General features: G+C 38.4%; 2 protein-coding genes across 2 annotated transcripts; both read right to left on the reverse strand.

Annotated features, from left to right (window-relative positions):
• Window positions 1-8,602: 8,602 nt before the first annotated feature.
• LOC140231163 (paired box protein Pax-9-like) lies at window positions 8,603-97,136 on the reverse strand. The gene is made up of 5 exons (XM_072311314.1): window positions 97,001-97,136; window positions 57,835-58,470; window positions 15,323-15,486; window positions 9,198-9,490; window positions 8,603-8,693 (listed from the first exon to the last, which is right to left on the reverse strand). Exons 1-5 carry the CDS (start codon window positions 97,134-97,136, stop codon window positions 8,603-8,605), a joined length of 1,320 nt encoding a protein of 439 aa, XP_072167415.1.
• A 34,828-nt stretch (window positions 97,137-131,964) lies between these two features.
• LOC140231174 (mitochondrial 2-oxodicarboxylate carrier-like) lies at window positions 131,965-142,201 on the reverse strand. The gene is made up of 8 exons (XM_072311323.1): window positions 142,150-142,201; window positions 140,795-140,843; window positions 140,418-140,501; window positions 136,133-136,262; window positions 135,438-135,545; window positions 134,423-134,587; window positions 133,118-133,299; window positions 131,965-132,079 (listed from the first exon to the last, which is right to left on the reverse strand). The coding sequence occupies exons 1-8, from the start codon at window positions 142,199-142,201 to the stop codon at window positions 131,965-131,967; spliced, it is 885 nt and encodes a 294-aa protein (XP_072167424.1).
• Between the last annotated feature and the right edge of the window lie 1,978 nt (window positions 142,202-144,179).

Here is a 144,179-nt window from a genome sequence, read left to right on the forward strand (position 1 = left end):
CCGCGATTCAGGGTCGAGGTTAATGAACGCCTGGTCGTTGTCCCGACTTGAACCCTGCCGCTGGTTGAGAAAAATTGACCTATTTCCACAGTGACCAAGTATTGAACACAGAAAAGCAACAAGAAAACATGACGTTACGCTCTACCCTCATAACCATGAAAGAGCTGATTCAAGGTCTGTCCGTTAACTAATTGCGGTTTACCCACTTCACAAGTCGTAGATGCAACAAGAGGGGAACTTGCGGTATTAAGGTATTTACCTGTCGATTATATCAGTTTGAAGAGGTTTCATCTATGTTACGGCACATTTTGGTAAATTACCAAAATGCGCAGTTACTTGGTAAATTTACCAAAATGTGCAGGACATTGACGGCACATTTTGGTAACTTTCTGCTCCTCCACAATCATCACAAAAACAAATTGTAAGTGCAGTTGGTTTTTGTCCCCACCGAATGAGTTCGGCAGCCTAAAGGCCTTGTCACACCTTTCCGGGCTAGCTACTCGGGCTTGTTGCGTGTGAGGATTTTCCAGCATACCGGACAATTTCTGAGGGCGGACGATGATTTGCGCGAGTTGTGCACAATTATGTGTCTTACTCGCTGACCGCATACGGGGATTGCGAAGTACCTGCGTAGGAGTTGCCTGCGAGGTGCTGCTCAAATTTGGCTGCGGGTAAATCGGACTTGCGTGCGCAGCTCCGGGCAACTACGGGCGAAATAATTTTCCTGCGTGCTGGGAAGACCTTACTTGCAACAAGCCCGCGTAGCTTGCCCGGAAAGGTGTGACACGGGCAAGCTACCCGGGCTTGTTGCGAGTAGGGATTTTTTCAGCACGCAGGAAAATTTTCTGCGGGCGGACAAGAATGTTTACGAGTTTTGCACTTGTGTCTTATTTGCTAGGCGCGTCCTACTTACCTTCTACTTGCGTGTATTCCGTTTGACCTGCGTGAGAACTTTGAAACCGATCCGTTTTCTGTTACGAGCGACTTACGGGTACTGCGAAGTACCTGCATTGGAGTTGTCTGCAAGGTGCTGCCGGTAACGGTCTCCTACTGGTGTTCTGCGTGTACCCCCGCAACTCACTCGGAACATATTTTGAACATGCTCAAGGCCTTGTCATACCGTATCTTGGGAAGTCTGACTTGCGGGGAAGCAAATTTGCTACCCGGAGCTCTCCGCAGTTGGTCCGCACCTGACAGTACCTAGCGCGTATCTCGCCTGTATTTGCCCGGAGGTGCGCATGCAAGTGCGATTTACCCGCAGCTAAGTTTAAAGCATGACCAAAACTTTTTTCCGGGCGAGTCGTGGGAATTGCCCGCAGAGGTACACGCAGAACGCCAGTAGGAGGCCCTTAGCGGCAGCACCTCGCAGGCACCTCCCACGCATGTATTTCGCAGTCCCCGTATGCGGCCAAAATAATGACATTCTGTGGTACTTCTGCCATTCCTTCAGCAGCAGTTGTAGTTTTATATCCACTGCATTATACATCATATCAATTATCATAACGTTTCCTATTATGTTACGCGATGAGTACTATTGACATTTGTTTTATATCAATCTCTTGTCAATGTCTGTATTTTTTTTTATTCATATGCTGTTACATGTAGATATACTTTTCTGTTTCTTCGTGATTTTTTTTTTCTCTTTTTTGTTCTTATTTCAATCATTGCTATACGCTGTTACTGAATCTATGTTTCGTTCTGTTATATTGTATACATGCACGGACTTGCAGAATAACAGCCAATGGTTGAGCAAGTTTCCTTTTTATTACCGTGTTGAAATAAAATGAAAATGAAAATGAATGAAATGAAATGAATAATTCCTTCACTGAGTTGTCAGCCCCACGCACCTGGCACGCAGGTCACACAGCATACCCGCACGAAAAGCAATCGCAATAGCTTACTCGAGCCTTCAGCTCGGGTGAGCTAAATAAGTGTCTTGCCTGTCTTTACTGCTGCAGCAGGACCATATCACCTTAACTCCTTGACCGTATTATAGATCTCAAGCCCATCCATGGGCTTTTAGTTCAGTTACCAAAATGTGCAGATTGTCTAAAATGTGCAGGCAAATCCACTTTTAACTGCACATTTTGGTAACAGTTGATCCCGTCAGGTATAGGTGCACTATCGGCACATTTTGGTAAATTACCAAAATGTGCATATTACCAAAATGTGCCGTCACTAAGTGACAGCACATTGATTTACCAAAATGTGCCGTAGCACATCTATACGTCAAGAAAAGTTAGCTGAGAGGCATAATTGAGTGCGAAGAGCATAATCGTTGGAAAATGACCGAATCTTGACCTTGATACAAGGTCTATCAAAATAAATACGTGTGATTACAGATTTCGCCGTATTATATTCTGCTTTCCGATGTCTGTTACAGAATAAGCTTATGTTTGTGTGTGGAAGTATTGAGCTTACAAAATCTTAAAGTTACGCGTTAGTGGATGTCATGATAAAATTTTTCTCTGAACGACCAATTTTACGCCCCTGTACGAGATCTAATCACATTCCGTTGATTCGATTCATAATCATCACTTTTCAGTACATTTGATTGTTCACCTTGGTAAGCAGAAACTCCTGTACTTCATTAGGAACTTGTCAATTATTTCACAATGTATTTAGACACACATTACATAATTATAAACATAATAGTACGCATACATTATAAAACAGATCTATTCAAATCAACTTATGATATTTGACATAGAATCTGTTGAAAAACATAAAAATGATTGTGATATGTTTATGTGACAGTGTCATCAATATCTTTAAAAATAGTTCTTGTTTTCTAACGAGTTTAGGATCATCGAAAAGTTTTTTTATTTTTCTTTATTTGATGACGACGTTATTAAAAGGGAATTCCAGTGCAGTTGAAAGTTAGTCTGAAAAGAAGGAAACAAAACTCTTAGCACAACAATAAAAAATTTATCAAAGACAGATGAAAACTAAGGATGTTATGAGATTTTTAGAGAACAGTTCTTGAACAGTCAATATGAATATACAAACATTGAAATGATGATGTCATCAACTCACAACTTGTCATATACTTTGTACATACAATTTTGACATTTTCAGTTTTCATTCAAACACAATTACGCCCCAGTCCGAAATTTTGATATATCTAACTGATCATTTTTCTGAATGTATTCAAAAGAAATAACATCATGTTTTACACTTCAATATGCAGACACACTGAATTGTTGTCATTTTTGTACACAATCAATGGAAATTGTGAGGTGATAGCATCATCAGCTCATTCATTTGCATATTCATATCAACAAGAACTATTCGGCAGGAATTAGCGAAATTTCACAATTTTACAACTTTCCTTATTTTTATCCGATTTTGATGAAATTTTCACTGTTGTACTCGTGAGAATTTTACTCTTTCTTATCAGAGTTATTAATTACTGGACTGGAATTCCTCTTTAAATAACTTTTGAAAATGGCGTTTATCTGTTTTTGCATTCAAAGTCTTTTTCAAATATTTGCCTATGTGTGTTCTTGTTAAAGGGTATGTGTAAGTGTGTGTGTGTGCGTGTGTGTGTGCATGTGTGTGTGCGCTTGCGTGTGATTACCAACACATTAGATTCTCAACGTAAACCATGACAGACATGTACTGGTTAAAGCTGTACTGATATTAAAAAAAAAAAAAAAAATGTTGAGGTTTATAGTGACAGTAGAGTATAGTGCGCCATCTCTAGGCAATCGTTTTGTTGGGTTTTTTTTTGTTGGTACTTTTTCCATTACATCATATCTTATATCTATGCAATTTGAGATTTTGATATTTGAACAACTACCAAACGTCGACTAACTATGACCTGAAGACTAATGTAAGAAGTTATTAGTTACAAGTAAACAAAATCATAACATATAATACATCTGTATATTAAGCAAAGTAAGAACAAAGGCAGAAATAGGTCATAAAAGACTAATTACAAAATAGTTAATGTGTATTATCGTATTACCATATGCACAGTTCATAGGAACTGTCAAAATGCTGAGATCACTGAAACCATTATCATTAAATCAAAGTAAACTGTCACTCAGAGCGTGTACTCATACCCATTTTCACTTTAAAGATGACAATAAATTTTAGTTACTCGAGCTATTCATTTTCTGAACATTATGGTCTGGTATGATAATAAAAATGATAATATTCAGTTCTTAGAAATGCATAATACCATAAGATCTCTATATACTATAAGTCTCTACTCGTATTTATGCAAAAAAAAAATCATACGAAAATCTAAATGTTTATAAATTATTAATCTAATCAACAAACATCATGTTGAACGATGATTTTAGCGCAGATTGGAATTTATCAAATTCTCTCATTATTATATCTACATAAAGAGCGGGAAATGTTCCATAATGCTGGTGGTATTTTTCCAAATATGTACGCTCTAGTCTGTGAGATTCTGTAAATGAACTTTTGGGGGAAAAAAAACCAAGGGTGTTAAAAGTAAATACTAAAAGCTTTACACACACACACACACAAAAAAAAAAAAAAAACACCTCTGAGTGACAAATTTACCGTACTCAATACCCCGTAGATAATAGTGTTAAAACAAACCATTCAATAAAAGGTTTCATAGCATGATGATATATTTTGCTTGTAGACTCTTCGATAGTGACAATTTTTTAACGTGACCCTTGCAAAATAATTTTATCGAGTGTTATACATGCATTTTAACATCATAATTCAGTTCAACAATTTCTTGAATTGAGCTACCGCAATGTTAAATGGTGTAGTTTAGATGTATCATCAATACTTTGGTAGGACCAATTCAAATGAGGTGGTTGTGTGGCATCATTACTCCCTCTCTCTGCCCATTTCATAAACTTTGCCTTTGTCGGGAGGACATTTTTTGTGCGTTAAACATGTTAAAGAAATGTTAACGATTGACTACAGGGGGTATATGTCAAAACTCTGTTCATGTTGTTGGTAGTTTTGTTCAGTGTGTAAGTGCCTTTAACCAATAGAAACAAACAGACATAATTATCTAATCTGATGTTTGTTTGTTTGTTTTTTTCTACAGATGATATTATAGAAGTTGACGAAGTTTGTAACAAGACCTCAATATTTTCTTTTCTTTATTGACATGTCTATCTATACGTAATGTTTTTTTTAAATGTACAAGCAAGGTAATCAATACCAATGTTTATTGTGTGTGTGTTTGTACCTGGCTTTCTATTTGTATATATATATATACATATATATATATATATATATATATATATCCGCCTCTCTCTCCCTCTCTCTGTCATCCTCTCTGCTTCATGAGAAGCCACACACACAATTGTACACACAGTATATATATATATAAATATATATACATATAGATATCTTGAGGGGAATTCGTTCCAAAGGGGAAATTTTTGATTCCCCTTAAGGATTTGACAATGTTTTTCAAAGCCTTATCATTGATCTGGGGCCAAAGGACTACCCCACAGTAGGACACAGATGGCGTAGTGTGTGTAGATTGAGGACTGTACCATCAATACAATTTAGGGGAGACTGGCAGGGATGCAAAAAATGGGTGTATTATATTGGATATGCATAGAAAGCTGGTCATGGGGGAAGGTACGTATGTACATCTGCTTTTTCTTAAAAAAAAAAAATTCTCATAAACATACAGAATTTAGTGGTATAAGATGCATTTGTGCTCCTGTCAATTCAATGCTTCATTGAGCCCATATCAACCCATGATTTTTTGAAAAAAAGGGCAATATTTGATTTGATTATTATTATGCTTTTTATCAAACTTATTCTCCCAAAATTATCATTTATTCCGCATTTCTTCTTATGGCAGGAAATAGTGCTTTATATATTATATATATTATTCTCGACACTAAGTTATCATTTCGGTGGCCCGATGTCAATTTCTGGTGACTCCGGGCCTCTGCGCCGCTAATGTTGAGCGTTCATAAATTATATACATGTACGTGTATGTTCAGCCTATGCCCTATTGTTTTGCATGCTTGCGTGTATACATTGGTGTGGTTGTGTGTCTTTGTATATATGAAATATCTTCAATATGTACCGGAATAATCAATTCCTCATAAAAGAAATACAAGCCTTGCTTTCATATTACTAGTAGTTCGGACTTACAATATTGCAATTACACATCTCTCATAGCACTCTTGGTAATCTTATGGCAATAATCATCAGGGACATTCGAGCGCATTTTCCAACGAAATAGTGAATTTTATTACCCATTCTGTACAATGCATTCATTCATCACTCAAACACATTTTATCAATGTTCCAACAACCATCAGTAACAGCAGAATGGCGTTTAATTTCAGCACCGCCATAATGCCATCCTTACTCAAGCCAGATGGAAACGTATAAACATAATATTTCCTGGAGAAAGCTTTGGCCATAAGGTATGTAATGATGTAGACCAGATATGAATACTGTCCATGGAATTCCATGCCCTAACAGGTGACTTTGCATGGACTTGGTCTCGTGTGACTTGTGGTGCTTATTCTCTTAAAATTACAACAACAACAAAAATCTTGAAATTTCCTATGGAACCAGTTCACTGAACATGATATTTCTTGGTTGTTTTTGTTGTTTTTTATCGGTTTAACATTCTTTTTGTTCGGAGAAACAGATCTCAATAACTGATTGTCAACGTCAGCAATCCTGTCACGTGATGTATGTTATCATATCAACTGACAAAAGTAAAGGAGAATATTGTAACCATTCAGGCGATTTTAACATTATAACAACAAGTCTTCTCAGCGGAGACGGTTACTTATACGAAGTGAACACTAACAGCTATAGTTCGGCCTCCAATGCCTTTATCACTGTAATTTCCCTCACTGTATCATTGCATTTGGTTTCCTAAAAAGCGATCATTATCTGAGTCAGAACTGCATATAAGTTTGAGTGTCAGAGGTCTTTGGAGAAATACACCACGAAGTTATTCAATAAGAAACATTCAATATCACTGTTAAAACACTGATTTCCACACATTATACTTATTGATACATTGCACTTCCGTTGAATGTCGTCGTTTGCGATATGATGACTCACTCAAACTTTTCTCTATAAAAAAAAAGAGCGTCTCCATAATTCAAGTGGGAGTCATTTCTGTTATCTCAAACTTCATTCAGCTTTTTTGACACATCAAGATATACAAACTATACGTATTTACACCAGACTGAAACATAAATTATTATCGACTCTCACGACTATCGTTTTTCATCATCACGTGACCATGTCGTCACAATGACCCGGTTGGAGTAGTTTCTTTCAAGGTTAGTTCTGTCCCTGTGACATTGCAGAGATTTGCTAGAAAAGTTGTCGGCATCACATATGACGTCATCATTTCGTTAGAAACACCTAATTCCCGGCAAAAGTAGAGAAGAGAACCAGACTTAACTTACCACATAAATTATTATTGTTTTACATAAAATTATACAAAAAACTTGTAAATGGCAAGTCATAATCAACACAAAACTGGCTCATGGAGGTATGATGCATGAAGTCCTGCTGTAAGATACCTGAAATGAGGGAGTCAGTTTACAGCAATCTTCCTCCCAAATACCTTTATAGCTAAACACTTCCCATAACATGACTTGTAATTAAACATGCTTACAAGATTAAGCTTTAGCTTAAAAGAAAAAAAAACACACTAACCGAAAAATGGCTTTACAATTTTCAATAATATCGTAGCTTCAATAATATCTGTAGCTTCCTTATTAAAGCCTACATCAAGGTTCAGTATGTTTATGTTTTAATACTCCTGTAAAAGACTGATATTCTCAAAACGCAGTTAAAATTGTTTAAGTCTCTCCTTATGAATATACATAGAAAGACAAGAATTAAATATCATCGCACAGATCAAATTAAGCTGAAAAGAACACAACTAATACTCATACAATTTTATTTTAAATTCAGTTGATTCTGCTGTTTTGAATTCGTGTAGTTTTCGTTAGTGTACACGAAGATTTTACATTTAAATGATAACACTGCCAAGATTATGCATTCCGTCTGCCACTGTGTTCACGCGTGATGACGTCACCTGTACGATGTACACGACACATATTCTATATTGCTACAATATGAAATGATCCACAATGTGTTTGGAAGGTAGTGTCTATTGTCTTCTTCAGCACGCCACCCCGAGTGAATATCACCTGAAACAAGCCAACACTTTAAACTGATATATTCATTCACTTCCACGTCGCAGTTTTCATCATATATACACAGGAATCTACGTATTGAATTTGACAAGAAATATTTCTCTCCTATATCACATGCAGGTTTTGGCTTGTATTTCTCCAGTCACAATTCAAATCGTTCACATCCAGCACCTCCTCCGCTGTACGTACGTGCATCAAGCACAAAGCGTCCATAATAGTTGTCACATGATTTATTTATTGACACGTGGTACTTTCAGTCTGTAAACACACGTCTCGAGCTGTTCACGAATTCCATATCTTCATTTGACGTATGCATGTATTCCGCTGAATCCACGGGTCGGAGGCGACATATCCATGACACTTGTTCCCAGGCGGCGTGACTGATTTTGTTCTTCGATCACGCAGTTACGCTTGGCAGCCATGTTGAATCACGTGACAGCACTACTGAAGGAGGTCGCCTTTCCTCATGTCTGTGCGACCCTCAAGAGTTCCATGGCCGAGTTGCACTGCAGCTGCTTGTTCATTTCCGCACCTGTAAAGGAAAATGCAGACGAGCAACTATGACTTTTATGTCAAATAATGATTTTGATCACGGGTTCGATGAATTAAACTTCGGCAGATGTCTTGAAAATATATTGTTTTGATAACGTGAGTAACTGCACCTTGACTATGTAATTCATGATAACTTATTAAACTTTCATCATTGTGATTAACTTTAGGCCTATAGTAATTTGTCCCTCCTTGATGTGTATGCAATCGAGCTAAAATGAGTTAAACTACTTAATTTACGCATTGAATACACTCTGTTAAAAAAAAAATGCACCCGTGAGAATTTCATGAAAGCACACCTGTTTTGTTAAATGGTAATTAAGAAGACAGTTCATCGTATGGATATCTGTGTAGAATTTCACACACAAAAAAAGGATGCCTTGGCTGTTATAACTTAGAGAAGAAAAAAAAAACAAGAACTTGATAGGCAAAGCAAGGTATGTAAAATGAGTAAAGGAGATTTAAACAAGACAAAAGCGAAACCCACTTAACTGTGGCGCCGTTACATGACGATCCAGTGGGCATCATAGCTGTCTTCCCGTAGCCGAACGGCGAGGGGCGCAATACGTTCGAGCCGTCCAGCACGCTCACCGCCGCCTCGCCGGCGCAGCTCATTGCACTGTTGGCCGCCGCTGCCGCCGGCCAGAGATGATGGTGGGAGAGACCGCTGGGCATGGCGGTGGTTCCGTATGCCGGCACGTAGCCCGGCGTCGGGTGGGCGGGGTAGGCGGTGAGCGACGGGGTAGTCACGACGAAGTTGCTCATCGAAGCCGATTGCTCCTGCATGTACACGAAGAGAACAGAAAAATTGGTAATAAGGAGCACGTGGCAGGGAATAGGAGTGTAGATCGAGGAACATTAACAACTACAGGACAAAGAAAAGGAGAGGAACATGAATACTACCGAACAGTTATGAAGAAGATAAAATGGTGTATTCAATATTAAGTGAGAGCGAGGTAAAGAAAGAAAATGTTAAGAAATATCAACGCACTAATTGATACATTATTATGATATCGTTTTAGGAAATATCAATAAGAAATTTCCAATCGTATGTATTTGTGAATCTGAATAAACAAAATTACCTAAAAAAAATAATGAACGGTCACTAACAAAGACTTATAGATTGACAAGTAAATCCGCGACAGGAATAGACATGTAAATGAACAGAATGATAGGATAACAAAGGTTTCAGTATAAACATTTATCTTTTCAATGTGCATTCTCCACTTTATAGGTCTTAACCTTAAAGATTTAACTCAATTCAGTTCAATTTAGTTTCATTTATTTTCTATCCAACAGTAAAGCAAAATAGAAAGCATGCATTACACAATCTTGATCAATTTGAAAAAAAAAATACATATTTTTACGTGATCTAAAAAGTATGTAATGTATATAATGATAGTGTCTGAGCAAGTGTCACACACCTTTTCCCACGTGATGTTGTTTTTTAATGATTGCTGTTATGAAATACATGTATAGACATTAAATCTTCAGTTTTTCTTACAGCCTGAAGTCAGATTACATGAACCTCATGTTATTATTTTTCAAGTGAATGATTGTATTATGTTGTAGACCTATGTCTATTTGTATTTAGTTGCACTTGAAGTGTAGATTTGTTTGGTGTCATAATATATCATTTAATATTGTTTGTAATTGTTTTTCATTGATGTAGCTGATTGTAGGTGTATACACTTGTCGGGAAGGAAGGCCTCGATCCTCGGTGATTAAGTTTGCCTTTTCCTCCCCTGGCAACCAGCGGTATGCACCTAGAATCATCACATTCTTTATAATTCATGTAATATGACTTTCTATTAATTTTGTATATTATGTTGAAATACAAAATGAATAAATAAAGTAGTGATGATGATGGTGATGATACTACTACTACTACTACTACTTTACTACTACTACTAATAATAATATGGAATAAGTTGCCTCAGGCTATCCATTACATTTCGAATGTTGATTGCTTTAAAGTTGCCCTCAAGACTCATTTGTTTATAACTTCTTTCCAATAGAATATTGTACATTATGTTGTTTCTTATTTTTCCATCATTATTTTTTCATTCACTTCCATGTATATGTGTATGTACAATGATTTTTGTATTTCATAATTCACTTTTGTTACTGCGCCTTGAGCAGAGTAGCCAAGTGGAATTGGCGCATTATAAGGACCCTGTGTTGTTATTATCATTATTATCATCATTATTATTATGATTATTATCATTATCATTATTATCATTATTGTTATCATTATTTTTATTATCATCATTATTATTATTATTATCATAGTTATTATCATTATCATTATTATTATTGCCTGTCTCGAGCCCGGTGGACGTGTCACTGTATTCATCACAAGCTCTTATAACTTTGGACATACACAGAAAAATCTCCTTAGGAGCCACTGAAGCCAGCAAAAGATGATTAGTGTATATAAAATCAAAGGTTTATACCTCCAACTACTTCCAACCCGTTAAGAGGAGTCTATATCTAACAGCAAATTGCGTCATCTATTCACGGGGAAAAAAACATCCTAGGATCCAGCTACTTGCTCAGGGCAGTATCTCGAAAAGAAAACTAAGCTAATATGGGGTGGATCCTATAACTTGTCATCCGTTCAAGAAAATGGATGACGATACATCGATTCACCTTTGACACGTGTGTGCAGCTATAACTTAAACAATACATTAGTCATGTTGTGTGTTTGTGTTGTGTTTGTGTTCGTCTGGATCTTACTGACATGCAATAAGATTTATTTTCAAATGTCTAAACTGTCTTTAGAATTGACAGATTGCATATTCTCACACCCTGTTTAGGTCCCCAAAGCTTTAATAGGTACTAGATAAATAAATTATCTACAAGATGGAGTTATTTTTTAAATGGAATTTGGAATTTGAGAAATGGCTCAATTTTTATACACTGAGTATCATTTTTTTTTTCCAGAATGTTGTGAAGAACTTCTGTATGATTACTTCTAACAACCTCACGAATCAGGTTACCCATTATTCGAGATTTTTGTAAGCAATTACGAATTAAAAGAATTTGACTATGATTTCTTTGTTGTTGTTGTTTTGTTTTGTCTAAAATGCATTTATGAACAAGTGCGCCGCAATCTTGCAAGATCTCTCCCACAGAACTATGCGAAACTCAGGCTACTTTTCGATTTCAATACGAAAGTCTCCGACCACTTTAAACACGGCAGCCGATATGATTTGTTTCAAGGACAAGGAGGGGATTGGTTTCAAAGTGAAAAGCTTTTATCACAAATTCCATTTATGATTGTATCATTCTCTCCCTATTTTTACCTATTTTTCTTCTTTGTCAAAGTCGGCATATTGCTATGATTTGAGTGATGAAGGTCAGAGAAAATCACATACCCCCTTTTTCCTCCCTCAATTCCCCTCTTTCATTTCCTCGTTGAAATTAGGCAATATCTTTATCACCTTGACATGGTATCTTGGTAGGGGTTGGTGGGGTAATAGGAAAAAGGAGGCCTATCTTTGCCCCCATGCTCCCTGGTGTCCTGGGAGTCGTAACCCCTAGAGTCCCCCTTGTGAGGAATCCAAGGCTTATCCCTTCTACCTACGCGAGTACCCCACCCTGAGTGTTGAAAAGTGTGTTCCCTTCTGCTCTGCAGTTGTTGTTGTTGTTTTTCACTTTTCAGCCTTATGTTGGTTGCCAGTTTGTTGGCGTTTTGCACAATTTTTCATCACTCTCACTCCTTAATCATGAAAATGATCCAAGGCGATAAGTTAAAAAAAAAAGAGTTTTACTTCATATAATATATTAATTCTTTCCATAGAAGGCGAATATTTCGATTTTGAATGGATATTCTTAATATAGCAGATGACTTAACATTGAATTCTCCAAAATGAATCAAAACTGAGATTGGCTTCTCCTGATTATTCCGTTCTGCGCACTTTCAGAAAAAAAAAATCACGCTCTGCATAGACTTCCCTACAAAATGTTCAAGTTGTCGCGCGACGGGTCTCTCGAATCGCCCATAATACCAATATTGACACTTACGCTGAAAGGGCGTTGCCTCGAGGCGGGGGGCTTTCACTCAGAGGTTTAATATAGAGGCGATTCTCTCCCTTTTCCCCCCTACTCTCTTCTTCTCCTCCCTATTTCCTCCATTTTTCTATTTTGCTTTTGAATTTTGCTCGCTCTTCGAGTTCGTAATTCGTATTGAATTGCTTCGTGATGAGAGTTTCATCCCCGAGCCCGTCAAGAGGTGTAGTTTGCGTTTCATCTTTCCTACGGCACCCATCTGGAGCTCTAAGGGCCTATCCCGGGGGTGTTCTACAAGCAAACTGTTCATTCTTCTTTTTTTTTTAACTCGTCAAGACAAAATTTCTATATTCCAGCGAAAAGCAAGGTATCCCTTGTCGTTCATCTATTCTTCTAAGTATTTAAATGACGGCGACAACATTAGAAGACAAAAGGAATGGGTTAAAAGCATGGGAGATTCAATGAAATAGAGAGAGTGGAAATGGAAATGTAGGGAGGCAAAGAATCGTTGCATTTTCTTCAAAGAATAGAGTTACTTAGATACAGTCAATGAAGCATCCGATTTCCAAAGTGTGAATTACTAATTCAGGTGAAAGCAGATTGGTATGAGTGTGTGTGCGTGTGTGTGTGTGGGGAGGGGGGATACATCGCTAGATGAAAAAAAAAAATGTCCGTCTGTCGTGAACTAGTTCTCTCCACGCACATAATAGGATTTGGAGTAGTGGCAGCTATATAAGTCATACTATTCACTATTTCTATCGATGTGCTGAAGTATCTATCTGAAGATATAGAGGCAATTAGACACCTTCTTGTCCCATCCATTAGCCTGCACTTGAGTGTACCCCTGCTGATATATTTCTTCCCGTTTGGTATTAGAATGCACAGAAAGTTAGTTAATTGTGCATGATAGTATGGATATTCTATGTCCAGCGTTAATGAAAACAGTTCAGAAGGAAACAAAAACACGAAGAGGAGAAGATTTGCATATACATTTATGATAATTTCGAGACCATCTTTAAATCTCAGATATTTAAAAAAAATCATAATATCACAAACTTTCATTTCTTGTTTCAGAAAAAAAGCCATCGCAACAACGAACAAACTAAATAATAGTTATACATACTAATGGGTATTTAGATGGGAGTAACATGCACACTGATTATGCATGATCAGAATATAAAATTTTACTTTCTGTTTTGTAATATAAGATTTAGAATGCTGGGATATGATAAATCAAAGATGACAAGTACTCACAATATCGTTTTATTTGGATGGTATTGCTTCTTAGAGTGGCCTATGTGTGGGAGGAAAGGGAAACTAAAAGAAGGAAAAGAAGAAAGAAAGAAAGAAAGAAAGATCGAAAAGAAAGAGAGATGACTTTTGATATACGGCGTCTTCTCCAATATGTTAGTCCCGAGACACCTGAGTTAGCACACTCTCTCCCCGTTCACCCCCTTGTCACGACCCCATGGGAAACTGCCGTCTGAGGGGGATTGCCTGGGACACTCCCACGCCGTGCGACCCCGATGAGTGAATTGCGACTGCCCGAAGAGGACTCAGTTCAATGCCCCGCCAGGAGTTAAACAAAATTTTGCAATCTTGAACCCGATGACGTGTTCAATGTCGTGTTTTTCTTTTCCTGATGTGATGATCCCCGTATAGTTTTCATGCAGTGTTCCACCTCAGGAGTCCACCTGTACATGTATTTACTTTCTTAATTCTGACTGTGTTTCGATGTGTCTTTGTTTACGCGGGTGTGTATTAAGTCGGAACATAAAGGTTACGGATAGCAAAGCTGAATGGAAAGAATGAATTGATATCTACTGAAGAAAAAAAAAAAGCATGATAACTACCGACTCTCCATCACATTATACTCTCTGTAACTAACATTGCAACGATGCTAATTATATGAAGGCGATGACTTACCAAACTATGTTTATGCACCTATGAAAAAAAGTAATGACGGTACCTGACACATACGCTGATATGATTCAAATGACAATTTTAATGTTATATTGCTGCTTTATTAACTCTATTCAGCCATCCTTGTTTTAATCATCATTCAACCTTTTACACTCTTTTTTTTCAATCATTTTCAAAATGATCGATAGGATCATGGCTAAGGAGGCACCGTGACAGAGTGGATGAGGCACTGGGCTCTTAATACGGAGGTCACGAGTTCGAATCACGGCAGGTGCGTACACCATTGGACAAGAAGTCTCACCCCAAGCATCTCTCTTGAACCACGTGTCAAATTGGTACCGGGCGATACAAGAGTTGATTATGCTGACAAGGTCCTTTGGTCTGCAAGACCAATGCAGACATTAACAATGCTCACCCTCAGTGGATAACATTATCATCAACATCATCACTATTTTCTTGTCATTGTTTTTGTTAGGGATATCAGTTTTATCTTTGTCATTGGTGTTGATACTCTTGGCTTTATTGATGTATTGTCCTTGCTTTCATTATTACTGCTATCATCAGCATCACAATCATAATAATCATCAAGACAAAGACAGGAAAGTTAAAGTTCGATGACAGAGAAATCTGATGGGGGAATAAAAGCAGACAGGAAGTGGAGGTTTAATACCCTACCTTCCCTTCGAGATGAATATCCGTGGAGTTGACGCTACACGTCACGTGATTCTTGATGCCGTTCGCCTGACGTCGGTAGTCCGCCAGCGACATGGAGTGTGCGGTGTGCGCTAGAGCCGTGTTTTCGCCGCCCGCTGCCGCCGTGTACAGCCCCGGGGGGAAAGCTGGCGAGAGGTAAGAGGAAGAGAATCGTTAGAGCTCTGAATTAGCAAAGCGGACACTGACAGCTAATTTCACCTAGAGCCAGAGAGAAAGGGATGATGGGGGAAAGGGAGTTGAGGAGGGGGAGGGGGGACTAGAAAGGGGGGATAGGAGAGGAGGGAGGTTACTGTATTTCCCCGGCCCTGGGGCGAGGAACGCGCGTATTAGATACACATACATACAAACACGATTAAATGGCGTTACACACGTGTTAAGAACAACAAGATGCCTTTTAGCAGTCACTTGCAGTCCCAGAAAAGGAGGATGCCTTGTGAGAGAGATGTGACGCGAATCCGAGGGGGTGGTTGTATCTTCCGGAGATAAGAAATGGTTCAGCGCCAAAGAAAACAAACAATGAAATGAAAAAGGCTGGCTGAGATTGGAATCTGTGTTGAGCGATACATCTATTATTACGTTGCAGTAACACACAACTTAATCAGTTAATACGCTTGCACGTACATCCCTGATTGGGGTACATTCGCGTTGTCACCCTATAAAGCTGATAGCTCATACACGGAGCTGGAAACCGCCACTTTGATGATGAGGTCTATTTTGCGTGTAGCTAAGGAAACTCTTCTAAAATGGTGCGTTATTCATCACTGCCAGGCCAATTATTCGGAGTAAAGATTGTCAGCATGCCCAACACGCCCGTTTCCGGCGACATCGATTGCATCCAGTGAGTCAGTCTGAGAGGGGATTCTAATTTCGGCAAAAATGGGAGGTCGAAAGTTGACTTGTGCCTTTCAACTCTATCCGCAGGTGCCATACTGATGAATTTTCCCGCGTTTTTTTTTTTATCTCCTGCAACAATTATTGTCGAAAAGGGAAGGATACACGTTCATGTTGCTAGGTAACGTATAGGAATAGAAAGCTTGCGATTAAAAAAAAAAAGAACATGGGTTATCCCAGTCCAAAAAGAAAGATGTGTTGCGCACAATCTAGCGACAATTCTATATTTTTTCAATGCTGCATCAATACACACAATTAGAAGTTCATATCCTTTGAAATAAGAACATAGTACGTTATGACTATTGTACAAGAAAGATTGGATATGCATTGTTGCAATTGCAGAAATAATGCTTTTTAATTTGCGTATACACCCAGAAAATTTGGCGTGTTTATGGAAGATAGCTCTAATGGTGCCGACGTGATTTCAGTGACTGCCCCATTACAAACAAGATTTATTAATAGCAGATCATCACACATTGACAGTTTCTCTCGAAAATAAAATAAAGATATAGAAATGGAAGAAAAAGAATCAGACTACTGTTTTACCCGCATTTTCCTATCTTGGACGATAGTACGTTGGTTTATATGACACGATCATGATCATAACTTCTAATAACCAACAGCATTTTTTACAGTCACACATATTATATTCAAATTTGTCCGACGCGTAAACTTTAATGCTAAGTAAACGGCATTTCCGCTGCAAATGCTGAGTATTTTCGTGTGTGAAAGCAATCGTCTGTTGTTTGTGGGCATCTCTCATTGCCCTGCCCTATTTGCAATGCTTCCCGCATCGACCCCGAGCGTCTACAGCCTATCTGCGCCGTCCACGTGGAGGAAATAAATTGTCATACACTTGTATATGATTCAAGCTCAATTGGTAGCAGTTTATTTGTAAATTTTCTTCACCCCTCCCGTACACGGCTGTCAGCGTGATCGGAATCGAAAGAGACCACGGAGGTGGGAGAAAGAGAGGGGGTATAGGGGAGGGGTGTGAGAGAGGGGTGAGATAGGGAGAGGAAGGTTGGTAGACACCGATGAAAACTGTTCATTGACAGATCTGGGGGAGCTCCGCCGAAACGGAGTGATTTGGCAAACAGAGTAACTGGCCGTGGTGAAGCGTAGCCCAACAAGAAGTCTGGCGCTATTGCCATCTTCCTCGATCGGGTTGCATTGCATTTAAGAAAAAAAAAAACATTAAAAGCTCTTGGATTCTGGGATGTAGTCATTTAGTTGTTTAGATGTGGGTCACACTCACAACGACGGGTTAGAGGAAAAAAAAAACACACTGATTAGTACTTTTTGTAGACCTACTACAAAATATTGGACTTTGTCTGAATTGATACAAGTTCTATCCCTTACTGCGTGAGAAACAAAGGGACATAATCCTGTTTCTAAATATAAGAGGGAGTTAGTGTAGATACTGAAAAACGAATCAAGATCAATCAAACGCACAAAGATCCAACGAGTCTGTGCTATGCATGGCGCCACAGAACAGAGAAAGTCGTATGTGGTGACCTTCAAAACACTTGATGGATGCAGAGCTGCTGACGACCGAATAGTAACAATACTGTGTGTTTTCAGCGTGTGTGTACGAATATGTGAATACTCGTGTGTGTCAGTGCATCTCACACACACACACACACACACACACACACACACACACACACACACACACACACACTTAGCATGTGCGATTATAATAGTGTTATGTACTACATAGCTGAATTTCATGATGCTAATTTTAATTCGCATCTAATCGATGGTTTTTTTTTCATCCAAAAATTCTTAGAAGGACATTTGACTGAGATCTACGTCAATGAATAGAAGCATTTTGTTTTGAAGTTAACGAACTGCTTATGACACATGCAGTGCACCTGTAACTCTAACTCACTTGTGAAACTCACTTTGTTTTTCAGCTTCCTATTTGAAGCAATCTTATCAGACTATAGACCTATTCGGTCTTCAAACATTGTAACTTACGTCGGCAATGGCGAGGAGGGGGGGGGGGGGGGGCTTCCAAGCTGTACGAAAAGATGATTCAGTGGGTTATGTGATGAGTCAGGTGCATTGCTATGTCAGTGCATGCATTAACTATTATTGGGCACATTGAACCCAATGAATGAAATAGGCGTTAACATGGAAAAAACAGCTCCAAACCAAACAGGTCTTTTTTGTCTCTTTTTGCAAAGTCTGAATGAAAATAGACCGAAGTCCACAGTGTAAAGCATGGTAACGGCGACTTCAGACTGTGCTACTGTTAACGTCACAACTGCTACTGTATAGACTGGTTGCTATGCAGTTGTTATTGGTTTTGTTACCAGTATTGTGGTCAGCTTTGTTGTTATGTTGTTGTTGTTATTGTTCTCCTTGTTGTCTGTTTAAATGTCATTGCCTTCCTCCTCATTTATGACTCGTCACGATCGTCGCGATGTCAATTCATGGTTCGCTCTTTCTCCGTCACCACCTGGTGAATGGTTCCGACATGTCGGAAAAGGATCGCCCTCCCCTTTTCTCACTTTCCATCTCTCCTCCCCCTCCCTCTCTCTTTTCTTTCCTTTTCTCTTTCTTTCTTTATCTCTCTCTCTCACTCTCTCTTTCTTTCTCCCTGTCTTCCTCCCTTTTACCATCTTGTGGGAAGTAAAATTAGTCACGGCTATCTTGTGTGCGACCAGACCCCAAGGTTACGCACGTGCCGCGTTAAACTTCCGACGCAGGGCGCGAATCGAAAATGGACACAGCCACTGAGAAACTAAAAACACCCTTAATCATCGAGCATGCGCGGCTCCGTTGGGGGCGCTTTCCATGTGTCTTTCCTCCCTTTTTCTTTTTCTTCACACTACAAAGTCACTCTGCGCATCCGCGCAGCTTGCAAGAGGTTATGCTTCATCGTAAGAATGCTAAGACGAAACAACAATTAATCCGCCCTCAAAAAGTGTGCTCATTTCCTATTTCAATAACAGACTATAAAAACTGGTGACGCATAAAACACTGCATAGATGGTGGCGGCTGGACTCTTTCTACCACGGTTGATGTTACATCCGTTTAACTAAACCATACGTTGTCATTATTTTGTTGGATGAATGAAGGGAGATGAAACGATTAATACAAATATTCTTGAGGAGGAGAAGGAATTCAGCCAAATTAATGTTGCCTCTGCATTAACATTGGCATCGCCTTGTTGTGTGTGTGTGTGTGTGTGTGTGTGTGTGTGTTAGTGGTGAGAATGGACGCAGACATTCATATTGTAGAGAAGATCAGAAGAAGATAAGAAACAAGCCCTATTATAATATAGCAATATCTATAACATAGTCTGTTGAGTGTAGTTCCAATCTGCCCACTGCAATTTCGTACAGCCTTTGATTTGGGTTGTTTTTTTTTTTTTTTTTTTTTCTAAATTGGCTTTTGCGTGAACAAACTGAAAGGCAAAATACAATTATGGCAGGTCTGAAAATGACGCATGCATATTTTGCAAGATAGATCATAAATGATAATGACTACTTTCATTCTTGGTCTGAAAGTCTTACTATCACTGTATAGTATTTATCTCTGGAGAGTTCAGATACTGTTGATATATTGGGCAGTTTTCAGCATGATGGATGGTATACTTCGGCAGGGAAAATATGGAATTTCAAGAATGGTGTGTTACTCATGATAGCGACTTGCAATGTCTTTTTCTGAAGTCACTAAAAAGGAGGCAAAATCAAATATAGTATTGGAAACCAGGTAATCTATAGCAATCTGTCTGCTTGTCAAACCATGCCTTGTTTGTTAAAATCACTTCATAGAAAATCTAATATTAAGAAAAATTGCATTCGATGTGCTTACGATTGAAAAAAAAAAATTATGCTGATGACAAATAAAAGGTGCAAGTTTATGCCATTCTTTCATTTCGGTTGCCTCATTTTCATTTGAGATGCGAAAAAATATAATGGAATCAAGTCTTACACTGACTCACATAACCTTAACAACTCACTTGTATCACCTTGTATCTTTGAAAGTTTCTTTTCACCTTTCATGTAGGAGGGAAGAATTCTCTGAATTGATAATTGATACTGTTTTTCTCATTGACAGTTTGTACCTTTCTTTGAGATCCACACCTTACGAAGGGCATCTTATAAAATAATGAAACTCATACAAACTATATGAACCCGCAATTCTCTGTACTCTTTTCAAAACTAAAGACGCAGATTATCATTTCATACACATGAGACAATTTCTTCTATAAATTTCTGGGGGGAAAAAACAAACATTGATTACAAGTTTGATTGGGCTTTTTGTCTTTATGGTTCGTGGTAGTCATAGAGGACTGCTTGATGGCGACAAGAACCATATGGACCGCTTCGCTTGCCCTGTTGTGTTGAACCAGGCCAGCAATATGCTACGACTTCCCATGGGTGCTTGACGGGTTCTAAACGGGGCAGGGACATCTTACGGCCTGCTCGTGATCATGCATGCAATATTGCTCGCGCGCTCTCCTGCACCCTGGTTCTGATGCCGTCATTTAAATTTATTACACCTCATCATCAAACGTCGGTAAATATTGATCCATAATTAAAGACCAATTTGAGGCTTCTCCCTGTAAAATTTGACTTATATTCTACACCGGTAATTATACTTGCATTAGGCCACGTGTCCACGCGCGCGCTCCGCTCCGCGCTCTGAGCGAACGGACACCAGATCCGCTCGACAGGAAGCGCAGCTCATTTTGTTTACCCACCGCTAACTTTCACGCGTTTCCCGACGTCATTTTTATGCAAAGAACTAACATTTGGAAACACAATCGAGCAGTGGGGAAGAGGGAGAAGAACTGTAACTCTAGTACCCTTCATGAAAGGGGGAACGATATTGATACCAGACTGCACAGTGAGAACGAGGGGCCCCCTCTTCAGCTCTCCCCTACCCACTCCAGCGGAGACCCCGGCCGCCGGCGGGACGGCGAGAAATGGAAACAGCAAAAGCTCCTCTCCACAAAGGTTCTTGGGCTTCCATCCATTGTTGCAGCACATGTAAATCGCGAAGTTCGCTCCCTAGGGTAATTGTCTACACGTCATATTGTATCAAATAAACAGCGAGTTTGGAGCTCGGGCTTGTCGCATCAAGGGCCGCCGTAACAGTTGTCCCGGGTCCCTCGCGCGAGCATGAAGACCTCATTGGACCACTCTTACCCTTCTCTCCCCGGTCTCCAACCGACCGAGGGTGCTTCTCCAAGAAGCTGCCTGACTAAAAGCTCATTTTTACTCTTGTTTTAATTCTCTTTTTCCCCTCCTTGAGATTAGGTCCAAAAAGAGAAAGTGGACCAAAGAAACGCCATGAATATTTTATATTGGTGTCTTACCCTATCATTACCGCATGAGTAGCATCTCATGCGTTCAATGACTCGTCCTCATTGGGAAAGCCCCATCCAACAACCCCTTCAAATGCCTAATGACAATCTAATGGCTATCTTGACAATGTTCCACGCACCATTTGCACTTTCTCCCACGCCACAAATCTCAAGATGTTTTCCAGCTCTGCTATGTCTTAGCGACTGCTTGCAAAATACCTCTCTGACTCTTTAAGAAAAAAAACACTTTCTTCCTCCCCACGTGAGTCTTCTTCGCCACCCTAGTGTAGATTTACGGTACCATTGAAGAGAATTCAAACTGTAACGACTTTTCCCCAAGTTCACTTAGAGAGCGGCAAGTTTCTGCCGAGCATATCAAGTAAAGAGTTTGCGTGTACGCCCCAAGAAGCCTCCGAACCCCTACGGAGAGACAACAAGGAGTGAGGGGAGAGGACACTTTTCGATTACCGGGGTGCATTGTGGGATTTAGTGGAGGAGAGAGATGCGGAGAGACGGAGTGGGAGAGACAGAGAGTCGCAAACACAGATGTTTGTAGTGAGCAGCTAACGTTTCCAGCTCATGTGCAACTGTATCGATTATGCAGAGTGTGAACGTCACTGGATCAGCCTCAAAGGGGGAGCTTTCAATCGATGATTTTTATTGCCGCTAATGTGTAATCAAATTACCATCTAAATTCTCCCCCTTTTCTTCCCTTTCAGGGCGAGGATGAAGTCGGAGTAGAACAAGAGCATGCGATGGGGTTCGCGCTCTTCTCGAGAAGGGCTGGGACTCCTGGACGGAGTAAGAGTGCGTGCGTGCAAGCAATGGATACGCACGCGTTGCCAGTGTAGCGTAGCGGAACCGTCCCGAGCCAGCCATCCATCAAGACCGCCCTGTCATTCAGCCGTATCATGCATCCGTCGATCCCATCCCGAGCCGTCCACGTTAGATAGGGCTCCGGTAGGAGGCGGCGGCGGCGGAACATCGCCCGCTCGATGCAACGCTATCTTGTATCAATTCTCTTGCTCGAGACCAAGACGTGATGTTCGCGCGGTGTGCGATGCACTGATTTATGATTGCAAATAACCATTGGCATCGCTTCGACTCAATTATTGATTTTACGCGCATCCAGTCGGTGTAGAATGACACCCCAAGATCCCATTAACTCACGTTCCTCTTTTATTCGCCTTTTCTCGACCCTGAGAAGAAACTACTTAACTCGCGCGGCAAGAGACATCGGTTAGCATCTCCCTAGCAGTCACATGTAACGATTTCTTGCACACCAGTACGACGCTGAAATCCAAATGCACTTTTCCGTGGGTAACTTTCACTTCTAAAGTTTATCTCGCCGTGTTCGACAAACGTGAAAGCAAAAAGGGTTGAAAAGAAGAAAAAAAGTCCGCCACATATTTGTCTTGAGACGCCATAGGATGCAAAGCCATGCCCATAAATGCTCACAACACTGCGTTCTAAAGATCCAAATGCTCAACATACACTAAGGTATTATGCTGTATTCGTCGAATTGTTTGAATAACCGTCGATGCAAGCTTAAAGTATTGATTGACGTATGATGGCGATGCCTCATTGTGCAAACAGACATACATGTATATGTTGCATTCTATTGACATTTCTACTAATTTCTAAAACAAGCCATATGATTACGTAGGTTTGACAAAGTTTCAATGAAATTCATTAGTCAGTGCGTGTAAGAAAATATCAATCTCAGCGCTTAAATCTCAATCAATGCAGATCACTGAATAATAGTTTAATGTTTATGCAAAAAAAAAGTGGAATTATTGGAGTACACACATGCACACACACAAATTACTACCATTTTTTTTTTCGTAATTTATATGATACAGCTGTATGGAGACGATGATTGGAGGTCTTCAACAATAACTTTAATAGCTTCAATGGCTTCAATGATCACACCTTAACTTGACCACTCTATCACTAGAAAACTCACACAAGTGATTTGAAATAGATAAAAAAGATTAATAAAAACGTAAGTCTCAACTTGTTGTTTTTGCAAACACTAGTTTTCAAACTCATGGCGCTACTTTACATCAACATAATACCAACGAATCCCGCCGATTTGTCAGCTAGTTTGTGATATTGGGACGAACAACAAAGTTTGGGAAATAAATGCATAGAGTTTACTGTATAATGTAGATAGACTTTGTTCTGATGTCCTATCTCTTTGTGTCGTACTAAATGTAAAATCACGTGCAGTTAAAAATAAAGTGTGCCATAAGCAACAACAACAACAACAAAGGTTTTAATTTTACATTCAACAATATGGATTTTGTTGTTGTTGTCGAATGCTGTCTCAGGAAGTCAAATACGATGCTAACGATATTTCAAGGATTCTATCATGTCTTGATAGAGTGAGGGAAAGCTAGCTATCTGACTTTGTGTCTCTAAACTTCACTCTTTCCTTTCTGTAATAAAAGTCTCGAAATATATTGAGATGCGAGAAACATTCTCGACAAGGCAATCGTCTAAAGGCCGCTCTACGGGCGTAGTTTTTAATTTCGTCCCCATCGCACCGTCACAAATCAGGGTGCTAAAATATCGTGTGTGGCAGACTTGAAATTGAAATTGGGCCTGAGTGAGGTTTGGCAACGAAGGAAGCTACCGTGAGGACGTCACTGGAGTTTGCTTTCCTCTCCCGAGCTCCGGGCTTCATTTCAAGGTCCGCTGCATCTCAGTCTGCCCAGATCCTCGGCAGGAATGTTTCATCTGTGACATGCCCGTGTCTGCTTTACGAGATGGCGCAGAAACCACCAGAAGACCCGGTTGAGAAAGAAAACTCTCGCACCGAAACTTCGCGAAAATCACGTGTCGATAACTTGATATACCCACTACCTCTTCTTCACCCTCTTTCTCTCTTTTATCATCATGCGCAATGATGGTACAATGCGGAGCTGGGGGAAATAGAGCTCTTGCGCCTTTTTTTCCACTGGACTCATAACTCAAAGACTGGTCCGGTGACATCGTCTGACGCGGGGAAGAGGAAACCTGTCACATCTTATGGCGGGAAATTTATCGACGTGAATAGCAATCAAGCAACGGCTGTGACACGAATATTCGGAGCGCGAAAGTGAGCGGAGGAAAAGCAACTCAAGCACTATGATTTGTGGTGCCGCCAAAAGCCTGACTGACGAATTATTCTACAGAAACGGATTTTCATTCACTTATATTTTGTTATCGTCATATACTTTGTTTGTTTGTTTGTTTGTTTTTGTTTTTTTTTTTTACTTTTGTCAGTGAGTCTATTTCCTTTAGATATGTGAAGAGGCTGTTTGCAATGGATACAGGAAAGAGTTTTCGTCACTTCTCTCCATCGATCTCGTCTTTATAGATACCATGGATTAAACATTTAATTCAGTCGCAAAAGTTGACATGCAGGGAATTGTTACTGTTCATCAGAAACGAAGTTGCTCTCGTTGCTGTAGTTATCTCTTTTTATTTTGCGGTGAAAATCAAAATCTTTGAAGTACCCTGACTATCTAAAAACAAATCTCTTACTCTTTAATCACGGCATGTTTAATTTGTCTGTACTTCCCAATTCTAAATGAAATAGAATTCAACTGCATGGTAAGAACACAGGGTCGTGCAATAATGACAAAAAATGAAAGTCTTATCGTAAGTTTAAGCAGCTCTATATAAAGTATAAAGTATTATGATTCAGACCCTCTTTTTTAACTAACTTGAATTTGTCGGTCTAAAAGTATAGAGCTTACCAGCAGTCATTATACTGTAAGTGTGGAGATCTGCGTGTTCATCACGCTTGAGATTATCATCATTCACCATATCTGAGCGCGCCACCTCTCGAGTACGTCTCAGGAACTACATAATTTACACTGAAATATAATTTTTTTCGGCGAAATATAATTTTTTTTCGACGAAACAAGGATGCCTTGTGAAGCATGTACATGCCTTCCATCTAATAAGATCTAAACGCTTCAAAAAAGATAAGAGTGTGAGTAGTAGAGAAGTAGGAAAGCGATGTGTGTGTGTGTGAGTGTGTGTGTGTGTGTGTGTGTGTGTGTGTGTGTGTGTGTGACAGAGAAAGAGAGACAGAGAGAGGAGAGATGAAGTGATTTCAAAAAGACATCAGAGTTCGTGATCTATCTTTCTTTCTGCACGACGTGCTGTAGAATCGACCCGTGCCGTTTGAAAGCGCTGTGAAATCCAAAGCGACACAGAGATTATCAAGAGGAGAAACTCAGAGACGCCGGGCCGACAGATTTTTTTTTTTTTTTTTTTTTTTTTTTTTTTTTTTTACTGCTTCGATGCAGATCTCTCTCCCTATCCAATCATATTTGGGGGAAAACAGCTTACTTTTTCAAATAGTGAAACAGGCGGATCGTGCAGTGTATAAAGATGAGGTACATGAAGAACGTATGTTAATGATTAGACATAAAATTTTGATGACAAAGAAAAAAGATGTTCCTTATCTGAATTCGTACATTCTATCAGTTGAAAAGAAAGCGCGTGTATTCAACCGGTGTCCACAGCATTTCAAGCGAAATAATCCTATCGTTTATATGAACCATTTATCATCTCGAAATTGAAATATAAAAACACAACCTACAGAAAATTCAACACCAACTACAGCAATTTTGAAAGTGCTTTCATCCTTGAACAGCCATGACAAATCCCTACGTGATGAATATAGGGAAAGATTCATATATTCTTGTCTTACTGTGGAGCCCTATCACCTCCTCTTTTGCATCTTCAAGACCCCCTGTGGTAGAGCGTTCTGAAATCCCTCCCTGTGAAGTATAAATAGGTACACATCTCTCCTTCTCTTACGCCATCTATCTGCCTATCTATCCTTCTATCTCTCCCTCCATCTCTCTCAACCGTTCTCTCGCGCTCGAGTTTTCATCCGGTCGTCTGGACGAGCTCCCGTTCCTCTCCGAGCTGACAATCACGCCGTGGATGAATCCAAGTGAATCGAGAGCAATGAATTCCATGCAAAGCTTCCCGGCTCAAAGCACAACTAACAATGCTACCCCTTCCCCTATCCCCACCCCCCCCCCCCTTCCCCACAGAAAGAAGGAAAGAAAAAGATCGCAGATAAACAGAAAGGGCGCCCCCTAAGATTTTCTGACCACTCCCCTCTATACACGGCTCTGCATCAGCCTACTCCACACTGTTGTTTTCATGAATTATCCCAGTTTATCAAGTCAGGTTTACGCCTCGTTTTTCATGGTCAAGTCATAATGTGCGAAATCAAACTGCGGCAATTTTCTATTCCAAATTAATCTGTGATATAACATGACATTTCACTCATTATACTTTATTATACTTTTATCGTAGAGAGCATATTATTCGAAACAAGCAAACAAAAATGTCTGTAGTGTCTGTCTCACTTCTAAAGTGAATAAGTATAAACTTTTTTATCTAACCACTTCACAAGACTTTAAAGGGGATGGCTAGCAACTGATCAGTGGGAATCAGTGGAAATGCTGGAGGATAATTGTTCCAATCCTTGTGGGATTCATTTAAGAGTATACATTATATATCTATTGTGTGAAAATTATTTGCTTCAGAATGGTCTCATATTCAAGTAATGTGCAGTTTAATGTTTCCAGGTTAGCGTGCCTGGTCAGTGACGGGGCATTAAATGAATCCCACAAGGATTGGAACAATCATCCCTCAGCATTCCCACTGATTCCCATTGATCGGTTACTAGCCATCCCCTTTAATGTGTCGTATTTTTGTTATTGTTATTTGTTGGGTCATCAGGTTCATAGAGCAAACCTCCAAAATACTCCAACACTGTAATTCTTAAACCCTCGGATTGGGGGAAATCCCTGCTAGAAAGAACACAGTGTCCCATAGGGTGTTCAAAACGTGTTCACATCATAGTCGGTTACGTGAAAAACGCTCGAATTAACAGTGTGAAGATGATTTCACAGTGTGGTGTGGTTTTTCACAGGGTGTTCACAAGTAGTATTGTTCTCTTTCACAGTGTCAATTGACGAGTCACAATGTGTTCACAATATCTTAACAATGTGAAGAGATTTCACACTGCGTTCACAATATGCTCACACTATGACTCCCTGCTGGAAAGAACACAGTGTCCCACAGTGTGAGAAACACAGTGTGAACACAGTGTGAAATCTCTTCACATTGTAATTCGAGCGTTTTAGCAGTGTGAAAACAACGTCATCAATTCACAGTGTGAAAAAGGAATTAGTATGTGAACACTCTATTACAACACTGTGTTCTTTCCAGTAGGGATATGCTTTACATTGTGTTTCATTTGTGGGACAATGCGTTCTTTCTAGCAAGGGTACTAAACAAACCTGGAGACAGTACTTGTGAAATATCACATCACATTTGAGCATTCACATTTGATGTAAGAAGTAGAATTCGCCCTAAATTTCTTCTCTTTAACTTATTTCTTAAGTGGATCAGATACATGTGACTGTTCACTTCACTACAAACGAAAACACACAAATCAAATATTCTCATCAGTGCATCTAAACCCTCATTCAAAGCTTGCACACTCATTTCAACCTTCACAAAACAAATTTGAAATCGCATGTCTATGAACATCAACAAACGTCGCCTGTTAGGCAACGTGGAATGTTTAGTGTAAGAAAATTTCTCTCCGAGACGAACTTTAACAGCGTTCTGAAAATAAATCAAATACAATCCCAAAGATATCCTCCAATATCAACGAAACATGTTAGCACTTTTTAAATTTTCATTTTGTCTCGTTATGTTTGGCTCATCGACACTACATTATTTTAAAAATCTCAATGATAACCTCTCTTCAAAGGAACGTGTTGGCACTATATACACTTATATTATTATTTAAGATATTATGTCCTATTTTAGGTTATATATCGGCAGAGCTTGGCAACGAACGCCCGGTCACTCACTGGTCAAGACATCCACGGAGTCGGGGTATAGGAAGGCCGAGTCGAGGAGGGTCGTCGCGGGTCCAGCCAGTCAGAGAAAACACAAAAGCCGCCTTGGACGTTTCGTTCCCCCAATGGATTCAACCTCAAACAATTACGTCTTAATCAGGCGTGTCGAAGACTTGTCTCAGTACAGAGGTGTCTAGCCATGTACCATGGCGACTCGACTCGTTTGCCGCTAATTACCACCCCAGTTTGCGAGGTCATCAAAAATAATATTTCGCATACATCGATGATACTGACCCCCTCGGATCTGTCTGAGAATTCCATCGCTGTTACACATTGACGTCTAGTCGAAGCTATAATTGGGTTAAACCATAGTAAATGACCCTCTTCTCTTTCTTTTAGAACAATTACCTATGTAATTCATCATGCACTTATTCCCTTAGTAGTCAATCAATCATTTGATTGAAGGTGTAAGTTAACATTGCGGCAATTTCTTTTTTTACTTTATTTATCACTTTGTGTTATATCGAGGAATTGTTTCATGAATTTACGTCTTTGTCCTTTCCTATTTTCAAAGCGGTCAATTACTCGAGTATATTTCTTCGATGACTTTATCCTATACCCTATTGTTCTTTTTTTTTTTTTTTTTGAAATCCTCCCAGTTAGCACAGATTCTCTGACTAATTGTTGACCGGTAATTTAGCCTGTTGAATCAAACATATTAAATAAGATTAACTTGCCAATTATCATTTCCACTTCCACGATAATTTTTTTTTTGAAACTTTGGCAAACTGCTGAGCCGGTATAAAATTTGTACTGAAAACCAAATAAAACATTATATTTTATTTTCACTTCATTTTCACATCTGCCTCAGATCATTAACTTCCTTCCTGAGGTCAAAGCCGAACTAAATATCATTCAGATTTCAAATCAAGATTTCAAATCAATGATAATATCATTCTAAGTTGAGCACAAAACCACATGGCACAGGTTATCAAAAACATATCTTAACCCTCTGCCTACTACATTAATTTCTTGTCCATAACAATGTGTGTGTGAAATGTGTGCACAGTGGCACGGAGAGGGTTAAACGAACATAAGACGAAATTCACTTTAACGAAAGTACAATGCATATGTTGCAGTCGTCTTAAGTATCAGCGGGAAGGTGTCTGTTATTTGATAATATCAATATTTGGGAATATCATGTATCGACACATGATTATCGCAGTGCCGTTTTTCCTTCAAAGAGTAGATATTTCAGCGTTTTCATAATGCCCTTGATTCCACATCGTGGTATGTGGTGAGCTTGGATCAATTCGCTAAAAAACTCTTGTTGACTTGCTGGCGCTAATTTCTCTGTACGGGAAACGAGCAGAGGCAGTCCATGGGAGGTGAGTGTGGCAGACGCCATTGACGAGAGTTCACTTCCGCTGGGAATGATGGGATTTTCAATTAGGGTACACAGTTAGCGCCACCAACGAGTCTCCGTCACAGCCGCAGCCCGACCAACCAACTCCGGCCACTACCGATTGCCTCGGGGCCCTGTCCGTCCCGAGACGCGACCATGTCTTCAAGCCACCCTTGAAATTAAACTTGACAGTTTCATCGAGCCTTTCAATGAACTGTGCAACATTGGCAAAGGATATCAACCAATTATTCATGGTGGAGGGCCCTAGTTAGTGTTAATAAACGTTAAGATGCTCCGTCGTTTCAAATACACATTACGGTAAAGCGATTCACCTCAAACCCTCATTGTTCTTGTTCAAAATGATACGCAGAAGAATAACACCCAATCAAGATGTGTAAAATGATATCTGAAGATCTTAATATTCGTTTCCTACCCTGGAGAAAAGTTTGGTATCTTCTTGTGAAGAAAGGACAATAAATATCTCTAAGTTATGACAAAAGAAAAACAGTGGAAATTTTAAAGTAAGATTGTAAATCATAGTCACTCCTTGGCACTTTAAAATGCTGATGGTTTCAGGATCGCATAAAAAAAAAAATCCAGTCTGCTAACCTAATCATTCTTCAAGCCGATCGGTTGTCTCTTCAAAACTCTAGGACCTAGTCTCAACTGATGGCGCATATCCTATCAGGTTCAAGGAAGAAAAAAAAAAGCAAAGGCGCGATTTCTATGGCGTTTAACAACTTGGTGAAATGTCGTCTGCTACATGCCGTGACTTAAGTCAACAAGAAAGTGGATTACTGGCATAACCTAGATGTTTACACTTGTTTTCTTGTTACTTGCGCAGGGAGGTAGCAAGGGTTAGGGGCGACATGATGTCAATAACCCCTGGACCCGACCAGCTCCCGAGAGATCGCCACCTTCTATTTTCCAACTCAGTGAAATATTGACGCTCGTAAAAAGGGAAAATGCAACGGATCACGTGTCAACAAAAAGTGTCACTCTAATCACTGATCGATGTTAATTGTCTAAAGATTACAGGTCAACGAACCACAATGGAAAAAGAGGCTCGTCAATCATGACATAGCGCCCTCATTTGGATGCATCTCATTGTCCGAAATTCTCATGCCGAACTAATTCTGTCGAACATCTACACTGATTCAGCTCCTATCATGGAGACAGGGGAGAGAGTGGTGAGTGTTCGGAGTGTTTGTGCGGAGAGAAAGACGGGGGAGGGGATGTAGGAAGACCCCGAAACGATTTATGGCTTAAGCAGTAGATCTAACCGAATAAGTTATATCCGAATAGTTGCGATGTCGGTTTATGCGAAGGGACACCACTTCTCGTCTAGCTGTAACCACCGGTAACGGGAAGATTAACTACCGTGCAAGCCAACGAAAGGTGAACAACCGATCCCCTCTGGTCGAGGCACTGGGGAAGAATCCCACCAGAGGGGTAACAAGTGTACCCCTCGGTTGCACCCTTCTAGTGTAGTAATTCATATGACAGCAAATTTCTGAGCGCCCATCTGAAAGTAAGGAAAACAAGGGTGCATTTCTGACGTGTTTTTTCCCCTCTCGTTCTCTCTCCCCCTCCTTTTTTTCTCCGTGTACTAGCCGTCTCATACCGGAGAAACTGCTCTGCTGGGAGCAGTCAGCCACAGAGCTGCTACACTGATGGTCGTTTCCCCTTTGAGTTTGCGGGGTTATTCGACACCAACACAAACCACTTGACTACTGTGGAGCCAGTGAGGAAAAACATGTAATCGTCGGCAGTAATAACTCAAAATAACATCGATTAACACCAGGTACTTCCTAATCTTGTTTTCTCTCCCAGCATTCAGTGAAGTTTCTCAATCATACAGTGAATAGGTGAAACGAGCTAACGTAGAACGTAACTTATCACTGCTAAATGACTCAGTTAACATGATTGTGATTCACGTTGCTCAAGATAGGATCAAGGTCATGCCATTCAGCCTCTTTTTAGCTCACAGAAGATAAGTGTGAGTTTATTTTATCTACATTATACAATTGAGGAGAAAGATATGAAAACCATGCGCTTTGAATATTATAACTTATACTAACAATAATATCATTCATTTACAGTTTCAAATAATACCCCCATCGTTTTTTTTTTGTTTGTTTGTTGTTGTTTTGTTAACGTAGTTGGGAAATTTGATTTGTTTTTGCATCTATTTTTGTTGTTGCTTTTTTGTGATTTTTTTTAAAGTTCCATTTGCATATTAGTATCCTACGCCTCAATGTTCATAGAATCATACCTGGAAATGATAACTCAATGATACAGTTCTGGGATTCGTTTCGTGATGGGGGTAGCAACTAAACTAGGACATACAAGCGATAATGACAAATGCTCAGATCTCATCGATTTTGCTTGCATGGTTTCCACCATGGTATATAATATAATTACAATCATTGCATGTTGTAACCCTTGTGCTACATAAAGTGCTTCAAAAAGTGCCACATAAATCCAACCCAAATGAAAGAATATGGACAGGTAGAAAGCAAGCACTGTAGTCTCTCGTCAAGTTGGAGTAATGTTTCTGAGATCGAATGACTCACCGTCACTCTGAATACAATGTTTGAAACACATGGAGTGAGAAATCAATCTCTACTGGCCCGGTAAGATCAGTTGGGAGAAATGAAGAGTATGTAAGACACACAAAAGAAATACAAGATAGAGACAGACAGAGAGACGGAGAGATGGCGTGAGAGATGAAGGGAGAGAGGGAGAGAGTGAGGTATATGTGTGGATGTGCGTGTGCGTATGTGTGTGAGATTCCGACATGTTCTCGAATACCGACGCGTGTTTCTCCCTTGTAAGGTGTTTACACCTGCGAACCCTCCTCCAATCTGTCCAAGCACGTTGTAGCGCGTGCACACAAAGCAACGCGGAACGAGCGGGCAGACGCGCGGACGAGCTGTTCGCAGGAGGAGCCGTGGCCGTGTCGACGCCGCGCTCGGCTGGCGAAGTAATGACATTGTCACGGCTCGCCCAGGTGCAACCAAGCAGCTGTCACTGTTTACAGACAAAGCAATATCCGAAATAATGACCGATGAAGACAGACATCCGGGCTATGCCGTCTCCAAGTTTCTTCTCTTACGGTGAGGCGCATTAGCAAGCAAAACAGTGGAAGCATAGCAAGATGAAACGAAGCTGGACCCTACCGACCAGGTAGCCGAGGGATGTGGAATCCCGGCAGCCGGTCAAGAACCTCTTGGTTACAGCGCGGTCACTGCCTGACTTTGACCTTCTCCCAGACGTCTGTCATTGGGAGGAGAGACAGACAAGAAAGCGGGTCACAGGCAGAGACACTCACCGAGCAACTCCTGGTTGCTCATCTCTCAACAACTCGGAAGGCCTGAGCTTTTCCCGAGGATATAAAACTCTATTATACAGCTTCATAACCCAGCGCGCGTCTTAAAAGCCGATCGCTAACTAAAAGCAGAAAACGACCAGAGAATCGGTAGCATCGCCTGCGGCCGCGCGGATTCCTTCCACCTTCCACTGCTACTTTTACTTTCGTCGATCGTCATAACTAGGGATTAGCGTTTTGCGAAGGAGGTGCGAGAAGGGAATGCAGGGGTGCCAACTGATATAGGATCGAGTTGAGTCACACCAGTAGGTTGAGGTTTGATCTCGAGTAACCTCTGTCTAGGAAAGCAGTTGTCTGTTATGGTATGAGGAAACATCTTCATTGTTAAACCCATCCCCGCATTCACTCTCCTTTGTACGTAGTCCATCGTGGCAAAGAAGTTTCCCGAGACAGACTGCGTTGTGGTTAATACGATAGCTGACGTGTGATGGTGTCATACTGATTTGGCTTTCATCTTATAATTGCAAATTAACTTCTGTTTTTGGTTAGTTTTGTCGGGAAAAATTTCATTGTTATTACGTCTCCTGTCTGAATGTTTTTCATAAATTCTCGGAACAGGTCAGGGAACAACTTGTCACGCTAACTGTGGCATGGTGAAGGAGAGGACTCGTGACTTTCAATCAGAGGTCTCGAGTTCGAATCCCGTCAAGTCTCTATGTCCTTGGATAACTTGTTTTTACCCACCATGTCCTTATCGACCCAGGTGCATAAATGGGTACCTGACAATGCTAGGGCAATAATAATGGCAGGACCGTTTGATAGAGCATTGGTACCACTGAAGAGGCTACCCTAGATAAGGAAGATCATGTTTTGTGTTGTTCTGCCAGGAGATGGGGGTGTTTCCTATAAACCAAGTCAGGTGACGATATGGTATCAAGATGACACGGCGATAGCGTGAGTCATGTAGAGAAAATGATGCAGAAAGGCACAAGAGATGCATGACACAAGATACGAGAGATCGAAATCTACTCTAGCAGTGCTTCGTCGACGCAATACCATTGCCGAACTTCGACACATGAATTGTCATATTATCGTCACACTCGACGGCTTTTGTATTCAAAACAAAGAGGAAAAGACGAATTTGTCAATCACCTAGGATTTACCCAAAGAGATAACAGAAGGATGTCGAGGGCAGAAAACTACGTGTTTCGTTGCATTATTATTATTATTATCATATTTTCTTTTATTTCTAGGAAACTGCAAATTCATCTCTGCGAAAAGTCGTATAACTGGCTCGACTGTATGTATAGTCATGTTTTGCGAGGCAAGTTGTATTTGGAACCTGTGGAATTTTTTCATAGTGTTATCAATATCAATCTGGAAGCAGCTTCCTTTATGTTTAATGTGTGCATCGTTTTTTGTTTATTTAGACACAATAGGAAGGAAATACCATTTACTGCAAGTACAGTTTTTTCTTAAATCATGACAATCGTTTGTATCAGTAAATATTTGTATTAATCAAAGGACCTTCACCTTCGTGACTTTTCGCTTTTCGACTTTCGCTGCTTGTGTGAAACAGGAAAAAACCCTCGATTCGTTGAAGTTCTAAGATCCTATCTACTTAATTGTTTCCTTCATGTAAGTAACTCTGACAAAGTTGTACTGTGTATGACTCCTTTTACGACAAAACTCTGCAGTTATGCTTTAAAGTAGTCACATTTTCAGACATGAAAAGTCCAAAACTAAACAAAAATAAATGTTGAAAATCAAGTCACAGCTGTTTACTTAATGCCACGATTATTGGTTGCTAAAAGACAAACAAATGGTGTCACATATTTTACAAAACGAAAGAAAGAAAACATGTATGGATCTTTAAGACAATTTTCATATTATCATCAAAAGGGGAAAGTGTAATGACAGGTGAAGGAAAATGCGTCTTTTGGTATGAATGTCCCCAGCATTTAGTGACACATAATATTGGTATCGTGCAGCTACATTTTTAACATCAGTATTGGATAAAGCAAGTAGGCAACCCATATATCTTTTCGGTCGGAGTTTGGAGGCTACCTATTGATCATGTTGACGTGACATAGAGTGGCTAATTAGCGACGATTTATCGCGCTTGGGTCAGCGGCGCAAGATGAAGCATATTTTGTGACACGTGTGTAGACATCCCGAAACGAGATAACATGAGGGTAGGTCCTTTTTCGTAAGAGAGTGAGAACGATAGAGAGGGAAAAATATGTATATATACGTCTACCGCGAGTGCCGCCGAATAAGATATACAAGAAAATATATATAGCGCTAATTCATAATGTTTTATCTCTCGTAGGTCTTTGTCTCTGCGTGACCCATCTTGGCGCGTCTTTTCTTCATTTTCTTGTCTTTTGTTTTCTCTTTGCGTTTATCCTTTCACCATGAACAGGCATAAATCAAGAGTTAAATCACGTCACATCCGATACAAATGTGAAGAATGAGCCCTAGCTCTGCTTTGGACATACGTTTGCGATGGTCGAAGATAACGCATTCAACCTGCAAAAATCCACCGGAGCGTTTCATTCAATAAATCGGCTGATGTATATGATATGTATATACCACATCACTAACAACAAGAAAAATAGAGCTTTAGCCCGATTTATCTGGTTGTCTTAGTTACGGGAGGTTGAGTGACCGGGGTGAATGATTCACAACCGTGAAGTTTTATGGGGATATGAAAACTCATCATTTGGAGTAGAGCTGTAATAACGCAGGCCGTGGGATGTGATTTATCTACCGCTTCATGCCACTTGGTTTATGGACGGGTACGCGTCATCTGCGATATGATATGTGACTGCAAACGACGCAATGGCAATGAAGAAGGGTGGAGAGAAAAAAAAAAGAAAGTGAATATAATTATAGGGCGATCAGAAATGAAATGTAATAATGTTGTCATACACAGCGGCAATCTACATTTTACAGCGAGATCGAGGAACATAAAACACAGCAATAATGTCGCATTACTACCAGGTCAACGCTAAATGAATCCGACATTTCACTTTAATTGATTGCATCGTAGTCAGCTGTAATTGTACTACAAAAAGTTCCACGCGTAGGTTCAAAGTAGGAACCGCACAAAATTAGTGTACGCGATACCTCACTTTGACTACGAAGTAAAACAAATGACTGTCGCTTCCTGCTTTATACGGTCAGGCAGACACAGAAAGATGTCTCCACAATGGACATGTAGATACAAGTATGTGTGTGTATGTGTGTGTGTGTGTATCCAACTATAAAGTTACTGCTGTAAACATTGCTAACATCCTCGCAACCCTGCAAAAATGGGTGACATAATTGCCATTATCACTATCCTCACCTTCTCAACCATCAATATGGTCTAAACTCGAATTCATTTAAATCGCGGTATTGATGGATCAATGAATGGCGGATAATTTTCATTTATTATTTTTTCTTTTACATTGAAAATATGATCCCAAACACTACACAAAGGATATAACAAAACTCAGGCAGTTTTGAATCTGATATCATGCTCGTTCGATGAAGCTCATTTAAATAACTAATCATCAGTGTTCTTTTGAAAGAAAAGCAGGGTCCAGAGGGTTATCCAAATATTGAGATATACCCTATCCTTTTTCATTTGCTTGTTCTATGTCAATGCTGCCTTATACTATTATAATCATTCCTAATTAACTTCGGCATGTAGGTGAGAAGATTTACAAATCAATCTCAGTCGAAAAGATAACTTGTACTGCAGAGAAAACGTACCATAACCTGTGTAGGCTGTCAAGCACACGTTGCGACGTTCTCCTCTTCAAAATTCTGAAACCTATTACATGTTTGCTCCAAAATATTCATATATTACTGGATAGTGTTAACACAGCTTTGTCCAATAATCATCACAAGCATTTATATATTTCATTACATTTTATGTACCCTTCCCCATCAATGAAAAGAAAGTTTTAGGTTTCCTTGTCCTGTCAGCCTAAAGTCACATTCTCTCCATAAATGCATTCCTGTCCTTTTTTTTTTTTGTTTCTTCTACAATAACTATTTCTCTCTTCTTTCCTTCCTTCTCTTGTTGTGTTCTTCACGTATATGTTTAGGTATATATTCGGCTATTTTTTTCATCCTCCTTTTGTGCTTTTCTACAAAGTTGTCAAGAGATGCAATACGACTTTAAAATAAAAACAAAAGTGTAATACGCTTTGAAGTTCTCTCACCTATACCGTTCTTTTATTCCAATTAAGGATTTTCTTTTGCTTGATTTTATTTTTCCTTGTGTGTTTTTAATGTAGCATGGCTGTATGAACTTAGTTTTTGGCAAAAAAGTTTTGTATCTGTTACAATTTTTTCCCATGAAGCAGATAAGTGATTGTTTGATAATCTGATCAAATATGCTTGAAAAACCAAATCCCCTTTAACCTCCACTTGCAACATTGTCTTCCATCATTAATTGGAAGCATTTGCCCAGCCCAGATTTATTCAGAACGTTTAACTACATTAAATGGCATTATCTTTTCCTCATGGTGTGTTTATCGGTTGATGTCTCCACGTTTGACAGTTCTAGCTGAACAGACGACAAGAGCACCACAAGTTCGGTAAATTTTTATCATTGACTCCTTTGCGATTTGTGACGGAATCATCAGAAAAAAAAATGGCATGAAAGCAGAAAAGTGTCAGTAGTTGTTACTCCTAATCTAAATTTGGAGGCTAGATCGTATTTAGACGTTTTCCGCACCATCCCAACAATAATCCCCCGGATCTACACTCCGCTGGCAGCCTGGGCCATAAAATCGCATGACATCATCACTCGGACGAGGATGGGTGGGAAGAGGAAACCTGGCCGATTGCTGACGATTCCTGCACGAGGTATCGTTGTAATCGAATTGTTGTTCTGTCATCTGACACCAATTTGTCCGTTTCTTAATTACAGGAGCTCCCTTGTCTCCCATTCCGTGGAATAGTCATGTTCCCTTGGTCACTGGATTGTCGAGATTGTGATGTTCACGGGAGTATACCCTCCTTTATCTCATTTTTTTTTTCTGCTAACCACAGATCATTCATCGTAAGAGTAATAAAAATTTTCGAGTGCCGATATTTCTCGGTTTTATTGCTTCAATTTCAAACCATGTAAGACGCAGTGGGAAGAGCCAATAGCATTGTCATCATTTTCATGACTGCTTTAGAGAAACAAACAGATGTTCCACTCGATGCGCCAGGATCATGGGAAGATATGACGTTTGTTTCAAAATCACTATCAAGTATTGAATACATTAGAAGGAAATGAACGCGTCTATCAGTTCATCATATGTCCGTTTAGTAAAACGGTGGAAAACTAATATAGATGAACACTAAATTCATTTCAAAGCATGCACCCTAAGGCATGGATCCTCCAATTTTCATATAACAGGTTTGATGTATGCATAGTGAAAAAATACAATGAGACAAATAAAACTCATACGTGTCAAACATTTCAAAGTCAGCTTTAAAAAGAAAACCCCTACACAATTTGTGAAATGAAAGAAACAAAGAAGAAATAAAGTTGTTCATCTCGAGTTTCGCTCGTCACGCTTTAAAACCTCGCTGCAGCTTATCAAACCACCGACACGGGCCCATCAAATCGTGTCAGAGCCCAGATTCGACAGTGCCTTCTTGCAACATATTGGAGGTATAATGATATAAACATTGTCAGCCACTTCTTCCATCTTGCCTGAATTTACGACGACGACATGTCGGCGATAACTTTTTAGGCAGGTTTTTCAACAAATAAAGCTTGACCTGACAAGAAACATGGAAATGGATGAAGAAACTTCCATGAAAGCGAAGAATGTTTCTGCATCCTTGAGTGACTTTGAGTTGCGTTGCTTCAAAGCAAAAATCACGACGAAAGAGGCATGAAGACCGGTTTCAATGATCAGATAGAAAGACACACGACTATATCTGGAACCTGATGAGTTAAATCAAGTATGCACCCACCCCCCCCCCAAAAAAAAAAAGAAAAGAAAAGATAATGCACAACCGAAGCGACCTAAGTCAAATAGTTAATGGCCGTTTCCAAGTTCAGCATTGCAAAATATTTTTAAGAATGTGTTATGTGTGAAATATTATGAATTTGATTTGCACATCTTGAACGAGTTGGGGAAGCGCCAGGCCCATGCATGACTCAGTTAACAAATCATGTCAAGGTATGTTAGGATGACAATTTATAAGATGACAATGCTATTTTCCACTATATGAATTGTTATCTAACGATTGAATCATTAACAAATTAATTGTCCATTTCAGAATTGTCATTGACATTATTATTTATGAAATAATATATATATATATATATATATATATACTGTTACTACTTATTTCATCGGTATACAGAATAAGTCTACTGAAATATGATTTATCACATTAACGCTCTTACATCCAAGATGAAAAATATTCACACAATGAAGTGTGTCTTTTTCATCAATAACTTCCTTCATCGACTTGCAATTTTGATAGGACTTTGCATGAAGACTAGACTTTTGAAATATTACTGACAATGTCGCATTCGAAGGACTCATTGACATTAAAAAAAATCAAGACACTTAAACATCTGAATTTTATGTATTACATAAATGTTATTTACAAAATGTATAAAGATAACATTATTTCTTCAGAAAGACTTCATGCTACCGTATACCGTACTTATTACGTCTTGGAGTGAAATGCGTCATAATGTAGTACGTGCATGCAGACGATAAATTGGAGGAAACGAGCATTATGTGTTCTGCATGTAAGTAGCACGCACATAGCAAAGAAAAATCATTTTGTCACTTGCATGTCAAACAAATCTTGAAAAAAAAAGAAGAAGAATTGATTTCAGTTTTCAAAGCAGACAAAACTCAGCTCTAATCGGGCGGCATAGCGACGTGATTGTGCGCTAAAGTGTTGCATAAATAATCTTAGACGCACATGCAGATTTTACATAAATCATGATCAGCGCTAGATTGCCGTTCAACACTCGAAACCACGGATAAGGAATAAAAAAGCCAGCGCAGACTGGGCAGACATAGAGTGTCCTCGTTTGACTGCTGTCTGAAGTAAAGGGCAAGTTCAAGATGGTAGCGAAGGTCGAAAGCTATCGATGGGGGTAATTTTCAGCACATAAAGGTTCCAAGATAAACAGTGCGACGGTACGGAATCTAAACCAATGCCCACGAGGTAAACACCGCCTGAGAATAGAGTGATGACTGTTGCTCAAAACTTCCACACACCACGAAGCACAACCCTGGCTGGAATGCCGTGTTATTTCTAATTCAATTTACAACAACATATCAACGCTTGAGCAGAAATGCCGTTAAAAAATTACTTCTTTTTCATGTCGCAGGACCATCTATCATCGTGCAGCGGGGCCGCGGGGAATGCTACGCCTGGCCGGCCGGGCGGCCAACCCCTCGACCGTTACCCTCACCATCCCATAACTTCGACAGCGAGCGAGAGTCGTTGACCTGCACTGTGGCCCAATTTCTCGATTTTTATTACTGTCCTTTTGTCTTCAGAACAGATCCCCCTGTTTGTTCTTGCGTTTTTTACGAGTTCCGATAGTTCTACTTTCTCCTGTGTCTCCAGAAGCAGCCCATTGATGTTCGCTCACAATATTTGCGAACGGAAAGGACGGAAGGAGTTGTATTGATTGTAGTACGGGCCATGTTCCGGACTATTCCGACGGCGCTTCCTCCTCTCCCTTCAACCAACTCGTTATGTTACATCTTTGTTGTCATCGTATCTCTCTCTCTTATCTCAGTCTTTTCCCTCTTTAAAAATCTTCTTTGTGCACAACAAGCTCATTTCCATAGCGCATCAAGTGGGCAGAATTAATTTGATGTGGTTGAACTTTTCATACGCGTTTTCATTAGCTAGCACATACGCCATTTCTGACATCATTTTCATGATAATTCTCATTCCAATATTCACATTTTGCCGGGAAACAGTACTATATAAGTAACGTCGATTTTTCTTTTTTGTTCGCTAACAGCTCGCTCCAAATTGACTTGATTAATTCACATCACAATCTATTAAGTGCAAAAGTGTAAATCCATGTAAATTATATAAGGCTGAGTTTCGTAGAAAATCATATTTGGTACGTATAATCTCGAATTAAACTTTCACACGTGACAGCTACCGCTGAACTAACTGTATCAACGGAAACACAAGCATATATAAAAAAAACTCGGACAAAATATGCCAATATGCAATGACAGGTGCATAAAGGAGAAATCAATTGCGTTGTGGTGAAATTAGACACATATGCTTCACTACAGCAATAAACTCGACCAGTAAGCGCCAGTAACTAGTGCAGATTTATAATGAATGTGATCAGACGGATGCATCGCAAACTTCGTATCGTCTGCCAGGTGGTCGGAGTTCAAAAAAAAAAAATCATTCTAATATCAAAATCAGAATCAATAAAAAGTAAAATTAAAAGTGCGAGATATTCTCGATTACTTGTAAGTTTTTAAGACTGCTTTTATAACCACAGACAGAATCATCTGTTACACTTCAGGCTGACAGCACGGTGCAATGACATTATTTAGCAAAGTTACTGTCTGAGGTCGCAGAATTCGTTATGAAAAATTCCATCATGGCGTTATGATGGAAAAAAGAAAGAAGAAAAATAAAAAACAATGCGCTTGTACACCTGAGAAATCTTTCATAGTTTCGTAAGTGCCGCACAGCGCTAGATGGTCCAACCCACCGAGTTATTTAGAGACGTGAGTAATGAAACGATGGCCCCGGTCTGTGCCCGGAAACCAAATTCCCATTTGTCACGGCCTCACAATGTGACCCTGGATAACCTTTTTTAACGTATGCATTCGTTATGTGTAACCCGGTACTAAGTCGTCCTCTTCTTTTCTCATAATTTGAGTCGCTGTTGCTTGATTCCCTGGGGTCATCTTAGTGTTTCTTTTTTAGGTTGTCATCCTCTAGTACCACTGCAGAGTACTTGAATGATATAAATTGATAAGTGTAATACAACATAACAATAATTTTAATGTTTCAAAAATGGGTAAACATTGCATTGAAACTCCTCCCTCTGAAGACACTGATATGTATTGTTTCCGCGCTTCGGTAAGATGATTACAGCTGTATTGTCCGAAAATAGGGCAGTGGTTGCATGACATTGGGATAAGGTCATATAAGTTTTATCCTAATTTCAATCGCTTCTCCTGTACCGAACGCCATTCCAACTTGAACTGCACATGTAAATAACGTCTAATTTAAAAGACTGCACCCTTCCAAAATATGCCTGATAAATTAAACAATTAACATTCTAACCCCTTATACGAAATTCCTAATTTCATTTGTTGTCGTGACTGTGAAGAACATACGTTACTGAATGATCTTGTTTATGCCAGCTACGCTAAGATATAGGCAGAGTTGATTTATTTGTTGGTTGTTTTCTTTTTTTTTTGTATGGTTAAATTATCTGAACTCTGACATAGAGAAGGCATTTGGCTTCTTAATTGACACAAATATTACAGGATTTGCGAATTTTGTATTAATATTCATTCACAAACTGAAGCTTCTGATTGTTTTTAAATCAGTTTTAAACATCTGTTCTGTCATTGAAAACAAAAATGTTATTTGATTCGATCTGAAATTATCTTCCGCCAAAATTGATTATAATGGTATGGTTTAGTGATTTATAACAATGAGGGACTCACTGAAATCGTATAAAGAACAAACACAAAAGCATAGAATACATCAAACATTTAAACAGTTTGTGCAATGGAAAAAAAAAAGAGGATGAATGTGATCGAAAATATAGCTAAACATAAAGGTAATTACATGTAAAAAACACAAATTCTAAACCAGATGAATCTAACTTGTAAATTAAAGAACAGATGAAATTCTTCCGTCGAGGTGTTTTCATTGCAACTGATTGACAATCAGTTGCAATGATGACATGATTATGGAAAAAATTTTCAAGTATGCTCGTAATTTTTGTCGAGAACGCATTCATATTCTGCAATGAGGTAAGAGATTATAGGCAAGTTATTAAACTGCACAGATCCTCCTTATAAAAAAAAGAAACGGAAATGAAGTAAACTGTTATTCATATAGGACCAACTGAAACCACGTATCCAACTCATTCCCCATCCCAACCAAAAAGCAAACAAACACACAATAACCACTATTTCCAGAACATTCTACATGCTATTATCTACTATCAATAATGTCATTTCATTTATAGCACAGCCATATTAAGAATCTATTCAAAATTAAACACAAGCTGGAAATATTTCCTGAAAATCTAGGAGCAATGTGGTCAACTTTGAACAATACATGAGTACCATGCCCTTATCAATGAGGAAAAAAGTAAAAAGAATCACCCTTAAATGGGAAAAAACCACCAAGTCCAAGAAATCATTATAGTTCTTGTTTCGATACTGTGTCTTTGCACTATAACATATCATTCTTTGCTAGCACATCATGCGGTATAATAAGATTTTCTGTGTTACTTGATTTTTTTTAATTTTTTTTTTTAGGGGAAGGGGGTCGTATACAAGAACTGTTTATTTCGATTGCACGATTATCGAAATCCCGTAAACCGTTATCACAGCTGAACCTAGATTGGCAACACGCGTTAAAAGATCAAGGTTAACATTTCCGTGTAAAGTGTCATTTGTGCGTGTGTGGGTGTGTGTGTGTTTTGTCCAGTCTACTGCAGATTAAATGGATTTAACAAGTTTCATGTAATCTATTTCCGATAACAAGATGTGCATTGAAATTCAGGTTTGCCAATTCAAAAATGGCTAGATGATTTTAATACTAATAGGACCTGATGAGTTAAGAAGAGAAAAGGGGGTTTCGGCATCTTGTATGGCTACAGGCTGCCAGAAACGACAGTGTACACGAAAGACGGGCCTAAGGGCATGTAGATCAATTAGAATCAGAGAGAGGATGGTTCAGCACAAAAGGACATGCCCAATGAACACATTTTCATGTAATATAATGATTATGTATAATAGACATTAATTCATTGAACGGTCCGGTGTAAAATTTTGAAAAACTATACCCTACGTTGTGTGTATTTATGCATTTGCATTTGTGTGTGCCTTTGACTGCATGCGTCTGCCTCCCCTTTTTGATATGGCATTGTTTACATTTCTGCTAGCGTTATTGGCAACGAAGATGCTCGCGAAAGCTGAAGTGGATTTGGGGACGAGCCAGCCTTGTTAGTATATGCGCGTGATTACGTCACGGGTTGATTTCTTGAGAGGAAGGAGAAATAGAGGAGATGAGATGACGTCAGGTGACCCCAAGGTTTAAAGGCTCTATTCTTTTTCTGAATCAGAAGTGAAAATTAAAGAAAGAAAGTAAGAAAACGATGGATGAATTTGCCGGAAGATTAGCTACCCATATTTTCGTTGTGCAGTAGCTGAGAAAAACACCGTATAAGAATGGGAGTATTAGATTTTATGCATATACTTGTCTGCCCCCTTTCCAACATTGAAAACTCAACTGGTTTATTATGAAAATGAATAATTATGCTCGTTTTCAAGAGTTATCATTCATAAATTGCTTTACCCTTTATCAGATCTTCGTAAAAGATATCTAACTCAGGAAGAAGTGAAAAATAAAAGAAGAAGAAAAGAAGAAATATTGAAATTGAAGCTGATCGAGGATGAGAAATCAGACAAAATGTTTTCATATTGTTCTTTGGTCTTCGTCTTTTCTTCCGTACTCTACTGATACCATCATCCTGTGTTGTATTGACTCACAGTGTATGACCAAATGTAGGATGAATTTATGCCATATGTGAAAGCAGCAACTGTTTTCTCTTTGGCAATAAAATGTTGCCTTGATGTTTCAATATATCTCGACATTTTTATGGATTAAGCGCACATCAAAATCATCTTCAGCTGCATGTTTTTCATAAAGACAGAGAATAGGTGAATGGCTTTGAATAAAAAAAAAAGAAGGAAAGTTTGATTCTCAGACATTATAAGGATCCATCTATCAAAAACAAATGTCGATATTCTATGTATATATATATATCACTGCTCACAAACATTTTCACTTTAGAAAGCTTGAAGAGTCATCAAAAGCATCATTCTCTATTCTATCAGGATCCAACTGGAAAAGTGAAAACAAGATAATTGCTAGTTCGTATATATCTGTGACAATAATTTTATATGGATATATTGTTCCAGATTATGTCAAAAAAAGTTTTAAAATATGTGACATCTTCTCGTGAATTTATAATCATTGAAGACAAAGGCTTAAAGCGTCAGCCGATATAAGGTATGATCATACACATAATACATATACATTTTATATACCTATTTGAATATAATGTGAACCACATTAAAATGTGTATTATCTTAATTGTAACTTATTAGATTTTTAAATCACTGCGCCTCGTAAATTACATTATGAAGCAATACACGGTGCTGTAGTATCTGTTGTCGTTGTGAACATTGTTCCGTGACCGTTTAGTAATGATAATTGTCCTTTCAGCTTCATTTTACTGTTCATATTATAGTTATTTTATTTAGGTCTTGTGGTTTCCAGTGTTTCTCACTTTTTATATCAGATTCTATTTGTTTTCTATTTCCTCGTTCCTGCGTCCACCTTTTGTCTTTTCTCTTGTGTTTCATTTTTTTCCCCACGACAAATGGAATTTTCCAAAACCCTCTGCCCCCCCCTTATTTTCATACCATATCTTTTGACTTTCCTTGGTTTGTACTTTCACCCTGAATTCATTTTATTCCTATTTTGCAGTCATGGACGCTGTGTGCAAAGGTCTTAGAATGTCTCGACAAGGATTGCTTAATATTTGTCCGCCCTTCTGTCAATCCCAATCTCTCTATCTGTCCGTCCATCTATCTATCTCCCCTGTCTCCCTGTCTCATTCCAAACCCCTCCTTTCTCTATCGTTCTCTCTCTCTTGCCTTTCTGCTCGAGCTTTTGGAGCTGCATCCCGTCGAGGGAATTTCGTGTCAATATGTTTAGCACTCACGAACAGTCCGGAACTGGCGCGACCGTTTTTGAAGCTCAACAATTCTTGCACGGTTTTCCCTGCGAACCCTCTGCCTCCCAGTCGAGACTTATACCGGGAATTATATAACATGGAAGGGGTTGGACGTGACATCTTCAAGTAAAGATCCCTATAGAGGGAAGAGGAAAAAAAAAGTCATGAAAATTACTTTGAAATTAGCACCTTTGGGGGTTTGGCGGAGAGGCGCTTGAATTGCGTGCTTCTTCTGGTAGCCGTCTACGCCGAGACTGTCCCGATGCACCCTCCTCAAGCCTCGTTCAGCAACGATATCCAAGCACTTTACATGCAGTCTTCATCGCGCAGCTAATGGAAACGGCTACTCAAGCACCGCGTATAATGTATTTACCCTCCACTCGAAGGCCTTCCCAGCGCACGCACACTGCCGTACGCTCGGCTGCGCTGCGCTGGCTCGCTACATGCTCTACAACACACCTGCACGACTCCGCGGTGACTTCTGCCCACAAAAAGAAAAAAAAAGCCCTCTCTCCCGCCTCCCCCTTCTCTCGCTTTTCAAATACATCCAGTTCTTCCCCCTCTCTCATTTTAATGGTTCACGCCATCGTCCGAACTAAGCTTCAAATCAAGCACATATCACCCTTTTCGACACCCTAAATTCTATAAAATTCAATTGCGCTGAACTAAATAAGCAAATAAATCGTTGTTGCGGAGTTTTCGTTGAGGGCATAATGGTCGTGTTTACAGGCAGAGGTAAAGTGCTCAAAGACACTCAATATGTTAAAGACTAGGATCGTTGCCTTATTTCTTGTACTGTAAAACGATAATCTATCTAAATACCTTTTAATTGATAAACCCATTCACCATCACGTGAGCCATATCAAAAAAAAAAAAAAAAAAAGACAGAGAAAGTTAGTACAAAAGCGATGATTTCTCGACAATTTAAGTGATATTGTTATATTAATTATTTATCATTTTCCCGGTCTTTCTGTTTGATTGTGTCTATTTTCATCAAGCAACAAAAATAAGTAGAGACGAAGTATTTGATTACGTGTGTATGGACATCACCACACGCCAGCAGCGTCAATTGGATTGATTATGTCTGTTCTTTCCTATACAGTCATTTTAATACACAGATAATGCTGAGTGTATTTACACATACCAACGTATCACCTATCATCTTCTTTCAATTAATCGTAATTAGATAAACAACCAACCAACAAACAAACAAATAAATTACCCCTTTTTGCCCTCTTGCAAGACCACTTGATGTCAAGGATTATAGGAGTAGTATCGTTATTACTCTTGACATTGTATTATGATCTTTGAATTATGTGCTTAAAAGTCATTTTCATCCTCTGTAAGCAACGCTGACATGACTTCTAATTATTTCATATACCTCTGCAAGTCAAACTCCAAACAACCCAACAACAATAATCAGCAAATTGCAACCTGTTAGTCAATCAAACTCAAGTACTTCCGATTTTCTTTTTTTTTTCATTTTTTTCAGATAATCTTCAATCAATTACATTTTGTAAATTTTTTTTCAATCAATTACATTTGAGCAACACTTGTCATTGAAGAATTGTTCTGAGATGAAAACGGACAACAATACGAGATATCATTGTCTTCTAAACAAGAAAATTGACTTCAATCATATTTTCTTAAATAGTCAGATTGTCTTCGTTCAAAGCATACAAAAACATACATTTTCATCATTTCACTTGTAAATATAACTTACCTAAAAGCCTTAATATTGACCTCATTAACTGATGAGATCACAAACCAAATGTATCAGATTAATTTTGACAAAAGCACTTCAAATGATTTATCAGAAAAGATGTAAATAATTATCTGGCAGGCCGCACGGTATGGAATGTCTCTTTTCATCGGCTACTAGTATTAAAAAATAAGTAGTTATCACGTGACAATTAGAGACATCGAGTGATTATGACGTAATATCGTACGAGCCATCTCGATTTAACGGTCAAACACTGTTTATAATACGTGTACAAAACACTTTCTTTATATACAAAAGAGATTCTTCACGAGGTACAATGTACCATTTAATGACATTCTGTTAGGCAAAGATAATTTTCTCTTTCGTTCATTTTAATCAAGTTTATTCGCATGTGTTAAATTGCTTTAATTTCTATTTACGCCAGCATAAAAGATATTTTGTGCTCGTTTCTCCAATGAGAAAGAAGGTTAAAAGTTACATTAAAAGAGCATTATTAAATGATGGTTTAGTATTAAAAGAAGTTAACATGAGAAGTGACTGAGATGAAGAGAAGAAATCTTTAAAGTTTAGAAGAGACAGTTAAGGAAAAATAAAGAATAACTGTAAATGAATAAAAAATGATGTATTCATTAAAAAAAAAATCGTCAACATTTTTAATGATTTGCATGAAGTATTACAGACACGATTAACATAACTTCTGGTAAAGGAAGAAGTGTCATCTCTTTTTTTAAGTTTCTTTGAAATAAATAATTGGCGCACGCCTCAATTTTATTCCGTCACTTTCAGGTTGAAATTTTCGTCATGTATATTTACAAATATACAAATTTCTACAAGTATAGATTTTGTTTTGTTTGATCAGATTTGTTTTTTCTGTGAATTAGATTTGAAACTACGGTAAATATACACAATGTTTCTGTGCCTACCATTTTGTTTCATTCCCATTATCTTCATCATCACCAGCATCACTTTCATCTTCATTATCACATTTTTTTTTCTAATCATCACCCTGTTGTCATCATAATCATAATTCACTTTATTGTTATTCGTATCTATGCACTAGAATATAAAACATGATTGCATTTTTATATTCAGTAGCATTTCCCCATTCTGCTAAATAAAATATGTGTGTCGGGTTTCTTGGGCTGCCATGTGTTCAGGCATTTGCTTATGGTGGCACTCCTTCTTCTGCATAATTTGTCAGGTAATCATCTGGAAATTTGGCAATATGACATATATTTTGTTAATGAAATTAATTTACACATTTGTCTTCCTTCTTCGGATAATGTATTGTAATTTGTATACTGATATTTATATGATATTACTGAAAAGAATCTTGATTTACGTATGACATTATGTTGGAAGAAAAATAAATCAAACAAACAAACAAATAGATCGAGAGTCGTCATGAGTTTGATTTTTCTTCTCTCTTTGTTTGTTTGTTTGTTTGTTTGTTTTATTTCATTTCCTTCAACATAATTTCATACATATTCAATGAATCAAATTTCTTTTCAGTAATTTTACAAAAAAAAAAACATCAATATACGGATTACAATGTACCGTATGTCGTCGTATACATTACCAATGAAATTAAAACAAAATGTGTTTTCACCTGATCAGGTAAAAGTTATTTGCCGAAAACCTCATTCAAAAACTTGCTGACAAAAATAAACTGGAGACTATTGACAAATACCATTAAATACTCCCATCAATTAAGCGCATTACTCAAACATATGCTTAGAGTAAGAAAAACACACGTAAACGCTAATCAAAGCAAATCTGAATTAATGTCATTCGGTAATCCGGTTTCACTTGCTAAATTTACTAATTTAGGAGTATCCAATAATCGGTTTATATAAGCCTTGTAGTATTGTATTGCTCAGGCCAGATGACATTATTTCCGTGTTTCCTTTCATGGCGAAAGTTGATTTCATAGACTGTAATTCTGGAGGCAACCAGGAAAATTGGAACGGTTTCAAGATTGCCTTCTTTGGCAATGCATGCTATTTTGAATCTTCGCTATAACGATGATGCATTTGGCGACGGCGTAATAACATGTGCTCGTCATTCTGCCCTCCAAATTTTTAAACTTTATTAGACTGCCAAGTCGGACTTAAGTACTGCAAATTTATCTCTTGACTTTACCTTTATTCATAACGTAGAGTGATTACATTTTAGCAAAGTTCCACATTTTTTCTCGAAATGCTAGACACCCGTCCACCACCTATAAGATATTCAGTGAGTAAAGATTTCGTGATATACAAAAAAAAAAAAAAAAATAAATGAATAAACATCGAATGCCCTAGGAATAATGTAGGTTACTTGTACTTGCAGACATCGCAGATTGGTAAATGACAACCGAAACACGTCTGAATGTAAAATTCTTATACCAAAATGAAAGACAGTTATTAGCACATCTATGTTTTGATAATGTAGCAAGTCAAATATTGGAATGACGTCATCATTGCGTCGAAAAATATCTTGCAGTATTTGTATCCGACGGCAATTGACGAATGTCAGTAGAAGCCTGCTTTGTTGTTTTTTGTAATGTAATAACACTAAAATCTATAATAATGATGTAAATTGTGTGGATATGCATTCCGAAAAGTATTTTACGCCAAGTCGTTATAACCTCTACCTTTATTCAAACTTAGTGACGTATTCGGTTTTTATAAACTATTCTACGATATAGTACACCAGATCATGATATGACTTACGGCGTCTTTCAAATTCAATCTTATGTCATTATTGATTACATTGTAGAGTTTCGTTTATGGTACCTGGGGTTAAGTCAGTGTAAGTATACTTGGTGCATGGTTGTCGAACAATGCAAGTTACAATCATTTCTAGCACCAACCTGTTCAATCTATATCTCCTGAATTTGCCTTGTCCTGTCCTTTGTTGCAGATATACTAATCTAATTCTGAGCACAATGCATCGAAGAGAAAAGAAGAATAGTGATTTCTTCGGACAATACTGACCGAGATTTTTTCCCCTCCTAAAAGTATGGCTTTTCATCAGCCATGGACGATGTTCTTATTTCCTCTCGGAATTAAAGCAAACAATTCAGTTTCCCTATCTTTGTATGCTTTCTGTGTCGTATTACTCTTCAAATGCTCTTATCCTGTACATTCGCTCTGTATTAGCTCTGTTCTTCAGATTTTTAGCCTCTATCCTGCCTCCTCTAGGACAGGTTCGCAAGCACCACGAGTCTCTGCGCTTCGCTATTAGTTTACATGTCGTAATTTGCTTCTGACCTTCCCCGCTGCACGGAGAGGTAACGGGAGGGTTCTTATTACACCCTTCACTCCCCGCTCCGCTGCCGTCCATTGGCGAGCGATCGGGCGCGTGAGCTACCAGCCACAAATTTAGCATTTTCAAAAGAATTTCAAATTGAAATTCTATCAAAAACAAGCAAAGGCTCTTTTTCTTTCTTCGTCCTCTCTTTTTTCTGTCGCTGTCTCCTTTTTCCTCCCTCGCATACCGTCTCTCCGCTTACTTTTTTTTTCTCTCACGAGGTCTATGTACAGACTATGTTTCAAAGTATACGGCGATAGATTCTTTTCTTCTCTTTCATTCATTTGACACGCCATAGACCACTCGTTCGAAGCGACTGAGACTTTCTAAGTGTCAACTTGTTACGCATGACTTGCAGAACTCTGTGGACGCGGTTAGCGGGCGCGACGCGCTCGTGGAACGCTTCGCCAAGACGAGATAGCCCGGACCCTGTTCCACGCCGAAACACTAGCACCCTTGACCGCTTCCCGAGCCATCTTCAAGCGGACGCGCACCCCCCAACGCGATCCCTTATTTCACGCTTACTAATGACACGAAACACAATAATACCTGCGAGCTTGTGTTTCTCCTTCGGCGCCGAAGACTGATTGCAAATTAGGCATTTGAAGAGAGCAAGAGTCCGAAAAGAAGTTTGCTGAGAGTAACAGTAGATGAGAGACGGGAGAGAGCCGAGAACATAAGGATCGATAGGCATGTTTGCATTCAGGAAATAAAAAAAAAAGACAAAGTCAAAGATAGATGGTGAGAAGAGTTGCAAAGGGGAAGAAAACAGAGAGCACTAAACTCACGGGGCATTCCACCACGGAGGAAAAGTTTGTCACAGTTTCGTGTCGTTTGTCCAGCGCTTTTCTGACGAACTTTCGATAATGCTCAGTGGAAACAATGATCTCAACAGTGGCAATTGGAAGATGGACCCCGTCCCTACGGACACATTATGGCGAGGGCTATTGTCAGACCATTTCTCATTCCTCGACAGTGACCTCTTTTTCGTAGGAGTTGGATGATTTGGAAAAGTCTCGTCGCCTGATGCCCATCGGAAATGCTGTGTTTATGTTTCGTGAGCCTTGGAGGACTGTCCCTTCAAAACATCTTAACTCTGCTCATACTGCTCAGTAAAGAATTAGACGTGTGCCAAAGTTCGTCTCGCGATTAGGTTTATCTCATAGCAATGACGTCATCGTGACGTCATATCATGAGCTAAAATTCTACTGACCACACCACCGTCAACAAAGCTTGTTTTTCAATTAGTCCTTGCAAACATTAATTACATTTTCTTCAGCACAATATTTACTTATTCAAGTTACTAGCCTTGTTTGATGAAGTTTTGATATCCAATAATGAAAGTGTAATGGTGCACTGTGACTAGTACAATCCAGGCGTTGTTGAGATGGTTGACACTATTATCAATTAAAAGAATTGAAGAAACTCTGATAACCTCAGTTTGAACTCCTTAAATTGAAGATAATATCCATCGCGTCATTTACAGATTATCGTGAGAAAAGTACTTCTAATGGTCACTTTTTGCTTCCATTTCTAGGTAAATAAATCTCTACTTACTAAGGGAGTAAGCCAAATGAGAGAATCCAACACAGACGCATCGGCGTTTAAGTATACTTGAGATATATACGATTTCTTTGACATCATTTCCCTGTTATTCTCATGTCGGCTTTTTAACGAAACAGAAACAAATCAAAACGTTATCGGGGACTCTTTAATCCACACATAATCGTTAGTCCCTTTTTCCTTCAGTCACCTCCTCTTCCATTCGAATCCCTTCCCCTCCCCGGCCCCACCCTCCCCCTCTTCTTTCTCCCCCACCCTCACCCCCACCAGTTTATATTGAAAGCTCAATCTCGAGCATGTCGAGCATAAGCACATGATAGACCCAAATGTTTAGGAAACCACCCATCAACGAATGGCAAACGATAATAGCTAGTTAATGGTGTGCGCGGCGTATTTTGGCCCGCGGTCCCCGTATATAGCTATACCCCCTGCTGATTATGTTGTCCAAATCGCCGTTTATCTTGTCCCTACTTAGGCGGAATCGTATCAAAGAAACCCGACGGGGATCAACAATAAATACTTCGTGGGCCGAAAGAGATGAATTGAGTCGGAGCGAGGAGGGTCGCGACGACATCGGCTATCACATGACACGGACTGCGTCACATCTAATTGGTGACTACTGTCGTTAACTTCTATTTGTCTGTCGGTCTGCTTGAGGGAAATATTGTTTTACGTCTTTCGTCGGCCTTCAGTTCCTTTAACATGATTCGAGACAACTTGTTTGGGTCTGAACGATGTGAATATGCGCAAAGGGTTAATAACCTGATATCTATGCGACTACACTAGAAGGACTCATTTTGTTTTCACTGTTTGACGGGGATGTATTATAGTATTATCATAAAAGAAATACCAATGTAGTTTTTTCTTACTTGTGCAGTGTACCTTCAATGCTGGTATGTATCTTGTTTATCAAGCACAAGGACATCAACTGAAGTCTTGTTATCCACCTCACCTTCAAAGTGCCTACTTGTAGATGCATTCTGTTTGAAGAGTGGTTGAAATGAATTAGTTTTACGTGTATCACTTAAAGACGTAAATCATTGTTCGTTTCTTTGTTCGGGGTCGTTTACTAACGATGCCAGTCTAGGGTGGATCGACTTTTCGAGCGAACGGTTGATGTCTGTCAGCCCCGTGGAAGAAAAACAAATATGAACTACTGTCAAGACATGACTGCATTTTGCAGAAAAGCTTTCCCATTTGTGTCCGTATCAAACTACCCCCATCCTGGGCGACATAAGTTGTCAAAGTAATGACACTGAGTAGTCTTATTAACACACTGTGAGTTATGACGGCGAGAAGAAGGCGTGTGTTTGCGTTAAAGAGTCAAGAAGACTTCGGTTTTGAAGCGCATTACGTTACATGTCGCTTGAAGACATTCGTTCGTTTGCGCTGTCGGCAGCTGTATCACTCCGCTTCGGGAAGCCTGTCTAAACCCATCGATTTTGCGTGCTTCGCACCAAGGTACAAGATCGCTACAAGATACCTACTGATGAGCCCACATTCACTCGAAATCTCGAGTAAATTGAGCCAAATTGACAGAAAGGAAGAAAACGAAGGAGCCTCCCCCTTTTCAGTCTTCCCTTTTGAATTCTCCGTTCGTTTATGATAGGGTGTGAGTTACGCGGCGCCATGTTTGCTAAGCTTCGAGTGAACGCGCGCGAGCACGGGAGCTATAGGTTTGCCTCGGTCTCTCAAACGCACACGCTCGTCGGATCTAAACTCACACCTTATAATAAAGCAATGCGTCAGTACACAAGTATTATTGGCATTCCTCCATCTTACTCTAGCCGTATCATAGCGCTCTTCTTCCCTCTGTAAATGTAATCCTAGCAATTAGATCCCCCATATTGAGCGTACATGAGTGTGCCGCATGCTCAGGATTACAGTTGGTATGGGAAAAGAAGAAGGGTGAGAGAGAGAGAGGAAAAGAGAGGGAGAAAGCGAGAGACAGATGGATAGAGAGGGAGGAAGAGCGTGAGATAGGCATCCTCTTTCGTTATGCTGTACATGATTACTTCTATGGATTGATTTCCAGAATGCAACTTGCTCTGTTTCAAGAATGTCGGCATAGACGCTCGCTTTGTCTTGAATTGTTTCCTTTCGTTTTTTGTTTTGTTGATAAAAACCTGAGAGATCTTCCATTCTTTAAAATTCAATTCAAGCTGGCATTTGTTAATTCAATAAATGTAAAGTAACAAAAGTTTCCAGTGCTCATGCAAACGAATTGTTTATAATAGCTGTTTAATTAAAATGCGTAAAATGGATATGAGGAAAATCTCTCTTTTTTGGGAGGGGGGAGTTCATAGCATTCACGTTTCTGCCTGAGACAAAGCCAGACATCAGATAAAAAAAGTAACACAGATGATAGTCTGTACCGTGTAATTTCATTAAAATGTGGCCTGGACATTCTCTGGATAAAAAGTGGTCATTGTAAATAGAATTATATGATCATTTCTTTATTGCCACACATTTATACATTACTGCAGGCACACATAGGCGGATGTTGACAGCTAAAATTTGTGACTGTGCCCTTGTATTTATTTCTCACATATGAAATTAGATGACACCATAATCTTAAAATGTCATCAAGATTATTTAAGTTTTTATTTCATTACGCTTCTGTCTGTAGATCGAGTATACTTATATATTGCACCTAATCAATTTGTATTGCAGTTATCGGAGCAAGTGCTTCGTATTTGGTAGAGCTCATCTTATCCACAAAGAACTGTCTTCATATCATTTGTAATCTCATTTTACGATGGAAAATGAGAAAGAAATCGACAAGTTATTCTGATCACTAAGATAGTGGAACTACCCTGGAACTTCAGGTCCAAAACATGCACTTATACATCTCTTTAAGACTTTAAAGACATTTTGCAGAGAGGAGCGCAGATGAACGTTGAACCACAATTGCACATAAAACAATATCTAAAGATCTGGTACGAAACCTGTAGCAAAATATAAGAGTCAAAGCTAGAGAATAAGGGCATCTCAAGACAGATCTTGAGATGCCCTCATCTCCTAGAGTAATTCACAAAATTTACAAGATATGCTTTTCTTGTGAATTCCTCTTTTCCGTAATAGAGTTACAAAATGGGATGATATTGCTTACTTGTTTATCTATCTAAAAACCTAACTTGATATTATTATAATATTGTATTAATGTTTTGTTGAAACTTATGTGATTAAAAGTTCCTTGCAATATTATGTATTCATGTAAGCGTTATGTACATAGCTTTGTATTACTTTATATGGAAATAAAATCATTTGAACTGAATTGAATTGAATGAAAACCAAATAGACGGCGATTTCAACCGAGAAAATGTGAGGTGTCAACAAAACGCTGTGCTCTTCATGGAATGTAAATAATCTAAAGTTGCTCTCTCTTTCTAGATTATATCAGCATTTATCAAACGCCTATTCTTCTCCAATTATAACATTCTGTGATTTTTTAGCAGATTTCCAACATAAGCAAAGACATCAATGAAATAGAAATAGAATGACGTAACGGACAGAAATTGCTTTGAGGAGTTTCATCAACTGACCGATGTGGTTGCATGGCGTATTCAGTTATCAAATGATGTGTAAAATTTGATATAGACATGATAGACGTAAAAGTATTGTCGTCAGTTAAAGGTACTTGCTTTGATGCCATGCCAAAGATAGAATGAGTTATAAAGGAGTGTGTAAGGAAAATTAGACTAGTAAGTGAGCCCCTGTGTGTCATTGATGCAGGTACGAATAAATTTGCATTTCATTAAAGGTAGACGAATGCCTTTATAAATAAGGTAAATATCTCCGGAGCTATATTATTTTGACAGTCAGCCAGATCAGTTTATTATCACACTGCTGTACGCCATTTAAATCCTTTTGTCTGAATGAACGAATTGCAATATGCATTCAGCAGTATTTGACTATGCCAGGTTGGGAAAGTCACCTCAGAGGAGTAAATACCGCCCTTGGAAGAAACTTGCATGAACTCCGCCTAATTTTCAAAAAAAAATATATATATATATTGGTATATGCGGATGAAGTCAACGATTCAGTATGAAATGATTTTATTTTGAGGGCGACACATTATTTCTTCGCTCCGCAATAGATTTCTCGAATCGCTCCGTGTCGTCACATCTATACAGGATTCGACATCTACATTCAGGACTATCAAAGTAATCGTGTATTAAACGCAAGTGACCGCATATCCGACAACTCGTCACGTCGATTAGAGTAATAAACAAGATGTAATTTACGATCAGCGTTACAGTGCACTCTAACGAGCATATTAAGAAAATGGGTGACTTACACCTGTTCTGTCAAGATCAACCTGTTGAGTTGATTTTCTTGTGTGCCTCCTTTAGTCGATTTTGTCTTTTTACTCTTGAAGAAGTGATGGTTGGATTGAGCTTAAGTACTATATTCGAACTTTATCGAAAATGAAATTACATTTCATATATCTCTAGAAGGAAGATAATGGTACTTTTCATACAAGTTTTTGAGCTGATGGCGAAATAAAGTATGCACTTTTGATAAGGTATCAGCGTACGATTGTCTCTCCTAAACAAAATCTGCAGCATTGCAAGTTTCTATACCAGTCAGTACATATTCTGAGAACTCAAAAGCCAAACCTCCGTTAAAAGTAAAGTTAACTGACAAATATTCACAAATAGCGTTATTGCTGACGGGACTTTGTGTTATTGAAGTGTTGTTGCTGAAAATATCAAAGGGTATAAACGTCGATTCACTTATCTATATCATTCAAATTCAATGGTGCCCCGTCTAAAACAACCAGAAATACACACTGGCTGATACGCATACACACAAACACGTAAACACATAATATATCTTATCATATTACTTTAAACTTGGTATTAATCTACATCAAGCGGTCTCATATGCTATTACATTTATTTTACATCTTCTCACATTAGTATGAATAGAACTCGAACCCTGGATACCATGACACCACTCATGGATTGTGGTCTGTGCGCTGATGCCGGATATTAAGAAGAAATGATGTCGAGAATTAAAATGGTCTTACCCGTATGATCGGCAGCTCCTAGATGTCTGAATCCTAGAATGTCGTTCACGGTGTGGGAGGATGGCCAGGACCTCATGGCACAAGAGTTTGCCGCCGCAGCTGCTGCTGCCGCTACTTTGGAGGCCGTGGTGCCCACTGGACCTGCGGCACATGGGTAGGGGTAGAGAGCAGTGTTGTAGAACGAGCGGTGTGAGTCCTTGGTTGGGTCGTACGGATGATGTTGCAGGTGGGACAATGTGTTGTTCCCGATCTTATTTCTTAGAATCCGACTGATGGAACTAACGGACGGCACATTGTACTTGTCGCACACGCCCTCGGCGAGCAATTTGTCCCGGATCTCCCAGGCGAAGATTCCCGGATCGCGCTGTTTGTATTCCCGTATCTTCTTGACGACGTTTGGCGTCGTGACTCGGGGCTTCGATCCGCCGATTGCTCCTGGAAGAATGGAGCCAGTCTCGTTGTAACGGGCGAGGATCTTGCTCACACACCCATGTGAAACACGAAGCTGTCGACTGATATCGCATGGCCGGATCCCGAGTTGGGCGAGCTCGACTATGCGGAGGCGGATGGCGTTGGGCAGTGGTCGACCGTTGACGAACACGCCGCCGAGCTGGTTGACCTCGCCGAAGGTTTGCTCTGGAGGAAACATACCATAGAAAGCCATGATTAACGATTAACCGTATGGTGAGGGAGAGGCGAGAGCGAGATGGAGTGAAGACTAAGAAGGGGGCGAGGAGGAGGAGGAACGATGAGATGGGAGAAGAAGGGGGAAGAGTTATGATGGGATGCGGCCGACCGAGCGAGCGAGGAGTTCTGAGCGATCGTACGACGGTGACAGGCGAGCGAGTGTGACGGCGTCGGAGGCGCGACTGGCCTTTTGACTGTCGTAGGGAGGAGAGAGTGCGCCATTAGAATCGCGCCGCTCTGTTTGATCAACGTGGAGAACATTTCCGATTCGCCGCGGTGCGAGCACCGTTCCGCATCGGTCAGGGGGCCCAATCAATGACCTCCAGGCCCTCTGGGGTAAAGACTTACACTCACCAAAAGCTCCTCTAATTATCCTACCGGGATTAGGGCGAGGGGGAAAACAAAAGCGATATTAAATGCGGGGCATCTCCTAACGTATTTCTGCGACCTGACTCGTCGTCTTCATTTTCTCTACCTGTCAAAGCTAAGAATGAACGAAGAGAATGCATTGACCGGAGTTTACGTTTCATCCTTTAAGAGTGCACTTCAAACTCTGCAAATTAAGTGCAGAATCATCATCACATTTATACATTATTAGATACACCTGTCCTGCAGACAATTTCAAACTGATATTCTCTCTAAGAGGTGCTGCATGTTAATCACGCGGTTGTTTGGCATCCCACTTATCCATTATTCAAATTCGGACGTAAATCTTACACTCAATGCTTAAACATATCACCAATGTAGTCACGTCTCTTGTTATTTTTTTTTTTTCGTGGCGATGATTATGCAACCTTTTCAACACAGATCAATAATCTAGGGCTAATTTATCTCCAACTGTTAGTGTATGCTTCTTGCAACATGCGCTGCTTCAACTGAGTCATGAATCCTGTATGATGTCACATGCAGAAATCAGGATTTCTCATAAGTTTTACCCAAAATGCGTAATCGAAATCATTTAAAGATAAAATTGGGAATCTATCATGTAAACTGTGTCATCAAGGAGAGATTTTGTTGTTGATATTTTTTGCAGCATACAATATCTTAATCATTATCTGACATTAATATAAATAAATGTTTCCGTACTCACAACAGTAATTTTCAGCTTTCCTCTTTGTTTTTGTGTGTGTTTGTGTGTGAGTGTGTGCATTGGGACATAAAACGTCGTTATGTGTATTGATTTGTCTGATATAATGACTGTGTGTGAACGTATGTGTGTATGTACATGATTATGGCCTCCAGTGTGTGTGTGTGTGTTTGTGTTTGTGTGTGTGTGTGCATGTGTGTGTTTGTGCGTTAGTCTATACATGTTAGACTGTGAGTGTCTGTGTACATCTGTGTCACTGCTTGCCCATTATGTGTGTGTGTGTGTGTGTGTGTGTGTGTGTGTGTGTGTGTGTGTATGTGTGCTTGTGTGTATCTAGGCCCTATATATGCATGTGCGTCTCAGACATATATTACCGAAGACATTGTGCATGTGACTGGTCATCGAGAATAAATGCATTGAATCTTGCAATATGTCTTTAATGAACAGTGAGCGGAAACCGAACGCGAGTCTTTACAAGGCATTGATGAAGAACAAACAATAAAAAAATGGTCGATAGCGATGAATTAAAACTGATTTGTGTACTCTGTAAATACGCAAAGTCGACCTATTAGTGCCCCCATTTAGCGTGTGTATCATTGCCAACAGATTGTCAATACGGATTTCCCTTTCTTTTCGTCGTTACGCGTCACAGACGGGAGTTCTTGTTTGCCGAGAGTTAAATATCGGTGTGTACGAAGTGAAGCAAACATTAGACGCTATGTTTTATCCATCCATGTTCTTCTTCACATTCGACAAGCCTCCCTTTCTCCTTTTCTCTCGTCCTCGCTCTATTTTCCATCACTTTCTCCTCCCTCTTCTTCTTTGGGCCTTTTTCTATCCCTCCTGTAGCTATCCCTCTCTCTTTCCCTGTCTTTTTTTTTTTTGCCACGCCCATGTAATTAAGATATCAGCCTAAGAACCGAAGCAGTTAAAGGGTACAAAACTGATCGCCGTATTACGCGCGATTGTCCGACGGACTAGCTGCTCTGCGCGTAAGGAGAAAAAAAAAAGTGAAAGGAAAGGGCAAGAGGGAGGCAGAGCGAGGAAGGGAAGGAGGAAAGGGAGCCAGGGGAATCGGTGGCTATGTTTGTCTGAAAATCCCTCAGGGACTAAGGATGCGGATGAAAGAAAATGTTTGAATTAGGGATTACCGTGTAATCTGACTTACTGATTCAATTAGAACCGTTTAGTACCACAACTTCGAGGCACGCACGGACGGCGCACGGCGCGTGCAGCTCGTACACTGAACGTCCCGTGTCCAGACAGCCCACGACTGTGCCACTTATCTGAGAATTGGCTGGAGAAGAAATAGACCTTAAAAACCTTTTCTTCCCCGTCGCCTAGATAATTCATTCATTTTAGAAATGTGCATAATTCACGCGCGATTATTTTCTTTTCCCCCGTCTTTACTCTAACCCTGGATGAGAACGAGCGAAAGTGATTGTTTACATGCGTGTTCTTCAAACAGCAAACGCTGCGACCGAATCCTTGTGACGTAGTTGGTCATGTGAATGGGTCGGGTATTCATAAGCCCATACATACTAACGAACTAGCGGGTGTTCGTAGACGAACACGTGTTCGAGCGCCGAGTGACCAGAACAAGTGGTTATTGCTGTTGTTGTTCATGATGATGGCGTTCCTACCATATTCTTCGGGGAAAGAATAAGAGAGAGAGAGAAAAAAAAAAGAATGAAACAAATAAAAGGTAACGACGAGGAAGGGTTCGCTGAACTCGTATGCTGATTAGTATGCTACGTAGGCTACGTACGCTACATTGGGTCCCTCCTTTACACCCACTATCAAGGACAAAGTAGAGAAGCGCACCTCTGCACGTGTTTAAAGGGATGGTATAGTTTTGGTTGAGATGAGGGATTAAGATTTTTGCGAGATAATGAGGAACCACCTATGAAATGTTGAAAAACCTACACTTCTAAAGGGAATTTAAAGTTTATTTAATGAAATTCGGTTTTGAAATGGCTGAGATATCCAAAAACGAAGTAAAACAACTTGCGGTCCTAATAAAAGGTGGGTCCCACCTCTTATTTAGACCTCTTTGTTTCTGGATATCTCAGCTATTTCAAAATCACCTCAACCAAAACTATACCATCCCTTTAACTCTATTCCTCCCTTGCTACAAAGGTACTGATGCACTATACACTATAATACGCGCACACACACATACACACATTGTTTATATTTGTTTGTATGTTTGATGTATATACATACATACGTACATACATATACATACATACACAAACACAAAGGCACATTGGCACCACAACAAAATCTATTCACCTCCTTACTTCATTGCTAACATAAACTAATCACTCAAACTTACAGAAAATAAACTATCTATGGACCAAGATGTCGAGCATTTAAAAAAAAATACGGTCATTCCCCCTTTTTTATTTTCATACACCCACATACAGGAGCAAATTTCAGAAGCACTTTACGCCCTCCACGGTGTATATATTCATTCAGCAAACCGGAATTAGTAGAAGTCTTCACAAATTGATTTAATTTTGTATCTTTATTATAAGTCTTCACGATTAGAAAATGCTTATTTTCATGTACGGTTTTAGCGGCATTATGGTTTATGGACAATAAACACTAAGCCAACTGTCTTAATCCAAATGCAGTGTATAATAAAAGTGTATGATGTGCGCCTTCAACAGTGTTCATGACTGAGTGCAAAACGTTATAGTTACTCCCAGTCGACCCGACCGATATTACTGTCATACGCTAAAGCGTTTTCCTTTTGTTGGCATATTTTCATTGATTAAGACTGCTGGTTTGACTATGAGGCTGATGCTCTCTTCTTAGCGAGTCGAGGCACTGACAATCCATCTCAATTCTGGAGGTGACGTCCGATTTAGCTGACGTCCCCGCCCTTTCCCCTCCTCCAAATACAAAAATAAGAAGGGGGAGAAGAACCTGAATTCACCCACGTATAGTTCCTCCTCGTGGAGGCAACCTCATCCCCACAGGGTATCAGTAGTGCATATGTTTGCTCGCTCTGTTGGCAATCAATAGTGAGGGCACCCGTTGTGTTTTCTCTGTCAATGCCCGCGACCGCTGGGTGTTGTGGTTGTGGTTCGGGACTTCTCGGCTTAGCGGTGAGAGGAGGACACGGCGGAGCAGCACTGGGCGTTGTGTTTTTATGGAACATGAAGGGAAACTGTTTTCCCCCTTTTTCTTCTCCTCATCTTCTTTGACATTGTTGTCTGGTGTATTTTCGGCGATGTGTGAGACGATGGGGGCATGAGTTATCAACAATTCACTGATAAGAGGCCCGAGGCCCGTATTTCATGCGTTACGGACGTTAACGCCAAGGAAAACTCTCACTGCGCATAAATGCATCACCAATCGCATGCCCTTTAGAATTCACCCTGCATTCTTCCATTTTGCGATATTGGATAGACTCGTATTGTGATTTTGATATTGACTTGACTTGACTTGAAATTGATGAGTCTTATGACAGTTAGACTTGTGTTTTGATGACCATTATCGATAGTGCTTTCTTTGTCGAATTTCATATTCTTGTGAGTGATCGACAGATCGAGGAATATATACAGTGTAATATACAGAAGTATTCCTCACAAAACATGTTGGCTGTTCTCATCGCTTACAATATAACACATTTAGCATGGAATCTCTCATACAGTGAAGAAATTACAAACAAAGAAAATCGCTTACATTTGAAAAGTAAATGCGACAATAACAGCAACAATAACAGCAACAGTAATAAGAAACAAGAGTAAAATAATAAACCTAGAAACATCTGATTCCATTTTATCGAAATGTGCAATGGAATTCACAGAAATCACAAGCCTGGCATACCTCGTTTTGTTGTCAACTTTGAGCATGAAGCTCCTTAGCTTTAGTCAGGGCTTCTTGCAACGTCGGGGCCCAATTCTGGTCTTATAGCCTGAACAATAACTGTTACCTCCAGTACGGATGCTGACATCGTCACCAAGCAGTTTACTGCTCTGTCGTGTTGAATTGATTATTCAAATGATCTAGAAACCGTCTATTCCTCTCAAATATGTGATACCCGGTGGCCTGCTCGAGAGAAAAAAAAAAATCTTATCGTCTATTTCCCCGCTTTGTTCCTCACACCTCGATGCAACTAATTGTATCATTCTCAATGTTTTCATAGTTTTCGCCCGTTCACCTTCTCTAAGTCGCGGATCTGTCAGCGGGACCTCATAAACCCTCGGTTACACTCCCCGGCAGCTAACCCGCTCTTTCACCCCTCGACCGCGCCGACTGGAATCGCTGCATCGAGTTGTATTTCACAAAGGGGGCTGGATACGTCCAATTTGGAAATTTTGTATCCTCTTTTGGGATTGGATATGATAACAATGATAAAGGGCGAGAACTGCTACGGCTGGGATAGGCAGCATATGTGCGGACGTAATCCAGTTTGAACAGGCAATCGGGCATCGTGTTTTGATTTCATTTCGTGTAAATAGGTACCTCTTTTTGTGCTGACAGAGAAAAATCCTGCTCTCGTCTAAATTTCACATTCCTCTCTTTATTTATCTTCATTTAGATCAGTATATGTATGTATATGTGCAGAGCTCGACATTAGCGTTTGCCCGCTTGCCCGGGATCACTAGAAATAATGTTGGGCCACTAAACTTCCGAAAAGGGTATCTGTTGATGGCCCGATAGTGTTGACTAAGATTCGAAATGGATCGTTATATTTCCTTTTACTTCGGACCAATACATTTGTGTTTTGGGACACTAAAATTTCAGATTTAAAGATTTTAGTGGCCCTAACGGACGACAAGGGAAAAGTTAGTGTTGAGCCCTGATAATATTATACATGTATCTATACATACATTTATGATACACGTGTGTTGATCCTCTAACACTATACGTTGAAAAATGCGCACATTATAATAGACGTGAGTTTGTTTGTGTAAACATTTCACTTTATTTCTTTATGAATTCTCAATAATATTCTATTCTCTGGAGAAAAAAAAAATTAAGATACAAAACTATTTCCAGTATGTTTTTATACCATTGCTGTGGAATAGGCCTATCAATGACCAAAACGAAGAGAGGAAAAGGCATGCAGTTTCTTGTATTAGCCACTTCGATTCAATTAATCGAAAATATTTGGATTGCCTGTTTTTGCTTAGCTGCTGAAAGCACCCAGACAAAATTTCCTCGTTTTCCAGAAATGACTCTTCCATTGTGTATGCTTTCGTACAACCATTGGTCTGTATATGAGGTTAAATAGCTCTTGGATCCTGGATATTTACTGAGCGATTATTGTCTCATGTTTATTGTTCTCGCTTTTCACAGAACATCGCCTTCATGACAAAATGTTAGTCTGCATCAGGGCGAATTCGTGATCACACTCATAAAAGCTCAGAGGCAACATTGTTGTGGGTGAATTCTGCAGTCAGTGACTTTTCGGCGATTCATTGTTTTGTCTCCGTGAAGAAACTGTGAAAACATTCGTGCCTTTGCAGTAATTGAATACACTCACATTCATGCCGTAGCCAAGTTCTGATTTAAAGTGGACACCGTATGTTCATTTCTGGTGCCAAAACAATACCTGACAGCCATCTATTTTTCTCAATCATTTCAATTTCCAGCAAATTCGGAGGAATCACTACAATCTATTGGTTGCAAAAATAACTCCTTATCAACATTCGTGCCGGCGAAAATCAAACAACGATTCCATCGCGGACAGAACACACGCACAGAAAGGCAACGAAACCAGTGCCAATTTGCAGTGGGTATGTCTACAACCTACGTGGATTGTTTACCAATTTATAAACGTCATACGAGGAAAATTTTGTGTAGCCTACACCAGGGACAAAAGAAGAAATAGATTGTCCTAACTAAAGAATTTGATTGAACGTAGTAAAATAGTTTATTTCACAATGACCAGTTACAGACAAGATTTCATGCGATGATCAGGCGAATCGATAACTTGTTTTCATCATAAAGAAACCACATTTTCTTATTGTTTCATACGGTTCGGACAACAGACGATAAACTGACATTTGCATCACTGGCCAGTGGTACTGGCGTGAATGAATGATGTTGGCATGAATGGAGGACAAGGTAAAACTGCATTCGAAATCCCCCGTGATAAATCTTCCTTAAGTCACCGAAAGGCACAGAAAATGAGTTCTTACTGGGTCATATACACATCTGATTAATGACTGGATTTATATTCCTTCCAGGGCAACGATAATAGCTCTTGGCTCATCACCGAATTTTCATGGCAGTGAGACACGCCAAAACTATATGGGAATTATCGATCGGTGTCCACGCCACCCCACCAATGGGTCGCGAAAACGAACCGACGTACTGGCGGCAAAACTATGAAAACATGGCGTTTGCTGGAATACAAATTATCACGGTAGAGCAATGCTACCTTAGGGGCAATAACATTGATTTTTGTTAATCGTTCCATTCTCACTGAACTCAAATTTGTACTTGAGTGTTTGTGTGTGCATGTGTTTGTGTTTGTGTGTGCGTGTGTGTGTGCATTTCGGAGTTGTATGATCCCTGAAAATGATGGTCTGTGATGGGGCGGAACGCACATGTTTGCTTTAGCCGGCGTGATCAAGAGGCCGAGCGGTGCACGGCGGATCCGTGACCGGATAGCGGCGGGGGGAAAGAGAGAACATACTCACCCATTCTAGCTCGCCAGAGAAAAGATGCCGGTCCTTATTAAAACGATGAGCAGACGACTTAGTCCTCTTTTGTCTAAAGATGTTCCTAGATTTAGACGCCTTGCAGGTATGCTGGGTTCGGGTTGCTCTGCGGCATAGTACGCTGGCGTACACTTTGGTGACAGGTCAACCAGATGAGTAAAGGCGATTAAAAAACCAGGTAAATGGACTGCGTTCTCATGAACTACCCAAGAAATGTTCTCCAAAACCGGAAGTTACGAATGATCGAGCGACTTTTCCACTGGAACCCGGTACTCATGAACGTGAGGAGTTTTCAAGATACGACCCATTCACAAGTTTCGCCGCATAATGCACGACCCTAAAGATCGTGGAGCGTGTGATGAACGGCTCTCAAAGTTTCGTATTTCTGACAGAAGACATTCAAAGTCTCGCCGCTTCTATCATCTTCGCCCTTTCTCATGTTTTTCCCCACTTTGCACGATGTTGTGTGTCGTTGTCGACCAAGTATAGCGGCGAAGATCGATGGCTGGTCCGCTTGTTCAGTGGTAAGCTATGCGCATCACAGTGCCGTGATGGGTTAGCTTGCAAGGAGAGCTCCGTGTCGGACATGCCCTATCTAGAGACTGCACCGGCGTCTTAAGAATCAAGCGAGCCCTCTGATTGGTTCATGTGCTGTCCAGCCATTCCCACGTTCAACTGCAACCCCCATTCACTCATCTGTCCAACTTTAACCAAACCTTCCTCTTTTTTCTTCTCTTACTCCTCCTGTCTGACCTTCTTCTTTCCATCCTCAAAACTTTTTTCCCCCTTCTCGTTCTCTCTGGACCTCCACACTGTCCTCCCTCCTATTTTTTTTACCCCATTTTCTTTCAACTTTCGTAAACATAAACATTTTAATAATTTCTTCTCCTCCGTTATGTCCTCTACATCTTTTTTTTTTCTCACTCTGCATCTCTTGAACATAATGATACCCTCCTCTGGCATGTCATGGGCTTGAAAATTATGTGATCATCCAGCAATCATCGTAACTACAGGAATTTTATTGTACTCCTTAATTCCCTTGACTTATGTAAAATAACTAAACAACCCTGTCTCATCGGAGAATCACCCCACATGACCACTGAGAGACGGTTATTTTGAATATAAGAAGTGACATTAAAATAAATGAACGGGGAGAAATTTAAACGAATTTGAACAAAGATAAGATATCAATAACTGTTTCAAAGTTATGAAATGATCTTATACGTCGCATACATGAGAAGAAGCCGTCTTGACTGATTCACTTTGATGTCTCTTATTTGATAATTTCCTAATATTGTTTTTTGTACGCAAAAGTACCGAAAACACAATTTCTTTATTTTTTCAGAATGCATAGGCCTCCTTTATTGTCTTCTACTAAATATCATCCGTTCGATGAAAGTAGAAAAGTGTCAGAATAAACAATTATATGCCTTTCGAAAAATTGCATATGTGGCGGGTATTGATGTAGTAGTCAGTGTTGTAGTCACGTGACTAGGATAATCATTTATGTTTGTTGGATGCCCACAGGATGATAAGTTGGCCATAGTCTATGACACTTTATGATATTTTTTACAACACATTTCAGAAAAATCTTCTGCAACTGTCAGTTTTGTTTCGCAGGTATTTTGCAGTATATAGGCATAAACTGTTCCTTGTTGTTTATTTTCTCTTTTGCTGAAAAAAAAAAACATATAGAAGAAGTTACGTCGCCTGATCGCTTGTAGTTTGAAGAATGAGGCACGCGTGAGTCGCCTGAACTTGACCGACGCTGGACTAGTGCTCTCGGAATGACCAATCGGTCACCCACTTGTCGGGGGGAAGTCAAGCTCAAGCCCCGTCAGGTTATGTCCAGGCCACTACCACTAACAGTGTAATAGGCCACAAATCTTTCGCTACGGCGCGTCTAAATAAACAACAAGGCCTACCGAGACCGTTATACGCCCTCCGTGCTACAGGGGCATCCCACGCATAATGATATAGCAAGTGAGAAATCCCAAAGCTGGATTGATAGGCTTGTTTCTCTACGGGATCTCCGCGCCAGCTATACTTCCGGGTCCGGCGTGATACGTCACCATCAATGTGAAGAGACTCTCCAAGTGGATAGTAGAGATACACACATTTGCATATATGACGACGCTCGTCCGTTCTTGAGACTGGGAAAAGTCATTCGAGATGAAATTAAGACAGGAAGTAGCCTCCAAGGAGTTACAAGGCGAGCCGCGCGCGAATCTAAAACGCACAGAGAGACGCTGAAGAGGAGAAAGCGAGGGAGAAAGAGAGATCGAGGGTAACGGATAATTAATGGATGACTAGAGAACGGGAGAGACGGGACAGAAAAGGAGACGATGAAACGGAGTCGCGGATGAGACTGATTGAATGTAGGGAGTGAGAACTTCATTAACAAAAAGTAGACGTATTGAGATAAGGGCAAAGAAGATAATAATAATTAATAAAAAAAAAGATTATGGGACAGAGCAATACTCTCATGACAAAATGATAACATGATCTTGCTTCCCCTTTATTTATGTCAAGAAAAAAAAGTAAAAACACACGCACACACATACACAAACACGAAAGGGTAAATAGCATTGTATTAGTGACGAATTAAAGGTACTGTTTACCATTTGGAGATGTGATTTTTAAAAATTTCGAGTTATCACATTTGATGCATATGTGTAGGTTAGTTGCATCACAAAACATCCTATACCTTATAAAATGTTGCAATAAAGCCTGAAATATAAAGAGAGATCACTATTTTTCTCAATAAACCATAACTGTAGACGATTTATTCTAGAAACAATTTTCTCATAACTATTGTTCACATTTTGTATATTCAACAATACTTAATATTGATTATACTGATTAAAATTACATTGATTGTTTCTATCCCTAACTCACATTTTAGAACTATTTTGAAGCACTAAGGATGGGTTTTTGTTTCATCTGCAAATGTTAAATAATAATATTAAACCATGCCAGGAATTACACTCTGATATCTTTTCGTTATCTACAGTATTTCCTATCTCTTTCTAGAAGGTTGAGGGGAACATCAAAACCAAAGCAGTACGCCATCCAGCCAAACAATATCATTGCCAAATATTGCCTGCCTAAGGATGTTTGATATACTAGTTCACATTTTGGGGGTGCTTTACGAGCTATAGGGTAATCAAGTAAGAAAAAAAAAGTTATCTACTTATCAGGTTTCTTTCGTACATGATCCATTACTTCTGAAGAAAACGTTATGTACTGGGCATTATTACTGTACTGTACGGGTGTAGAAACAGAAATGATGCCATCTTTTAAGCTGTAATAGAGCTGGAAAAAAAGTGATGGATCTATTGTTTGCATCGAAATGAACACTAATTCGACCGTCGCTAATTAATGAGAAGCAAAATATATCATCAGATATCAGCAGTATCATAACGACATAGGAGAAAGCTATACCACTTGATAGTCGAATCTTAGTAGGCTCCCATCACTCTGGTTTTTCTTGCCTCCTTGCTCTATTCTCCCCCCCCCCCCCACCCCATCTATATCTATCCATCTATCTATTTCAATGACATTTTCTACCCCAGTGGTGAAGCGTAGGATGTGTAAGTCCCTTCGGCCATAATGAACGAAAATGGATTGACTGATTGACGTAGTTTGGACATAACGGATTTGCGAACATTAACAAAAAGCGCAGTGACACGCTTCTCACTAAGCGCAGTGATATAAACACACGGGCATTGTTTCATATACCAGTGAAAAACACGATATCAGGTTTACTATTGTGACGTGAAGCAATGAGATTGTCAGTGGTCTTGCAAAGGAATGTGAAAGGGTCACTTCGATTGGTGATAAGTATGACAAGGATGTTCATCTCAGCAGGTTTGAATGAAATTTCTCACGAACTAAAAAAAAAAACAAACCCAAAAAACAAACACACACACAAACAAACATTTTGCTGATGGATAGGTATTGTGAAAACAGTGGTTTTTTTTTTTTTAATAACATTATCTATGATTGGATGGATTGTATGAACGTTCGTTCAATGCCACCAATTACTTCATGCAAGGAGGGGGGGGGGTATGGTGAGACAGACACTAATACTGGGACTATTTGCTCTAAACATCCACTATTAGCCTTTGTGTAATATTACCGCGCAAGCGGTATGTATGCCTTTATGGTGCATAGTATGATCTGTTAAGGTGTATCCAAGGTCACGCAGTTCCTAAACAACAGAACAATTTGACAATTAATTCTCGACTTTGCAAATGCGGACTATTGTGAATTCGTTTCACGTTTAGCGATGCTTTCGATCCTATATTTGTGTATAAAGATGTTTGTGTTAGTATTTCAATAACGCAGTAATTTGCGCATTTGTAGATTCCTTTTTCTGTCGTACGTGTACGTGCCCTGTATAGTTTTCTGGCTTGCCGTATAATTAGCAGAACTTTGTGGCGAAGAGTTTCATTATAAATGAACAAGAGAAAGTAGATGACGTCAAAATAGACCAACATATCTGATAACCATTGAGCCATACGAAGAAGAAAGAGAAAATGATTATCATTATGCGTATTATGGTAATAACAAAATTATTGAGAGGTTTTGTATCAAACGTTATTACTGCGTCATACATCTAGGTATGTATAAGTTGAGGAATTACATTTTGCACGGTTTAAAAAATCATTTTACAGACACATGAAGTTATCCAGGGTGCCATTTAAATACGATTCAAATGCAGTACATAGGCTTTTGTAGATCATTGTGGCTATAGCGTGTGACCGCAATTCGCATTATTTTCTAGAGAATAATACACATGTGTACAATAATTTAATTGTAAGAAAAAAAACATAAATATAAATCGCCCTCACCACATTTGTGTTTCCTTTCGAAAGCTCTGGAGTTTTCACGTTCAATTCATTCCTATTCCATTTCGATTCATTTCATTCTTTGAAAATCTTTCCCTTCGCACCTGTTTCCATTTAGGTATAGCGCCAAGTGAATACTCGGGCAAGCAAACAGTATGCTGTGTAAAGTAATCCTTGTGTTGGAGGACAATATAGGCGGTCGGACAAGCCTAGGTGGCAGAAAGCTTCACGTACAGGAATCTCACGTGCTCTGGTTTATTCACTCTGACTCCTCAAAGCAAACTCAGATAGCAAAAAATGTGATCCTTATCTCAGCCGATATCCGTTTCTAATCCAAACCAGTAGACGTGTCAGAAGCATCTTTCAACACTAGGTGATTAAACATTCACAAATTCTTTTGCCCCCCTTTTCCAAAGCCCGGACGGTGTCTTCCCTGACATTACTATATGTTGTGGCTTACAGGGCGATGAAGAAAACTATTAAAAGAAACGTCACCGCTGCCTGTGTTTTATTGGGTATTACTTCCGGGTGAAGGTTCTTTTCCACTTCCACCCAGCGTTCCCAAGGAATTTGCCCCTATGCTAAAGAGTATCATTGAAGAAAACGTGGTGGTCTTGACTCACCCCTTCTCGATCCTAGATTCGCTGCGCACGCGATGCGGTGGAGCTAGCTCTCTCTTCCATATCTCCTCTTTTCCTTCTCCGACGTCAGCAAAAATTAGCTAAAGTCAAACAGTTTCTATCCAGACACAAAGAGAAGTTATGCTTATAATAGTGTCACCCACCTCTGCGACTGATGCCCCGATAGTGAGGGTAGTCCATTCACAAGTATCGCTAGAGTAACAGCAAATCTGATAATGTTTTGGTTTGAATAATACATCGGTTGATTTTCACTTGATATATGCGCTTAAGCTGATTTTCATTATGAAAAAAACAAAACACCTCCACTTATTTTTGTGCATATCGCATAATCTCGTTTTGCCATGAACGAGATTCGATGGAAAACGAGAGATTTGTGACAATGGAAAGCGGGGAAAGTGTGCTCTGAATGTTTGTTTTTGACCGCTGTCCGCAGTTTTTTTTTTTCTCTCTCAGCAGGGAAGAAAGGGCGCAAGGTGGTTCTCCCTCGCTTGACCCTCAGTCTGCAGTTGTATTGATAATATCCGCTTCACATTAGTATTGGAGGAAATGGTTGCATGGTCAGCTTCATTCAGCTTTCGGTAGGATATTCTTCGGTCTGTGCTTACAACATGGGATCAAGGAGAGGGTCAGGGGTTAATGATCGCTTAGAAGAGAAGATGATATTGATTGTGACAACAGAGGGATTATCAAGGGGAGTGATATCTTTTTCTCTCTTTCTCCGTCTGTCTCATTCTCTCTCTCTCTCTCTTTCTCGAATATATTGTACTCTTTCGATGTCAAATATGCATGTAAATACACACACACACACACACACACACACAAATATATATAAATGTAATTATGTTTATATATAATGTTATGCATATGTAATGTTTACATATAATTTGATATGTTATATATACATTTAATATATATATATATATATATATATATATATATATATATATATATGAAGAACTCATTTGCAAAAGGGGTTACATCCATTTTTGATGAAAATTGAGTTATTAGCATCACTGCACAGAATTCCATTTGAGTTAGTAACAGTGAAAATTTCAATTCCAGACAAACATTTGAATAGAAATTATAGCAAAATTAGATTTTGATTTTCCATACACTTGTGTACAAATTCTCACAAACAAACCAGCTTTTCTCTAAAGTACTAGAAGTGGATCTAGCCCCTTTTGCAAATAAACTCCTCATATATATATATATATATGTATATATATAATGTTATGCTTAAGTTCTGTTTTATACCTAATGTAATATACTGTTACATAACCATTTAATATATACAGATATTACACATTATTACTACACTGCGGTAAAAGTAAAAACGTTTAACGATAGCAATGCACAAGACAGCAGTAAAATTGACAATTTAGATTATTTTTGACAGTCATTTCAAATTCTATTTGGGGAAATTGTTCTGTTAAAAATAGATATATTCTTTATCGTCTACAAAAGAGGGCAGCACGAATTATCACATCAAATTTTGATTACGAAACTGTAAATGGGAATGAGATTATCAAGGTTTCAATTTACAAGCATTTGAAAACAGAAGGAATTAATTTTTGTCAACGCTCATGTATAGATGCATCCATGGACTTACCCCCACACGAATGTGCAATAATATTGAGATGATTTTCGACAGGCATGGGTTTAGTACATGAGCAGCTGATTCTTTGAATGTGGTACCACCTAAACCGAATGTAGAGTGTTTCAAAAGCTGCTTTAGATATGCAGGAGGAAAGGTATGGAACTCACTACCAAATGTCTTAAAGGAATCAAAGTCGTTATCAGCTTTTAAGTCATTATATAAGAAAATGTATTTTCATTGATTTCATTTAACCCCCGTTTTTACATACAGTATGTATTATACCTTCTTTTTGTCACACTGTATTACCCAAACCTTGTCTTGTGCAATGTTTGTGTGCGTGAGTGGTTGAATAATTATGTGGTATGGGTATACAAGTTTTCTATCGTTTGAGTTTAATGGGCATGACTGTATGTGATTTATTCATTGTAGACTTTTATATAGGCACCTTTTTTGCTTTTTTTTATCGGGGGTTTGTGAATGCAAGTTCCTGCTGGAAAAAATTTTAAGCTCATTTTGTACACCAATGGTTTGATTGTATATATGAATGTATATATATATATATATATATATATATATATATATATATACCATTTCAATTGCTGTTTTGATACAATTTTTTGACCACATTGTTTTGTTATATTCTACATCAATCCGGTTATTACTGATTTCAACTGGACGTTTTGCTCCTTTAAACTTTGATTGTTTATTTGTAGTGTTTTTTTAATACTTACATTTATGCAAAGTGATTTTATATTCATAATTATATTTGGATTGTACAGGACCTTGATGTAAAACAGCACTAACATGCTGATCTTGTTATCCTGTCAAAATATGTTGAAATAAATGAATAAATAAATAAATAAATAAATAAACAAATAATAAATAAATCAATAAATAAATAAATAAACAAATAATAAATAAACTTCGCGCAAGTTGTATTTATGTGTCCCTGTTCGAATACTTTGTTGGCATAGAAGTTTTATTGTAGAAATTATCTGCAACACATTCTCTGTGTTTGTGTGTGCACATTCTTTCTTCAGGCATTGGCGTGCCAACTACTTCTCATATTTTATGCCATATCGATAATTTTGATAAAGTTGTATACATACATCACTAGAATATGGACATGATTGTTAAGTGTCGAAAGTGTCCAGCTAAATACCAGCAGTTGTTGTTATAATATACTGTGTGTGTGTGTGGAAATGGAACGCAATTCATTTTCAATCACATACACAAATGAAGTTATGGTATAGATGTCATATTAGCGATGCTGGGTAATGCTAGCGGTGATTGAATTGGATTGATTTTCCAACGGTGAGGGAAAAAAATAAATATAATTGTAAAAAGCTCATTCTACCCTTATATAATGGATCCTGATGTTCAGTGATGTGAAAAGACAATTTGAAAGACACAAGTAGATTGAGTTTTACAAAGTAGATTGAGTTTTACAAAGTAATATAGATATCTTTTATAATAATTCTTATGTCTTTTTTCGACAAACGGTTGAATGATACATAGACAAAATGATAAGACATCGCCTGATATTTAGGCCTGCTACAGTGCTAGTTTTGAGTCGGAATCATTGCAAATTACTGAACAACTTAAAAGTGAGAATTTCATAAGCAAAGTAACGTGTTTGTGGCAAAAGAATCTTGAATACACTTAATCATTCATGAACAAATACACCAGATAAGGAAAAAAATCCATAAATCTGTCTGCGCTTATACGTTTACTTTCATTGTAACGCGCTCAATGAAAGGTCAGTCGCGAAAGAAGTGATTGATTCGTAATAATTGCGCGCGATTTCTGTCAGTGATAACGACATTTAGCGGTGTCAACTGGCATATTGTGGAAGGAAGCAGGCGATTAACGGCCGTGTACGATACACGCAGGAAGACTCGATTTGTCGCTCGGCAGAAAGAGTCCGTAAATAAATAAGATATTTGAGGATGAGTGGCTAAAAAACTTGTGAGCAGCACAGACGAGATAGCGTTCGGAAATCAGGGGTAGTCGGAAAGAGGTTTTTATCATCATTTGACACTTTAGCTCGTGGCAGCTACGCCTGACTGGCAGGCATCATCGGTAAGACTCGAGCTACGGTCGGCTGGCTGCCCCCGTGCATGTCCTACAAGTTGGTACCCCGTTGCCGTAGCGGCGTGCGAATCATCGGCAGAACGATGACAACCAGGTCGCAAATTTTCCTTAGGATTTCATCTGCTATGATTCAGGGAGCATGGGGAGTCCATTCTAAGTCACTGGAAGAACAGGCGATTTGACACTTTTTTTTTTCTTTTTAACCGAGGAAACACGGCAAAGCAGCGGCAGGCGAGAAACATAATCCAAGCAAACTATGAAGATCAAGTGACATTCTTGTACTATCCTAGGGCAAATCAGATTGTCGTATGTCAGAAATTATTGCGCGCAAAATGTGGGAAACGACTTGATAACCAAATTTAACCTGACTTTGAATTTGGCGGAAATCAATGACTCGTTCAGTCACGCGCAAGTGAAGGTAAATAAAACGTTTCCCTTTATGATGTGAACAACAAAGGAAAATTGATATTCGGACAAACAGCAGGTGACATCATTTGCTATAAGTGTTGTCCTTTGACTTTAAATTAGCGATTCTTTAAAGATAGTAGGCTCTTTGATTCTAATTCAATCTTAAATCTTTGTACATACTGTGACAGTAATAACGAATCTTAAAACCCAGTGCTCCTAATTTCAGTTTCGGATTCCATACCAATAATTCTTGCGAAGCAAATATAACGCCAGCAAAACTGTATGCGATTCTCGGTATGTGCGATACACCATTTATCAACGTGTGTTTCTGAAGTGTATGTATAATCCCTATGAGTATCTTAGATGTAATCAGTCAGACGAGTTTGATTACATGATGGACGGAAGAACTAGCTAAATATCATATAGTATACAGGCAGATATATCATATGATGTTTAATATTAAACATATCCCAAGGTTTTTTTTTTTTTTGTTTTTTTTTTTTCAATTTGTAGGATTTGGTTTATAACAAATTTACTGAAGAAATCTTGTAGAATGGCCAGGTAAATTATGCTTTGTAGTGTATTGTTACGCAGTACTGCAAAGCAACAATGCAGGTGTAGTTTACCATCAGTTTTATGATTTTATACCGATTATCAGCATAATTATATATTCCTTATTACCTTTTTACCTTGACATGAACACGGTTTATACTGTCCACAAACATACAGTTTTTTTTTTGACATTATATTTTAAATAAGTGTAATTTCATAACACAGTCTCTCGAACCGTATAAGAAAACGTAAAGAAAGCATTTATTTCTACTGGTAAAACAGCAACAGACATGTATTTCTTGTTTGCATGTCGTGTGTTCCCACAAGGCATTGATGCATACATGTCTGACCTGACTTTAAAATGGGCTCTATAAATTTTGACTGTTTTAGATCCAGGACTAAACGATGTTTTTCGTCCATTCAAACGCGGTAGTGATTTCGTACTTTTGACAAATGTCGTTTCTATGCCCGCGGTAGCTATTTTGATTGATCTCGGCGTGATATGATTCCGCGCGTTATTGCAAGCCATCTATAACTGAACATGGTTTGGTTGTTTAGCCACCCAGACGATCCGTCACTCATTTTGGCGCCCATTCATCATTACGTCATGTCACGTGAGTTATGGTCATTAGTAGACGAAAGCAGACGACAGCTCAGCCACACAAACCCGACATGTACAAACAAACCCATTCCAATACCTCTGTTAGATAGCCGTACATCGCGGAATAAGCATAAACTTTGCTTTTAAAGGACACTGGGGTTTTAGAATAAGTCTCCGAATATATCATTGGTTTGATGTGCGTCTTCTGTCGCACCCAGAATGAAAAAGAAGGAAAACTGCTGATTGCCAATAGAAAATAAGGCATTTATGTACTTGAGCGTATATAGTGTAACCAGTTAAGTTACTATCAAGACAGTTTACTCGACTAATTCCTCGCAACATGAACAGAAAACCTTCGCCTAAAATACATCGACTGAAAGAATAAAGGTTGACTCGTTCTTACGTGGTAAGATTAGAAGATATCATTGGTAGTCGCTTCTAGTTAAAGAGAATAAACAAATCAAAGATCAAGGGACACAGACCGCTTAAATTCCAAATAGTTATTTTCTCAAACTTTCATACACTCTCATTATATCAAGGTACAAAATAATTCAAGACAGTTCAATTATCATAAATTGTATTTTGGAATTGTTTTAAAACTATATTGTTGATATACCTTTTATACAAAATGAACATTATTTGAACTGAAAGTAAGACAAGATTTTGTTCAGTTTCTGTCAGGCACATGGCTTAAAATCTTATCAAAGGAGTTGTTATCATTATGTATATATCATTTCATCAGTAAAACGGCAACAAGCAAAAAGTTACAAAACCGTATCCTGTGTTCTGAGAGGTTACATGTCATACCAGTGACATGAAGATTTTGGCAGACTAGATGCTGCCTTTAAGTTCCCGTTCTCTCCATCTCGTCTCGTTTCGAGCAGACAGCCCGCTGTCGTCTGCAGAGATCTATTGCCTCCATGGCGACTCGCCCCCATCAGTCAGCAGACAAGATGAGGATGGATGATACTCGTTTAGATGAGCACCCCCAAAATTTGTCAAGTTAGCTGTCCCTCCGAACGGAAACAAGATCACGAAGATTACGCTGGCAACGATACTGGGGGCCGGCTTGTTATCATTTCAATTATTAAGCTTCGCCCCTCATAAAAGCGAGAGAGGGTCTTCTTCATCTGCAGACCGTGAGGACATTTCGGTACTTTGAAAGCGTCCTGTATGCTCATGATGTATTGTACTCCTTTCTTACTCTCTCACTTTACGCACACACACGCACACACACACACACACACACACACACACACACACTTAGTCTCTCTTTCTGTTTTTTTCTTTTGTGCTCCTCTTTGGCTCGGTATACCTCGTCCACCGTTTAGACAAACTATGAATGTTTGTGCTAGGAATGCATCACTTTCCTCACGCGTGTTCGGAGTAAAATGGTCTTGGAATATTTTGAAGAAGTTATCTCTGCTTGACGTAATATCTCAAAGGTTATGGTATACCCCACTGAAAATTGCGCGAAATAAGTCGTGTAAATTATAATTATCACTGATTATTGAATATGTTATACATGCAAATTGTGTCCAATTCCTGACTGGTGTTAGCTGTTTCAAACTAATTCTAATTCATAATTCAAGACGACTTTCTGCTTCACGTTTTGAAACATCATCATTTAGAATTAAAGCCGTTAACGTAAATCGATACAGACCGAAAACTGAAAAATGCAACCATGTGACAAGTAAAGACGCAATTGCTAAAACAGGCTAAACAAATATAAGGCTGGTACAGAATACTGAAATGTAAGATGCAAATCAATACTTCATTTCAAAAGAGCGACTTTTGTTACCACAAACCGATTTTTTTTTGTCAATACACAAATATACTGAAATAGATATGAATATTTCAGCATCACTTCAGGAACAAAACTATTAGATACGATATATGCTTTGAAATCAATTTCAATTCTATATTTTCAAGGAAAAAATGCAGTAACACAGCGTCTGAAAAGTGACCTGCGATAATTGATATGAAATGATCAATTGTCTATCCTAGGACTCCTAAACTTATCAAGTTAAAAAAATGGAATACACGTTATGTAATCAATGATAACAAATATAAATCACATGGTCCTTGTTTTCCTTTGAAAACAAAAAAAAAAACACATAAGGGTTTCCTTAGTAGACCTTATACCTTGAATACTGTAATCAGTCGTCGGAGAGTGTTATTTCTTTTGCTGACATTAAAATGGGTCTGCCGTCATCATTAATCAAAAATATCCAGGGACCCATTTTTTAACCTAAGTCGATATCAAAACCTTAAGAAATGCAGTCCTTTTTCTTTTTTTTCTAAAAAAAAGCATAAAGGCTTCCTTAGTAGACCTTATACTTTGAATACTGTAATCAATCGTCGGAGAGTGTTATTTCTTTTGCTGACATTAAAATGGGTCTGCCGTCATCATAAGCCAAGAATATCCATGGACCCATTTTTTCACCTCAGTCGATATCAAAACTTTAAGAAATGCAGTCCTTTTTCTTCTTTTTTTTTTCTAAAAAAAAAGCATAAAGGTTTCCATAGTAGACCTTTTATTTTGAATAACGTTGTCAGTCGCCGGAGAGTGTTATTTCTTTTGCTGACATTAAAATGGGTCTGCCGTCATCATTAACCAAGAATATCCAGTTACCCATTTTTTCACCTAAGTCGATATCAAAACTTTAAGAAATGCACAGTCCTTTTTCTTCTTCCTTTTTTTTTTACAAAAAAAAAAAAAAGAAGCATAGGGGTTTCCTTAGACCTTATACCTTGAATAACGTATTCAGTCGCCGGAGAGTGTTATTTCTTTTGCTGACATTAAAATGGGTGTGCCGTCATCATTAACCAAGAATATCCCGGGACCCATTTTTTCACCTAAGTCGATATCAAAACTTTAACACTTCCCTTTCTTCCTTTTTTTTTCGCGAAGAACTTATAACTTTATGTATGAACAGAGAACTATATCAGACAAACAACCAGTCAAAGATGTTATGATTGAATTATATCTATTCTCTTAATTCAAAATTTGTATCCTTCATTTCTAGTCATTTGTTTCCATTAATTGAATTCATTTGTATCTCTTTTGAGTTACAATCGGCCTTGCCTGGGTCGATGTCACGAGTTCATACATTTGGCAGTGGACGAGAAAGTGTATCGAAGATATTTATGTGTAGTTTCGAATATAATTGAACATATCACCTAGTAATGAATTAACAGGCAATTGGTCTTTGTTTTGAGACATGAGTCCTCTCTTTGGATTTCATGTGCAAAAGCAAGGGAGATAACCCTCACGAAATGTATTTATCATTAAAAAGTCACTAACATGTAACGATGAGTAAAGAGTATCAAGTAGCTTATGATTTTTATTTTTTGTGTAAAAAAAAAAACAACCCCACCAAACGTTTGAATATTTGTTGGATAACAGTGAACAATATCCTAGTTCAGAGTGTTTTACAATTAATCAAATCAAAATTTCAACTGAAATCAGTAATAGTTTTTCATTAAGGCATCTGAATGTAAGGAGTTTGAACTGTAACTTTGATAGTTTTCATTGTTTTGGGATATTATTCATGAATGTCTTTTTCTATGATAGGTCCTAGCGAAACATAAATTACCCATGTTCTGCTCCTACATATCCACCCCCAGGTTAGGATTTTACCAAAAAAAAAAAAAACAAACAAACAAAAACACACAGAATGGACGGAAGAGTTTCTCTTTACGTCAAGCAAAACCTTCATTACGTCATTAATTTTGGATACAATTCTATGAATGCAGTTGTTGAATCATTCCTTATTGAAATCAAGGCCCCTTAATCTGAGAATGATATTTGTAGTAGTAATGTATAGATTTCCTCATTGAAATACCCAAGATATTTTGATTACTTACGATCCTTACTACAAAATCCAACTGTTAACAATAAATATTGCTGCATTATGTAAGATTTCACTGTTGATTTATCTAAGTTTCAGACCTTATGTACGGCTCAGTTTCCTCTTGCTATAAAGATGTCTACATCTTTTCTACTCCTCATAACCAAATCAGTCCGAGAAACCAATCATTCAGCAAGTCTTCCATATTGATAATATGTTTAGTAATATCAACTTTTTACCTGTGTCTGGTATTGTCTTATCAGATTTACCAGACTTATCATTCCATTATCCCATCTTCACTTAAATTCCCCTCAGTAGTAAACTTACTTTAAATGTCGCTGTGGTGGACTTCCGAAAAGTAACACATGGCAATATAGGCAGGTTACAAGACGAATTTAGTGGAGTAGACTTGGTCTGATGTGTATATGAGGATCCAAATGAAGCTCACAATTTGATAATGAAAACTTTGGTTTTATTTTTGGATATGCATGTTCCTATGAATACAAAAGAATCTAGAAATTGCAAAAGATTTCCTAGGCTCCCTTTGGCATCTAAGTCTTTGCTGCGATCAATAAACTGAAATAATGATTTATATTATATTAACAAAATTAAATGCTGTCGGGAATCCAATTATAAGCATACTTGGTATAAAAATGTTTTACACAAATATTGCGCTGTAAGAACCTTAATATTTCATTAACCAGATGTTTTTGTCAAAAATTTAATTATCATTTCGGTCAAATGACATTTAAAATGCTTGAAAGTTTAATGATATTTATTGTTTATGTGTGTGTTTTATTCCTTTAGTTAAAAAAAATAGAATTGTCACAAGCATTGATGTTTAGAGGCCGTTGCTTATTGATAACGGTCTCTTCCACCTGTATACTTAAAGATTTGTCATGAAATATATGTATTATTCACATGATTATGTATTTGTAATGAGGACTTTTGTTTATATTTTCATGACTTATGAATATGTTTCACATTGTCACGTTTATTTTTTTTTTTCTTTACAAGTGGAGAAATACAACTTCCTGAAACTGTAACTGAAAATAATTTTAAGGGGGAAAGGGAATATGTTTGTAATTATAGGGAAATGTTCCTGTTAACATCTATTTTGAAATTACTTGAAAAAAAATTATTTTTTCAAATAATTGAAGATTTCAGATATTCATAAAATACATTCTGATTATCAATTTGTTTTTCAACAAACTCGCAATACATCTCACGCACTTCTTGATAATAAACTCACTTGGAATTTACATATTGATTCCATATGTTTTTCTAAAAATATATGTTTAAATATATAATTAAAATCAAATTTTGTCTTCCCACAAACGCTCTTTTATTGTTATATTCAACTTCGTTAAACTTCGTTATTACCTTACTTAAGCTATGGGATATTCGCCAGAGAAAACACATTTTCTTTATTTATATAAAGAACATTATCATTACTGACAAAAATCCTGCGTATTGTTCGTAATGAATCATGGAGATGCCATATTGATTTCATGAAAATAATATTTTAAAGATCAATGATCTTACATTTATGGCAATTTATGTACACAACTTACTGATCATTCTCTCCCACTTGTGTTTGATTCCACGTTCGTTAAAACAAAGTTTATCATATTCATATCTTACCCTGCAATTCAGTGAATTCCATTTGCCATTGACCAGGACTACTTTTGCCAAATCTGTAATCCCCGTTTTCTGACCCTAAATTTTGGAATTCTCTTGATAACAGTACAAACGAGCTTTAGTTATAAATATATACATTTACTTTCGAATTTAGAATGTGCGTTTGTTATTATTGCTATTATTTCTTTAGAAACTCCTATATAGCAGAATGAATTATACTTTCGTAAATCCTAATTTTAAGTCCTTTTCGTCAGAACAAAACCGTTTAATGTCTCAAAGCACAGTATTCTCTCTATACCTCGGTAAGCCCGTGCATCTCCTGCCTCACATGCGTTGGTTTAGACCCTTCACTTTCTTCTCTTCCTTTGTCCCTTTTCCTTGTCCTCTTTAGTCTATTCCTATCATTCCTTCCACGCTTATCTGTTTTTTAACAAAAAATTCCCCCCCCCCCAAAAAAAAAACAACAACCCCAAAACATGTTTTATATGATGTAAACTCATATACGGACTCACTGAAAACAGCCCTGAGGATGATAGTGTTTTTTTTTAACTATATTGAAATAGATAAAAAAACAACAACAACAAACAAACAAAAGACCTGTCTCGTGTTCGTTTTTATGTGTGTGTGTGTGTGACATGTGTGTATGAGATTGTTTTGTCTTTCATTTTTTAAGGCAATGTGCTTCGTTTGTTAGTAAGTAAGTAGTTATTGTTTATGAGGCGACTTCAAACTATACAAGCCCTGCATTTTAGCAGTCTCCCCCATTTCCAACAATTTGATATAGTCATGAAATTTGCAATCTTTATTGTACTTCATTTCACAAAATTTTCTTTTATACAATGTTGTATTGATGTTTAAGTAATTACATGTATCAAATGTCTTACTCCAACTGCACTGTTGTTGTTAGAAATAAAATGAAACAAAATAAAGAGAAATTGTATGCTCTTATGTACACATTCTTACGGTAAAACCAATCCATATATTACCATGCATGATTACTTAGGAATTAGAGTGCAGATTTCCATGAAACACGTCAGTTACATACACAAATTTGGTAAAGAAACACCGATCAGAGTTTCCTAAAATCAAGCATGCTGACAAACGAGGAAACCATGCTGATAAGGGACCTAATGTTGTGCTTTTCATGTTTGATTCGTCACAGCCATATCGGAGGCCAGTTTGTTTTGTTTTGTTTTGTTAGTGTATTTTTTATTTGGGGGGGGGGGGGAGGGACAATACGATTACACTGTTCAACACTCAGCAAAAAAAGAAGAAAGTAAACACTTTTTTGAGTTAATATTTTTATAGAAGATTTTGCAAAAATCAATATATTATATATCATACTAAAGGTAATTTAATTGGCTATCGACCTAATATATCAATATTAAGGGATATTTCACGCATGAGTGAACACATTCGTTTTTGTCCTCAAAGGCAGAAAAGTAAAAATTGGAAAAATTGACATGTTCTCGTTTATTTGCAAATGCCCTTCAAGATAACAATGATAACAAAAGACCAGCTTAACAGCTTAACAGCTTAAGGTACATGAATTAAATAGCAACCTAAAAAACTCCCTAAGTATGCATAATTATGTGATACAAGATAAATGTACCCCAGATGAGCGTTATGAATATTGAAAAAGATATGGAACTATTCCACCAGACTTGAATTGGGAAGTGGTCCATAATGTGAACTTCCAAGTGTTCAATCGATACTCGTTTACGTTCTTTTTATTTTAAAATTTTTCATAAATCTATTGCTTTAAATGATTTTTTTGTTTTAAGATATAACAGAAAATTTTCATTAAGTTTGCATTCAATGAAAGCATGAACAATATCTTCTTTTACGTTGCAGTTCGGGCACAAATCTTAAAACAAATTTTAAAACATGATAGTGATTTTAGTCTGGATAATTTTAAGAAAATGTTTGGAGTTTCTTCAGATAAATTTTCATCTTTTCTGTTTCTGTCGTTAAAATATTTCATTTATGTAAATTTGAAAACATTAGACCCAATTTTGAATCTTTTAAGTTACACTTGAAAATTAAGAAAGAAACAGAGTATTATGTGGCTAAGGAACGAGGTAAAATTCATCTTCATTTTAAGAAATGGAAATTTGATTTGCAAAACCCAGTAAAGATTTAACATAGACTGTATTTGCTAGGGTAGAACCTGCAAGATGTTATACTGGTAACTACCACAATGAAATGATACTGCGTTTTATGTGTTAATGATGATCTGATGATCTTATTTTTATTGTTATTTATATTTTTTGTTCCATATGTTCACAATTATTGTGTAATTTGTATTGTTTGTAATCATGAAAATCAAAACATACAAATACAAAAAAAAGCAAAAATAGGTTTTCTTACTTTTTTTCTCTTTATAACCTGAAACAAAATCAAAGTGGGAAAATCAGAATTTTCTGGCAACTCAAACGTCAAATGACATAGGGAGTAAGGGCACAATGATGATTAAATGAACAGAATATTTTCATTTCATTCTTTGATTTAGTAATTTAAGAGTTCATGAGACAAATTAAAGAACCAAATATTATCTATAATTTTCCTAATTTGAACAATGAATTCAAATTCCAGCCATTTTTGTTAATATTGCTTCCTCTTTCATTTCATTTGAATTTGGATTTGACAGAAGATTCTTCATTTTTCTTCCACTTTTTTTTTTTTTTTTTTTTTTTTGCTGAGTACAAAATGAAAATACCGTATTGATACATGTGTTTATATTGCAGAGTAAACAAGTTAGTCTGTCGTTTCGAACGTTTGGGTACCAAAATGCAAATGCACAACCTGTGTTTGTGAAAGTGTTAACAAGTGTTTGAATGGGTGCATGAGCTCAGTGTATGGATATATCTGTATGTGAGTGATGTGCATGCATTTGTGTGTTTATAGTATGTGCATGTACGTTGATAACTGTGACAATCATTTTGAATTGATATGTTTTGAATAATTGCTCATTATGTCCATGTTACTTGTGTTGTTGAAACGCTGCATATCTATATGTATGTTAGTTCTTATCATTGTGCTTTACAATGTAATGCATCATGAATTAGTATTTGGGCTACTACTTTGCATGTTTTTCAATAAACCATTTTCAATTCAGTTCAATTCAATTCAATTCAATTCATTTCAATTCAATTCAATTTAATTCAAATGACATTGTGTCCCAGCAGGTTAAAGTTTTTGCGTGCAGAATTACTTTTTGTGCTTAGACACTGGTGTCCGTTCCACAACTTTTTTCGGCGACTACTTACCATTGGGGCTATCAAATGAATGTGTAGGTATGTAATTTTCAGTTAAATGAGATTTCTTTTGAATTGTTGTGATTTTAGATTTAATGATTTTATCTATCATTTCTGTTGACGTATAGGAACCTGAAATTAACAGTACGATATAATTGAAGGAATTTGTAGAAATCTACATATTTGCCAAAACAAATGATGAGAATTTATTATCTATGATAATAATGAAAAATGATAATAATAATAATAATAAATCAATTTATAAAGCTCAAAAACTATAGACATATATTCTTCTGCGCTGCAAAAGCTTCTGATGTACTTGATGATAATAGACAGTTAAATGAAAAGATGTGTTTTGAGTCGTGATTAAAAACTGCAAATGCTCGGTCTCCCAATGTTATTTTTGTTTTGCGTGTTGGAAATTGTAAGAGAAGAGTGTCCTTAAAACTGCGCAAATTATGAGTGTGTTTGTGGGATGTAACTGGGGGCTTGACCGATGAGTGACTTATATACAATCAACAGAATCTTAAACAATATTCGTTTACGAATCGGAAGCCAGTTTAGGTCTTTCAGAAGAGGACTAGAGTTTTGGAGTTTTATACATGTATATATTATGTACACACACACACACATACACACACATATATATATATATATATATATATATATATATATATGTATACCTAAATCGAGAAGCGGGCAAGGAACGTTTCATAAGACAAGAGCATATCTATCAGGAGCCATCATAACTGCAAGTAAGTTCGTGAAATCCAAAATACTGTACTTCATTGTTTCCTTCTGGTGGCGCTTTGCTCTCGACAGTCTATTGTTCTTCTTCCTGAGGTTGTTATTTTACTTTTTATTTGGTTCACTTTTCCAGGAATGGTAGGGATAAATCATTTAAGCTGAAAATTCTGAATGATGATGATTACGACATTCGTAAGGCTCGAGAAACTACAAGTATTTTTTTTTTTACATGGAAGTTTGTAGTCATTCAGTCCCATAAAAAAAAAAAAAAATGAAATCAAATTGGGAAACTATCAGTCTCGAATTATACGAAAAAAAAATTGTCTTAGTTACAAGTACTGATTTGCATATCAGTTATAAAACTAACTATCTATTCACTCCCTGTTAGTTCTCCCTTATTTGTATTTACTAATGTAAATACTTCACTTCACTATTTCGTGAACGATAAAGACTCTAGGAGACAACGGAGAAAAAAATATCTCCGTTTCAAAAAATGTGACAGGGATAACGCCCATTCTCTTCTTGACAATGACACTAGAATGCATTTTCATTTTTTTATTCGTTTATTTATCTATTTATCTATTTTCATGAAATAATTAACTTATTTATTTATTTATCTTTTTATTTACTTGTTTATTTATTTATTTATTTATTCATTTATTCATTCATTCATTCATTCATTCATTTATCAATTCATTCACCTTTTCATTTATCAAAAGATATATGTTAAAGATCGCTAGATCAATATGAGTTGCTTTCCAGCATGGTCCTGAGATAAAACGCACGAATACCAACAAATAAGCCAATCGTAACATATATTATCATCAGCCAACAATTCAAGGTCAGCTGCAGTAGCAATGTAAAAAAAAAAAAACCCAAATAAAAACAAATTAATTTCTTAAGATGTTAAAGTTAACTTTTATTAAAAGAATTTTTAAAAATGAGATGAATGAAATGTAGAGATTTAATTGAAATATCTACGACTGATTTTTTTTTTTCGTGTTGCCATAACTTGGCATTTTTTCATTTTTAGAGGGAGAGATTGATAGCTACGAAAACATTGAGAAAATATGATTTTTATATTGTTGGGCTTAAATTTATGGCAGAGTTAGAAGATCATTGTGTGTATCGTGAAGACCACTATCGAATGTTTGTCTAAAACATGTGACACAGAAAACTATCACAGCTTTCGTACCTATGGTGATAACAATTTTACCATTTGGCTCGTCTGTTTTTCTCTATTTTTAATATAATATATGATAGTGTATTTATGATCCATTGCAACTTTCATGTTATGTAAAATTGCACCTAAAATCTTTCAGTGTCGTCGAAAAAAGATGTGTTTGCATTTAATGTCAAGAGGATTTTTAGTTTTCTTTTTAACATGCAGCAGATGCGCGATTCTTCAATTTAATTGATCATAAGTACAACAGACACAATACCCCATTGGCCAGACGTGTAGACAAAATGCCCAAAACAGGGAATCGTTTCGAAATTTGCATAAGGCTAATTCGTTGTACTGCCACTCAACCGTCAAGCAAAAAGAGAGAAAAAAAAGATAAAGTTTTCTTCTCACGTAGATTTCGAAGTCAATTATAAGTGTGTCCATGGCCTATAGTTCAGTGGTTAATTAGATTTATTGCCGTCCAGAGAAACATGTTCAGCACGTATCTACTGTATCTTAGACTATATTGCAACTATATGCTTCACATTTAGTATGATAGATGAAATCATGCATATATCTTAATATACTCCAAAATGATCTGCATGACATTAGGATGATTGTGTGTTAGAATACTATCCATATCTTTTTCCTAGTTAAAGCACTTAGTAGACGGGCACACAGATAAACAAGCATACAGACAGATGTACAAAATTTTAATGTGACAGTGGCGAGAGAAAGACAGACATGCAGATAGACAGACAGGCAGACAACGACGTTAAAGACAGAAACGAGAGACTGAAAGAAAAATCAATTCTGATCGACATTAGCTTACGAAACGAAAAGCGCTCCTCGCTCGCCGAAGCACACTCCCAAATAGAGGCGCCATTTTAGGCAGCCAAAGCCGGACGCAAGCCTAACATGGGCGACGCCACAACGTCACGCTCTGTCGCGTTCAGTCTCCCCACTTTAATCCACACGGTGTCTACCAGTTCTTTCCTAAATCGCTCAAAATAAATCCGACCATTTTACACTTCCATCACACTCTGTCTTCAAATCGCAGTCAAAACATACGTTTAAAAAAAGACGACAGAGAATGCGATATAAAGGGAAGAGGGCGTCTAAAGTTTTTGTCAAAATTTCAAGCATAAATTTATTACATTAATTAACATTGTGGTCATTTATTAGGACCTTGTAACGTTGGCCGTGGAAAAGCGGTCCGCTGAAAAAGGTTTTCTGGCACAATGTATGTTTTTGAAAGAAATTTGCTGAAGAAAATTTAGTTGCTGGAAGCATCGTTCTACGACAAATCCATGTGATCTTAAACTACAGAGTATGTGTTATTCTGTGGTTTCTTGATAGCAACAAATGCGCAAATCATGAGAGGGCTCAATAAACTCCATGTTACCACGTTCATCTGATGCACATTCGAATCGCTTGATTAAAGTGGTTAGGGTATATAACTGTTTTGTGTGTGTGTGTGTGTGTGTGTGTGTGTGTACATTATATCAGATTTGTTCATAGATATTCATTTTGTTATAAATACAATGTCAGAAAAATGGGAAAGGACAGGAAATCTAAGTTAAGAAGGGATTCTATTTAAAAAAAAAATTGAAGAAACCAGATAGATTGACATGCGTGAAATGAATTCTATATTCATTTGCTTTCTCTTTTTTAATCACAATGACTCATAAATGTGACAAATGGGTACAAATTGTAACATTCTTTTCAAACTACGAACACAAGCGAATGAAATTCTCTCATATTACAGGAAGACGCAGCCATTAGTGGACATCTTAATGAAATAATTAAAAAAAAAGTTTTGAAAAAATGACAAACAAGTGGGCTTTTGTTTATTTTGCAATGTTGCGTTGCCATCATTCTGTATACTTATGTGTACCGACATTTTTTTTTTCTGTACACATCATTATCAACCAATCGGCTTAAATAAATAAGAAACATAAATATTTCCTCAGCATAAATAAAACTACAGTTAAAAAGAGGATAAACAGGTAAGATAAAAAAGCGAGGGGGAATTAAGATGATTACTTTAGAGGAGTCACATAATTACATGGTTGAAGTGTAACATTCTATTCACTCACCTTTACACGAATCATCAAATGAAGACATTATGAATATGCATGAGCCAATTTGTGTGAATCTTAAGTTTCATCAATTTATTTTAAATGCCCAGCAGTGAGTTTTTTAGACATAGATATGCCTATACCTACAATAACTCAAGTTTCATATAACTGCATGAAATGATAATGCAGATTTACAGCAAGTTTTTTGTTTTAAACATAATGCAACTATAGTGTGCTTACTGAGTATCTTAAAAAAGCTGCTATGGTCAAACATCTTTAATGAGGTCAGACGAAAGGTGTGTAGATATTCCCAGGGTCGGTTTAAGCCTACAAAGACAGAGTTTTGATTCTGTACAATAGTCCGCAGATTTTATTCCAAATGTAAGCAGTCATGAGACAAAGTGAGCCATGCCTAACTCTCATGTAGCAGCCATGAATGCATGAAGAGCGGACTCCAAGCAAACACGATGGTATAGAGAAAAAAGGCCATAAATCTCATGAAAATGCGAAAAGAAGAGGATACATTATGAAGCATTAGCCAAGACTGGTTTGTTTACGACGATATGAAGCTCCTTGTCTGCACTGGCAAACTAGGGGAGAAGGGGGAAAAAAGAGAGAGATAGATGGAAACCGCCGCAGTCATTTTGATTGATTTCAAATTAGATCGCCGATGAGCAAACTGACAAATGAACCCCGACGTGACCGGTCGAGAGGTGAAAGGTCAAGGCAAATGTCAGGTTCTGGCTAGACAAAGAGTGGCATGTACTGCGAATTCGATAGGGCAGGTCCATTTATTACTCTAATCTTCTACAAGGTGTCGACTGGATATATCACGCTTATAATGTGAGCGGACTGTAACTAAAGAGAGGGAAATATAATTTTGAAGTACGAGTTTCTGCTTAAAAAAAAAAAAAAGAAAAAAAAAATCGGGATAGGTGCAACACAGCCTATGTACATGTGTACAAGTCCTGGACCAGCCATGCATGTGGACCGATATTACGATAACTCTCTGAGCATTTCAATAATATTAGGCTTTCATCTAAGACCTCTACGGTGTTAAGCTTACTAAATTACTTGTCAGAGTTCCATAAGTGATCAGCATCTGATTCGCATGTATAAGCTCCTACATGTTGAAGTAATTTATAGAAAAGGAAAGCGAATGGAAAATCTTTCATTAGTACTCGGAGATTCATGTTTTCAGATTGTGTTGGCACAAAACATTTGTTGTCTGAATGTTCTCGTTGTGGGATAATGTTAGCTGCTGAAACACCTCCAGACATATAAGTCTGATGTAGTAACTGATACGTGAAGACAAAGTTCTTGACTGGCAAGAGTGTCCCGCCTCTCTTTTCCCTTATTTGTCGTATTTTCTTAATCGTTGACGGATTGTCGATGATAAATTGGCTTCGCAGATATGGATGTAATACACCGTCAAAAACATGTTTGTACGTCACCACGCTCTACAAGTCGCATTATTTGTTTCTTTGACGAGGTACACCCACGGAAAGTGGGTCAGATAGCCATCATAAAAACCTTAACATGCTCAGCGAGTCGCTAAGAGGGGAGGGATAGGTCCCAGCGGTGCAGCCGCGCATAGAGCGGAGTCGTCGTCTCGGTGGCCGCCGAGCCACCCCGGGAGTTCACCGGGAGACGCAGGGTTCAAGTGAGTTCAGCTGGCTCGGCTGCCAGGAGATGGTAGATAGGCGGACCATGGTGAAAGAAATAGAATGTTGGAATGCAGCGAAACAAATTTGGTGAGGAAAAAATTCCCCAAAATATCCTAGCCCAATAACCGATCAGCCATTGACCTCAGCCATAAGAAATATATTTCAGGTAAATACATTCTAACAGGAAATGAATGCATTTCATCTCTTCGTCTGTCAAAATTGAACGACAAATTTCATATTAAACAGCAAACGGTGAGGAAGCAAAGGCTATTATAATAATATCAAGGTTTACAGTCAAAATACATACTCTTGCCATCCCTATCAATACCAGTTAAAGGACATCCGAGCCATGGATTCTCGATTCACGTCAGTTATGCAGCGTGCTTGTTAACGAAATAATATCATGGCGTGAATATATAGATCTGTAATATCTTATAAGATCTGTAATAATATCTGTAACTTTACAATTTTGTTGGTTTATTTATGTAGTTTTGGAAAATCTTTGTCAGTTGTATTTGATGCTGAATTAATATTGGTGAACAAATTTGCCATTACGGCTCAATGAAGAGATAGACACATAGAATCCTTACAACGTAATTCAACTTATGATACGTTTTGTTGAATAGCCACAGATACGCCCTCTTTCCTAAGATTTTGCAGTTCCTCAAAGGAGATATACATCCTTATTTAATCTTCACTACACATTCAAAAAATCCTCGTAGCGCAAACGCAAAAGATTTACATCAAGTATTAGATATTATCTAATAACAGTTTGCAAGTTGGGTTTAAAATAAAAATAATGGAAATATTTCAATCAAAATGTACCTTTGTGCAATGTCACTCTTACGCAGATGGCGGGTATACTTTTTTTTTTCTGGTACCCTAGCATACCATCTGGTAAAGAGATGCCATTATTACAGGTATGGCTCCCTTGAAAACACGTCAGCCATGTCATACCCATATCCAACATCAAGCAAAACAAAACGTCACTGGGTTAGCTACACCAGACATACGAGACGTAGTTACTTTCTTTGCTCTCTCTCTCTCTCCCTTGTCCACTCTTCTCTCTCCCTTCCTCTCTCTCTCTCTCTCTCTCTCTCTTCCTCCTTTCGGTATTTTGCAAGTCAAGAACCGTGCAGTTATTGACCCTGGATGTACCCCCGCGGGCAAAATCTTCAAATTGCTGATTTATGTATTTTGATGGGACGCACAAAATTACGCGGGAAAAGATCTCTTAACAACGCCAGGAGAAAACATCGTAGTTCCTAATCGAGTGCGACGCTAGAACTCTAGACTTCCCTTTCCAGATTCGAGATTTCCTGGCTCTGAGCTTGACCAAGAATATAGTTAAGCCAAAAGAATAGTCAATATTGTCTGTTTGGGTCGGTTATAATAAATACCTCATCAAAAAGAGAGATAGACAATTTGTGATTATGCGTGAGACGGGCTGGACTAAAGCTAATTGAAATGATGTCATACTTCATTTCATTTCTGCCTGAAGCTAGTTTACTAATGAGATGAATATCATATAGCTCTCTTTGAATTTGACCCGTTTCTTGAAAATTACCATAACAACACAGACCACGCCCTTCAGAGCTCTCTGTTGCATTCCAGTGTGCAACATTTCTTGAATAGTAGTACATGATCTCGATTTTACTGAACTATACCATGATATTGCACGACGAATGTATAATTAGCCCAAGGGCAGTTTCATTTCACATGGGTCGATGGCTGAAGTAGGAACAATATTGCATGAGGGATTAATAATGCGTTTGGATAGTATAGACAGTCTATGATGGTGTATTTGCCTTTCAGATAAAAGTGATGTTATGACGGTGTTTCTCCGCGCAAGAATTCGTGGTAATAATATCGTACGAACAGAAATGTATGCCCCGCTGCACACCAGTCAAGCCAATCACAGGAAATATGACACATTTTTATGAATGCACTGTTAACCATAATACGTGAATATAGATATAAATAATCAATAAACACACACACACACACACACACACATATATATATTTCAAAATTGAATTGAAATGGGTGCAAAATGTGAAGCTTATTACTTCACGTTCTTCCACCTGCGCCTTCATTTAGATTTTAGATTGTCATCGAATTCAAATGTGTAATACAACTACAGAGCTTGCAGTCATGAAAACACTCACACACAGATGGGTGTAGTATGAATATGCCTCCGTAAGAATTTTGATTGATTTGTGCTTTCCTCTGATAGAACTTTTATTTCATCCTGAAATCTTATATACGTAATAAATGTATCACTCCGTGTTTGTAGACGTGTTTGGATCGAAGATTTCTTCTTTGTCTTGCAGGCATGCATTGACATCTCACTATATCACATTATGTCGATCACTTTCACTTGTAAGCCCGAATGTAACGGATTCTTACTACATTTTGAAGTGTTAACAATTTTCCTCAATACGGATTTTCCTCAATACGGATTCTCCTGTCTGTACTCATACTTCATGAATATAAAGAACAACAACGAAGAAGATTCTCTCTTTGGGTTTGTTTGTTTTTGTCAATATTTCCTCTCCTGTTGATGTTTCATTGATAATCAAAAACTGACAATCATTTTTTTTTTTTGGTGCCATTTATTCCATCGTGCATTCATTTGTCATATCGTTAAACTGAATTACATAATTATTTTCACTCCTGTATTTCCTTTAAAAAAATGCTATGGATTCAGATTATTATTGTTATTTGAGTAGGAAAAGTTGCTGTCCTCAATTCCACTAAATCTAGTCTTTCATGTAATTATTTTCAGGTAGCAAGTGCAGTTGCAAAACGTAAGTTTAAAGAACAAGCAAATGCCAGTTTATAGGATGCTTGATATCTAATAACGAAGGTAAGAGATTTTCTTTTTTCTAATCGCACAGTTCATCATTGCTCGAAAAAAACACGGTGGGTTCTACATATCAAATGCACATCATTTTTTTTTAAGTCAAAAGTCCTCCACATGTCGATTTGACAACAAATAAATAGATAAACAAACAAACAAATAAATAAACTAAAACTGTTTTGATATAGGCCTACTTGATTTTACTTCCCCTAATCAATAATGTAACCTAGATTCTATATAAAACTGTTCGAAATACTGTTTTTTGTGCAATTCAACATTTCTTTATTTTACTTTGTGATTATGCTTACTGCAGATCATAGCTACTGTATAGGGTGAGTTTCCAATGATTTAGGCATACGGATATATTCAGCTTATAAATACGATATTTCACTGGTTACACCCTCTTTATTCCAAATACTAGTACTGACAATTGAGCTAGAAGAGAAATTCTTTTAGTACTCTCAGGAGATAAAACGCTCTCTCAAATTGCATACAAATGGCAGATGACGCATTCCGCAAAATTTCGTGTCACCTCTGTGTTTCTCTTCAACTTATTTCTATTTAAAAATGGACATAAATTTCAAAATCCTTCCATCTCCACAGTCTTAGCTTTGGCCATTTTTAAGTAGGACAAAGGAATTGCCATTCCTAACTGAAGTCCTACATAGAATAATGTTTGAAGTATATTTGCCGAGGGGGACCAAACTATTGTTGCGTGCACATGAAAATATAAATATATGTGGCATCAAACACATGAGTACAAACCCAATTTCATCAGACAGAAATTCAAACTGTATATTGTTTGAATTGAAAACAAAAATGAATAAATAGATCGATGAATAAATAAGACTGAATGCGTGTACAAGAAAGTAAATGCACATTCCTGGTAATTTTCCTATCACCAAGCCAGATGAACAGCAAGAGAGTGTGATAAGATTCTTTAAAAAAACATGGAAGTGATCAATGGAATTATTTTAATAGACGAAATCACCGTGTGCTGGACAACACGATAAGCTTTTCCAGAATCTCATTAACTTTGAGTACTAACATAGTTTTTGCATTTCTGAGGCTTTAATTCCTATTCTAGAGGACTTTTTTTTTCAAACAAAATGCCTCGGTGAGAGAAACATGACTCTTTAGACGCCTTATTATGTTGATTCACACCTGCTAAATTCAAATGTAAAATGTAAGTAATAACTTTTTTATACTAACTGAATTAGTGTTATCTTTCTCTTTGTGTTTATAGTATCTCTCATACTTGGTTTCAAGAAGAAGCAGGGCGCTGATCATCCAATGAAAACAACAGCTACATTTTCACGACGAAATAGTAAAACAAGCAGACTAATCCAGTCTGAAGCATTTAGTATACGCAAATGAATGTATGTGTGCGTTTGTGTTTTGTTTGTGTGTATGTGTGTGTGTTACATTTAAACATACACACACACACATATGTATATATATATATATATATATATATATATATATATATGCACAATCAGTACAACAGAAGAGAATATTACTTATATCAATGCATTTAATTCATGCAGGTACGATGAATTCGTTTGTGCAATGATCATGATGTGACGATATTCCTAAGTGTATAAAATCATCTAAACCGTTCTTTCAATAAAAAAAAGTATGTGTTACACTTTGCAACGATTAGGCCGATTTTTTCATGGAGGCATTAGATATAACAATACACATAGTTCGACGTATATAATATATATGAAGGATCGTGTTGAACTGTCTATTTTTACCAAAAATGGCCATTCATTTCAGTGTTTTCTGTTGTTGGTTTGTAGTTTTGTGGGGTTATGTTGTTTTTGTTGCTGTTTAAGGAATTAGTTAAAGAAGTCATTGTTCGATAAGATTGCTTTAACCTAAAGACGTCAAGCAGCATAGGACATCCCAAATTGATGTGGATTATGACATTGTTGAATATACCCTTTGTTTTGTTTCTTGTTATTGTTGTTGTTAGTTTGGTTCAGAAAGGCACAAGATTGATATCTTGGCGAAACGATTTACAAATCTCAGTGTAAAACAAATATCAAACAAAAAAGCTGGGGGAAAGATCAACCAATAAGATTATGATTTGGGTATCTCTTTCATTCTATTCATGTTATTTTTCCAGAGGGGCCCACATTCTACAATCTCTGTCTTTTTAGTGGGGCTCTCCATTTTTCGAACTTTAAACAAAGTTATACATGTACTTCATTTCGATCACTTCTGTTTCTTTTTTACTACAATGTATAATTACTATAAGGTCATCAATTGTTGTACATTCTTTTCAGTACATAATGTGCTGTTTACCTTATTCTCTGTAGTCAAAAGAAGTGTAACTTATATGTTTTGTCGAAAAATGAAATAAACTTTAAATTGAACTGAATTGAATTTGATAACAGATACCTCGCTCTAAACCAACAATGGAAATAAGAAGAATCTTGCACTAGATGGGATAATGCTTCTTTTTTCTTGAAGCATTTTTCTTTTTCCTTCTTGAAAAGGCGGAAAGAATACCCAAATTATATTTTGCTTGTCATAAAATAAAATGTTATGTCTTTGAGTCAACACACAAAACGCTGTTATCTATCAGGAGTTTGAGAGGCGACACGCAACCACTGAATGGTGGTAGAAATTACGGCGCGCTTCCTGGCACCAGCGGCAGCGGCTGTGCTTGCTACCCACCTCGATAAAATTGCTGAGTGGATCCGAAGGCGGTTTCCGAGATGAAGCTCCGCCGGACCGCCTGCATGTACTCTCGCTGGCAACGCTGTACAGCCTCAGCCCCGTCCTGTCCGTGGTGTTGTGTGGTATAACTCATGGCGAATGAGTTGGTTCTTCTCTTCCCTTGCGATCCTATGACTCTAAAGAACAACAAAATGCAGCAAACATGTAGACTAATGGTGTGCCCTTCATAGACAATCATTAAGTTCATAAAACCCATTGTTGACGATTATTTCAGTGATGATAGTCATGAAGGGGGTACACAATTAAGTCTACTTATCTTAGCCATACCCCATGAATGTGGAGGATTTTGAACATTTATTACAATTTCATAAACCATTGAATGCTCTTAGTTTGAAAGGAAAGGAAAATAATGAAATGTCCATTCAATTGAAAAAAAAAAGACTGGTGTGTATGAAATTTAAATCAGTGACTGACCTGACCGACTTATTTCCACATGTGAAAATAAACAATGTGCGATGACCATCAGTATCCTCACACGAATAAGAAAATTTCTTCGAATTGATCAATGACAATATGATAATCTATGAACCTTGTGTGTGTTGTGTCCTTGCGCATGAAAAGTAGAAAATGTCTGAAGAACTGACAGATTTATTACATTCCACCGTCAATATTATCAGATAGCAAACTTGTTTGGAGCAGGGCGACATCTTTGGTCGTTGAGAATGTTTAAGGCACAAAATACAATATATCATAGAAGCAATTTATAAGTCCCCATGTAAGATGCAATTTTCCCTCCGGAAAATCAAACTGATGATGATGATCTATCACTTTTCTTTTTCTTTTCTTTTTATTGAAAGATCTACCATAATACAACTATCATAAAAATCTTTTCAGTATTACTGTCCGAAACCATGTTAAGCTCTTGTTTTTTAAATGCATAACAATTTTTAAAAATCTGTAATGTTGCAAATGAAATGGCAGGGGCCATGGGAAAATAGGCAATTCTCATATAGCAAACATGAGCTAATTTACTACGTACCAGTGGCTGTGATATCATGTAACACTACACAGATGTATTATGGAAAAAATCCCTTGGGGAAAAAGCAGCAGTCTTAGTTTGTATTTAACAAAAATCCCTACAAAGAGTCCTAGCATTTTCGTGTCAGAAAAGCTTCCATTACCAAGCAATTCGATGAGTATAGAACAAAACACTGACATTGACATAACCGTCAAAAACACAAATAATACACAAATCAAGTTTTTAAAAACAACCCAGTAAATTGCATTAGTTGAAAAGAGATCAAAGATTTAGGTCGAAAAATATTGATACATACGGAGAAAAAGATTATAGCGTCCCCCTTGGTCCGGTTAGACGTTTATTTTTTACTGACTGCGATGACCTGATTGAGCCGTCAGAGGAGAAATTCGTTCCGCTCAGGAGGGCGAAAGAGAAGGTCCATCGAGCGTCCAGCCGAAGTGACACCGCCACCAGCCCTTGATGCGCAGGAGACGGAGCGGACGCTTGTTATGCCAAGTTTAAGGTGTGGGGAGTTGAGGTGACACTACCTTACCTCCCTCAAAGCCACACGAGTAAACCTTAAACACAGCATGTTACCTGACAAACAGTCTCTACGGTTACGTCCTCCTATGGGCGGGACTATATCTTCTTCAAATTGTGTTTTTCTTTTCGCTTTCTTTTTTTTTTTCCTTTCAGTTTCTATGCTTGTCAAACGTTCATATTTCCTTCCATATTTCTGAATGACTTTTTTTTTTCCTTCTCTCATAAGCTTGAAGCCATGGCCGATAGGTGTCACGGCTATATGCCTCCATAGCAACGCGCGCTACGCCTAGAATTCCGGGGCCAAGAGCGTTCGGTGGTTCGCTGGCCCCGATTCGTCGTTACCTACACCAAGTACTACATCGAGTGGAAGAGGAAAGAAGGAATAAGAAGGAAGAAAAGAAGGAGAAAAACTATTTTCGGGATTCACACTTGGTTCTGTTTGAGTTCCAACTCACAATCTCTCCCTCTCTTTCCTCACGAGTTCGTTGACTGAGAGTTTGGGAATGACTTCATCTTTGCTCTCCTCTGGGGGTGAAGAAAGGACAGCGACATTTCCGAACTTTAATTGCGCGCTGAAAGGAAACGAGGATGTTTTTATAGGGCGAGAATTAAGCGGCAAAGATCATGACTGAAAAACGGAGCTCGTTCCAATTTCATTCGCCTTCTTTTTTATTTCAAACATCTTAACTCATTGACAGCGGAATCCGCACACTTTATGTAGCGCAGTTGTCAGTAAAAGTGAAAACAATTAGCAATATGAAGTGAATGACAAAAATACAAAAAGTAAATCATCTGTAATGCATTGTTGTGATTACACATGTGTCAGTTAGAATCAGACATGTCAATTGTAGCTTCTTGCCAATCTGTATAATTTCATTCCTTGTTTGGCCCTGTGTTGTGTTGCAGATTCACCTGTTTTGAATATTGTGATGGCTTACTTAGAATTCTCGATAAGCATAAACAAACACACACTCTCTCTCTCTTTCTCTCCTTGGTTGTGCCTCTTTGACTGACTGTCTGTTTTTCTGTCTCTCTCTCTTTCTATCCATGCAAAACACACACACACCCACAAACACACAAGCAAACAAACAAACAAGGCGGCAAAGTGAAGTGTTTGACCGCATGGAACTCAGAAGTCTTTCAAAACTGTTCATGAGAATTTTTTTTTTCCAATTTTACCGAACGTAATGTCTCATAATGGGTGGTGTTACAAGCTCCCCCCAAAAGGGGTAATTATTGATTAGTTTTTTTGTTCCTTCCTGTCCGTCTTTCGTCGGACTTATCTCTAAAACATCAAATGAGAACAGTCGCGATCACACAACGCCCACCTTACCCTAACACTCCAAATTAGTGCCCGCCTGGGGGCGTGCTAGGCCATTTAGCAAGCGGTAACAAAAGATTACTTCGCAACGCTTAGATCATTAAGGAAACAAGCCACCATCCGAAGGGAAGGAAAGGGAACGCCGGTGGGGTAGATTCGTCAACACCCACAATTTGATAAGCTTTAATTTCTGTCGCACTTGCGTTTCAGTTTTATACTATTCCCGAGGAAATAGGCAATGGTCTGAGGTAATGAACGACTGAAAACGTAAGCAATCAACCATCCAGAAAGAACCAAGCTTGTTCAACGAGCAAACTCGAACGGGACATATCGCTGGACAGAGAGCTAATCCTGATTACAAAACAAAACGCCTTAAAAAGTGGTCAGAAGCAATATCCTGTGTACCGCTGTCTTCATTTTGAACATTACGAACACCCCTCATTTAAAAAAAATAAATAAATAAATAAATTAAAGGCCTTTTCGAGGGACTAGATTTCTTCCGCCACGAGTCTGATGGAAAGGCTGAGCTCCGACGTTTACATCTTAGTGAGATTAAGGTTTTCTTCGAATGAAAATGGCATATACGACGATATTTGGCTTTTTGCTCGGATGCTCTTCCGATGTGATGCATCTATGTGATTCACTTTACTATGCAACCACAACGTATTAACCGAATTGTCACGTTATGTACTTTCTGAAACGATGGTGACAAAGACAAAAGAAGCAAAAACAACAACGAAATCAACAACATTGTGCACGCACAGCTGCGCGCGTCCTATCGAGTGACACAGATTGCTTCGTGATTCATTTGACAAGTTGATTAATGTAGGTGCATTTCGATTTTATCGGGAACATAATTCAGCGTGGCAGAAAAACAAAATGTTTGTAGAGACATGAAGGAACACTACTCTGTTTGAATCAAGAATGTGGGTGATGACAATGTCCATGTTGTAACTTGTTTCGCCTAATATGGTGCACATATACAATTCATACTGCCAAAGCATTCACTGTCTTTCTCTTTATCCTTTTGTCTGCCTGTCTTTCGATTTTTCTTTCTCTGATTCTTTTTTTTTCTCTCTCTCCTTCTCCTTCTCTCTTTTTGACGTCAAAGGTTATTGCTGGTCAGAGGTGTCTTGCCGATCTTTTCGTTTGTTGTTGTTGTTTTTTTTTTTTTCTCATCCCTCTCTCGTTGAAAAGCAAGTTTCGACATCGGATCAGCACACGCCATGCAAAGAGTCTGCTTCATATCAGTATGTTAAGGTTGAAGGCCGATCAAAAAAGTCAAGTATACTTGAGGTCGATGACCGTGCACAATATTCCCTCTCCCTCTCTCTCTCTCTCTCCCTCTTGCTGCTTTTCCCCATTTACATCGAGTATCATCAGTTTTTAGGTTTACCGCCTTTTCATTATATTTATGTTTTTCATCTAGTGCGTGGAAATATTCAAGCTGGGACCATGACAATCACCTTGGCGACGCGTCTTCACGGAATTGCCGATGAAGTAAGATAGGGACACGTGATTAGAAGTCGTCACGTAATTCGCTCCGTAATGACTGCCGTGTACGAAGCGGGGATGATGGACGAGTTGGATGCAGAAGGCATCGACTGGAATCCCCGTGCCTAACCCGCGGTCACCTCTCCATAGACAGTCACACATGCGTTGAATCAAGGGACGTGCTAGAGTCGGTTGCCGTCATAGCAAGGAAGGCGCACAGCGGGCCGAGTACACTCAGGGCCAGCTTTACGATAAGACCTATATGCCTTCCAGCAACCGTGAGAGGGGAAAGAGAACTCCTATTCTCCCTCTCCTTTTTTCGTTTTAATGGCGTAATGACGAGGTGATGATAGCAGCGTACCTATTGTATCAAAAGAGATGGGGGATTGGGACGGGAATTAAGCTCCACTGTCATATGGGATTTAGTGTACAAATATGATTGGACCATTTCGGTAGCCCAGGTAGCGCCGCGCGTTCTGTGAACCAGTCCTATAAACGCGAAACCGTGCGGAAGGGTCTTCCCTCCTCCTCTCCTGTCATCACCAGTCAACGACTTGGTGGTCACAGAAACAAACTGATTTGAAGGTTTACGGGTGCACGCACGCGCGCACGCACGTACGCTGGGCGGTATAATATCGCGATGGGCGCAATTTGTTTACTTCAATTGACTCATATTTCCCGAAAATTGAAAACATCGACAAATCTGTGGTTGATTGGTCACGAGTCATTGGCGGAGAGCGGCGAGGTGTCGCGAGCCCTTTCAAGTTCGTCGTCGTTTGCCGCCTTCAAGGTCGCTCACGTGCGCACAAATGGAGGAAAACCGTTGACGAGCGGTGTTCCGCAGCGACAATTCGTGGAAGAGATACCCCCCACCCGAGCATGACTGCAAATGAAGAAGACGACACCGAAATAGATTTGCTATCATCTGGTTGTCGGATGGGCTGCCATTAAAACCCATCAATAGATATAAATATGCTTCAATAATGGAACTGCCTTCTCACATTGCTGCTCAGCGCCGCCATACGCATCATAGAGCTGTACATTACTGTCAATTTGTCTTCCTGGGTGGGGGCGGACTCTAGCATGACGCAATGATATATTGTATTCTGCGCATGGCATTTGAGATTCCTTCATGACTCGTGCCCAGACTGTCTATGACTCCTGATGCACAGAGCAAGAGCAACGGTGATTACAAAAATAGTAACTCACATTGATGGAAAATTAAAACGAAAAAAAGAAGAAGAAAATTTATGTGCAGTAATTATTCAACGAAACAAGAGCAATGCAATGCAATACAGAAAGTTATCACCATTATAGAATGCCAAGAAACCACCTATTACGTGTATTATGCACAGTCCTTTCCAGATCTTGGAAGAGCTGTCTTGGACATGCCATCTCGGCATCGCGTGCACAATACGCATGCGCAGTTAAATGAGTGATATCGCTGAAGGAAAGATGATCAATTTAACATCGAGAGATATAGGCTTCTTTCTTTTTGACACTCCATAAGATACATCAGAGGACATTAGTTCATTTGTACAATTTATTTCTCTTTTTATGTCGCAAAATCTGTAGACACTGCGTGATAGAGGATTTTTTAAGCCGTCTCAACAATTTTAAGCTTGCTTTCTTCTTCATTTAGTGTTCTGTCCATTGTCCCCGTTAATAATCAATCTATTATTATCAATAATGTGTCTGTCAGTGTGTCTGTTTGAGGTCACAAAATATTAACAATAGTCTTTTTTTTTCGAACACTGAAAAGGCGATCATCACCGTTTATCACATTCGTAGTCAGCTAAAGAGCAAAGGATGGCCATCTCTGGTATTTGAAAGAGGAGGTCCTCGGAGAGTGAACCGAAACGATATTTCAAGACATCTACAAGAGGAGAGAAAAAAGGGGACATTTTTAGAGAGAAATGCCAGTCACGAGACAGACTTGTGGGTGTGTGACGTCTGGAGAAGAAACTTTGAGTTGTCAGGGTCGACAACCTCGGACCAGGCCAGGTCGATACCGGACCTACTTCGGCATGGGAGTTTCCAGATTACCACAACTTCCTAATTATTCATCTCATCTCGCACCCAACCAACCCCCAAAAAAGAGGACCGACGTTGATAGCGTGGTGAAAAATCACAGCCCTACTCTCAATCTCTCCCTCTCCCTCCCAATCTCTCTCCCTCTCTTTCTTTCCCGCTTATATCCCATTCTCCATCTTCTTCAGGTGTCAGAATTCTGTGCTCTTGACAGAGAGAGAAAAGAGAGAGGGAGGGGAAAAAAGAATTATTAGTCAGGTGTCCATCGATTCTATCTGTAGGGCACACCGGGAAGGCTTCCTCTTCGTCTTCCGTGCAACCTTGACTCGGCTGCCGGTGCTCTCTGCTGACTCGAACGAGTCCTAGTTTCAATTTTTGTGTGTTCTTAACCTATCAATCGGTTCGCTTGAAAGACAGCGTGAACCCTATAGTAACCGATAAACCGCGGCAAGCTAATCTACCGAATCGCGGTAACAAGAAATATGAAAACATACAAGGAAGAGTTAAGTGTGGAGGCATGTCATGTTTGCTATAATCACTGATAATGGCATACTGTTTTAGACTTCCGAAAACTTATTTCTTTTGGTGAATGAACCATTTAGTAAATCTTTGAACGACACATCCTACAGCGATCCACTAAATTCCAGGGCAATTTACTCTCCAAGAAATATTTGATGCTGGTTGTAAAAGACGAATACGAAAGTTTTTGTAGGAGGAATGCCTTTGCTTGATTTGCTTTGACTAATGGTATTAGAATTCGTGATTATTTCTCGATTTTACAATAAAAAGGTACTGCGAGTCTGCAAAGAAGACTTACATCCTTGATATCTTTTTAGCTTCACCATAAGACCATTCAATCGAATGGACACACGTAGATATAATTTTCAAGCGCAAGGGCGTTCGTCTTCATCACTGTGTATTGAATAAAGTTCCAAAATGTCAGTACATGACATCATCAAAAGTCAAGTGAGGTATCTGAAAAAAGAAGGCCTAATAAGATGAGTTGTTGATGTTCACAACTTTCCTACTATTTGTTTGAATTTGGCCAAACGTTCAATAATTTATTGTCCTAACTTTTCATTACGAAATAAAATACTCATTAAGATAGCTCCTTTGGGATAGGATTCTCCTGAAGGGTCCAATCAAAACCCTCAGCGGAAGAGCCAATTATTGAAAGAGGCGACTGCTATTAATACATCCACTCGCTGATCACTGCTTACACTTGTTTGTATGCTCTTCTCACTTCGTACTCTCCATACTTATCGGGATCCATTTTGGGTAACATATATATGTTTTATCCTTAAGGAGCTTGACTTCATAGCACGCCAGTTGAGCCAAGGAGAAGCTCGACGCCACAAGACTTACCGCACCACGCACCCCTCAGCAGAGAGGCGTGGCACTTTGAGACCACGCGCTTATCGGTCGAGTGAGAGTGCAGAGTATTGTCCGTTATTCACGAGCACACTTGAGATGATCAGTCATTAGAAGCCAATTAGTAGCGCTCCTTCAGGAGGCGAGAATATGACGCGGAGAGACAGCTCGTCTCTTTGAAAGGGAGGAATATAAGAGGGGGAAACTCTTTGGCACACACACACACACACACACACACACACATTCACAAAAGACATGATGGATGAAAAAGTAACATGGAGCGTGATCGACATCTCGTTTTGGGGAGATAATGAGGCTGGGATTCAGGCTGCTCTCCATGTAGTAATGGTTGCTTGAATTGCTATCATAGCTGTCTGTAATATTGGAATATTATATAGAAATGGAAACATCAAGAGTCCGTGACGTCATAGCGCTGTAAATCTCAAAACAATACTATATTTGATCTCTCAAATACAAAAAAAAGTCCCTCATTTCAGGGTGAATTAAACTTGTTGCTTTTTTTCCTCGTGAGATGTCACACACGTTGGGTAGTCATTAATTCTTCATAGAACACGAAGTGCATTTTTGCAGGCTCAAGATTTGTTGTTGTTGTTGTTTTTGTCGATGTTGTTGCTGTTGTTGATGTTGTTGTTGTTGTCAAAGAGGATCTGGAGAAACACCGAGACTGTATCTCAAACTTGTTTACCTGGAAGCCATATTATTAAGATCGAATGGGACACACTATTATTTTTCACCCAGACTCAGGCTTATACGTTTTGTTTTTCTCTTTGATAAATGGCAATAGGACTATTACTTAAATTTGTAGTGACATCTCATTTATTATGTTCTTCCGCTTCTCTTCTCTCTGACGTATGGTATGCTGCTTTGAGAAGAGAGGAACATTTGATTTGGCCGGAAGCAGTTTGATTTAAAATGCCTTGTGCTCTGCAAAAGCAATGATCTGACAACATGCAGCCAACGATAATGGGACTAAAGGAGTCGTATCCAGAGAAGAAAAAATATTTACGAAGGGAGACAATGGCGCATTGAGCTGTAGAAATAAATTGCCAACATCATAATTAGGCCCCATTCGATGTTGCCTGGAGGTTATAGTCGGTCATTATCTTCTGGGAGATGGCGAGTACAACAAACTGCCGAAAAGTAGGGAACGGAGTATGGAACGCGAAAATCATTTCACTCTACACGTGCAGCCACCAGATCGAATGTAATCACTAAATTTAGTCGTGTGACCTTTTTGGTGACGCCATCACCATGCCGGTGAACTAGGTGATGTGTAATGAGGTAATAGGGCTTAGTTTCAATGTTTTCGGAAATGTCGGCACTGGAGCGCACCCCGATAGATGGTGGGCTGCAGGCCGATGAACCCCCGCCGGAGCTCGGGCGGCCTTCACGCTTGGCAGCCAGTCGACGACAAGGAGTAGGCGAGAAGCAGCTAACGGGAGGGTACGAGGGCGGAGAGAGACGAACCGGCATGAACTGGCGGTCGATGACGGGGAAGAGAGCATTCGCCACCGTGAATGAACTTGCGGCTTGACAGCTTCATCTAGATCTGTCTATCTCTGCTGTCTATTAATCAAGAAACCAAAAAGAAACAAAAAAAAAAACGACAACAACTCTGACGACTTTAAATGAGTTTCTAATTTTCTTGATGAGCAGCCATTCCATAAGCCAATGTCCATTGTGGAAAATTGTAGTCACTCTCATCAAGCATGTTTTCTCAAGACAGCTCAGCTTGATATCAATTGGATCTTAATGTCCTGGAAGTAATCAGCGGATATTTATTGCAGTTTTGCCATTTTTGCTATGTCTACTCTACAAACTATTACGTCATGATTGTATGATGTTGGTAGAAGTGAAGTAAACAAACAACTAAATAAAACTAAATAATAATTGATGGTCCGTCATGTCAGCATGTCAATATACCTCGAAAGCAATTAAGGTAAAGCATCGCGTCTCAATGAATATTTTAGTACAATCGGTATAATGCATATTTAGACAAGAACTGTCGCTTTTATAACTTTGTTACCTTCAGTGAAAACTTGTATGGCTTAGAATGTACCTGTGAAATGCCAACCCTTTTAGAGATGGGCTTACAGCACATTCTGCTCGGATTAATTTCTGATTTTTTTTTAAATTCAAAAAGCAACTGATATCGTTTCCAACACCTAGCTCAAAGTTTGAATCGAGCAAATAAAATACGGTAGAAATATAACTTACACAAGACTATTTTCATGCTAACATTATTGTTCAAGAATTGCTGCGGTTTGGTATATTTGTTGTCGGCATTTAGACCTAAAGAGGATTTCTAAAGAGGAGTCTCTTCTCAAAGTGTTGGAACTGAAAGCTCAAGAAGATATTGAAATGAAAATAAACATTTGGTTCAAAGCCTGTTTTAACCGTGGAGGTGAAAGGTAATGACCAAGCTATGTAGAAGAGTAAAATCGTTGACATTGTAAAGTTTTATGTTGCACATTATTTGAATACCCTCTGATACAATTTTCGGGACTGCTTTTTGGATTAAAAAAAAAAAAATAATTCAATCCTCTAGATACTTCAATGACACACTCAAATATTAATTTCTTGTGAGGGCTTATTACCACACTATTTTTGATAATTAATATCTGTATAATAAAAATGTTTTTTAAATGCTTAACACACACTGATTTTTTTTTCTTATCTTGAAAGTAAGAAGTTGCGAGTACGCTTTGAAGTTTCAAGTGTTTCGCAGTGAACTAAAGTCATTTAACAATCTGATAATCCCAGAATTTCTCGCAAAGTAATCATAGAAGAGTCAGTATGTTGTTTGAAATGCTATAAAAACGTGTACCACTTGATAGGAATGAATTTTCATGCAGGTTACAGTAGTTTTCTTTTCTGTGGCATTATAGCGTATGCTCGAACCCTGCATGTACAAAGGTATTCCATGACATATTTTTCATCCTTATGGGTTTCTTTTTCCTTTTTTCGAGCATTTGCATCAGCTTGAATAGTGTTTCAGTGATGATGGTGATAATCTTGTCCAAGGATGTAGGCCTACGCACTGGGCGGGAATCGAATTCGGGTCCTCCGATTGGGAGTCGGGAGTCTTATCCACTGTATGCCACAGCGCCCCCACGTTGGCTTAAAAAAAGACGGTAGTAGACGAGCTCGCTGGTGCTTCATTGCTTTAACCAAAGTCCAGCCGTCTCTGACACCTATTTAATACAGGAGCGACCAAGCGTTGTATAGATGAGTAGCAGAAAGGCGTTAACACCACTGGCTTGCAACGGAGATAATCCCTTCTGTCTCTCGCCAGACGCGATCGTCTTGGATGTTCGTTATTTTGAGGGGCTTATCCTTATGTCTCGCCTCAGATCCTGATGACGCCTTTGATGGTTGTCTAGGTCTTTAAACCTGAAAATGGTTTCTTAAGATCTTGCATGTGTTTTCCAAATTTAAAGTGAAAGGGACCTTATAGTAAACTCCTCTTAATTTCAGTGAAAATATGTCTTTTTGGTGAAGAGGATTTGTCCGTTGTCTCCGACATGTGAAGAGGATTTGTCCGTTGTCTCCGACATTTTTCAAAAACATAATTTGGTATCTTTTGGTACGTTTAAGTGAAAAGGTCTGTATAATGTCCATTGTATTTGCAGTTACGAAGCCTGCAGTGGTGTGTTCTGGCGGTGACGTCACCGCAACGCTTTTGTGGTGCTTAAGTGAATATTCATGCCAGTGTTAACGTTAACGTTAGAACGTGTTTTACATGTATACTGACGACACTTGATTTATTTCTATGGTTCTTACTTGTATCGAGAAGTATACTCGTATAACTTGTAAGGCTGGCAGGACTGTGATAATTCACTTCATTTGGAAATGTGTAACACTAACATTGTCTAGAGCCTTCATTTGTTTGTAAGTAGGTAGGATTGTTCTCTTCTATTTTCAGCGGTGAATTGTCCAATTCAAACATAATAAGAAAGCATTTTTTTGTTTTAAAGAATATTTTATTCTTCATCAATGGAAACATAATATACAAATAAATTGATACAAAAATCTCCGGACCAATTTTATAGTCCTTTTCAACATTGGATGCAACACTGATACCAAAACTTTACATCGGTTGAACATGTTTTGATACACTCTGGTACATTTTTTCACAATCAATATATACAATCCATATAAACATCTCTTCTTTTTTGGTTTTACATTACTAATTCCTCAATCTCTTAACAATTTTTTTTCTTTCATTACATAATAAATTCTATTAATTGAATCACTTACCCCAAAAATATTTCTTTTCAGCTTTCATACAATCCAACCTAAAATATCAATATCCATTGATTGAAGTTTTTTTGTTAAAAAACAAAACAATAACAACCCCCTCGCCACCCCCCTACTCAATACCCCCGTCCATTCTCCCCCTTACTACCCCACCCCATCCCCCCTCCCCCTTCCAGAACCCCCATCACAACAAAACCTCAAAAGCAACTGAAACCTGTGTGTCCTGACTTACATTATAACACTTAATACGAGTGCGTGGAAAAGGCATTTCCTGGTGGATGTGCGGCAGACCATACTCTGTTAAATAAACGTAAAGCAAATTCTCAATTCTTTTTCCAGTTTTCCCACTTTTGTAAATGTATTGACAACGTATTACGTATAACTGCTAATTTTTCTTCTTCTAACCTATCCTGCTCTATAGACCTTTTAATGAAATATTCCGTTGGGGGTGTCTTATTTTTCCTTCCTAAAAAAAGCAATTTCTTCACCAATATTATAACATGGTTAACTAACTGAGCTTTTCCTTTATCTGGTAGCTCTATACCAAAAAAGATCTCTTCCCAACTCAACTGTTGCAAATCAACATATTCAAAGAAAGTACTACATTTTCCCCAAACTTTCCTAGCAAAATCACATGTATAAAATATATGTTTATACGTCTCTTCCTCACTATGACAAAAAGAACATAAATTATCATTTACGATCTTAAACTGAAATAATTGATGATTTGTGTACACTATTCCATGCAATAATCTATATTGGAAATCCCTCAAAGCAGAACTCAAAGTGCTACTTCTTATCCTACTAAAAATACATTTTATATCTCTATTAGAAAAATCACAAAAATATAAATTTCTCATTTTTTCTATCACCGAAGAATCATCACTTACTTTCTTCACTAATTCAACATAATGCAGAAATTCAACATAATGCAGAAAACAATCGATGAGCCAACAATCGATCGAAAGAAAAACATGAGCACAACCTGCAAACTGGACCAAAAAAAAATCGTTATTTTTCTGAAGTGTCTTTTTCAATTATTTCATTACTTTGCCATTGTTCACTGCCTGAGAAAACATATCGTTATATGTTGAAGTATACATTGATTCTTTGTCTTAAACATAGTTTTCCTATCATTTTTGTTTTGTAATCTAGTGGTATAAACTCATTCATTTTGTTTTCATCGAGTTGAGCAGTACTAAGAAGCAAACTTAATATCATGTCTTTTTTTCCCCTACTGCCAGATATTAAAGCGAATCTCTGATTATTCAGGAGTGCGTAACGCTCAAAGGCCGGAGTATGAAGAAAGAGCGACATCCTCAAGAAACCTGCAAATGGGCGTCGATAACGAAACGAATTTGAAAAGATCAAGAGCGCCTCGGCTTAATGAACACCATTCGCACCTATCTTTTGTGAGCTCTCTGCCCCTATACTTTCCCCTCCCATTTCACGTTCGCTACAGTCGCAGCGATGGGCGCTTTGATGTTGCGCCGTCCGTGTTTCACGCATGATTTGCTCGCGTTCCGTACGGGACGGACCCGGTATGCATTACGGACACTCACCCGTACGTGTCGACGTGCTTTGACCATGAAAATCGTCGATTCTCGATCCATCATTCCCTCCGCTACCTGCATTACCTCTCCCCTCCATTCCCCCCCCCCCCCCCCGGTTCTCTCCAGCACTTGCCCCCTTTAGCCTTTGTATCTTCTTCTTCCTCTTTGTGTCAATATTGCCGACAATGGTCACGTAGTCATCTCCACGAATTGCTTCCTCGAAGCCTGATCAACAACCATCTCGAACCTACAGATTATGGATTGTATAGATCAGTCCCATCGATCATTAATTAGACAACCATAGCATGAGTTTCGTCAGCTGTAGTTAATGATGAACATTTTCTAGCGATCAAGAGATAATTATGAACATAACGTGTGCAAAAATATATGACGGTAGATCGTAAATACAAACTTCAAATTGTTGGTACTCAATCGCCTTGTCATACGAAAAGTACGTGCGTTAAATTATTCATTCTACTGTACTTTACCACTCGCGTTTCTATTCTTCCTCAAAGGACAGAACTGAAGTTCTATTGCAGTACAGCGGATGAATAGATAATTCATGAATCGTCATTCAAAAAAAATGTACCTTGCAAAGTTACGACTTGATTATCCTTTTGATATTGGTGAATGCGAGAACATTGGGAGGCTTGTCATGGCGACAGCTAAATTATTCTAACATACTTCTTCGTCACACAATCGATTGCCTCTCCTGTATTGAAGATCAAAATCACTATTTCCTTACGTGAACGAATGGTATAGTGGCATTTGACAATGATTGCAATCCGTTGTTGTATTTACTAGTAATATATTTCACTGTTGTATATTTCCGTGCCTTTGACTCTCGCAAACTCTGTTTTAGCCATACTAGTACACGGGTGTAACTGGCCTCGGAGAAAGAGAACTATCCAAGTATCTAAATGGATCAGAAATATTATTGCAATATTTAGAAAACAGAAAGATTTTAGATCAAAATCAATAATGATTAATGTGTCCGGGTGGTTCCCCTGGGATGCTAGCCGGCCAAACCTAGAATTATTCTTGCGTATATGTCAAAAGAAACCACAACCTTATCTAGTTTATAATAAGTATAGGTATCATACTGTCAATGTCACCGCTTAAAGGGGATGGTGCAGTTTAGGTTGAAATGGGGCTTCAGGTTTCCAACGTTTTTTATGATGATTTTTTTGAGATATTGAGACATCTCTAATGAAATATGGAAGAGCATCATACTTCCACGAGGAATTCAAATTTATTTGATAAAAATTGGTTTTGAAATAGCTGAGATATCCAAAACAAGCGATAATAATAAATGGTGGGACCCACCTTTTATTAGGATCGCTTTTTTTTACTTTGTTTTTGGATATCTCAGCCATTTCAAACCTGATTTTCATCAAATAAACTTTAAATTCATCTTAGAATTGCATGCCCTGTAACATTTCATAAAGTGGTTTTTAAGTATCTATCAAAAAGTTAAAAGCTGAATCCTCACCTCAACCAATACTACACCATCCCTTTAACAGAAAATTGTTAAGATAAAACTTCATCTTGGTTTATCACTGCATATCTTATGATGGGTTCCCACTGAAATGTTATCCACTACGCACACCACGATTGGCCGTTCGTAGCTAATCGTGGAACTTTTGATTATGTCTATCACATGTTGTGCCATGATTGGTCTGAGTCGTGGAGTAATCGTGGTGATCGTATCAGATCTTCAGGTCAGCCGTGGTAAACGCGATGATCGTAGACAAATTGGTAGAAAAGTTTTGGAAGGTCAACGCGATTGCCACAACTGACCTTAACCATGAGACATGATCACTACGATTTCAATCATGGCGGAAATCGTGATACACATAAACAAAAAAAATCCATGATTAACTACGAACGGCTGATCGTGGCGTGCATGTATAGCAGATCGCACAACAGTGGGAACCAAGCATTAGCAAACAGCTACAACAACCTACATCTGAAGTCATCATTGCTGAATTGTACGATTTCGCAGCAATTTAAATGCGACTCATATTTATAGTTGAAATATTTGTGATTATAGGTCAACGGGGGCGTTGTGAGGTGATATCATCATAACACTTAATTTGCATGTATGTGATTTTGACCAATAACACACTTTCGTTAAGTGTTTGTATAAATCGTCCACTAGATTTCGAGAAGTGTGTTGGAAACCATGCAGTAAACATAAATTATTTTCAACGTCATGGCTGGGATGCATCCATGTGCGGTCATTTCTGTAAATCCACGCGGAAGCTTGGCGGATTACAGCGTCTCAGCGTCCAAGGACGGCCCCGTCAGGAGCTGGCAAAGAGAGGCGTTGGTGGAGGATGCCGGCAGAACCTTGGGCGCGAAAACATCTCCACGGTCTAATGACATCTCGAAGCAAATAGCAGACGATAACGGACGGTGTGGCGTTAGGCGGGGCAGAGGAAGGCGGGAACTTTTGGTCACGCGGCTGGTTCCTTGTCTTTCATTCTATATCCTCTCCATGTATATTCACTTCTTGGAGGTTTTTTTTTTTCCTTCTACTTCACTGGTCATGTGCTGGTGTCACTAATCTATATGTAAGGTCTGATGAGATTAAGTAGCCTTTTGAACTTGAAACATTTATTGAGAACAGGGCGCCCTCATTAGTCCGGATTACCAGTTTAATGTTGACGTTTGATTTGAATGGTAGAACATGGTACTAGTACGCAGTTGTACATGTAAATGTACTTAAGAAAGAGATCATTGAATATACATGGAAATTCAGCACAAAAACCAAAATTTTTGCGGAATCCTAAGTCTTCACATGTATTGTGTATCTTCAAAACATGGACATTAATCTTTTTGTCACATTTAGCTGAGAACAAAAACAAACAAAAAATGTCTTATTACACATAATATGATGCAAAGGATATTACTAGTATGTCATTTCGTTTTTGTTACACTTTAAAAGAAGTAATAGTATTCGATTGCAGATACGTGTGTTGGGTCCAAGTCTATGGAAGACCTGTGAGGCTATGAAAATATCTACTATATGCAGTACTCGTGTTTGTTTGTTTGTTTGTTTCACTTTTGCTTTTTTCTGTTTTATTGTAATACAGTGTAGTTAAGGCCAACTTGATCACACCGTAAAATTCAAAGATGAGCAGTACAGCTGAATATCAACATGAAAGCCTGTAGCTTCGAAGAGGGGAAGACGCCCTTGAAGATTATTGTTTATGCAAATGTTAGAAGCCCCCTCCCCCCATAAAACACACACACACAACAAAACGAGTTATTCAAGGAATCAAATTATAGATAACTTTATCCTGACAGTAAAACAACCACAAATGATTATGTTCAAACGTGATGATAACCATAATTCAAATTCATGAAATTCTTCCGTCGAGATGTTTTCATTGCAACTGATTGCCAAATTGCCTTACATCGACGTAAATAAGCACTGAATTGATCAGTGTTTTAGTAGTAGCCATGATAAAAAATCATGGGCGTACAAACTCGAGTAGGATTCGGACCTACGACCTCCTGATCACCGGATAGGCGTCATCTCCACTAGACCACCGAGCTTTCCCCGACAGCAAGTGTTGGTTCTAATCCTTATAGCATGCAGCGGGTACTGCGTAATTATTCAAATTCATGAAATTCTTCCGTCGAGATGTTTTCATTGCAACTGATTGCCAAATTGCCCTACATCGACGTAAAGAAGCACTGAATTGATCAGTGTTTTAGTAGAAGCCATGATAAAAAAATCATGGGCGTACATTCTCGAGTAGGATTCGAACCTACGACCTCCTGATCACCGTACAGGCGTCATCTCCACTAGACCACCGAGCTTTCGCCCGACAGCAAGTGTTGGTTCTAATCCTTATAGCATGCAGCGTGCTTATCAGTGCTTATTTACATCGATGTAGGGCAATTTGGCAATCAGTTGCAATGAAAACATCTCGACGGAAGAATTCCTTGAATTTGAATAATTACGCAGTACCCGCTGTCGGGCGAAAGCTCGGTGGTCTAGTGGAGATGACGCCTGTCCGGTGATCAGGAGGTCGTAGGTTCGAATCCTACTCGAGTATGTACGCCCATGATTTTTTATCATGGCTACTACTAAATCACTGATAACCATAATATAGTGGGGGTTTTTTTTACCCAGGGTATTGTCTCTTCAATGTGACACTGCTCTGCCAGGTACCCATTTACACACCTGGGTCGAGAGGGACATGGTGGGTAAAAACATCTTGTCCAAGGATGCAAGCACTGGGCGAGAATCGAACTCGGTAAAGTGGATTATCATAATACTATATTCGTTTCATTTTCCGCTACAGTATCATCTATATATATGCAAGGTAATCTTATTCCACGATTGGCTTGTAAGGTCTGCCATGCAGAATAACTCAGAATCTTACAAACTAGGTACATTCATCTCAACAAGATCATCTCACGGAATCCGTTTCACGAGTGTTAGAAAAAAAGGTTGGTGAAAGATCAGTCGACATACTTACTGATAAAAAAAAAAAAATATATATATATATATATATATATATATATATATATATATATATATATATATATATATATATATATATATATATATTGATCTTGCTACAAACTCGTATCTTTCTCATTCTCAATGTCATTCTCCCTTGAAAAGGCACTATCGATGCTGCATAATACAGTGGTACAATGATTGTCGAATAGTTTTGGCCCCAACTGAACAACCAAAGCACATAGCTGACATTGCAATTGACACTAGGGACGGGTTGCACATAATATATACGTGAGATATTTCATACTTTTGGAATGAGTCATCCGCCCCTTGATATTGCGCTCAAAACAAGCTGTAGTAAAAATGACGTATTTATACATTATACAGCATTCCCCCAAAATGGTTTTACGTAGGATATGTGACTTATTGTATATGTACATACGGGCGCGCGTACACGCACAACACGCACACACAAAACACACACAATGGTCATGTACCATATCTCTATAAATTCATTTAAGTTGCGGTGATACGCATATATAAGACATGCAAACACGTTTTTATCTTAGGTTCACTGCATAATTTATTGAAGAATTCAGCACATAACATGGTCTTCACGCACGTCTTAAAAAAAAGGAGGAAAAACAAGCGTCCAGTTGCACTTCAAAGTTCGATTCGTATCGGACGCCGATCGTCTAAAAACCAATCTATCTTGCATCCACGGATTCTCACGTATCGATCGACTGCAACAGACTAGTTTACAAACGTATTGAAATGTTATGCATATATTAAATACTTTTCCTGACACCCCGAAATCTTGTCCAAGACTTGCCCGACATAGCAACAACGATTATATGCAGAGTGCACTCCATGTATTGAAAGGCAGTGAGTAATCGTACAAATGGATGGAATGGATTGTTTATGTACGTCTTTAAAAGTAACACCTGGATGCATCTGAACACTATTAAACTGGCCTATCACTCACACTGGGGTCAAAAAACCTCGCGTTCCATCGTCTCCAATTTAAGACAGTGTGGTTCCCAAGCTTACTACATTGGTTTCTTCATTAAACGTAAATAATTCAGCGTCACACCACGTAATAGACCCCTTCCTTAGATCCTTTCATAAGTCCGCTGGGTTTCCAGAACCTTTCTATTGTATCCTCATTGACACATCGTGTTGTCATACAGGCACACGTCACCGTTCTGTTATACTGCTTCCCCAGTCTGTCGTTCAGAAACACAAACACACTAATTCATAATAATCATTAGAACTTCTGCCCATCTTTCTGTCTGCTTAACAACAACAGCGACAGCAACATACAAACAAACGAACTGGCTGTCCAAGTTTATAAGTTTGGCATTGTGGCAGTGAATTCAGCGTGATATACATAAACCAACTGGACGAGACTGAAAGGGGCTGCTTTTCTCCTTTCTTCGCGCCAATTTTCTGCGATATTCGGCTTCGATATCAATACTGACTGGTGTTCAGGAAACGAGGAAACGGGGTGATGTATTCCCCTATCCCTCGATTTTTTTTCCCGAGGGGTATTTTCCATTCCCTCAATTTTTAAAGCTCAATATTCTCAGTTTTCTATTTTGTTAGCATATTCGATGAACTTTGTATACGAGAAACTGTTCAAATGGTAAATGTGACGGAATTATCAAAATTTGTTGATGCGTGGAGAGCCTTTCAAATGAACACTTGACTATTCAACAAAGACAAATGACACATACCCGTAGGGTCGCCATTTACATTATCAAAATATACACAGCTACACCGCAATCACCTTAGTGAAATCAACAGGAACGAAAAGTACAAACTTACACCGATTTGATTTGCTTGTTTGTTATGTTTGTTTGTTTTTTTGCAATATCATATCATAAGTAGGGACCCAAGCGTTGTGCCATTATTCATTTTGTAATTTTCATGTATAGGCTTTCAAATAAGAGCATTTCAAGAGGATCAATATTGTAACTGTTCTTTTTCGAAAAGGTCGTCGCGATGGATATCAGAAATTGTCAAAAAAAAGAAGAAAAAATTAAAAAATGCAAAACTAATTCGTTAAGAAACTATCATCGCGATCATGAGTTGTTGAATCAACCCAAAATATCTAATGATGGCGAGGATATCACTATACACTGTACCGCCTTCGGTGTTTCTACCCCCCCCCCCCCCACCCACACACACATGTAAGCAAGAAATTGCCGCCAGTGCGCACAGTCAATGAGTTCAGAATTGTATGTTTATGACACCTTGGTCAAACATTTCTTATATCATTGCCGATCGTATACTAGTACATTCACTTGCAAGAGTTACCATTTCATTAGGTATAAATTAATCAGGAAAATTTAAATTTTCCTTTGCAGAGAAATATAGCGTATCAAGGCAACAATTATTAGAAGGGTTATTACACTGTATTACAAAAGTTAACCATTGTACATCACCTAATAAACACATAGCACACGCGTGATTTTAATAGTACAAAAAGAAGAATACTGGCGGTATATTCAAGGATTATAAACAATTACCGTACAATGTGACAATCTAGGTAGGAATTTCTAAAGCACTGACAGCTATGCTGATACACTGCATAGGTCTATCCATGATGAGTTACATGGTAGTTCCAAGAGATTGTAAAAGTTTTGACAGGTACAAAAGCTTAATATACAGATCAAAGGACACGATATATCAACTTGCCCTTTTCAGAAAGGTAAAGTATTAGAATTATCTATCAACACTCTACGGCTGAAATCAAACGCTAATTATCGGTGCTATTCACAGTAAATGCATATTGGGGTATCGCTGTAGTTCAGAGGGACGTTACGCAGGAAAGATAAGTATTTTGCTTATTACAAATTTAACTGAAGAGGGCAGTATTCCTCGTAACGCTCCTGCAACGACTGGCGAATTGATGTACCGTTCTGTCCCCGTCTCCCCCCCCCCCCCCCCTCCCCCATTTCAGATTACTGCTGAATGTTTAGTGGAAATGGACATCTCCAATCAACAAATAACAATTCGAGAAAAATCGAGCAGCAAAAAGAAAGAAAGAAAAGAAGAAAAAGATGGCCATCAATGCTTTGTGAGTCGTCTGAAATGAAGCGTCCTACATGAGGATTGTGGAAACGTTCTCATGGTAACATGAACTGTGAGGGCGCTAGAATAAAACTCATCAAGAAGGCCCCCTACGGCAAGTACGGAATGTATAGTGGTGATTTCATACTTCTGTGAAAGACATAGTTTCTGCATAATTCCGCTCAGAATGTATCAAGAACATTATGTGCCGACACGTCACCCAAGAGGGAGGAAGTCACTCCCTTCCTTGCAAATTATGACCAACAAGTTTTGCGCAATGTGACCGAGAAAGCTATTTCAATGTATGAAAATGCAGTCAGAATTGGTGAATGATATATCTAGCCAGGTTCAAACTTTGCTTTGTCTTAATTTTTGTGCTATGATTTCAACTGATGTGCTACTAATGTGTCACAGCCTACTTTCACAGCATCATTTCTTTGGCTTGGGGAAAAAAAACCAACAACAACAACTTAATTGATGCATAACATTAGATTGCTAAGTCTTCATCCAATGCCCTTGAGAGTAAAATAAGTACACTATTCCGTGCCATAAGAATAGTTTTCATATCTTCTGAAGACTCGAAGGCTTATAAGAGGAATGTCTGTATTTGTCTTGGCTTTGAGTAATGCAACATCTAATTTATGTTTGGAATAGAATAAACTGATAACAAGAATTGCATCAAGTCATGTCTATTTGCAGACAAAAATGCTCCGACTTGATATACGTGTATATCATATAATTCACATTATGTCCATACATTTTGGTGACACATACATATCACATCAATTACACTGTCAAATATTATACCATTCCTGTGATTAAGATATGGCAGAAGGTGATATATGTTTTTATGATGAATACACTTCATACAAACTAACATTTAAGATCTTTAAAGGAGGTAGCCGTACACTCAGTGTATCTTAACTTCATTAACAATTTTCAGATAAAAATTGAAACTACATTGTAACTGGAAAAAGAATGCATGCCATACGAAGGGGATTATATCAAACTGTGAATGGAATTAACGATTACAGGCCACATAATTTAATGATTGCACATCTTTTAGAGATTACAACTCTTACTGAAGAAAGATTGCCAACTAGGAAAGTGTGCACACTTTTCATTTCCCCCTCAAGGGTCATACATTCTTCAAGAAGTGAGCACAAAGACTTGGGTTCAAGTGTCAATTTCTCCTTCTTCCCCTTGCAAAGTACAGTTCACATTTTGGTGAATTTTGTTCTGCGCATCTTCACAATCAGTCAGCATGCACACTGGCACATGATATCTTGAAAGTCCCTACTTATAAACTGACAGACTGTGGTAATGCTTCATGCAGGAATATTCCCTTATCCTGTCCAAATCGTGGGCATCTGCAAACTACTTCAACTGGGAGAGGACATTTTACCATAGATCCTACACTGCGGAAATCTTCGAATTATTCCATTCTCTATTCACATCATGTCCAACATAATTTGTTTGTTTGATGTTGTTTTTCATAATAAACTTTGTGACCACCACATTCTTGCATAGTTCTAGAGAGATCCAATGTATGGAAAAAAAGAGTGTTATAAAGACCACAGCCTTGAAAGTATGTACATGTAACCATGTACATTGTACCTAGAAGTTATCACCTCTTGAGGAAAATGTAAAAATAATTTACCTCACTGAATTCATAATACACGGCTCCAACAAATACATTTTATATCATCAAACATAATACATGTATGACCTACTCTCATGAGTCCCACAAGAAAGACAGCATTTTGTGACTTTTCACACCCAATAGGTGACATTTCCACTTTCAAAGAATAACTGACACACCATTTTTAAACTCCTTGATAAGGAAGGGCTATTCAAAAGTGATGTAGAAAAATAAATATTTTATATCCCTATACATATATGCTACATTGCTGCATAAATCGGGCAATATGTAGATGGTATACTATAGCATTTTATTTATTAATCAACAAAACTCCTTTGCTATATTTTGTACTCTCAGCCGTTGTAGTACAATGGCAAATAGTGAATCAACCATGACAATACACTGGACATAGTACATCATACAAAACTGATATAACCACTTTGTCAAATAAGCCACTTCCACATTCTTTATAATAGGAAATAGAAAGATATGTACTATGCCAAACTTTTAAGAAATGCCTCCATTCTTCTTGCAGCAAAGTTCATTTTCAATTGAAAGCATGAAAAAGAGAGACAATTCCCTGCCAGCAATATAATGAATGACACACAAGCCACTGTATTTCATATATCGACTTACCGCTTCAACAATAAAATGCGGTTGGTACAAGGCAGACAGTTTGAATAGGCACATGTGTTAGGTAAAAAAATGGGCCATTTCTCCACAAAAACAATCTGAAAATTGAGTAAGTACTCTTATGTTGACGGAGCACAACACATATTATAACATCACCTCATTCACATTTTTAAAAATATTATATCTGATGTGGGGGTAAATGTTTCAAACATCAACTGGAGACAACACATACTTATACTCCACTTTGCCATATAAATGTTAAAAAACCCAAAAAACTTACTTTCCCATTATATCTATTGAGATGATGAATAAAGGCACATGACCACAAAACATATAAAAATATAAATTCACATAACATATATGTAGCATTGCATATTCAGAAAACAAAGGAATTAAAGACCTACTAAAATGGTTTCAAAATTATGGAGTATCTGTTTGAAATGTCTTTGAAGTGCTATGATTTTTCAATTTCTTTTGAAACTGTACAATGTATATCTGATTGGAAAACAAATAACTTGTCGCATAGTTTGATGAAGTAGATGCATTTTTTTTTAACAATCGCATCACCAGACCAACACTACAACAGTGATTGATGACAGATAAGCGATAGCCTTGTTTGAAGCATGCCTCCATAGAGGTTATGAATATGCCCAAACATAACATCGCAAGATACTGGTGCGCCCCGGAAAAGCTGTCACAACATTTTGACTGGATAGTAAGCAAATAATCAATGTTGGTGAAGGTGATGGGACAAACTATCACTTCCGAGGCGATCTGGATGTAGCTATCTTTCCGAAGCGCAGCTGAGGAAAGATAGCGTACACATTCTGATCGCCGAGGAAGTGATAGTTTGTCTCATTGCCTGAAACTAAAAGTTGATTATTTGCTTTATATTCCACATCTAGGGTCCTAGATATTCCCATTTTATTCCACATCTGAAACCGTCTTAGCTGTCTTTAGGTATCCTTAGGGCCTAGGCTACGTAGTTTACTTTAGACACATGTATGCGTGTACATGACAAAACAACGAATTTGCTCCACGCACCCCGGCACCGAAATAAAAGTGCATTGCACTGTGGACTATCATTTGACCTAGTTAATGTGAAAGTCCACAGTGCAACGCACATTTATTTTGTGCATACTAATCTCGCATTAGGGAGCTTTCCATTGAGGACGCAATGAGATCTGCGACGTAAATTGTGCATGTCATGTGCAAATTTCAGTAGTTGGCATAGTTACAAGCTTGAAGTCCTGCGTCCATCTCGAATCTACTTCAGTAATAGGCCAAAATAACGTCGTTCTAGAATCATGGACGTAAGCCACTTGGTAATTAAGGGAGTTAGCTAATCAGAGACATATGGACCTAATTTGGCGATTGAACCATTTCTGTATCACTTGCAATGCCGCTAGCGCTATCGGTATTCGACCACACTTTTGGGATCAACAGTCAGTACAGTGTACGTGTATGAAGGAGTAGTGGGCTGTGATCATCCACTGCATCAGGGCCACCGTGTGAGAGGACTGTGTTGCATAAGATCTTGGATATGGATTCTGAAAACAACGACGCCATTTCGGTAAGTTTAAACTAGAATCTAGACTCTAACTGTTAGTATTGAGCATTAGTGATACTAATGGTCTAAATCGACATCTATCTAAATTGACAGATCTAACGACCGACGTTAGCTAGGTTTAACATGTTAACAATTTTAGACTTAGGAATAACTTTGGGGTGGGAGTATGCAAATGAGGATGAGATTTGCAAATTTTTGACTTAGGAAGAAGTTGGTAATCTAGAATGCACTTAGGAATAATTTTAGGAAAATATTTAATAAAGCTTCACCCATGTCCCGAGTACGTAGGGCCCATAGGATTACACTTAGACTGGTCCTGCAGGCAATGCATCATGGCCACTCTTCTTCTTGCACACCCTTTATGTGCAGCGACAAGAAACATTCATGATCATGAGAGACTTATGACAAATTCTCTATCACCAGAAGAGTTCAGAAAGAACTACCATCTTCACTACATGGATTTTCATAGGCTATGTAACATCCTAAAAGATGACAAAGGAATAGTTCGGCATAATCAGGGTGCCAGAACAATTCCTGGAGATCTGCAAGTCGCAAGCTGCTTTTGCTTTCTGGCAAGCGGATCTTTACAAAATGTGTGTGGGGATGTTTCTGGACTGAGCCAGCCTGCACGGAGCAGGATTGTAGCAGCAGAGACTGATGCCCTGTTTGCAAGAGCACTGCAGTTCATAAATTTTGGCTGGTATGGGACTTTTGCTTCCACCAAAGCAAAATTCTCCCAAATCGCCGCAATGCCAAATGTGATCTGGGCGATTGATTGAACACATGTGAACATTCGAGCACCCAAAGAAACCCTCAGGTGTATGTCAATCGCAAAGGAAAACACAGTATCAACGTTCAAGCTATCATAAATGCAGACCTGCAGTTCGTAAATGTGGTGTCAAAATGGCCCGGATCGAGTCACGATGCGTTTATCTGGGAAAACAGCAATATCTGTTCCGATCTTCGAAACGGGCGACTTCCCTCTGAATGGCTAATTGGTAAAGTCTAACATAAGTCAGCTGATCAGTCTAAAAAAGGAAGCGTAAATTATAAATTCGGTAGAGGCATCGCAGTACGGATGTGTGCACGCACACCACCAAGTGCAAACAACAACAGTTATCGTGCATATTATGTGCACCCGACCACAGAGTTCGAACGTTTTGAATAATGATCCGAAAATACTTTACAGAGCTATGCGTAACCATGATTTGCCACAGATTGCCATCATTGCCACCGACTACCAGAACATGACCAGTGCAGTACATAGACGCTCTATGCATCCAAATTTTATCCGTGCATTGCCTTTTGAACCATCGAGATGTATAAAAGATGGCATAACTTTGGATAAATTCAGGAGGAAATTCCTTCCTTTTTCCATCAAAGTGATCTTAAAATCATGAAATCCACACATCATTGACACAGTTCAAGTACTACATATTTATTTTGATTATGTACTCTGGCAATGCAGAGTCCGGTCTAGCAACCGTAGATGTAAAATTAGCATCTTAAGACTCAAAACGTTGAGGCATACAATTTTGAATGGTGCAGACACTTCATAATATTAAATCAATTTTATCATTGGTTTATTATTTGACCTTATAAACACTACATTTGGTAAATTTATGGATACCCTTGCCCACACTAACATAAAGACCATTGTGCCTAGTTCCTGCAGTAGCAGTCTTATTTGTTGATTATTAAACTGCACATTCACAATCGGATATATAAGGTATGCTGGCCCACTTTTGTGGAATAACTTACCAGACAACATTAAAAGTACCATTAGTCTTTCGTCCTTTAAAAGAACGTATAAACAATTTCTTTTGATTCAGTAATCTCATTTGACACACACATGAATGAGTTAGATATATTGCTTGCCTAAACGCTTGTTTATTGTAATGTTTTTGTCATCTGTATAGTCCAATGTATTCTGTAATGTTTTGTTATGTGACCGTTATTAACAATTGTACCATTTTTAATTGTCTGGGATCAGCCTTTGAAAGGCCATTATGGCCTATTGTTGATTCCCCCACGTGTTATATATTTATTGCATCTTGCATAATGTAAGTTGCGCTCATGTAATGTTTGTATGTCTTTTTATTTACTCTGTGGAAATAAATGAAATGAAATGAAATGAAATGAAAGCAACCTATCCTCAAAATCACTTCACCAAAACAATGTACGCGAATAAACCTGGCATTGCTTTTAAAATGTATGCTATAGGGCAAGGCCATAAATTTGGACAAAGCAAATTTTGCTCTCTTCATCTTCTCTCAGCTGCTGTTTAATTGAAGAATACAAAACTCTACCTCTGCTGCAGTTAATGTCATAAACTTCTGCAGACAGAAAATTTCAATAACATGAAAGTGCACCTTTACTGCAGCCCAACGTTTTAGAAGAAATGGAAAGTCTCCTTCTGCCTCACCGAGTTGTCTTAAGTCATTGTTAAGTGCACAGCTGATATCAAAGGTCCAGTTTACCTTTGGGAACATTGGTTTAAAAAATTTTAAAGATATGACATTTAATGCATATGTGTAGGTCTGTTGTATCGCAAAACATCCTATCATGTACAATTTTTACGATAACGTCTGAAATATAAGGAGATATCTGTATTTTTCTCAATAAATATAAGGAGATATCTGTATTTTTTTCAATAACCCATAATTGTAGATGGTTTAGTCTAGAAACATTTTTATTATAACTATTTTTCATATTTTGTATATTTAACAGTACTTAACATCGATTTTACCAATTCAAATTTTTACAGTGGTTGTTTCTATCCCTAACTCATATTTTAGAACTATTTTAAAGCACTAATCCTAGGTTTTTGTTTCATCTGCGAATAGCAAATTATGCCTTTAAGGTCCTACCCTGTAATGCAGTGATAGCATAAGTGTCTCTCCATGTAACAGACAGACTGACCATTACCCTTGAATCTTTAAACCCTGGCAGCTTAAATCACAATGTTGTGGAATTTATGGTTGATTCAAAAATCATTTTCAATGCCAATGTTTTGCTGAATGCCTTTACCAAAATTTGTATACTAATATTGTTTAATCATGCCGTCTTTTTCTATGACACCGAATAGGCGACAGTGGTTACCCATTGCAGCCCTGGCTAATGACGCCGGTGCCACATCCCGCCGAAGAAAGGTACAATGCTGCCTTTGCAAGAACGCGTGTGGCATTGAGAGAGCCTTCGTTGTCCTCAAGGCACGATTCAGATGTCTAGACAGTTCTGGCGGGGTTTCGTGCTATTCACCAGAGAGGTAAATTAACTTTGCTGATTATGGTTTAATATACATTTCAAATGTTCAGTAAACTGCCTTTATTCAGTCAATCAACTCATCTTTGCACTGTACTAATGTCCCCTACACATTTATATTCTCATTGAGTCGCCATTGGTGATAACATGGCTTCCTAAGCTTCTATAAATGCATAAGTGGTTCAAGTTTTAATGAATTAAATAATACTTTGTCAATTACAGTTAAAAAAAAATGTTGAAGTATGACGACATGCAACAGTTTGATCATAGATACTGAAAGTGAAAGTAGCATTTGCTACTTTGATTCTCTGTATCAAAAAATAAAAGCAATAAAAGGGAAGATTATTGAAATGATTGACTAGGCAACACATTAGCATATTGAATTATATCTCCTTAAAGGTTTTATGACATACAAATACATTAATATTATTATTATTATCATTATCATTATCATCATCATTATTATTATCATTGCTTTTATTATTATTATCATTATTGTTATTTTTATTATAATCATTATCATTAATATTATTACTATGATTATTATAATTATTATTATTATCATTATTATTATTAATATTATTATTATTATTATTATCATCATCATCATTATCATTATCATTATCATTATTAATTTTTGATGTTGTTTTTTCGCAAAAAACTGATGAGTTCAATTTTACACAGTATTTTACATATTCATAACACTTCAGAACCATGACTTTCAGATGGACAGAGAGCTCTTCAGGTCTAACCTGAATAATGCCATTGGTAAGATGCAAGCCCTTCGCCAGTTCTCAACTGGAAAAGGTGCCAGAACATCACGGAAAAAGGAAGAGGGGACCAAGTGCCAGAGTAGCAATGGACTGGCGGTACTGCTGGTCTGAAAGGGCATGTGTTCCAAACTTAGAGAAGGTAGAATCATGCTTGTTTGGCTTGGTTCAGCTCCCAATAATAAAGGAAAAGGTAACTAAATTGGAGGAAAAAAAAATTGGCAATCTGTGCACAATAGTAGAAAAACTCTACCACAAGAACGTCGGACTATTAAACTAGCAATAATTTCGCAACAAGTGCCTGACAAGGCCGAGACACACTCGTCAGACCAGGCCACTCAGGAATTATCAAACCCGCCGAGCCCTCACGCCCAGCATAATGGCACTATAACCGCAGGGTCTACAAGCTGCAACCCCCCCCCCCTTGATTCTTATCAAACCTTGAAACTCCCCTCTAATCTAAAATTGAATGAAAGTCCCACAGGAATAAGACATCAGGATCAAGGGGACTTTATCCCTATAACTAAATCCACAAGGTAGTTTAACTATCTTCAAAATCTTATATTGCATGCAAACCTGGAAGTGGAAACAAATCCTCATAAATTGGAGACATTCAACAAATTGTTTACAGTCTTGTTATCTCAAAATTATGCATCTACAGGAGCAAACTTAAAACAGGTCTAGATGCATTTTTAGCAACACACAATTTCTGCAATATTACTGTTTCCATAACTAACATCAAGACCCCACTCAGGTCAATAAATACAAAGGAGCTGATCAAATGAGTTCCATTTGACTTATCTGATATAATTCTGGAAGAACTCAGTGACCAAGGAGTTAACGATGCACATCGCATCTACAAGAAAATGAATAACACCCGCTCTGCAACATTCGCCGTCATAGTAACTTTCAAATCCAAATCTCTTCCTCCAGCTGTCTCCCTAGGTTACGAACGTTTTGAAGTATCCACGTATATTCCTCCGGTCACTCGCTGCTTCAGATGCCAAAGGTTTGGCCATGGCATTGACACCTGCCGCTTCAAGCAGTGCTGTGTCCGATGTGGCGACCACCACCATCCTGACCGACGCTCCATAAAGGGCACACCTCAATATCCAAGATGTGAGTGGCCCCCACAGCACTGCATATGCAAGATGCCCTGAATTTAAGCAAGCTAGAAAAATACAATCAGTGAAAATGATAAACCAATTATCTTACTCCAATGCGGTCAAACAAGTAATGACAAAGAGTTAACACATAAATCTCTTCCAAAAAGCTCAGTCAACCCAGATCCTGCTTCTTTACTTTCTGGTAGGAGGCCTATGTCATACCAGACAAAAGACAGAGACAGCAGCCGCACATCAAGTCACAGAATTCATGTTGTTATGGTGTGCCAAAGAACATTCACTTTCATCTGGGGAGAAATTTTGCGTCAGACATGTACATGACGGTTTGCAAACAGCTGGGGGGTTGAGGGGACCAGGACCACCGCATCCAATTCAAAATCAGATCTGACAAACAGAATGTTTAACTGCACTCTTGTTTGTCTGTTTTTGTCAGGACTATAGCAACTCTTATGGATGGACATCAATTCATGAGACTGGAATCAACTTGATCCGTTTGCCATGGTGAGATAAAAAGCTGTCCCAAAGATTCAACCGGATAATCACAAAACATCCTGATGACAGGTCATAAGGCATTTTCCCTCTGAGATGTGGCATTGCTTCCCCTGGGAGAGGAAACTCCTGCAAGAATGTACTACCTGAGGGATCGGACGGAAAGGACGGACGAACAAGAAAGGGATAGGCTGCACCATCAACGGAGACACCAGAAGTACATGTAGTACCGTGATATGTGGTGCAAGGTGACTGGCCCGAAGGTCAGAAGTTTAATGGGGCTATGTAATAAGACTTGACATAAGGACAATGCTCAAAACTACACTCACGTCGGTTGCGGACAGGAATCAGGGCTGCACTCTCGTAGTCGGATTGGACAGCTAGCAGATGGTGAGCCTGATCTAAACACTGTGTATATACGCCATCACCCATTATTTGTGAAAGATTACAACAGGCAGTGTATGTCATATTTCTCCAAAATCAAGGCGATAACATCCTGGCTAATTAACAAAATAGTGTACAAATTGGAAAAGCTAGGACATTTGCACAAAATTAATGAACATTGCTCAGGAATTGACACTTCACATGATCAGATTACTGAGAGAAAAAAATTAGAACCATTTTAGCAGGTCTTTAATGTGTTACAAAGCAGATGAAGATTAGGCCTTCCTGTTTCCAAATCAACTATGAATCAATATCATTTATGTAGAGCATTCACATTCTTGTTACTGGACGTAGAGATAAGATGAACAGCAGTGATCACAATAATGATGCAATAATGAGGCGAGGCATGGCTGGACGAAGTACATGTAATGTATCATTCACACGATTATTGTAGTGCAATTCTAATACACGTTCAAACAGATGATAATGAATTGAGAAAAATCAGATGAACAGAATGGTACAAATTCCTTCAAAATTGCATGTGAAATAAGAAAGTTACTGAATTCTTAAGATTTCACATGTTTTTGCTGAATCCTGATATTGGTCACAACCGCACACACAAATTTGAAGAGGTGATGATATCCCCATCTGACAACTCTCCCTCTGGTTTGTACACAAGAACACAGCAAAATTCATGTTTTTGGTCAATAACTTCACAAGTACAACTCCTTTCCCTCTATGTGTCACCTTTGCCAAGTTATAACAGGACCATAATTACTTGATGAAACTATTCCTAAAACAGTGCACTCCCATTATCACTAACACAGTTAAACAGAAGTAAAAATTCAGGTCCAAAAATAATCATCTTAATTTTTTACATCTTTATATACTTTACTGTTCTGCTAAGGCAAAGTTTCAATGCAATGAAAGAAAACTGTTGTTCCCAAGCACTTTGTTACAACGGGAGTTGCATATACCGTTCCATGTCCCTCTATAAAGAAAAGGAAGAAGTCAAGTGACAATTTTTGCACATGTCAAAGGTCAATTGGAGACTTGTGAGGAGATCTGCTGCTTACATCATTGTTTGTGAAAATGTGCAAAACTGAAAATTCCTCAACTTTCTGATTTTGGTCTAATTCTCATAAAGCCTCAATCTTTCATTCTGTTCATCTGTTTTTTCTTTTACTCATCAAAACCGACCTGAACTTGGCATGCAATTGCACTTTAAAGTATGGTGAACAAGAAAAAAATGTTGGTATTCATAAACAAAGTGATTTATATATTTCTGCAAAGCTTAAGTCTCTAGGAATATGAATAGTTAACTTTCAGAAGGTGAAAATGTCTTTAGAACGATTGAGAGATGGTGTTTTGAGGCCCTTTTTAGACCACCTGAACCCGATCTGATAGCGAAATTTTGGTGACCAAAATTATGACGTCATGACATGGACGAATCAGCCCTGCGCTCGCTGATATGATACGCTACCGCTAGCTAACTTTGCACCCAAGCTACGCTCTGTATCACGCCGCCGCGCGCGCCGTGGTTCGCATTCAAAGCGTGAATTCCACATGATGGCCTGAGTGCACCGAGGTATCTGTAGTGTCTTATTTACTCTATCAAGCAAAAGTGAGTTATAATTTCACTTATTGAATCCATCTTCCTTCGAATTACCATGAAGTATACCTTTTTAAATTTCTACTTGCGCTTTCGCGCCTCAGTCTCTACTCTTAAACGGCTTATAGTAACCGTTTAATAGGCCTAGTTAGTACAGTAGTAGAGCCTAACGTTACGGTAGAACAAGAACTCTGACCTAGCTAACGTAAGGATCTACGTAGTGGAGTAGCCTATGTAGGGTTGGACCTACTACTCGTCGACCGCCTAATGTTTATTTGCTTGATAAGAATATTTAACACTGAAATTCACATAAAAAACTTGACCTACGTGATTGAGAAAATCCATCTCTATCAAATGCCGTTGTTCCCTTTTCGATTCGAAGTTTCAGTGCAAAAATGTCGCCGACGAACTAGCGTGGCCTCGTTTCAGCTCCCCGCGGTAAATCGCGTTATCAGGATCGACCGCTGTTTTTTGCATTGACAATGCACGCAAACCGAGTTGTATTGAACACCGTGTTGTAGAAAACGTCAACGAAGCTTTTTAGGAACTTCCATAGACATTACATTGTGCTGTCATTACGATTCGGTGAAAATATTAATTCGAAATTTTGTCCTTGATTAAAACCATTAATGAACAGTGAATTATCGCGTTTTCCCACACCATCCTCATCTACATTCAAAGCCGATCCATTTTTATGTGCTTTGCGTGCAGACGAAGTGCGTACTAAGTGTTCAGTGCACGAATTATACGCGGTCGGTTTAAAAGGATGTGGTCGATATGTAGTGGGGCTACCATACACACCAAACTAGCTCTCCGGCGGGGACTCGGCGGTTCGCTACTGACGTTGCTTCAGACTATATTATTAGTATTATTATGGCTATTATTTATTTATTTATTTATTTATTTATTTATTCATTCATCTCTTCCTTCATTTTTTAAATAATGGTACATTTTACCCTGCTGTTTCTGCCGATAAAGCAGATGCGACTAAAGACAGGCAAGGTACAGTATTGTATGGCATCCGCTCACAAAGAACTACGTGCTTTATGAATGGCGGACTCGATGTAGAGCTAGCTAGCGCTGCACACTCGATCGTAAAGGGTACGTTCGTCCATGTCATGACGTCATATTTTAGGGCCCCGAAAAAGACGGCCGTTCTGGAGCGAAAATCGGTGAAGTAAATCAGTCAGTTTTAACTCGCGATTTTTCAGTGGTACGAATATATTTTAAAAAGTCACATAAAAAATCTGTTTTAACAGACATTTCCCTCTGCTTTGACACCTTCTTTTGTATGATTTTCTTGATTTTAATGTCTCGTTCACCATCCTTAAGTGTAAAGGCAATATAAATTCATCCTGATTTCCTGTGATACACAGCCAAAAAGACGACAATTAGAAATATGCTATGATATATCCTAATCATAATGATGATGATGGCATTCTCATTCATAAATGAGAACCATTTCACAAAATACTGAATCACACACATATAGATAGATACAGATAGAAAATAGAATGCTTGTAGTGGTCGGCAGTTTGCTTCATTTTTCGAAAATATGCAGCATCAAAGATACAAAGTGAAAGGAATGATAAACGTACTTCCCAGTTGCATTGTATGACATTAGCTATATTTTTTCCAAACAAAATGGAATATGCATTATAATGCTTAATTGTCATTTGCCCCAGGCGGCGTGCGATAGCTTCTGTCCAACTTGTGAGGCCTCGTAGGCAGCTACTGGCTATGGTACTGTGAGTATCATGCCATTCTTTGTATGGACCCTCGAATGGCAGGAGGTGTAATCCTATCCTCACAAAGTATTCAAAAGCAACATGTAGCTTCATGAAGATACAAAAAAAGAAAAAAAAAGAAAAAAAAGTGTGGAATAAGTGTGGAACTTGCATCAGCTGGTAGAGGAGAGCAATGAAGAGGAAAATATTGATTTAAGACATGACATGAATTGAATCCATCTCCCCATTAAAAACACAACATATAACCTTTCTTAACAGTGTTTAGAAGCCTGTGACCTTATAACTGTCTTCACCTGTAGTTCCATGTGACTTAAGGATTAATATCAAATGCATCAAATGTTAAAACATGAGAATAGAAAGAAAACTTGAAACAAAAAAGTAAATCTCCCTTACCAGTTGCAATGTTATAAAGGAGACGAAACTGTGGGCAGATTGTAAATCAGCGCCCTTCAGCAGAAGCCACCTGGAGATAATATTAACAAAGAATGAAGACTCCAAGTTGGCAAGTTAAATACTACTATCTAAACCCAACCTAATAATTGGCACAACCTTCCAACATCAAGTGTTTTCTCTCAACCAGGTGTAGACGTAATCGTAGACGAGCAGCATTATGGCGCCGCCTGGTCCCAAACGCATGATCTTCGGCACCAGGCCTCGGTAGAGAGCAAAGAACCTACAACAAGATAGGGCAGAAGAAAAACAAGAAAGGAATGAGAATATTCAGTAATTCAGTGTGAGATGATATGTACCTTCCTCCTTGACAGCTACAAGGCATACCAAACAGCATATCTATCCCTGGAAAAAATTCTCTTTCTCAGAGTGACAGAATTTGGTACTTCTTGATGAAACTAGTATCTCAATTAATGCCTCCCAACACCTTTAAGGGGTGAAGCGCACTGGGTAATACACATGACACCTGCGTGGCATAAAGTCATATATTCAGAGACTCCAACTCACCCACTTTGAGGCCATTGTCTAAATAATTTCCCCCTCTCCTGCTTAAGATGCATTTACTCCTGCCTAAACTTTAGCTTTTTAATACCCAGCTTTCGTTTTGCCATATATGTTCAAAAATATGGCTAAGATGGCACGAGAGAGCATCTACAACCCTAAGGTTTCCAGGACCCTTTAAACAGGCCCTGGACTCCAGCCACAAGGGATGTTGTGCTCCACACCGGTGATGTGAGCTATGTGCACATAATATTGTGTGCATATCCACGTGGTAAGAGTCTCCAGTTTGCTAGGGGCTTTAGTTCTGTGGGAGAGTCTGTTTAAGAGATGCTTGAGACTGGTTTCTCTGTGTATTGTATATCAGCTTTTAGGTATTTCTCAAATATGCTTTCTCCTGTACTTGGTTGATATTTCCAGTTTATCTATTCTCATTATCTATCTTTTTCCCTACGTATGATCAAAGTTGAACACAGATCATTACATCTCTTTCTTCTTCTATCCAAAGATTTCCATGAGTATCTCTTATTTGTCCATACTTATTCCATCACCACCCCCTTCATTGTCTGTATGTCTGTGCATGAGTTTATTAGTTCATTCTATTTTTAAATTCCTTAACTATTCTGACAACCATCTTCATATGACAGTAGGTTGAAAATTTAGGTGAAGAGTCACAAAAAGAGTTGATCTGTCATGCTTCTATATCTAGTTCTCTCACACTCTCTCTCTCTCACTCTCTCTTATGTGCCCTTGTGCTACTCACCCCTCTTCTCTGTACACCATGGCTATAGTCCGGAAGCAACCCTTGTACTTGACCTGACCTGGGACAGGCTGGGGCCCCTGGATGCGACTCTTTGCCACGTCGAACGGGATGTTGACCGTGGAGCCAATGATTCCAGCGATCGTGCCTATCGTGAAGCGCCGCAACAGTTCTAGTCTATGGTCCTGTGTTCACCAGAAAGAAGAATGGGTTAATACTTATACTGGATGCCAGAATATTCCCACACATATGATTCTTGGATCAGTGCTATCTGATGTTACTAATCTCTTTTCTGTCAAAGAGTGGATATCATTTAACGTTAGCCAACTTTAATCTTATGACTTGATATTCAAGTTCTACTGCAGAAGTTATCAAAGATAGAGGGATGTTTCAGCATGATTAATTATTACTCATGACAGCACATGAGCCAGCTGGAGTCTTAAGCCCAAACTGTAAAATGCAAAACTCTTTAAAAAATGTCTCTATTAAGGTAAATGTTGTAAACAGCAGGACTATGCCAATATTTGTGGAAAAAAAAATCATCAAAAATATGAAAAATCATAGCACACACATAGGACTGTCAATATTTTTTTTTTTATAACCTATGGTCTTTGTTGCACAATAATCACCACATGGTTCTATACCCACACACAGTGTGCACTTCATTACATCCACCGAGAGAAGTCACTGCAGTGCAGCAGCTACAAGCAGGATACAAAGGCTGGGCACAATACAGGCTGGGCAGAAATGATGCCAGGGGCCTTCTGCTGACCACCTACTGACCCAGTCTAATATGTTTCAACTCCTGGGGGGTGTTTCATCAACGTTTGTCGGCGCTGACAACTTGAATCACCATAGTAACAGTCAGTGACCAGAGCATCTTGGCCAATCAAAACCAAGGATTTTGCTGAAATTGGTCAGCGCCGACAGTTGTCGGCGCTGACAAGCGTTGATGAAACACCCCCCAGGTTTCTATCACAAGAAACTTTTATCAACTTCATTAATGTAGATTCACAAGCCCTTGCTGGACCGGGAATGTGCATTTTTGGTTCTATCTACCTTGGGTAGCCTTTTCACTGTGAGCATTTTTTCCCCATACAGTGTGTTGAAAGTGGCCAAGAATGCCAAGAAATGAAACTCAGAGAAACCACAAATTATTCACTCACACAAAAACATGTCTAATCAAATTTATTGTGCTCTCCCACACAGATGATGAAGATGAAGAAGCATCTACATTTAGATGGATAGCACCATGGATAGATTCAGACAGTAGAATAGATTCACATCTCTGCTTTTCCTTTGACTTACCGATGAAGAGGGGAAATAGTCCTTGATGTTGTGGTAGAAGCCGAAGTAGATCATATTAAAGATGCCATGCCTGCCCAACGTTGCCGTCAGTCCCCGTGCCAGCCCTTCCGACCCAAAGCCGTCTGTGCGAATGACGTGCTTTGCCATGGCAAAGGCACTCGGTTGCTGCAGAAGGGAAATCACAAACCGTAAATCATTTCTGTGGTGATTTTAAGATTTGATCTTTTTTTTCACTGAAACTTCACAACTTTTTTTCTTTCACATCTCGCACACATTTTGAGACCATATTCAGACAAATCTGGGTACACTTGTCAAGATATAGCACACTTTGGTGACCAATGTCACCGAAAATGGCAGTTTCCAATGACTTTTGTCTGTACAGTGTATGGGTTTTGACATTTACAAGAAGAGTAAGATCAATGTTTACAATTTTAAAATAGCCCGTGCTATATAGGGTTAAAGGTGGTTCTTATAAACACCTTTTCATCATAAAGGCATGCAGACACTTGGAACATATCCATTAGCCATTATATATCACAGTAGGCATGTACTGATGCAAAAATTGCCATGCACTGAATGGATGTAGCAGTCCATCGCAACATTCACTGTTGTTTGCATGCAAACACATTCACAATATGCAGAAGTGTGATGCAGAAGCATGTAAAGCAGACATGTTTCTTTTTTCTTTTTAAACCATACCTCTTGAATGCTTGTTTACTGCTTGGTCGGTCACAATATAATTATTGACTTGTTATTTTTAAGTACCTCCCAACCCCCATCAACTTACATACTGTATGTACTTTTCGTTCTCAGCTTGTCCATTTTATAACATGCTTTCAAGCTCGGAACTTTAGCATCTAAATATCATAAAGGTAGAGTTTACCACGGTAAATAATTGTGATCCAAATTTTTAGCTTGCTATACCAGGTGTAAAAGTGCAGCAGCAAATAAATAATGTGATTCAAGCAACAACAACAAAAAAGAAGAAATGTATGGAAGCAGTCTCATGACTTACTTGTTTAAAATTGTTTTGGTCTGCCTGCAATCTGACTTTGACGACCTCAAACGGATTGATGAGAACTCCCTCAGTCAGTCCAGAGGACAGTCCAGCAAGGGTAAATGTCTGATGGTAGAAAAAAGGCAATAAAGTTGCTTTAATCAAAAGCCTCTTCAATTTCAAGGCATCTATCTAATGTTAAGGAGCATTAATGTTGAAGATGACACTGGAAAATAACAACCTGTACATGTAAAATAAAACAAATATTCCTCTAACAGATAGAGAAATAAGACTGAAACTAATCCACGGTAGGCTGATGGGTGACACACAAATTACTACAACAATTCTTGTCTTGTAAGACAGAATTGCTAGTATATACCTTTCAATTTCAGATTACACGATCTTCTTTGGACCTCTGCAAAAAAAGTCCTCTAACCAATCTACCTCAGAATTGTTTGATCAACTACAAAAAGCTAACACACAAACTAATATAGACAACCCTTTTAAATAGTTACGCAATGTCCATATTCTCACATCACATTCAGCAATTAACACCATTGCTCTTTCAATTATGTTCCTGCACTTAATACTTTCAAACATGATTTAGGAGCTGGTAAACCCCCCCCCCCTTAAATCCTGAAAGTCACCCACACACACATCCGATGCACTACTCACTCTCATTCTCGACAACATGTAAGTGACTGCGGACTTACCAGCGGCGTCGGTGTGGGACTGCCGAATAGAAACAGACCCTTGTACTGCTCGAACGTGAAAAACTTTGTGGCTCGCTTTGGCGTCTCCGCCATGATAGGAGGTAAAATGCCCTTGTACAATGAAAGAGTTCTGCAGCGGAAAAGATAAGCAGAAAGTGAGAGCATCAAATAACATGAATGATACATATGCTAATATTGTTTCTCCACTATTATGGTGTGTCCATTCTGTTTTTGTTTTTTTGTGCTTTTTTTTTTAAATACAGACAATCCACATTATGCCACACACGTCCCCTGCAAAGAACTTGGTCATTCAGGCCCACCTGGCATCCAATATTGGTTGTGTATTGATGACTTCTGCCGATATGAAGGGGTCATCTTATCACAAATTCAGTAATTGTTTGCTTGAAATATGCATCAGATGTTTCTAAACATTAGAATTTTCATTACTGGTAATTTGCACACATTTAATTCAATTCAATTCAATTCAATTTATTTTCATACTTCTCAATGAAGGAATGTACATCAAATGTAATAAAAACATAGTGAATCATGATATCCGGCTTGGGTGTACAGTAAATTAATGTAAGCATGTAAAACATATAGCGGTCAATCATCGTACGTTTGGTTCTATGTATAACGCTAAAGAAATATGATGGAACCTACTTAAAAGCGAGCTTGTTAAGCGTAGGTCCCAAATTCTGAACAGAGTGTAAAGATGAGGAGCACGGATGCAACGTAGGACCAAAATAAAGAGAAACAAAAATGAAAGGCAAAAATACCTGGGGCACTAACAGAATCTTCTCAATACATTAATAGTGATATACAGACAACCACATTCTGCAGATGTAAGAACAGTTGATTTAACAATGTTGACAATAGTGTAATAATATGATTTGAATAATGGTGAAAAGAGAACAACTCGACTTGCGAGTCCTCAGAGGAGATACGGGAAACCTAAAGAGTGAATTAACATACAAGTACTAACATTTAAGGAAGAATTGGAATTAGAATTAGAATTACCAGCCAGTATAGCACTGAGGGGAATACAACAAGCCAGCTGTTCACACGTTCCGAAGTCTTAGGGTACGAAAAAGGGTACTGGTGTGAAGGAATTTAAGAGCGCAAACAGAGAGGCTTAACTGATTTGAATGACAACAACCAACACAGCAGGAAAGATCCACACCGTTAAAAATCTTTCTTGCCTTTCATAGCAAAGTTGGCAGAAATATACAAAGTACATGTACCAAATGATATGCACCTTGCCCAAACCAGATGCACCAGCTCGCATTAGCAAGACAGGTTGCATAAAGTACAATTTCTTTATTCTGCTCCTTTTCTTTCAATACCCACAATCCTTGAACATTTTGCACATCATACTATCTGAGGCACAGTTCACTGTCTTGCTATTGTGAATGTGTGCATTAGTTAAGGTTCAGTGCATAACATTTAAAGCATTGTAAAGCTTATTTCAGCTGAATTTCCTCTTGATGGCTTTCTAAAAGGTGAGAATTGCTTTTTTGAGGGAAGGGTTTAATGGTGCAGAAAAAAATGAAAACTAAAATGATGATCAAAAATCTGCAAAATATATTTTGATCAAGTACACATAGTTCAAGACTTTGCGATTCGTAGACCTATTTATACCAGAAGAAGTCAACATGCAAAGGATGTCGGGGGACCTTTAAATGACTTTGTGTCTACAAAATCATAGTAGTGGTGAAAATCAGTACTATACCTATAAGTAAATTTTGATCTCAACATCTGATGAGTTACATTGTAACACTTTAAACAGATTCTTTCAGCACGACACTTTCAAATGATAACAGCTCTGTTACTGGTTTGTGCAGTCAGTATGCATGCACTATGCACTCATGTAAATGTCATTTATTGTTTGATTGTATGTACACAGATCCCTCTGGAAGAATGTACTTGCCAACTGATGGGGCTACTCCATTAAAAAGAAAAAGAAAAATGAATATAAAAAAACACCTTTAAATATGCTCCCTCGTATCTTAATTTGTAGATGAATGAGTTTTATCCACAACAACACCTTTCAAATTAACCATCAAATATAATGCTATACCCAGGACAGCAACTGTCTGTGGCTGACTAACAAGGAATTGTTACGGTTCTGTTTGGTTTCACATGACCAATCTTCTGCAAAACATCTTTTATGTGCCACCTTTGGAACAAATGCAAGCACTTTGTATACTACAATTGCATTACTAATAGCATTCACAGTACATGTAATTCTCTTTTATTGCTCATCAATTGTTTTGTATATCATCACAAAAGCAGACACAGAACTAACACCTGTAAACAGAGCTTCCAGGTCTTTCTTAATAGTGGAAAAAAAAAGAGGATTAGTAACTTAATTCATTTCCCATCAGATTCAGACTCTTTGCACAGAATACATTTGGTTCCAGTACAAAGGGGTCAACAGACCTGAACTGGGCTTACATAAATGGTAATCTCTAATCTTCTATTCTGGTTTTACAAAGCATAGCACTTACCCAGTATTTACCAGTAGTATTCTCATATGCTTGGTTAATCTGTAAATCTCATTTTGATACTGGAAACTACACCATAAATAAAATCTCATAATACCCACAGGGTAGATACAGATCATAAATCTCTTAAAACTTACACATCAAAATCACAATTTTGACTTGTAATTATCAGAAAATTTAAGCAAATATAAAGATAAAATTGATGGTAATGACACTTTAAACAAGTATTTATTAAATGCACATTACATGAAAAAGTAAAGATAATTTGTTACTAATTTGACTTCCCTCAACACTTCAATGAGGGAACCATGAAAAAAAAAACAATTTTAACAACTATTGCAAATCAATAATTGTGTAGTTGCCCATCACGCCACTTTGACATCTGCAAAATTTTATTCAGGGGTCCTCATAGTGAGCAATGGGTAAAACATAATTCTAAAGAGCAGATGAGAATAACGTACTGTGTATGAGTCATATAATTTCTCTATGCTGCACACTTTGGCAGACTCTCACTTTCCCTCGTTCCCCATCTTGTGTAAGAAACACACAGGACAAGCCTTCACTCTACAGAGAGAATGCTCTCTTTGCATTCCAAGACTTGCTACAAAGGATTCCCCATGTCAAACTCCCTACAGTTTCTCCTACCATTCTTTACCACACAATGCAATGTTTACTCTGCTACAAGCCACCTAAGGTAGCATGGCACTCAAGCAGGCAGTCTTTTCTATTGTGCGTACGTGCATCTGTGTGTGTCTGTGTGTGTGTGTGTGTGTGTGTGTGTGTAGAACAGCAAAGACAACAATGTACACCACTCTTTACTGTGGTTACAGTAACAGCAACCATCACTTCTTCACACGTAACATATGGCATTGTATATAGTGCACATTGCCTAAATTTGAATTACCAGTACTAAGGTCTAGTTTTGAATGTTAGTAACACTAATTTCTGGTCAATAATGTTATCTCCTAATAACATAATAACCTATTAACCTATAACCTTTATCCATTACAATAACCGATATTGAATTCCCACAGAGTTATGTATTAGACAAATTGACTGATTTATTGGTGTTGTGCAGAAGATGAGCAATGGGCATTGATTATTCTGACAATATGGAACACAGCTGTGCACTAAAATTTATTTCCCTCATTGTGTTCACAAGATAAATTGGGCTGTTTAATGCAACTTGATGCAAACATTCCAAACAAGAGAAAACTTATGATAGCAGCATATGACATCCACGCAAAAAGCAGTTGGCTTGACAGGGCAGAGTGTGGCATCATGTGACATTTCATACCACACCATAAAAACAGAAATTTTCATGAGAGTGAAACTTTTGGCGTATTTCACGAGGAGCCAATATTCCACAAAGTTAAATGCTTGTGACAGTGGTTGTCTACACTATAATACATTAAAAGCTAGTGGTGATTTGTGAAAGTTTCATGCTGTGAAAAAGGCCATCGGCTCCAGTTTACGAAAGTTTCATGCTGCGAATGTCATTTTGTTTTACAGTACTTATGTGTGACTCATAACATCATCAGACATATGGATATCTGATTACCACAAATACCCATGTCGCCATTTCTTTCTATTCTAGCTTGTGTAAAAACAAACAAACAAAAAGGGAAAGTGATCAATTCTGGCAGCCTTCCTTTATAGCAAGTAGGAGATTTGGAAATATCAAAAATATTGCCCTCCCTATTAGCAGACAATATACCCCCTCTCATAGCTTACCACAGACTGGGCAATATACAAAAATGCTTCATTTCACATCTCACCCTTCCTGCCTTGTCATCTGCCTGACACAGTCCAACATCCCTGAGTATTGCATGTTGCTATTTGGAGTGCCCTGGATCTGAAACCTGGAGATGAAAGAAGAGCGGGTCAAGTATTACACTGACATTACTCCTTCTAAAGCATTTCTAAGTCTCCTTGTCGCAAATATAGTGCATACTATACAGCAATAATATGCACATAAAGACAGACAACTTTTTTTCTCAGTTTCAACTTCGAACATTATTTTGTGTGCATTTTTACTGCATGTTTAATTAGTGTTCCTGGATATGAACGCAAAGGAAATTTTAGGAATTTCGGGAGACAATAATTATTTCAGATGAATAGGGATTACACACACAAAAAAAAAAAAACACTTTACCTTGTCTTGATGACATCCAGTGGATGCATGATGCTGACTTCAACCAGCCCTGCACGTGTCAGAGAAAGAAATTTTTAAATTCAGTCAGTCATATTTTGACAGCAAATGATTTTAGATGACAACACTGAAGATCACATTTGACAAAAGAATGACATGCACCAAATTTACATTGTAGCTCCTAAATTCTTGCAACATAATAATTACTGGGTAAAGCAACCTTTAGAGCTTCCTTTATTCTCTTTCATTCTTGTGAGTCATCTTTCAGTTATAGCAACAAGATTCTTTCCAATAAAATCTATTTTTTGTGACAGGGACTACACTTTTTTAGAAGGGGAAATGGATTTTTCTTTCTTTCCTTTGGGAAAACAGATTGTACTCCATACTGGGAAAATATACAAAGTGATTCACTTTTCAGTCACTCTAATGTAGGTAACTTATTTAGCACTGGCAAATCAAAGCATGATAGATTTTAAACATAATACACAACATTGCACTTTTATTTTAAACATAATACACATCACTGCACTTTTGATATCCTGCCACACTGAAGAGAACTGATAAAATATACATTGATGTTTTCTCCCAGAGATTCTAAAATGTGTATTGATGTTTCTGAGTTTCAAAACAAATCCTTTTTGCACTGCCTCAGGAAATTTTGACAGGATGTGTGGCTAACGCTGTGCAGCAAAAACCTTGCACACAAGCATTTTACAGACTTTTAATCTTTTTTTTGTTGTTGTTGATAAATTAAAGGCAAGAGGGAAAATGGGTCAAGACTGGACTTAATGTCATGTGATCAAGTCACTGACCCATTCTTAATCAGAAGAACAATGGCCCCTCTTCCTAACCAGGAAAATTACTACACTGCAGTGAAATGACCCAAGCATGGTCAGCAAGTGACCATTACAGTGACCTTTTGATCCAAAGAGTCCCACTGTTCATGGGATTACAATACAAAGAAGCCACTGACTCCACTGCTCAGGATTAATTAAGTCTCTCTAATACCCTGGTACACCCCTCTCCTCGAAAGAGGTGCATTCATTAGGCTATTTCAAGGTGATTTGATTGGTAGTACCAAAGTACTGTACAACATTTACACAGAAATTACTGGTACTGCTTTCCTCTTGCAATTTATACTCCTGTACATATTAAAAGCAATGTGTGAACATAGTGGCATCAATTGAGAGCAAAGTCACTCATATGTTGAAAACTTTGAACTATGTACTCTACTTCACAGTAAAAATACCCAGAGTATAATTAATCACATACAGCCTGCTTCAGGGCTACAAGTGGAGGGGGCAGATTCTTATCTCAATAGATCAAATCGGGTCATATTTGACACTATATTGACGTACCTGCCGATCCACCAGCTGTAATCTGCTGGCACGCCTCCTTGACTTTGCCCATAGTTTACCGGTGATCAACTGCTGTCGCTCTGGGAGGGCTGGTCAGTCTGCCACTTCAGGTCTCTATCACCTCTTTTTCACTGCAATATAAACCAACCGAACAAAAGGGTATACAACATAAGATCTCAAGGAACCTAGAAACAAATGCACAGTACATGTTTGCACTTGGCAGTCATATCTTTATGCATCAAATTCTTCATTTCATTTTATTTTTGGTGAAGTTCCATTTGTATCCCCCCCCCCCCATAAAACTGGTAGAATATTGACTTCACTGTGGAAAATATTTTGAACATTAGTACTTCCTGAGGACAAGATTGGAGTCGAGGTTGGAATTAAAGTTTTACAGTTTGATTGGTGGGCGTACATACTGGGAACTTCTTCATTTTCATATCAAAACAACACATGCAATACATGAGATAAAGTCACAAAATATATTTCTCCATCTCGCCCCAGAGGGCATATGGCTATTTCCACCACACTGTCAAAGGAATGATATGGTTCTGGTTGAGATGGGGATTCCAATTTTAACTTTTTTGTGAGATAACTAGAAACCACTTATGAAATATTAAAAGAGTATACAATTCTAGAAGATTTCAAATCTTATTCACTGAAAATCGGTTTGGAAATGGCCGAGATATCCAAAAACAGAGTAATATGAAGTGGTCCTATTGATAAGAGGTGGGTCATTTCAAAACTATTTCTTATCAAATAAACTTTGAATTCTTCTTAGAATTGTATGCTCTTTCATATCTCATGAGAGGTTTCTCATTATCTCGTACAATGAAGTTGAAAACCTGAAGCCCCATCTCAACCAAAACTATACCTTAACAGACAAGTGCCCATTCAATTCATTTTTCCCCACATCAAGCTCAGATGCCCATGGCAAAATGACAAGCAGTTTGTGGCACACTGCAATAAAACAACTGAATAAATATATGGAAATAGCATAGCGTGCTACTATGCAAAATGAGCATGCTCTGCTGGAATGAGCCACTGGGCACTGTGTCTGTAGTGACCCGTCAGTGACAGAAGGAAAAAAGACAGTCATTCATTTCCTGAAAGCATCATCTGTCTCCTTACCCAGACAAATATTACACACGCTTCAAATTCAGGGTGATACAATTACAAATCAAGTGTACAAGAAGCAGAGACTCCAACCCCAAGCACCTTCTGATCTGGAGATTCTCCGGCCTGAAACCCCTAGCAAACTGGAGACTCCAACTTGATGTGCGCAAAGCGCGAAATTCCTTGTGGCCGGGGTCCAGCGCTAGGGTTCTAGATATTATCTCATGCTATCTAAGGCTTATTTTTCAACATACGATGACACAAAATTAGAAATCATTTCAAGCGGGAGAAATTCAATCTCAAGCGGGAGAACAGGAAATTTTACAAAAACTGGGCTGTCGGCGGGAGATCTCCCGTCGAAAGCGGGAGAGTTGGAATCTCTGAAGAAGGGGTGAAATCGGAAATAGCGATCCAGCCATGAGTGTGTTTGTACCTGTGCTTCTAACTGTGAAACACAGCCCGAACGCCAAACGCGAAGTATACTTTAGTAACTGTGTACAAGGAGCACCCTGCAGTTACTGTGCTTCCAGCAATTAAGGCATGCATTTCACTCTTCATAACAATAAGAGTGTAATCACATGCATTATGGAGGAAATGAAGCATGCCATATCTATTCTATATTCCATTAACTTAATTACTTAACTATATACAGCCCAGTCACTATAAAATGCTTTTTTAAAGTGACTAGGCTGTGTATAGTTTGATTTGTAAATTACCATGCCCATGCCATGGCATCTGCAAATACAATTGCAAGGTCATAAACTGTGCATCACAGCTGAATAAAATCTGGGTGGAAATGCAGTGGAATTGCAATGGCTTGCAGTAGTCCTATGGACTCACGCTCCTAATTGTATTATTGGATAAAAGAAAGGCAAGTTGAAGTTGCCATGACGACACCAGTCAGGAAAGTGGCT

The sequence above is a fragment of the Diadema setosum genome, chromosome 1, assembly GCF_964275005.1.
Source record: "Diadema setosum chromosome 1, eeDiaSeto1, whole genome shotgun sequence".
NCBI lineage: Eukaryota > Metazoa > Echinodermata > Echinoidea > Diadematoida > Diadematidae > Diadema > Diadema setosum.

Excerpts from the sequence above, each read along its gene's own strand:
- LOC140231163 (XM_072311314.1), bottom strand. The coding sequence starts at position 97,136 with ATGAGTTATACCACACAACACCACGGACAGGACGGGGCTGAGGCTGTA. Across the intron at positions 58,471-97,000 it reads CACTCAGCAATTTTATCGAG|AGCAAACCTTCGGCGAGGTC; the intron begins GTGGGTAGCAAG and ends TGTTTCCTCCAG. Across the intron at positions 9,491-15,322 it reads ATATTCATCTCGAAGGGAAG|GAGCAATCGGCTTCGATGAG; the intron begins GTAGGGTATTAA and ends GTGTACATGCAG.
- LOC140231174 (XM_072311323.1), bottom strand. The coding sequence starts at position 142,201 with ATGGGCAAAGTCAAGGAGGCGTGCCAGCAGATTACAGCTGGTGGATCG. Across the intron at positions 136,263-140,417 it reads CAGATGACAAGGCAGGAAGG|AACTCTTTCATTGTACAAGG; the intron begins GTGAGATGTGAA and ends TTTCCGCTGCAG. Across the intron at positions 135,546-136,132 it reads GTCCCACACCGACGCCGCTG|ACATTTACCCTTGCTGGACT; the intron begins GTAAGTCCGCAG and ends TTCTACCATCAG.